Source organism: Takifugu flavidus, chromosome 21 (genome assembly GCF_003711565.1).
Source record: "Takifugu flavidus isolate HTHZ2018 chromosome 21, ASM371156v2, whole genome shotgun sequence".
Lineage (NCBI taxonomy): Eukaryota > Metazoa > Chordata > Actinopteri > Tetraodontiformes > Tetraodontidae > Takifugu > Takifugu flavidus.
The window spans coordinates 8,952,858-9,079,595 of NC_079540.1; the positions used below are offsets into that span (position 1 = coordinate 8,952,858).

General features: G+C 51.0%; 7 protein-coding genes and 3 long non-coding RNA genes across 36 annotated transcripts; 6 read left to right on the forward strand and 4 right to left on the reverse strand.

Moving 5' to 3' along the window:
* The first annotated feature begins 14,132 nt into the window (after positions 1-14,132).
* LOC130517861 (uncharacterized) lies at positions 14,133-16,234 on the forward strand. The gene is made up of 2 exons (XR_008947845.1): positions 14,133-14,532; positions 15,825-16,234. It is a non-coding gene; the product is annotated as an uncharacterized LOC130517861 (long non-coding RNA).
* A 443-nt stretch (positions 16,235-16,677) lies between these two features.
* LOC130517859 (uncharacterized) lies at positions 16,678-27,067 on the reverse strand. 3 transcript variants are annotated; one of them, XR_008947843.1, is made up of 9 exons: positions 26,467-27,067; positions 25,955-26,244; positions 25,628-25,749; positions 22,698-22,867; positions 21,937-22,115; positions 21,745-21,865; positions 20,771-20,896; positions 19,235-20,494; positions 16,678-16,803 (listed from the first exon to the last, which is right to left on the reverse strand). It is a non-coding gene; the product is annotated as an uncharacterized LOC130517859 (long non-coding RNA). The 3 variants fall into 3 exon arrangements; XR_008947842.1 differs by lacking the exon at positions 25,955-26,244 and having other exon boundaries at positions 21,745-21,856; XR_008947841.1 differs by lacking the exon at positions 25,955-26,244.
* On the forward strand, positions 24,726-37,883 carry col1a2 (collagen, type I, alpha 2). The gene is made up of 50 exons (XM_057020036.1): positions 24,726-24,934; positions 26,602-26,607; positions 27,369-27,412; positions 27,655-27,738; positions 28,016-28,072; positions 28,162-28,206; positions 28,299-28,352; positions 28,438-28,491; positions 28,571-28,624; positions 28,723-28,776; positions 28,847-28,900; positions 29,019-29,063; positions 29,152-29,250; positions 29,344-29,397; positions 29,488-29,586; positions 29,787-29,831; positions 30,032-30,130; positions 30,280-30,333; positions 30,425-30,532; positions 30,606-30,659; positions 30,748-30,846; positions 30,998-31,051; positions 31,140-31,238; positions 31,317-31,370; positions 31,454-31,507; positions 31,646-31,699; positions 31,779-31,832; positions 31,922-31,966; positions 32,058-32,156; positions 32,283-32,390; positions 32,507-32,560; positions 32,658-32,711; positions 33,292-33,345; positions 33,449-33,502; positions 33,624-33,731; positions 33,816-33,869; positions 34,075-34,128; positions 34,234-34,395; positions 34,510-34,617; positions 34,735-34,842; positions 34,962-35,015; positions 35,092-35,199; positions 35,290-35,343; positions 35,435-35,542; positions 35,673-35,726; positions 35,851-35,958; positions 36,088-36,331; positions 36,448-36,632; positions 36,728-36,970; positions 37,063-37,883. Exons 1-50 carry the CDS (start codon positions 24,865-24,867, stop codon positions 37,207-37,209), a joined length of 4,068 nt encoding a protein of 1,355 aa, XP_056876016.1. The 5' UTR covers positions 24,726-24,864; the 3' UTR covers positions 37,210-37,883.
* A 1,596-nt stretch (positions 37,884-39,479) lies between these two features.
* Positions 39,480-47,354, forward strand: casd1 (CAS1 domain containing 1). The gene is made up of 18 exons (XM_057020001.1): positions 39,480-39,800; positions 40,708-40,804; positions 42,261-42,381; positions 42,608-42,652; positions 42,727-42,789; positions 42,908-42,952; positions 43,026-43,149; positions 43,235-43,449; positions 43,539-43,958; positions 44,039-44,128; positions 44,206-44,325; positions 44,398-44,554; positions 44,624-44,703; positions 44,814-44,915; positions 44,987-45,127; positions 45,459-45,536; positions 45,620-45,712; positions 45,780-47,354. The coding sequence occupies exons 1-18, from the start codon at positions 39,668-39,670 to the stop codon at positions 46,047-46,049; spliced, it is 2,394 nt and encodes a 797-aa protein (XP_056875981.1). The 5' UTR covers positions 39,480-39,667; the 3' UTR covers positions 46,050-47,354.
* A 40-nt stretch (positions 47,355-47,394) lies between these two features.
* Positions 47,395-55,746, reverse strand: sgce (sarcoglycan, epsilon). 11 transcript variants are annotated; one of them, XR_008947834.1, is made up of 13 exons: positions 55,505-55,746; positions 54,591-54,689; positions 52,442-52,564; positions 52,155-52,312; positions 51,898-51,970; positions 51,581-51,779; positions 50,138-50,300; positions 49,615-49,829; positions 49,265-49,291; positions 48,517-48,705; positions 48,141-48,184; positions 47,812-47,998; positions 47,395-47,730 (listed from the first exon to the last, which is right to left on the reverse strand). XR_008947834.1 is itself a non-coding variant. In XM_057020018.1 (13 exons), the coding sequence occupies exons 1-13, from the start codon at positions 55,539-55,541 to the stop codon at positions 47,680-47,682; spliced, it is 1,416 nt and encodes a 471-aa protein (XP_056875998.1). In that variant the 5' UTR covers positions 55,542-55,745; the 3' UTR covers positions 47,395-47,679. The 11 variants fall into 11 exon arrangements, 7 of the variants coding, with proteins under 7 accessions (XP_056875998.1, XP_056876000.1, XP_056875999.1 ...); XR_008947836.1 differs by having other exon boundaries at positions 47,812-47,849; positions 48,044-48,184; XR_008947835.1 differs by having other exon boundaries at positions 47,812-47,956; positions 48,044-48,184.
* Positions 53,963-78,831, forward strand: ppp1r9a (protein phosphatase 1, regulatory subunit 9A). Of its 10 annotated transcripts, none has more exons than XM_057019992.1 (21): positions 53,963-54,328; positions 58,398-59,860; positions 65,961-66,093; positions 66,422-66,542; positions 67,876-67,980; positions 69,681-69,816; positions 71,288-71,440; positions 72,643-72,696; positions 72,782-73,011; positions 73,575-73,671; positions 74,002-74,119; positions 74,343-74,422; positions 74,768-74,831; positions 74,920-74,971; positions 75,155-75,205; positions 75,278-75,329; positions 75,411-75,455; positions 76,197-76,298; positions 76,575-76,598; positions 76,808-76,990; positions 77,070-78,831. In XM_057019992.1, the coding sequence occupies exons 2-21, from the start codon at positions 58,535-58,537 to the stop codon at positions 77,244-77,246; spliced, it is 3,303 nt and encodes a 1,100-aa protein (XP_056875972.1). In that variant the 5' UTR covers positions 53,963-54,328; positions 58,398-58,534; the 3' UTR covers positions 77,247-78,831. The 10 variants fall into 10 exon arrangements, with proteins under 10 accessions (XP_056875972.1, XP_056875975.1, XP_056875979.1 ...); XM_057019995.1 differs by lacking the exon at positions 53,963-54,328 and adding an exon at positions 56,734-57,364 and having other exon boundaries at positions 71,291-71,440; XM_057019990.1 differs by lacking the exon at positions 53,963-54,328 and adding an exon at positions 56,739-57,364.
* Positions 73,308-75,147, reverse strand: LOC130517860 (uncharacterized). The gene is made up of 2 exons (XR_008947844.1): positions 73,856-75,147; positions 73,308-73,728 (listed from the first exon to the last, which is right to left on the reverse strand). It is a non-coding gene; the product is annotated as an uncharacterized LOC130517860 (long non-coding RNA).
* Positions 78,832-79,008: 177 nt separating the features above from the next.
* On the forward strand, positions 79,009-82,276 carry asb4 (ankyrin repeat and SOCS box containing 4). Its single transcript, XM_057020017.1, is given in 7 exon segments — positions 79,009-79,626; positions 79,860-80,159; positions 80,236-80,478; positions 80,538-80,713; positions 80,715-80,786; positions 80,867-80,980; positions 81,092-82,276. Coding segments are annotated over 7 exon segments (1,419 nt in total). The 5' UTR covers positions 79,009-79,301; the 3' UTR covers positions 81,281-82,276.
* Positions 81,806-86,321, reverse strand: pdk4 (pyruvate dehydrogenase kinase, isozyme 4). Its single transcript, XM_057020026.1, has 11 exons — positions 85,819-86,321; positions 85,388-85,529; positions 84,413-84,484; positions 83,987-84,171; positions 83,778-83,867; positions 83,589-83,666; positions 83,437-83,513; positions 83,267-83,365; positions 83,074-83,187; positions 82,787-82,900; positions 81,806-82,716 (listed from the first exon to the last, which is right to left on the reverse strand). The coding sequence occupies exons 1-11, from the start codon at positions 85,934-85,936 to the stop codon at positions 82,573-82,575; spliced, it is 1,233 nt and encodes a 410-aa protein (XP_056876006.1). The 5' UTR covers positions 85,937-86,321; the 3' UTR covers positions 81,806-82,572.
* Positions 86,322-86,947: 626 nt separating this feature from the next.
* LOC130517840 (cytoplasmic dynein 1 intermediate chain 1) lies at positions 86,948-113,292 on the forward strand. Of its 6 annotated transcripts, none has more exons than XM_057020002.1 (18): positions 86,950-87,251; positions 87,898-88,030; positions 88,138-88,252; positions 88,729-88,816; positions 89,473-89,514; positions 90,244-90,303; positions 90,447-90,562; positions 100,202-100,297; positions 101,229-101,400; positions 101,915-102,014; positions 102,084-102,209; positions 106,529-106,675; positions 107,299-107,412; positions 107,502-107,635; positions 107,714-107,858; positions 110,087-110,227; positions 111,685-111,810; positions 112,692-113,292. In XM_057020002.1, the coding sequence occupies exons 2-18, from the start codon at positions 87,911-87,913 to the stop codon at positions 112,800-112,802; spliced, it is 1,953 nt and encodes a 650-aa protein (XP_056875982.1). In that variant the 5' UTR covers positions 86,950-87,251; positions 87,898-87,910; the 3' UTR covers positions 112,803-113,292. The 6 variants fall into 6 exon arrangements, with proteins under 6 accessions (XP_056875987.1, XP_056875982.1, XP_056875984.1 ...); XM_057020004.1 differs by having other exon boundaries at positions 87,898-88,018; XM_057020003.1 differs by having other exon boundaries at positions 86,951-87,251; positions 100,205-100,297.
* The last annotated feature ends 13,446 nt before the right edge of the window (positions 113,293-126,738 follow it).

Consider the following 126,738-nt stretch of genomic DNA (forward strand, 5'->3'; position numbering starts at 1 on the left):
ACACAGTGTGTGCTTGCTTCCATGCAGTGGGACATTCTCTGTATCCAGGGAAATGCAGGTGTCAAAGGATTCCTGATACAGGGATAACGGCTAATCCTACTCGCCATTGTATATATCTAGCTAATTCTAGGCTTAACTTATCAAAAACATTCGAGCACCATCAGGAATGTGATTCTTTTTTGACTGACTAATGATACAGAGGTTGTTGGTTCTACCTCTGGCCCCTGGGTATACGTGGACTTGGGAATCGTCATCAGTCGCCCAACTGTTCCAATTCCAAAGTTCGCTCCAAGTGCCAGTATTTTATCAAGTATGCATCACACGTGACTTGTGAAGACTTGGGACAGCTCGACATCCCACAATGCATTTCACCTCAACTAATGACAGCAGCAATGCACGGTGGAAAGTACATACATCAATGTACACGGTCCATAGTAGCGTATCTACTGAGTACTGAGCACCATATTCCCTGAACTATGCTATGCTAGGCAGGGCAGTAATTTAGCGTTGCTCTCCTGTCGCCGGCTGCTCACTGAATCGTGCCAGTGGGGTCTGTTTCACGTTGATGAGAGTGACCGCTCCAGAAAATGGTGAGATGAATGAACCCGATGGGGAAGGAGAGGTTCACTCAGCCTCGGGAACAGGGGTTTTTTGGTTTGTTTTTTCACGCCAGTGTGACTTGGAACTCCGACAGCCCTCTGGTCTAAAATTCTCCAGCTTCCACATTTTTGTTGTGGATTTGGGTTCTGAATAGCTGGTTGTTGTTCTGAATGGGACTAAATCCCTTCATTCATCAGTGAATGAGAGCACTGAGACGTCTGAGGGAACAAAACTGATTTGGGGGAGATGATTAGAAAGACGTAGATGAACGGAGATAAAGAGAGATTTGTCTGATATGTGTGGAGTCTGTTCCAGACATTAAACGCCGCTCACTTCGGAGTAAAGCTACAAAAACAACCCTCCGGATGTCTCCGAGCGGATGTTCCCGTAGATCCGTCTGTTGCAGACCTCAGATCTAAGCTGAATTCCTTCAGGGAATCCCCCCATCACCCCCGCTGAAGAAGACTATTACTCAAACCGAAATGAGTTGTCACCCTGCTGGAAGACGCGACGCCGCTCGCCGGCGTGCATCCCTGCCGCCGAATCTCCACCTCGTATGAATCCCAGACAAATGCGGGGAATTGGCCGGACCGCTGGAGCGCTTCATCTATCTTTCCCTCATTAGGACGGAGCCTCGACCGCACGCTGGCGCTCCCGCCAAGCGCTCGGCAAAGGCCGTGGAAAAGCATTTAAGGCTGGATTGAAGTATTGATTCACATACGTGATCATTAAGATGTAAACAAAGTGGTGGTCCTTTTTTTTTTAAATCAATAACTGTCCTTCAATAGCGTCTCTGAACCTCTCTGACCCCCACGGGTGGAGCGTCGCCTCCCACTTTAGCCTCGACGCTTTAGCCTCGACGCTTTAGCCTCGACGCCGTTCACAAAGTCTTAGTTAAGTATAGTTAACCAACGCTGTCTTTATGTCCTGCTCTACCGTCGACTTTATGTGCATTATCTCCATCCCAGCATCGATATTTGCTCCGGTCAGATCCGGTCTGGCTACCGTCTGGGGTGCTGCACCTGCAGGGAATGCTCTTCTGGCTCTGAACTGCTCAGGAGTTGATTTCTCAAGTGCGTAAAGGTGCTCAGAGGCTCCGAAAGTGCGGCATCAAAATGGGTCTGAAGGTGCTCTCCACGAGGCAGCGCCATAGAGGGAACATTAAGAGAGCAAAGCTAGAGCTACATACAGGTTTTAAGATGAGCTTGATATCGCATTTGGTGTTTGGTTTATAGAAGAAACTGCATTTAGCCTCGCAGAGAGCCATTACAGCTCATTAGCATTTAAAGCTAGCTCCAGTTACTAATCCCGCCACCAGATAAATAATAGTTTAAACTACAATAAAAGAGCACTAACTTATAAAAGGAAGAAGACTGTAAATAAAGTGTTGAATATATCTGCTGTGCTAATTTCTAGATTCTAGCACCTTTTGTTTTTTACTCCGAATCAGTCATCCATGATGTCCATTAGCATCCTGTTATTCAGATAAACACCTTTAAAGGGATGAATCTTGACCTTTTTTGGTCACTTTAAACACTTATCCAAGAGTCCACATGGGCTTTTTATGTCCGCCGTGTTCTGTTTTTATGCACATTGATAAAAGTCACGCTTGCTCAAGGGGAAGTAGTTTGGTGAAAAAAGTGAGGTGAGTTGAACTGAGTGCAGCCTGAGAGATAAGAGTGAAACCAGCCCGGAGGATGTGAGTAATGCCGAAGGAAGATGGTGGGAGAAATAGTATCGAAGGGCGCCCTCAGATTAAGGAGGACGGGGAGTCAGTTCCCATCAGAAGATGTGGGGGTGGCGGGGGGGTCAGCTGACCTGCTGGATGGCCTTGAGACCTGCACAAAGAGGAAAGGAGAGAATAATGCGGGGAATAAGATTAGACAGAGGAGGCGTTTACAGTTGAGACTTGAGGATCCATCCATCCGTCCTTCGGGGCGAGGAGCGTCGCCCCCTGCATGATAATGGAATAATAATGATCCCAACATACGCTAATTATCTGTTCCTGACAACAGAGAGGCGCAGCCGAGCCAAGCGAGTCAGAAAGCAGCCAGGAGCAGATCGAGCTTGCTGTCTTTGATCGTGGAGAGAGGACGTTCCCGTCTCTGCTGATTCCTGCCGCCGAGCCGACCGGGACAACGAAAGGGGAAGCTGCTTTCCTTAATTATTCTCTCATCCAGCCTCATTTTATATATATATATATATAACTTTTAAAGGGAAATTAAACGAAAGCAGAGTCACGATTGCACCCCCCCCCCCCACACACACACACAGAAGGTCGCATGCTGCCTGTGTCCAGCTGGACTTAAGTGTCTGAGTTGCTTCATGTCCCCACAGGGATTTGAGCTCACTCCAGATACCCTCTCTGGAATCAGAGAGCAATCATGGGTTCGGGTATGGGTGATGTACTGGGGCAGGAGCGGGGGTGGGGGCGGGGGACACCAACGGGGGACTGATTGGACGAGGAGGAGCCTGAAGCTAATTTAATTCTGTCACCATAATCGTTTAAAGTCTCTGGCAGATGCCGTTTTCCAGGCCGAGCCGCTGTTGGACGGAAAAGAATGAAAAAGGAACGCGGAGATTAAAGTTTGATTTAATCTTTTTATTGTCTTACTTTCTGCCTCTTTGTGTTTCTAAGATGCGCAATTGGGCCGCCATAAATTAAATACAGCCTTTTGGAACGTTGGGATTTAAGAGCGCAAAACGTTCGATGGCGTTTCGCCGCCGCCGCCGCCGACTGTCACCCAGGGAGACCCTGTTGGACTCAGATCTCACCCGGTCTCAGATCCCGGCCCTGCGTCTGCGTGGGAGCACCAGATGACTTTTACGAAGCGTAATCTGGTTTCAGAAGTCCGAGGCGGTGGCCCAGGCTCCAGAAACAGGATCACACCTCAAACTGAAGCGATATAAGTGTCAAAAACCACCAGAGCGGGGAACAGGGGACTGGACAGGCGGTCCCACATCTCTACGTTAACTTCTAGAGATGGGATCAATGTTCAAGGCGCACGGGGACACAATCAGGTCATCAGGTTACCTTCGATTGACAGTGGCGGCGTAAAGGAGCAGAGACGACATCGCGGCAACACGTCTCTGTCCGTTTGTCTGTCTGTCTGAATGTCCAGTTGTAAAAGTTCTGCGCGTTTAAAAAAAAAAATGACACAAGAGAAACGTCTTTTTTTGCCCCTTCTGACCTGAAGTTGTAAATCATTCCAGTTCATTTAAATGAAAGAGGGGGGGGGGTGCAGGCGTCGCCGTGTGACGAATGGCTAAACTGGAGGACATCGTTCATGCAAAACAAAGCGGGGGTTAGCTGACAGCCTGCAGACCTCTGGAGTCATTTACACATGTCACTGGATCTCAGCTAAATAAGCAGGCTTAATGTGGCTCCTGAAGACCCCCGAACAAATCCCCAGTAATCTGCTTATGCATAAGTGAGACTGATTTCAGGCCCGACTCGGACATGTTTATTGATTACCGGAGAGTTGTCGCTCTCTGCGACTCGCTCATTAGACGGAGACAGGAAGAAGAATTGATCATTAAAACTTCCTCTGCGGAGTCGAGCCCAGCTAACTGGATTGGGGGGAGGTTGAGTCGGCGGGACGACTGAAGCCGCACGCCTTCAGATCTGACGCGGAACGATGGAAAAACAATGGTCCGAAGCAACAAAGGTGTTGTTTTTTCCCCCAGAATCAATCAGCGGGCAGCCATCAGGGGACGCTCCCCTTTGGTCCCACTCTGCACAACAACCTTTGAATTGAGGTGCACTTTTTTCCCTCCCCTCTCTGGTTTCAGCAACGCCGGAAATGCGAACGACCTCTGATTCCATCCCAAGGTTGTTGTGGCTTTTTTTTCCTCATGGTGCGTTCAAGCACAACAGCCTTCGACGTGGAGCTTTACCTTTAAAAATAGAAGGAAGAGGAGGTGAAGCGGAGGTGACGCTCTGGTCAGAGGAGCCATAATGAGGTTGATGATAACATTAGAACACAATGGAGCCGAGGCTCAATTCCACAGAAGCGGAGCTACTGTATCCGCAGCGCTGCCCTTGTCTTTGCAGAACAGCAGCAGGAGCGAGAGGCTATATTTACTCATGCTAGCTGCGGCGGGAAACGTGGAAAAAAAATCAATATGACAGTGAAAGAAGGCACAACCAGAGAGGTAAAGAGGGACTGAGAGGGTGGAAATCTGCTGTGAGTGTCTCTAATCGTCGTGTGCCTCCAGTGATCACGTGTGGGAAGATCTCAGGGATCTTTTATTGAAACAGCCAAAAGTGTGAAGTTTTTTCAGCTTGAGAAAGGTCAACTGCACAGGAGGAGGTGGATGGAAAAGAACCACATCAGGAAATGGCTTGAAGGGCGTGGTTATCCCAGTTGGGCCTCACTTTCCTCCAACAAGAGGAACACACCAAACAGGGACGCAACTCAGAAGGATTTATGACCAACCCAACGTCCCGTTGACAGACCATCACCGATCAGAGGAGACCGGCACCAGTCAGACACAGTTGGGACCTGGACGCTGATTTCCGTCCCATTTTCTCCAGCCTGTGACAATAACTCACAATGTTCTCTTGTCAGAAAACATGCTTATGCGCGCAGCCTGTTTCCCAACCCCACACTGCGGCGAGAACACGGAGCGGTCACGTCTGATCATCTCTAATCAACTCCATCCCCGGTGGATCATGGACCGGGGCCGCGCTAATCGAGTGTTTGTCCTCACGGTGGAGAGACATAATGTGGGAACACTCAAATATGGTGATGGCCTGGGCACATGATGGATGGTTCCGTGCCGCAAACAACCAAAATGAATAGTGAATAGGCCGACACTTTAAACCAATCAGGCTGATCAAACAGGTGTGATACAACACGTGTGAAACGACTTCCATAGCAGACAGTAAATTACCCCCAAATTGGGCAACGGAGCCGTTCCCCTGATGGTTATTTAGCCAAAAGATGCTCTGAGCTGCCATTAACCAACAGCTGAAATTAAATCTTTAGATCCTCTAAATATTTGATTTCCACTCAGGGGCATATCTGGGCGAACAAAGCTAATTAGCATACGCACGGCTGTGTGACGGCAGCGGCCCATCTGTCTCCAGTCTGCTGATCTCTGCCTTTCTCTTTACTTAAGCTTGTCTGGGAAGCTCCGACAGATAATTCAGGCTAATCTTTATGTATGGCCGCTGCCTCTGAGAGCATTAACAATGCTAATATATGCTGATTGTTGACTCTCTTGATGACTCCTGAGTGACAGGAGAGGATCTTTGGTAAACAACCGAGCAGAAGGAGGAAAGACAAACAGGACAGGGGTGTTAGAGTCCCTAAAGACAAAGTTTTCCCTCGGATGATCGCCCCCCCCCCCCCACCGCCACCACCAGATTTTGTCCAGATCCCTCGGTATCAAGCAATGACGCCCTTTTCTGACGTCCACAATTTGGACTTTCATTCTGGGTGATGCGTGTTTCCAAGTAAGCACTCCGACGTTTAGCGAGGATGAATTTCAAAATAAAGGTTTGGCCAAAAGAATTTTCAACAGAATTTTCAACATGATGATATTGCAAAAAGGAAGGAACAAACGTTGAGCCATGAAGGAAGCTTGATTCAGTCTTTGAATTAGCTTCCCGTTTATGCTTTCACCTGTTTATGCTTTCACTCTCGATGTGGTTGTTTATCCTCCGCTCGAGCCCTAACTCCAGCACACACAGTGATGTTTCGCCGCATGCAAATCATGATTCATTTCAAATCGTGTCATGTTTGATTTGGGTGTTCGGATATTTAAATCCGGACTGACAGGTCGCTCAGTCATCGGGAAGTTGCGGTGACCTATTTGTCATCTCGCATCATCGGAGCGGCGCACCACCGCAGGTAGAACTCAGAACCTTCCTCCTGCAGCTTGATCGACTGCTTATCTACAGAGACAGAGATTTCATCCAAAATCCCATCAGGTTTCATTTAGAATCTATCTCCCTTTTCTGTTTGGCCCCCAGAGTCCCGGTAATTTTAACATTTTATCCCCGCTTCATGAAAAGCGTTTGGCAACCTGAGGCCCGAGGGCCACCGCTGGTACGCTGCAGTAGGATGGAGGGCACACTGGCAGTTAACGCTCTTCATCTTAGTTTAGTTCTCTGTCAGCCGGAAGGTTTGGGTTTCATTTGATCATGATCATTTGGAGTCGCTCAACACAGAGAAGTCGCTTGAGCTGGTGCTCGGTCTGCAGAGCCATAACCAGCAGATCAGGAAACTCCACCATCGTTTTTAACTTAACTCCATTGACAGGACTCTCAATATCATGCACAACACACACGAGCTCTCTGTATCAAAGAGGTGGCTGATCCCTGGTCTGTGAGCAAGGCACTCAATCCCCACTTCAACTAGAGAGACTCACAGATTAGCCTAAAACCGTGAAATTAGCATCATTCAGATGAATCATGAAGCATTGGAACCAAATTAACGTTGCGTTTGTTCTTCCAGAACCGTCTATGTGGTGCAGTAGCGCCCCCCAGCGGACAAAGAGGCTCTGAGTGAAGAGCTGCTTTGAGGATTTGTTCCCTGATGGAGACGTGAATATCCCACAAACATCTGTGTTTGCGCTGGTGTGTAACTGCACACGGTAGAGTTGTGTTTCTGAACTGTGAAGACGGAAGAAACTGCAGAAGGAAGTAAAGAAATGCAGCGCAGAGGGGGAGGAAGCGTGGGAGGAAGGGAGAAAGGGAGCAAGGGAGAAAGGGAGGGTCTTGTGCCTTGTTTGCTGAGCCTTTTAACCAGAAGAGGATGCTGCTGCCTCACTCATGACAGAAACAAAACAATGTTTTCTGAGGCTGGAGAACATCAGGAAGTCTTTGCCTCAAAGCAACAGAAACGGGCAGGCAGGATAAGAGAGAGGGGGGGGGGGGGGGGGGGGGGGGGGGGTCCAGCTCACTGTCTGATTACCTATTCTGGTCTGAATGAAGCTGCACCGTCACTCTTTCATGGATGGTTTTATCCAGGATCTCAGCGAGGCAGCGCGTCCTCTCCTTTAATAGTAAACATCCATTTAAAAAAGCAGCCCTGACACAGTAAGAGAGGTCTGAAACACACTCATTGGTTTGCTTTGTGCTGTAAACTGTAAAGTGTCAAGCAAAGCTAAGAGCCGGTTTAGAAAGAACGGCACCAGAGGTCCAGATGTTGGTCCCCTTCATCTTATCGGCCTGGAAAACTGGGATTATGTGATAGGTGAACAACAGAAGATGATCAAAGCTCAGATTCAAAGCGTCTCCACTTCCAGATGGTTCAGTCAAAGAGAAAGCGAAGCAACGCACGACGAGTCAGCAGGTCGGCGGCTGCTCAGAGCTGCAAATGTATCGTAAAGTCTGGCTCTTGTCGTTTTGAGCGTTCAGCCATGTTAATGTTCAGGTGCAACACACTGCCGATGTGCCAAATGCAGCTCTGAGACGAGAATGAGGAAGCAAAGACCAGCAGCGCAGCGCCAAGTCCTCCCTGCTCCGCTCTGTGGTCGCCAAGCTGGTCGCCAGAGGGCACCGGCAGGAGGCCCTCGAACTGGACTGACCCCAGAACGACAGAGTGGCAAAAATAGAGCTAAACTCTGGTCAAAGACGTGAAAAAATCAAAGCGTAAAAAGTGAGAGGGAATGAGGAAGAGCCTGGAGAGAAGACAGAGGGAGAGACAGGGAGGGGAGAAGGGGAGCAGCACCGAGACAACGTGGCAGGAGGTTTCCAAAGACCAGACCATTGGAGTTCAGCTGAGGATGAGGAGCGTTAACCAGTCAGAAGTTTGCCCTAACCAAACAGCAATTACCTCTCGAACTCGGCCGTCTCCAGGTTGACTAAAGGGGACTTTTGCAGCGTGGAATTTAGATTTCACTGGATTTGCTGGCAGTAATATGGAACCACGGCGTGACACAGGTCGCCGTCCAATCACTGCTGATTCCTCATCCTGGTGTCTCTGCCCAGCTCAGACTTTATCACAATAATCAACCGCCCAAATAAAGAGGAACTTCCTGTTTACCCTCACAAGAAAGGGCCGAGGTTTTCCCAACAGAAAGACCTTCTCAGAGTCTGAGGGGCCTTTTATTCCTGCTTCATTACAGGGGAGCTGAAAAAAGTCTGGTTTGAAGGTTTCACCCACCGTGGTATTAAAGAACAGGCAGACAGGTAATTGTTGCCTTCGCCCACTTTGGCCCCACCACTCAATTTTCCACTTCATGGCTGCTGGGGATTCTCTCACCGTGCAATCACAGTCCATGTGCCCGTAAAGACCAGGTACAGCTCGCACACCTTCACACTCACTTCATGAAACTTACAGGTGTGTGCACCTGCTGCGCATTATAAACCTCCTTATTAACCTCTTTATTAACCTCTTTATTAACCTCTTTATTAACCTCTATCACCATTATTACTGATTCATGACAACAACAATACGCCGACTGAACAAAAGTGACCTGTAAAGTCACTAAAACGACCTCCCAGGTGTCTGACTAGAGCGACCAGCTGCAATCAAAACCTGATCTTTTCATCAGAAGTCATCTTAAATCTTTCATATTTAGATCATCTTTTCTCGCCATCGCTGCAGTCCTGTCATCCAACGCACGTCCCCACTTTGAAACTATTTTAAACTTTGAAAATCTAACACAGTGAAGGAGGCGGGGCTTAATTCTGCCCTGCGGCCTGGAGGGCGACAGCTGTATATAAGTTAGCATCCACGTGATGATATTACAGGAGCTCTGAATGGAAATCCACCAATCACAAAGCGGAATCGTTACCCTCATGGTTGGTCTGGCTGGGAAGGGTGGGAATATGCAGCGGGGGGATGGGGGGGTAGAGGAGGAGGAGGAGGAGGGCACCACCTTTTTCTTCACCCCGTGAGTGAAAGTAAGCAGCCCATAAAAAGAAAAGTCCTCCTCCTACTTCATCACCTCGTTCTGGAGGTGTGTTTACTTCCCTGAGGGTGTCCACCAGTGGATCCACCTACAACAACACCTGGGCAGGTCGTCCCCCCCCCCCACACGCAGTCACTGTCAGGGGAGGAGAGTGAGGATCATCTGAGCCTTTCAGAGCCTCCACACCAGCTTCATTCCTTCCTGCTGTCGAGTTTTTGGTTCCACCAGAGGCACAAACGATCCAGCAGTGGGAGTCTGAGCTCAGGGAAAGAAGGAGAGAGAGAGAGGGAGGGAAGGTGGGGGAGGGGGAAGGGTTTGGTACTTTAAAGATGCCTGTGGAAAATGAATCATGGGGGCCGGCACAGGGGGAGATCCAGAGAAGAAACACATCTGCTCTGGAATGAAACTAAACGGCGAGAAGACGCACAAAACCAAGAAAACAGTCACAAATGAGAGATCCTTCAAGTTTAGGAGGGTAAAAGAAGGAAGGGGGGGTAATGTGAGAGCTGATAAAGTTTATTGTCGTCCCTCCCTAAGCTCTCCTCTCCAGGCAGGGAAACACAACCCGACGCCGCCAGTGCTCGACACTCGTTGGCCGCTGGGCCTTGTCATTAACTTTTTTTTTCGAGTTCTCTTTTAGAAGCTGGTTTGAGCCACAAGTCGACTGTCTCAGAGTTCTGACCCGCGCAGCCACGTCATCTGCAGGCCCGAGGGAACCGATCAGCATGCGTCTCCCTTACAAAACCAGTGCATCCGTGGTTTGTAGGAGCTGGAAACCAGTTTCTTTTTCAATGATTTTAATGGTTCAAAGCTGCTCCCACCATTCAAACCACCACAGTCACGTCAGGTTGCGGATGTGTGTTGTTAGGCTAAACTAAGATACATTAAAGGGCTGAAGGAACGTGTGTGCGGAGCCAGTATCAGGAAAATTGGGATCAGAGTGTCCCCTCAGGGGAGCAGTTCAAGAAAACACCCCCAACCCTGCACAGTGTGGTCGTCCTGTCAAACACGGGCTAAGAAAACAGCAACGTGCCCCCCCACACACACACACACAACGACACCACCACCAGGAACCCTGGGAGTGGAATCATACCTGGAAACAATCACACCTGAATTATCCTCACTGCTCAGTCAAAAAGAACTACAACCATGACATCACACACACACACACACACACACACACACACACCAGGACTTCAGAGTTCTGTAATCACATTATGAATGAGGTGAATAAAGGAGGAAACTGATCATTTATCGGTAAAATTTCAGACCTTTTTACACCAAAATGTTCAGATCCCAGAGGAAACATGGCGTGGGGGGGAGGTCAACCCCCCCCCCCCTCCCCAGGGAGAGAACGGGGGTCATATTTCACATAGCAAATAACGAGTCCCAACACATCTGTAATGTCAGTCTGGTTGAGGATTGACAGGCCCAGTTTAACCTCCACCAACGTGGGTTTATCCACAGACGAGGGAGACTAAAACTGGCTGCTGATTTCTGCAGACGCCTGTTTGGACACGAAACCTGTCTTTGATCGGTCGTGATGTAGGAGATCAAAGCCCAACACTTTCTTCGTTGTCACTATCTGGTTTTGCTCCAGAATGGGGAGCCATTATTTTTAAAGAAGCCACTTCAGCTTCGAAGTTCTTTCTTTTGCTTTTTAATCATAATAAGATGAAAATAGAGCCCAGAGCATCTTTCTGATTATTGATGATCCTCCCGATGAAGGCAGTTCCACTTCAAAGGCGCCAGGCTTTGATTTTTATACACTATTTCACCTCCCGGTGTCCCTCACTGCCACGAAAATCCCAGGAAAGAGAAGCAACTACATTAGACTGCATCATTTGGACATTTATCATGGTTGATCACTCTTTCTTTGTGTTGTGTGGTTGATGAGTTAAGAAGATAATATCTGATTTTCCAACTGATACGGTTTATTTGAGGCAGCTGAATGTGTAGCAGAAGTTAGAAAAAATGACAGATTTAAATCGTTCGATCTTTGTGCGTTCCTAATGTGGAGGCTTGTGTCTGAGAGCAGCTCTGAATGGGAGTTTTCATCTGCTTCGTGATCAGCTAGAGTCATCCTGGAGTTAAGACCTAACACCCTCAAACATTAGAGTTGTGAGAACCACACATCCTTTTACTTCTATCCTTGTGAGGACCTTCATAGACAGGGCAGTCCCCAGCTCCTGACCACAACACAACTAACCCCTCACAACTAACCCCTCACAGCTAACCCCTCACAATTAACCCCTCACAACTAACCCCTCACAGCTAACCCTCACAATTAACCCCTCACAATTAACCCCTCACAACTAACCCCTCACAACTAACCCCACGCTTTCCCTGACCTTAACCTAAACTCTAAGATCATCATGGAGTAATTATCTAATTACTCAGTGATGATAAATTAATTCATTTCTCACTCTAAAACCATCACCCTTCACTCTTTAACCTTTTTAATCACTCCTTTTGACCTTCTTTAACCTCAGTCCTTTTCCTAAGCCCACCCTTGCCCGTGCTATTCCTGAGCCTAGCCACTATCCTCCACTCTTTCCCTGACCCTAACCCTGGATCTTATTTATTATTTATCCATTGTCTTTCAGCTAGCCTGAAGCCACCTAACTCCAGCCTCCATTAATGCCTAACCTTCATCCTTTTCTTTTACCAATTCTAAGATCAACCTTAAAGCCATGTCTTTACCCTCAAACAGGAAGCTGGAAGTTGTGAGGACCTTCCAAAACGTCCTCACTTCCCAAAAAGTCCTCACGTTAGTAGTGGAATGAGTATTTTGGTATATAGCAAGTGCAAACAAACACACACACACACACACACACACACACCACACACACACACACACACACACAAATTCCACCTGTAATACCACTTTTCATTTATCGCCGTCTGTCCCCAACAGTTGGCGTCTGACTTTGGATTAAAAGTCACATGTGTATAAAGTCATAAATGAAATATTCTAGATTATTCCGGCTGAACCTCATCCTGACCACAATATTTGTACGACGTGAAACCCTCCACAACCACACATCGATCCACAATTTGTGGCGAGGTGAAGACACTTTTTAAACTTGCCTATTCTTGCCTTGTCTTTTCCGTGTGTGTGTGTGTGTGTGTGTGTTTTACATCTCGTATTGTTAGACAAATCAGCAAACCCCCCCAAAATAGACTGAATATTTCAAAAGGGAAGCAAAGACATTTGAAAGAGAACTGGAAGGAAAACCAGACACACTGTATTCTCCTCCCCTCCTCCATCCCAACCCAGCAGTGAACACGTGGAAGAATTTTCTGGTTATCGTGAAGTTTTTGAGCTGCCCCAAAAAAAAAAGGGGGGGGGGACTGAAGGCAGCAGGATGAAGAAAAGGAAAAGAAAAGACTTTTTTTTTTTTAAAGCCAGTCTCCTCCCTGTCATTATTACTGGCTGCAGGGATAGAGTGAAAAGAGGACACACCCTGAAGCTAGCATGTGTGTGTGTGTGTGTGTGTGTGTGTGTGTGTGTGTGTGTGGTGTGTGTGTGTGTGTGTGTGTCTGTGTATGCGTATGTGTGTAGATTAAAGGGAAAAATGTAACAGCATAAAATGCTTAAAATAAAACAGAAAGGAGGATGGCCTAAAAGTCAGTCTCATGTCTGCAAAACCCAAAGAAGCTGAAATGAAGCGACCTGATTTCAGCTCCTCCAGCTCTGTGACGTGCTCACACTTGTCCCACTGCCCCCTGTAAACTGTGGAATGGCTCGGGCTCCGTGCACGTCAGGACCACCTCGATGTCTCAGCACGCGGTGTCATCCATTAGCCTTTACTGAGGTTATAAAGTCAGTGCCCAGCTGTTCTGTTTTGAGGGCCAGTGCAGGAGCAGAGGAATCGTGGCTGCAAGATCAAACACATTAGCATGAATTGGTGGCAGGAATCTGCAGGAATCTGCAGGAATCCGCAGGAATCCGCAGAAATCTGCAGGAATCTGCAGGAATCTGCAGGAATCTGCAGGAATCCGCAGAAATCTGCAGGAATCTGCATGTCAGTAGGTCACAAACGGGATTTAAACCGCAGGTTTGTTTGTGTCTTCAGCTCAATCACACTAGAATATTCAAGTTCAAGAGTTAGAAAAGGTCCAGATCTAATTAATCATTGATATTCTAGTTTTTCAGAACTGTAAATATTCAGATGTTTGCGTGTTGTTTTCACCTTCGTAAAATAAGTCTTAACGTGCCCCCCCCCCACACACACACACACATCTGTTCACATCTGTCTCCATATATGGATCAAAAAGCAAAAGAACAGAGCAATCATGGGGAAAGAGGAATAAAAGATTTAAATGAGAGAAGAGTAGGAGAAAGTGAGATTATGCTGAAAAAGTCGGAGTTGGGGGGGCGAGAGGCTGTGGAGTTTAACGAGATGCAGAACTCTCACGGTGGATGTTGGCCAACAGGCATGCACTCATGCTTTAGCTATGTCATGGGCTGCCTGCTCTCCCCTAAACTACCCCCAACCCCCCACTTATTTCTTAAAACCGCTCTCTCACTCTTCCCTCAACCTCTCCGAGCCTTTTTTCCCTCCCTCGCTCGCTCGCTCTCCCCCAGCGGCCACCCCCGACCCGTCCACATATGTAAACAGAGTATTGTCACTAATGTCAACTGTCCAGTAATAAGCAGAGTGGGGTTAAACAAAAGAAAAATATATGGATTTGGAATTAAAGACGGGTTTGAAGACTGTAAAAAACTAACATTAGCGACAGGATGATGGTGATTTTCCAATGAGGAGTTAACAGGGAGAGAGAGACAAAGAGAGACAGAGAGCGAGAGAGAACTGAAAAAAACATCTGTAATTCTCAAATGGAATCTCAGCCATCAGCCAGAGGAGGAGCCGAGGAGTTCAACACTGAAACACGGCAGCAGCGCTGTTCTGCCCAACGGGCCGTCAGGCTCTGGACCTTGAAGGTCCGGTTACAACCGAACCTGGTGGTGATGATGTCATCATCCCGCTGCAATGCGGGAAAGTCGGTTAGGGGGCATGTGCCCGTCTCTCTGTCCCATAACGGACTAATGTGTTCCAGGTGAGGCAGATACACAGCAGCAGGGTCTCTCACTCACACACACACACACACACACACACACACACACACACACACACACACACACACACACACACACACACACACACACCTCTTATCAGGTAAAAATGCACACAACTGTTTTCTCATCTTACAGCAGACGTTGGTTCTATGTAAAGCAACATATACAGGAAACATAAAGCATCTCCAGCTGAGCCACAAGTTCCTGTAGCTCTGGAGCAACCTGAGCAACTTCAGTAATTACTGAGTCAATCAGCGCCACTGCTCCTGCTGCGCTGGTTTCTGTTGGAAAAGCTTTATTAGCAGGGAGGGAAAGGACAAAGGGGTCGGAGCTGCTGCTGCTGCTGGTGGAGCTGCTGGTGGTGGTGGAGCTGCTGCTGGTGTGGAGCTGCTGCTGGTGGTGGTGGAGCTGCTGGTGGTGGTGGTGGAGCTGCTGGTGGTGGTGGTGGAGCTGCTGGTGGTGGTGGTGAGCTGCTGATGGTGGTGGAGCTGCTGGTGGTGGTGGAGCTGCTGATGGTGGTGGAGCTGCTGGTGGTGGTGGTGGAGCTGCTGATGGTGGTGGTGGAGCTGCTGATGGTGGTGGTGGAGCTGCTGTGGTGGTGGAGCTGCTGGTGGTGGTGGTGGAGCTGCTGGTGGTGGAGCTGCTGGTGGTGGAGCTGCTGGTGGTGGAGCTGCTGGTGGTGGTGGTGGAGCTGCTGGTGGTGGTGGAGCTGCTGGTGGTGGAGCTGCTGGTGGTGGTGGGGAGGGCCTGAGGTGACACCGTCTTATCTTTAAATCATCTGCTCAGGTATTTTATGGCGGGCGCTCCGGCTCCCACTGTTAAAATGACAGCGTCCTTTTACCCATCATGCCCTGCACCGCTTTGCCTCACGTTCTACTCTACATGCTCCACCGTCTGAGGTCTGAGAGGACCGGCCAGCGTTCCCAGCAGCAGGACAGAAGTGGGATTGCTGCACATTTGCAAAGCTTTGTCCCTGAGCGACATGTTGTCCTGATTTGCCAGATTTAACAGGCTCGGCTGTCATTTGCACACACTAACCTGCGTCAGTAAAACCACTGGAGCTCTTTAACATTCAGCACCAGTGAAGGGTCGGTACTGGTACCAGTGCTGCTTCAACTCGGCTCGGAAGTTCTGATTTAGGGGAAATTCGGAATAAAAAGGCTTTGGGAATATCAAGCCACAGTGCTTCGGCAGGTCAGAGAAAATGGCTCCTCGCTGCAGTCTAATGTTCTCTCTCTCTCTCTCTCGCCCTGTTTTCTCTTTGGCCCTGTAGTGTGTTTTCTCTGGACTCCAAAGCCTGACATTTGGACTGAAATCCAAAAGCGTGGTGGATACAGACAGGCTGCGCTACAGGCACAGAAGAAAAGAGGAGTGGAAGAGGTGCAGAAGGAGGAGGAAGAGGAAAAGTGATGATGTGGAGCCTGTGAAACTCTGTGTGCACGTGTGTGTGTGTGTGTGTGTGTGTGTGTGTGTGTGTGTGTGTGTGTGTTCAGACCAGCCTGTTCAAGCCCATTCCTTATTGCTCATTATGGGGCTGACCTTTATTCCCTCACCTCCAACCCAGCTTCGCCCTGTTGTTGAGGCTCCTCCCACTTTGACCAACTGGGGTAACTCTGCTTCCTCTACTACCTTTTTATCCTAATATCCTTTAATAAACTTACTATGTGATATGGTTTACACCGACACTAGCAGTTCCATCGCTGATTCAACCTTGTTTTCTGTTCTGATGTGCAAAGGCCCACACACACACTCGCGTGTGCACGTGCACGTCCGTGACATATGAACCCAGATTGCCTTCACTGCCACAGATAGGAGACATCCTCCATTGGTAGCTGCAGCTCCCTGTCTGCATCGGGCCCTTCCTCCCTCTGGAGCAGCGGGTGGAAACAATGACCCAGCAGCAGAGTGAAGAGAGGAAGGATTCCAGTGTTCCCAGACCCAGAGAGGCAGAACCCACCTCAGGACTGACAGGGACACTGAGTGAAATCAGCCAGTAATGATGGCAAGAAGAAGCACAGGCTGGTCAAGAACCATTAAAAAAAAAAGATCAAAGCAGTCGAATAAAAGAACAAAGACAACAACCGAACAAAGACGTAGACAAACTGAGTTAAAGCTATCAGGTCTGTACCAGTTGGCCGCAGGTGGGTCGTCCGTCCTTGTCCCCGGGGCCACAGGTGCTCAGCAAGGCTCCGCAGGTGGTTTATGTGGCAGGTGGAGGTTTGACTGGCGGCAGGTGGCCGACGGTTCAGGTGCTGGTGACCAGAGCAGACACACACTTCCTGTTAGCTCGTCTCTGCCCTGGTTGTAAATCAATGAAGTATTTGTGGCGAAACAAACATATTTTAAAGTTCAGGACACTCTTTTTTATACACCAATGTGGCCGATTAAGATGATTAAAATGATCTTTTCTACCAAACAATTCTTCTTCCTCCTTTCTGAGCAGTTTTAGACAGATTTTGAAATGCTTTGTTATCATAAAAGGGGAAAAAAAACACACATTAGTTGCCATAAAACTGTGAATTTAAATCAGTTATTGACCAGTTGTCAGATAGCTAAACGCTGATTCCCAATAACAGTGTGTTGTTTAACGTGACACCATTTCCTTCATGAAAACTGACTTTATTCTGGTTTCTGAGCTGAAAGTCAAGCCCATCAGCCTCGGCGGACTTCACAAGATGTTTTCTTCCTTCCCATCTGTGAAACCATTCTTGCGAGGAGGAGGAGGAGGTCTGGGGGAGTCATTTTACCTCCGACTGACTGCAGCCATAAAGCGACGGTGGCCAATCAGGCTCTGCTTTAGCTTTTTGTTTCTTGTAAAAGCCTCTGAGGCTGCAGAAAAACCAAAGTCTTCATCCCAGACAGCCTTAGAACCTCTCAGGTTCAGGTATTACGGAGGGAAACAACCATTTCTGGGTGGATTCCGGGTTCCCACTGATTAACTACTACACAGTTACAAGTCATAATAGTGGCACAATTAGAGAAAACCCAGAGGTTTCTTGGTGGGGTTCACTGAGACGCTTCCTCTTCCTCTACCAGGAGGGGCTGAGGTCAGGCATGGGGGGCATATGTGGACTCCTCAAGCCAAACTTTGACCTCACCTCTAATTCCTGTTTGCCACCCATCATTCTCACCGCAGGAGATCGTTTTGTGCCCAAAACACTGAAGCGAAAATGCTTCTTGTCCTCCTCGTCTACAGAGAGGAGTTAGGTGGGTGAAGTCATGGAAGCAGTATTATTGTGGTATGTGGACTGAACAGAAACAAGACTTTCCATACTGGAAAAAAAGAAAAAAGAAAAAAGAGCTGTGCGAGTCCTCCCATCTGGGTGCTCATACCGAAATCAAACTGAAGCGGAGGAGGAGTCACTGCAGGCTGGGTGGAGACGTCTCCCTTTTCCATTTGTGTTCATATTAATGCAGCAGTTTGGCCCGGTGGCTTTTTGGGTTCCGGAACGAGAACCTTATTGGCGTCAGCGCAAACTTTAACGTCTCCATTTCACACCTCAGAAAACGCACCCGGGGTTTTACTGTAAAGGCAAACGAGCCAATCGTTCATTTGTCTTGCCTCCATCGTTTACTGCAGAGATGGTGCACAGTTAGATGGTGTCGTCTCTCTTTTCTCTGCTCTCCCCAGATGTGTGATGATATACTGCTGTGCCTCTAACTGGTGGGAGAGAGACAGAGACACACAGAGAGAGAGAGAGACTCCAGACAGCTGAACTCGCTTAAATGTGTTCCTCATTTGTGCTGTAATATGGAAAAGATTTCAGCGCTCTCCCCTCTGCTCACCACCACTGAGCTCAGCTTAACTCTTTAACGGCCAGAACGTGCTGATTGTAAAAACAGCAGGCAGGTTTCAGAAGATCCCGCAGGCTCAGAAAGGATCGTTTCAGCCCCGCCAATGTCAGGAAATCACAGTAATGTAACTGCTTTGTGATAAAGCCACGATGCAACTTCATGTCAAGAGTGTGTGTGTTCACGCTCCAATTTGTGGAAAACGTGATTTCATCCTGGCTCTAAATGAGAGTTTTATCTGCTTGGAAACAGGAAGCCATTAATAGTTGGCTAAATAGTCACAAACAAAATATATATATCCTCAGGTTTTATCAGGCATTCAGTGATTCCAGATTTTGTTTAAAAAAATGGACCAACTGTGAAGCTTTGAATAAATGTAACACCATTTTGACCCGGGAACCTGTGGAACAATCTCCAGTTTTGATCTTCAGCATGAAGGTCAGGTGAGCCGATGAAATAAACGATGAAAACAGCTACTTTTATCCCGATGGAACTCCACCGTGGGAGAGCTGCTGGGGGAGCTGTGAAACACTTTAGATCTGGAGGAACCCAGGGTCTTTGATGATGATAGTGGAGAAAACTTTGATAAAACATGTGACCCAGGACTGAATTACCTCAAAATGTAACCGGCTTTTGCATCAAACCTCCCACTGATTCTGTATTTCTCTGTGTTTTTCTACCTGCTTCATTTCTTTTTTCTGCTCTTAGAGGTTTTTTACGTGCTCCTCTTTGTCTTTTCAGTTTTACTCTTATTTTGAAAATGTTGTCCAGCAGAGGCACCAGGGCGTTTACATCAGTGCACGTCCCTCAACTCAGGGAAATTCATTCCAATATCAAGTGTAACAGGGTCACCAAACTTAAAATACCACTAAGTTTTAAAATGCTCCATACCTGCAGAGGACCAGGACCAGGACCAGGACCAGGACCAGGACCAGGGCCAGGGCCAGGGCAGGGCCAGGGCCAGGGCCAGGGCCAGGGCCAGGATCAGGATCAGGACCAGGACCAGGACCAGGACCAGGACCAGGACCAGGGCCAGGGCCAGGGCCAGGACCAGGACCAGGGCCAGGGCCAGGGCCAGGGCCAGGGCAGGGCCAGGGCCAGGGCCAGGGCCAGGATCAGGATCAGGACCAGGACCAGGACCAGGACCAGGACCAGGACCAGGGCCAGGGCCAGGGCCAGGACCAGGACCAGGGCCAGGGCCAGGGCCAGGGCCAGGGCCAGGGCCAGGGCCAGGGCCAGGATCAGGATCAGGATCAGGATCAGGACCAGGACCAGGACCAGGACTTGGATAAGGATCAGAATTGGACCAGGGCCAGTGCCAGGACCAGGATCAGGGTCAGGACCAGGACCAAGATGATGAGCAGGACCAGGACCAGGACCAGGACCAGGACCAGGATCTGGATCAGGATCAGGATCTGAATCAGGATTAGAATCAGGATTAGAATGAGAATGAATATCAGGCTCAGAATCAATTCAGTATCTGAATCAGGATCAGAGTCAGGATTGGACTCAAGACAAGAATCAGCATCATGATCAGGGTCAGCTTTAGGACCGTAATAAGGTTCAGGATCAGCATCAGGACAATCAAGACCAGAATCAAGACCAGAATCAAGATCCATCCATCCATCCTCTGCCACTTATCTGGGGTCGGGTCGTGGGGGCAGCAGCCTAAGCAGACACGGTCGAATGCCTTCTCCAAGTCCACAAAACACATCAAGATTAGAATCAAGATTAGGACCAAAATCAGGATCTGAATCAGGATCTAGACCAGAATAAAGATCAGGATCAGGGATACAAATAATCCTCTCCTCCTTTCTAGGTCAGTGATTAATCAATCAAGCTTGATTCATACAGCATCTTCATAAATAAAGCTTTACAGAATCCCAGGATCTGACCCTCAAGGGAAAATCTCACCTTTAACAGGAAGAAACCTTGAGCAGGACCAGGCTCATGTAGGGGGACCCTTCTGCTGATGGGGGGCTGGGTAGAGAGAGAGAGAGGGGGGGGGGGGACAGGTAGAGGAGAGAATAGGTAGAGATCATTCACACACATTGTGTGATGATGTCATCAGCTCATTCTCTTGTGTAGTTTTTTCTCTTGGGGAGTTTTTCCTGGCCACTGTTGCTTGTTGGGGGGTCAGGACCCAGGACTCTGTGAAAAAAAACAATCTTGATTGTAACAGATGCCGACAAATAAAGATGCAAAAAGGAACAAAGAGAAAGGAGCAGGAATGTATAATCTAGATGTTTATCCTTGTTTATGTATATTGTGTATGTAAATTTAGTGATTCTTACTGTTTAACCCTTAATTTACATGGTCATGTGCACATTTTGGGGGGTGCAATGTGGCTGTGACTGAGGGTTGCAGGTTCAAGGCCCAATATTTCCAGTCAAGTGAAACCTTAAAGGCTAATGCTAATGAGCTAACCTCTTTGCAGACAAATCATGTAGCAAACTTGCTCCTTTGTCTTAGCACCGGAGGTCGTTTTTGGCTTCGGCCTCAGGAAGCTCTCGTCCTTCTTTATGATCCCTCTCCTTTGCATATTTATGCAGCCTTTGGAAAAGAAGAAGAAAACCTTCACGTATGGACTTTTTTCCCCCTTCCGAAACCACAGCCAGGCTCTATGTAGCAATTAGCTTCCTCGCGTGGACTCTGGGACATTGTGTAGGGATATTTCTGTCACGTTTATTATGCGTTTGCAGACCAGACTGTGAGTCATGTGGACACACAGGCAAATGTAACCACGGGTTAGTCCCGGCCAAGGGAACCTCCCTACGTTGATTTTCATACTTTCTACTTTAGCAACTTTCACATCGCTTCAATGAGAAAAAGGCTGCAGTTCGAGACCCCAATGAAATGCCGACCCAAGACAAGACAAAGACGGTGTTTTTCCCTTTTTCTTGACTGTTAACTGCAGCGTTCCACTGACTCAACTTCTCCAGCGGGCTTGCTCGTGTCTCTTGACATATATTTATAGTCTTCCCTACACCTCCCCCCCTACTCCTGCCCTGCATCTCCACCAAGTCCAGGCTCCGGTAGCCCCGCCTCCCTGGAGCAGACGCTCCGAATGGTCCTGATAGTCCAGTGGAAATAGCTGTAGATGTGGCAAACTGAAAGAAGGGGGAAGAGAAAAGACACGGCGCATCCCAAACCGCTGTTGGAACACCTAAAACTCTTGACGCCTGTCTTTTTTTCCCCATTCCCTCCCTCCTTGCTTCCTTCCTGGGTGCTCCAGGAAGAAAAGCGGAGCTCGTTGATATATGCTCAGGCCTGTCGGGCCAACGGGAGAGCGGAATTCTTTAAGTCAGTCCACCATTTTCCACCCGGTTTCAGCCTCCAGGATAGATAGATATTTTATTCCCTTCCTGGGTGAAGCTCACTTTCCTACTTTCTTTTCTCACCATTTTTCTTCACAGAGGCTGTAATTAGAGAACCTCAGTTGTCTCTGGACGTCTGCGTCCTGCGTCTCTCCTTACATCTGGTCTTCTCCTCGTACTCCTGCTCTCGTCTCACCTGCCGGGGCTCAATGAAAGTCATCTCATCAAACACAAGGGCCACGAATATTAGTAGTGATACTTATTTATGAGGCTAACCTGCATTTCCTGATCGAACCTAGAAGGGTTCTGGGTTCAAGCAGGCAAAAGTTCTTCAGAGCACTGCCGAGGTACCCTTGAACAATGTAGCGAACCCCCAGATGTTCACTTAGGTCCCTGCTGGAACACCCCTGGATGGGCCACCAGCTGGAATAGGCTCCATGAGCCTCCCCACGGCCCTGCAAGGGAAACAGTGGTCAAGAAAACCAAAAATGAAACCCAGTTCGCTGCTTCAGGAGCTTCTTTGGGGTTCGGTACTAGAGTCGCAGCAGCAGCGGAGATCAAACTAACAACCTTTGTGTGGTTGGAGCCACTTGAGCTGATGTTATGTTGACCTGGGGTCAGTGGCAGTGTTGCCTGAACATCATCAGCTGCAAAAAGCTGCCTGAAAGTTGAGGTGGAGAAGCATGAAGCAGAAAATAGGGGATAATATGTGTGCTTAGCATCATTCCTCAGGCTGATGGAGCTTTTAATGCTCCCATTAGAGATTTCAGAAGCACTATATGCCACTTGTTTAAAATATCTTTTACATTTTACCAGGTTTTGAAACTATTATTGAGACTGGACCCACTGGACATTCCAGGACAGAACATTTGTATTCTGTAGGATCTCTCGTGGCAGCCATTTTCTTCACGCTCGCCTCCAAATGCTACGTGTGATCTTCCTCCACGACGATGCAGGAAGATCAGACGTGATCTGGTGCGGAGGTGTTACGGCACAGAACACACCATCCCATCTAATCTCGCTGACTCTCCTCTCACCAGCTGACTGACGGGTGGACACGCCCTCCTCCCCACCCACAATCCTTTGCAGCGTCTGCATCAGAGAGGAAATATGAAGCGGTGACGGAGAGCGGCGGTGGAACTGGTTGGCTGGCCAATGGGAGCGCAGCACATCTGGAGGGATCCGTCTGCAGGCCCAGCTGGCAGTGCTGTGGGAGACAGCAGAGGAGAAGTTGGATCATCTGAGAGCATCTGAAGTGCTCACAGCAGAGGAGAAGTTCCCAATCTGGATCAATGCCTGTAAAAAAAAAGCACATTTCTCATGTATAAAATCCAAAACTCCCCTAATTGTGCTTGTGTATTTATTCGGAGGTGTTGAGCCTGGTTCAACGCTGCAGCAGATGCATCTGGAACTAAACTAAACTAGCTGTCTGGTTCAAGTGATAAACCTCTCTGACCCACAGCAGACCTTCACATTCTTGAGAGAAATCCTGGGGTTTACTGCTGGGCTCACAAAGATTACCCACAATGCCTCTCAACCGGCCTTTATTCCATTTTTACTTTCCTAAAAGAGAATTTGAACGCAAACGTAGACGAGCAAATGCGGACGGCGATTTTGAAACGTTGGATCTGTGGAATGCAGTCGGGTTTGATGATGTGGAGCCTTGCAGCCATCTTTGATTTCCACACGGCCGCCTGTCCTTCCTCTCCGAGGACGTCAGCTCGTCCGCAAACATGAGAACGGAGCTGTGCGGCGAGTGGGAGCTCTGCCATCTTTAAAACACATTTCCCTCCAGCCGCCCCTCCCCTCCCTCGTTTCTTTCTCAGTCTTTCGCTGGTTGGGCTCGGGGGAGAGCGGAGGTGAACTCGTTGGGAGTGTCCAACTATTCTTTCTCCTTTTTGGGTGGAGGAGGGGGAGTCGGACTGTGAGTGCAGGGGGAGAACACTGATGTCGCCTCGCTGCTGTTTTCTGACTGAACTGGAGCAGAATAGAACTTTAGATCACAGACTTGAAGCCATTCACCAAAAAAAAAAACATCAGAATCTTCCACGTATTAAGATTGGGCTGAATTTCTCATATGATTGATCAGATAAAGAAGGGATTTTATCACTTTTATATTGTTTTAAGGTTTGAACGGTAACAATAAATAACAAATAAAAAAGCACCCTGGCAACATTTGAAGCTTTTGTAACTGGAATGGACAGTGGGTGTGTTGGCCACGCTGTGTGTTACATATGACATGTCTGGTCATGCGGGCTGATAGAGAGAGGGGGGTGAATTTCTCCCCCACACTAGATCTCAGGTGTGAGTTGTAGGTGAATCCTACATTCTACTCGTTACTGTTGGAATTAAAGGTGTTTTCTTTCTTTTTTGCCTTTTCCTGTAACGATCTTATGTGAACACATCGTTTGTAAACTTGGGTGTCATAAATGTGTGATTTGAACTTGGGTTTCGGGGGTAAAAATAATAATGGTTATAAATTTTGCACGGAGGTTCCTGATGAAAGCAGAAAGAAAAAAAATGCAGCCGTGCGTAAAGTTCGCATCGAACGCAAACTACAGCCAGATTCCAGTAGTTCATCAACATCTTCATGTTTAAATGTGACCTTTATGGAAGCATTTCCCCACTATTAAATCCGGAAACTGCAGCGTTTTCGGTGCCAAATGCTGCCCGCTGATGTCGGGCACCGCGGGCGCCCTTCACGCATCAGCCCAAAGCGCGCACACGGCGGCGGTGTGATGCGTCTCCGCACCGAGCACCGTGTTTCACTGCAGCCCGAACAGGAGGAGAAAAAAACCAAGGCCTTATTCTCCCTTTTAAACCCCGGCGCTGTCCACGTCCTCAAAAAGAATGGATCTAATTAAAACGTTGCACTCGTCATCATGGCCAGTGCCTTGCCAAAAGGCGCCTGGTGGAGAGGAGGCAGGGAGATGCAGCACCACATGACTGAGCCTGAGCTGGAGAGGGATGGGAGTCAGATTGGGTTTCTCTTCTCTCATTGGCCGGTGGGCTGACTTTTGACACGCAGACCCGGGACCCTCCTGCCGTATATATAGGCCTGATAGAACTTTATTATTCTAGCATCACGGCAGCAGGTTTCTGCTAAGTTTGGAGTTACTCGTGTCACCACAACTGTATGCCTTCCTGAAGTTGGTTTAAAAACAAGGGCTTAGCAGCACAAGGAGTCTGCATGTCTGCTTAGACATGCTCAGCTTTGTGGATACCCGGATTCTGTTGCTGCTTGCAGTAACTTCATACCTAGCGTCATGTCAATGTAAGTTTGATTATCTGCTCTTTTTTTTCTCTGTGATGGATCTTTTTTTTTTCGCGGTCCAACTGCTTCAGGATCTTTGCGCTTGGTTTTTTTTGGGGGAACTTGTCGACCTGAAGACATTAAACTGGATTGAGCTCATGCAGAGGATTATTCGTTTTTCTTCAAGGATTCGATTATCATAGTTCGATTAGTCTCTTTCTTATTTCACTGTTGTCTAAAGAAAAAGTTCGGTTGCTGTGAGCGAAAGCCTTAAATTAGACGCCCTGGTGTGTTTTCCATAACCTTTAATGCATGCGCGTCTGTTTAAAAACGATAAATGCAACTTTTGCTCAGACGCGGGATGGAAAAGTTATTGGGGCGTTGTACACATTGTTCCATCCAGATGTGATGAGCTTTACTGAAGGCTGCAAGTGTCTCCCCCTGGTGGCCATAGCTGCACACGACTACTTGACACATTTGAATTCTCCTTTGAACTCTTAAGTTCTCCTTTTATTAATTAACGGATCCTTTTTACGTACAGTATGTTATTCAAACAAAACAGCGCGTTTAATTTGTTCTTTAGTTATTTTAGTACTTTTCCGTTGTCGAAGCCAATATATGAAATTTTGATATTCACTTACAGGGATTGAATCACACACTTTAGTGAGACTCTTTTTAAGTGTCAGATTGAATCAAAATGTTAAAGAAACGTACTCTGATGGGTGTCCGAGGGCGCCGCCTTGTGGTTTACACACGTTAAGTTGGCGATGATGGGGCGGTCCGAGCCGGACCAAACTGGGCCAGGGACCAGATGGTCCAGTATAACTGATACCCAGCTGCAAAAGAGACGAGTAAGAAGGACACAATCATTAGATAAACAACACAAATTCTCACAGTAAATATCTCAGTTTAACCTCCCTTGAACGAACACTTTAAGGACCGCAGGAGAAAATCAATCTACAGTCGTCATCCACAGAGTCATATACACACACGTCATGCAGTGGTGAAGGAATTATTCCTGTCCCAGGGGTTCAAATCTACCTGTTCAGGCTCGTCAGCAGCTGCTGGTGCAGAGCCGGCCCTCGGGATGCACGCTTAGACGCCACGTTTGCACCCCAGTAAGATCAACGGGCACGAATCAATCATTTTAACGTCATTATTTAGAGGGTTGGCAAACGCTTCAAAGTCGAGGCAGTCGTGTGTAGCTGTGCGGCCAGACCCAGAACACAGCTGACGCAGTCAGAACGCAGAAAAGTCCATTTTCTACATCGCATAGAAGGTTCTGGGAGCGAGTCCCGGTCAGCCTTCATTTCTACCTTCATTTTTCACAGCTGAAAGGATTTGAAACAGGAAAGAGGTTGACACCATGAAATGAGTAGCGATGGGGGGAAATGACATGTTTTTGCCATGTTTTTGCTCTGACAGTACTTGCCATGTTCTAATGAAATATCCCCTCTTGTCTCCCCCCCCACACACACACACTTGCTGCTGCTCATCGCTGCGATGCCCACAGACGCGGTTAGTACGCATGCATGAGACCGTAAAGTCATTACCTTTGCTCTCTTGTGTCTTCCAAATGATGCAACGTGTTCCAGAGTTCTCGCTTCACTAGTGGGAGAGGTTTCAGGAATTTCTGTGCCTGTGCTCAGCTGCTGGTGCAGTTTTCCTCCCTTCCAGTCCCCGGATAGGCGAGGGTCCTATTGACTAAAGTCTGTGTCAGTGAAAGCTAAAACCTGCGGCTCTCAGGGACCCCAGGGGCCTGGTACAAAGGGTCCTTTCTACAGGACTGTTGAGAGGAGTAGAGGGAGGGTTGCTCCTAACAACTGGCTCTGGGTCAGTTTGTAATCTACCTGAGAGCCATGCATGGAGTTACACATATTGATCTCAGAGCAGCCATAAGTTTTACCCCCCACCACCACCACTATTGATTAGCTTAGCGTTAGCATCTCAAAAGTGCAGTTCACACCTATGATGTGGTTGTCAGAACTGACCCGGTTCAGGATGCTACACTGTGATCAATCCTTTAGCATCTGTAAGTCACTGAAATGCCTCATGATCCTGCACAACTCTCTTGTGGAATTAGCTTGCATGTTTAGCTGCACTTTTAATTTCTAAATAAGCTGCCGCCACCACCGAGCTCCCCCCGGGGAACAGCGATGCCCTGGAAGGAGAGAATAAACGAACCTCACATTTATTTATTAGCACGTTACGACAGACACGGCAGCTTAGCTCCCACTCAGCATCTTTTATGACATTTCCACTCACCAGTGAACGGTGCCGTCTGTCCCATCGGACCCAGGTTATCTGCAAACACATTTTATTGATGTCGAGGTTCAGCAGATGCTGGAACACATTCCACATCTGCGGCTGAGTCCTGGGTGACGTTCGGTGGTGTTGGGTGCTTGTCGTGTTGCTGAAGCGGCGCCTGCTGTGAGGTTCCTGTGGCCTGACTGAGTTTGTTTTTGTCCGCAGGGTCTCAAAGGACCTCGAGGTGACAGGGTAAGTGCCAACCCGCCGCCTCTACTTAAAAACAGCACTTTTGTCGACCACAGGTCCAATAGATCTCTGGTAGCGGGATCGTTGACCTCTTAACCTCTGAAGAGGCCACGCCCCTTTGATTATGAGACGTTGCCATCAGGACCGTACAAAATAATGCAAACTCGATGTTTGATGTTTGATGCCCGAGCTCCCGAAAAACAACTGAATTCAATCATTTGATCTCTCATCATCTTTTCTTACAGGGTCCACCCGGCCCAGATGGAAAAGATGGCAAACCTGGACTCCCTGGACCCGCCGGCCCCCCTGGTCCCCCTGGTCTTGGAGGAGTAAGTTGACTGTCAAGTCTGTCTCTTGTTGGCGCCTCTTGTTAGTGTTTACATCATAAATGGTCCGAAAGTGACACTGCAGCTGGACCCGATCACATCTGGCTGCAAAACATCTTCACCTTTGACCTTTTCCTTTGAACCCCAATTAAAATAGCGAAATGAATATCTGATAGCAAAGAAACTAAAGCGTTAGGCTGCTTTGAAGCATAGCCACGGCGTTTTAAACCCGGCATCTGAGTCACGGTACTAAGCACTGACACCGTCTTCTGTCTGACAGAACTTTGCTGCTCAGTATGATGGTGTAAAAGCTCCTGATCCTGGCCCTGGACCCATGGTTGGTGCCCGTTTCCTTCTCCTTTCAAACCCTCTCTCATCTATTTTGGCATTGAGCGCCTGATTATTTGATGTGGTTCTGATTTCCAGGGTTTAATGGGCCCCCGAGGACCTCCTGGACCTCCCGGACCTCCTGTAAGTTCACACACGCTGCGGCATCACTGAGATCACAAATGCACCGTTCCACACACCCGTAATCTGAACATGTTCATCTTGTCCTTGGACAGGGACCCCAGGGACACACCGGACACCCCGGTGAGCCCGGAGAGCCTGGACAGAGCGTAAGAAGACTCTACTACTTACTGAAATCATGTCTTACCTCTCTGTGTGATGCCAACTTTGACGACTTGACTCTTTTGTCTCAAGGGCCCCCTTGGTCCCCGTGGCCCCCCTGGACCCCCTGGCAAATCTGGAGAGGACGTAGGTTCAAATTTGCTATGACAACATTGCATCTGGACTTTGAAGGCCAGAAGGTAAATTCTGTTTTGCTGATCCACAGGGTAACAATGGCAGACCTGGCAAGCCCGGAGACAGAGGTACCCCTGGACCCCAGGTGAGAGGTTTCCTCCAAAACATGGACGGCAAAGACAGGCAGAAAACTGTCAATCTGAGGTGTTTCTAAGCCACATCTCTTCTTGTTTTCTAATGCAGGGTGCTCGTGGATTCCCCGGAACCCCTGGACTTCCCGGAATGAAGGGACACAGAGTGAGTGTTGGCCTTTTCCCTTGCTGACTGTTGTGCCTCAGTTGGGTGGCTAATTGCTCTCTGTATCCAGGGTTACCCTGGTCTGGATGGTCGCAAAGGAGAGTCCGGCGGTGCTGGCCCCAAGGTAAGTCGTCCACCTTCCTCAACCCTCAGAGAAATTCCAAGCTTGCTCCGAGATTCAGATGTTTTGGCATCGTAATTGCTCATCGGCCACAAGAGCTCACCTCCGGTGTCCCCTCTAGGGTGAGACTGGTGCCCGTGGAGCTGCTGGAAGTCCTGGACAGGCTGTGAGTCCCACTGTCACTCCCTTCCGTCTTCACTCACTCTTCTTCGAACAGGTTTCCTCACCTGTGTGTTCCTTGGGTCTGTCTTTAGGGAGCTCGTGGCTCATCCGGTGAGAGAGGTCGTGCTGGTCCTGCTGGCGCCCCTGGTGCTCGTGGTGCTGATGGCAATGTTGGACCCTCTGGTGCTGCTGTGAGTACTGGATGGCCTAGTAACAGACGTACAATCAGCTGCTGAATTTGTGTCACTGACCTAAATAAACAACGCGTGCACCCGTCTGCGCAGGGTCCCGCTGGTGCTTCTGGTCCCCCAGGTTTCCCTGGTGGCCCTGGCCCCAAGGTAAGCGTGCTGGCATTACCTGGTTTTATTGCATTTCTTGTCAACATTTAGTGAAAAAGTAATCAATATATCACTAATATCGATTTACAGGGAGAGGTTGGACCCGCTGGAGCTAATGGACCCAGTGGACCTCAGGGTCCAAGAGGAGAGCCTGGTCCCAATGGTGCCGTTGGCCCCGTTGGTCCCGCTGTGAGTAGTTTTAAGTTATCTTGCCTTAAACATTATGCTAACACAATTATGACGACTACGTTATTTATATACCGTGTAACATATCTGATAATCGTGTGTCTGCCCCAGCTGTTCACTTCTCCAAATTTAAATTTTGTTCAGCTACATAAAGTTGGATTCAAAGGGATTCTTTAATATTCTTACTTTGTGGTTCCCCTCAGGGTAACCCTGGTGCTAATGGTCTGAACGGAGCCAAGGGAGCTGCTGTAAGTATGCCACAGAGATAATTAGCACAAATGTAGGTCAGAAGTCACAGGGTCACACACAATTCTATTAGCCTATGCTAATGCTATTTTATGCTAATTAGTTATTCTGGTTCTAGATTTTTTCAAGCAATCACTTACTGACATAGATACACACAGACATTAAATTCAAACAAATCAAAAGCACCATTGGTTCTCTTTAGGGTACTCCTGGTATTGCTGGAGCTCCTGGTTTCCCCGGACCTAGAGGAGGACCTGGACCTCAGGGCCCTCAGGGTGCTGTAGGACAAAGAGGCCTTGCTGTAAGTACACAAAGACACCAGATTAAACTCTTAAAAACATGCTGGTGTCTTCCCAGTGGAGACATCACCATGTCAAGAGAGAATTAAATGATCAATCTTGGGATTTTCCATAACTGATCCTTATATGTCCTCTTTTTGACCCGTTTTAGGGAGATCCTGGTGTTCAGGGTATTAAGGGAGATGCCGGTGGCAAGGGAGAGCCTGTAAGTTGATGACCCGATGTTGCCGTTTGCTCATTTAATAACCAAAAATGACTATGGAGATGATCCTTGTCTCTTCCATTGCCTTCTTCAGGGTAACGCTGGACCTCCTGGACCTCCTGGTTCTCAGGGTGAGGAAGGAAAGAGAGGACCCGGTGGTGAGCCTGGCGCTAGTGGACCTGCTGGTCTCCGTGGAGCCAGAGTGAGTACCAATGTAACAGTCCAGTTCTTAGGGTCATTTGATCGCCCCCCTATAACCGATGTTTCTCCACTAGGGTGGTCCTGGCAGCCGTGGCATGCCTGGTAGTGATGGAAGAGCTGGCCCAGTTGTAAGTTGTCCAAAAGTGTTACTCAGCAGTGATGGATGAGATGAAACGTGGCCCGGCACTAACTCTGAATCTTCACCACGTCTCTTAGGGTATGCCCGGTGCCCGTGGCGCCACTGGTGCAGCTGGACCTCGCGGACCCCCTGGAGATGCTGGCCGCAATGGTGAGCCTGGTCCTGCTGGTGCCAGGGTGAGTCTTTTACCGCATGCGCTTGTTTTTAGGAAAACAGCATATTGAACAATTTCTGACCCAAGCTTTTACAGGGCTCATCATGCAAGTTAGTAGTTCTAGAACAAGGTCCAACAGAACACATTCTAATGGCTGACTTATTATTCCACAGGGTCTCCCCGGAAGCCCTGGAAACTCTGGACCCCCAGGAAAAGAGGGACCCGCTGTAAGTAATCGAGAAACATTCTTCAGAATTCAAATATTCTCAGCAGCTAATGTTGCTAACAACTCCTTCTACCCGGTTTCTCCTTTAGGGAGCTGCTGGACAAGATGGCCGCACCGGACCTCCCGGCCCAACTGGACCTAGAGGCCAGCCCGGAAACATTGGCTTCCCTGGACCCAAGGGAGTTGCTGTAAGTGGGAAAGAGCAGAAAAAGGACATGGACTTGATCATGAACCTTGAGTAACTGATCCTTGATCTACTCCATCAGGGTGAGCCTGGTAAGCCTGGAGACAAGGGAGCCACTGGCCCCACTGGACTGAGAGTAAGTCACACATAATAACGCACAACTGCAGGACACAAAGAGAACATTCCGAGATCTAAATCCTTTATTCCTCCTGCGTGTAGGGAGCCCCTGGACCTGATGGCAACAATGGAGCCACTGGTGCTACTGGACCCGCTGTAAGTGCTCTTATTAGCAACAACTTAGCCACGCTAACTTGTGTTTTTCTACCTTTTTCTGATAGAGACACACATTTCTGATGTCTGGAGTCCTCGGTGTGATGTTTTTGATAATAACTTCCTCCTTTTTGCCGACAGGGTGGTCCTGGTGAGAAGGGAGAACAGGGTCCCTCTGGAGCTACTGGCTTCCAGGTTTGGATCACCTCACTCTGTTTTTTCCAGTAAATCAGTTACATGAATGTGATTTTAATGTGGTGGTTCTCCTTTATAGGGTCAACCCGGTCCTGCTGGATCTGTTGGAGAGGCTGGAAAGCCCGGAGACAGAGTGAGTGTCTCTTGAGATGCATGTTCAAACACATTAATCGGCGTCAGGACAAGCAATGCACGTCTAACGCACCATGTGTGTTTCCACAGGGTATCCCAGGAGACCAGGGTCCTTCCGGACCTGCTGGTGGCAAGGTAGAACCACCTGCTCTGTCTAGCAACTCATATTGTCCGATACTGCATAAACCGGATCAGCCAAAGACCTTGACTTTCTTTGTCAATATAGGGAGAGCGTGGTAACCCCGGTGGTGCTGGAGCTGCTGGAGCTCAGGGTCCAATGGGACCCCGTGGACCAGCTGGAGCCCCCGGAGCTGATGGTGGCAAGGTAAGATTTTTAGTTGCGCTAAATTGTTCTTTTCAATTCACATATGGCTTTGCCCAGCTGAAATAAGACTGGGAACATATGAACATTGGGTCAGAATCAACATTGCTATATTCAATGTGCATCCAGGGAGAGCCCGGTCTTGCTGGAATTCCAGGTGGTCCTGGACATCAGGGACTTAGCGGCATGCCTGGTGAGCGTGGAGCTGCTGGTGGCCCTGGAGTCAAGGGAGAGAAGGTAAGCTCTAAAAACTATCTTTTTTTTTCTTTTTTTTAAAGAGCCTGTATCATTTCCCCCTTGGGTTTAGTCAAGATTCTTCCCTGTCTGACTTTCCTCTCTCCATCCTCCCAAAGGGTGAGGCTGGACACAAAGGACCCGATGGTAACGCTGGCAGAGATGGTGCCCGTGTAAGTTTGAAGTTCTTGATATTACTGAGGCATTTGGACCCAGTTATTCTCTAAACTAGGTGGAACAACCAGCATAATCTCCCCCTCCTCTGTCTAGGGTCTCCCTGGACCTGCTGGACCTCCTGGACCAACTGGAGCCAACGGTGATAAGGTGAGCAATTTAAGAACTGTTATCATTTACCAGAAAAGTGATAACAGGAGAAACTCTTAACGGTCTGGCTGTTATTTACTATAAGTTATTATAGTAATAAGTTATTTACTGCCTGAAAATGGCTACCGTGAGAACAATTCAACATGGCTGACAGTGACCAATCATCAAAAGGAAGAAAGTAAGAAAGACAGAAAGAAAGATTTAGAAACAAAGCCAGTGTCCAAAATACAAACTATTCTCTGCCACAGTTCTGGATAAACATCTGTTGAAAATAATTTACATGAGGTCTTCGATTTCTGGGTCAGCGTCGGCACAAGTTAGAACCTCGCTGCTGCCACCTGATGGGAGATGTCCGATATTACAACAACGACTGGAGAAAAGGGAAATTAGCATCATGGTTCTGATCATATTAGCAAAGTACAATTTATACCAACAAAAAGTCGAACGTTCGGATCCATTTCATACTGTTTTTGGAAAAAATTAGGGATCATGAATACTTTAGTATCGCGTGTCACTGTATTTTAAAAATATATTTGGAGCAATGCTAAACTAATCAAGCAACCTTTGCTCTATGTCACAGGGTGAGTCCGGTTCCTTCGGACCTTCTGGACCTGCTGGACCTCGTGGAGCCTCGGTAAGGCTCTCCAAACCCACCTGATCACATGTATCAGTAAAACATTATTGGCGTTTTTGGCCAGTATGAATAAGCAAACTGACCAAGTGCTATCTGTTCACAGGGTGAGCGCGGAGAGGTTGGACCTGCTGGACCTTCTGGATTTGCTGGACCCCCTGTAAGTTATCCAATATTTCTCAGATACTGTATATTCTCCGAGCTGCAGATGAGCAATACCGCAAATGCCTGATGGAAAGACGTAAAGTTCCTGCACATACAGCACTGTTGTTCTTCTGCAGGGCTCTGATGGCCAGACCGGAGCAAGAGGCGAGCGTGGACCCGGTGGTGGAAAGGGAGAAGTTGGTCCCTCTGGACCTGCTGGACCCGCTGGACAGTCTGGACCCGCTGTTAGTACCATTCACCACTCTGGACTTGAAATCATGACATGTGGCTCGTCGTTTGAAACGGTCGCTGTTTTTCCTGCCTATTAGGGTCCCGCCGGTGTTGCTGGACCTGCTGGTCCTCGTGGAGACAACGGTCCCCCTGTGAGTAGTAAAAAGCTGCCTACACTCCAATCACACCTGCACCCTTCGGTCAACCTAAACCTCTATAGAACCTGTTCTATTCAAACCCACATTGTAACACTGATAATAAGAAATAGAGAAAACAAATAAGGAAATCCTTCAGGAAACACTGTGAAAATGCACAAGCGTTACTCTAAAATCCCACTATTGTGATTGTGTGTTTTAGGGTCTGACTGGTTTCCCTGGTGCTGCTGGCAGAGTTGGTGGTGCTGGTCCCGCTGTGAGTATTAGTCCTCCATGTTCCCTTAAGAGCACACCTACGGTACAAATCCTCACTGGAGGAACCGCAGAAGGAACTCACTTCTACTCAATCTTGCCTTCTCAGGGTATTGTTGGACCCCCTGGCGCTGCTGGTCCCTCTGGTAAAGATGGTCCTCGTGGACCCCGTGGAGACCCTGGTCCCACTGGTGCCCCTGGAGAGTCTGGCATGATTGGACAACCCGGCCCAGCTGGAGAGAAGGGATCCAGTGGAGACCCCGGTCCCGCTGTAAGTCTATTTGGATATAATAGCAACTTTATAGTTTATATTTAAGCATTGTAGTAATATAGATGCAAAGTTGTCTAACCTCAGTCCACTGACATGCATCCTGTGGTTGTTTAGGGTCCTCCTGGTGCTCCTGGAAGCGGTGGTCCTCTGGGATTCCAGGGAATGATTGGTCTGCCTGGTGCCAGAGGAGATCGTGGTTCCCCTGGTCCTCTTGGTGTTTTGGTAAGTGCAGTTTATTACACTTGTTCACCTTAAAAGGGTCATTCACACCTAGAACAGGCTGCTTCTGCGGCTCTTTTAAATTGTTCTTGACCCAGTGAGTTTCTCTACACTCTCCAGGGAGCTCCTGGCAGTGATGGACCTGTTGGACCCGCTGGAGCTCGTGGACCAGCTGGAAACATGGGTCTGCCTGGTATGACCGGACCCCAGGGAGAGGCTGGCCGTGAGGTAAGGCCTACAAGGCCAATCACAATCGCCCCTCAATAGTCTAGAAAATATAGTATATAAACAATCTCATTCCAACCGAATAGATGCATCTCAAACCTGTTATCGTTATACCCCTATAGGGTAGCCCCGGTAACGATGGACCTCCTGGTCGTCCTGGATCTCCTGGATTCAAGGTAAGACTGTTTCTCTATCCCGGTTATAAACAGAACTCACATTTGTACCGCACACTGATCCCTGACCTGCAACTAGGGAGACCGTGGTGAGCCCGGACCTGCTGGTGTCATGGGAGTCTCTGGAGCTCCCGGTGCCGCCGGACCCTCTGGAGCTGCTGGTAGACCTGGAAACCGTGGAGAGGCTGTGAGTACAGACTGTAGCTTCTTCCGAGTTGATGCCATTTGACTTTAGGCATTTTCCACTTCCTTAAATCAATTATTTTATCATTTTTAGGGCCCAGGAGGTCCCACTGGTCCCGCCGGAGCTGCTGGAGCCAGAGGTGCCGCTGTGAGTACCACAAGGCAGAGAAATAAAACAGCCATTATCATCTCAGACCTGCTGCAGCAATTTATGGACTCGGGGTGCCTGTGTGTTGTAGGGCCCCGCTGGAATCCGCGGAGAGAAGGGAGTTGCTGGAGACAAGGGAGAGAGAGGCATGAAGGGACTGCGTGGACACCCTGGTCTCCAGGGAATGCCCGGACCTTCTGTAAGTCAGAGCGCACCGTCACAACTATGGAAATATGTAGACATGCAGCTACATGGGCATCTGCTGGGATGTGTCAGGATGTTTTGTAAAGAGATTTAATAATACAGCAATACAATTTGTCCGCTAACAGGGACCCCCTGGTGACTCTGGACCTGCTGGAGCAAATGGACCTGCTGGACCCAGAGTGAGTAAAAAGCTTCTCACTACTATCATCAAGTTCCAAATGCAGCTAACACACAAGTTACCGACGACTTTAAATGCAGGATAATCTAAGACACATGTACTTTAAGTGACGATTTCCTCCTCAGGGACCTGCTGGACCCCATGGACCCCCTGGTAAGGATGGTAGAGCTGGAGGCCATGGTACTGTGGGTGCTCCTGGTTCTCGTGGAGCCCCTGGATACGTCGGACCTGCTGTAAGCCCTTCTGTCTTAATACGCTAAACATACGTTTTTGTATGTTCTTTTTGCAAATGTGATTAAAATCCACTGACCGTGTGAATCTGAGGAACCAAATCCAAATCAATCCTTCCTCTGGTAAACTAGGGTCCCCCTGGTCCTCCCGGTCCCCCTGGACCTCCCGGTGCTTCCGGTGGCGGATATGACCTTTCTGGATACGATGAGTACAGAGCTGATCAGCCTGCTCTGAGAGCCAAGGACTACGAGGTTGATGCCACCATCAAGTCCCTCAACACTCAGATTGACAACCTGCTCACCCCCGAGGGATCCAGGAAGAACCCCGCCCGCACCTGCCGTGACATCAAGCTCAGCCACCCCGAGTGGACCAGCGGTAAGCTCCAATCAGGGCCGTGTTTCATCCTCAGCTTGTGGCGGGCCGTGACGACTACATGAAATATCCGCCGTGCACCACTTTGATGGGGTTTTTTTTCCTGCTTCTCCTGGTAGGATTCTACTGGATCGACCCCAACCAGGGCTGCATGAACGACGCCATCAAGGTCTTCTGCGACTTCACCACCCGCGAGACCTGCATCTATGCCCACCCTGAGAGCATCGCCAAGAAGAACTGGTTCAGAAGCACCATGGCCAAGAAGCACGTCTGGTTCGGAGAGACCATCAACGGTGGCACCGAGGTGAGCCTTTTCACCCCCCCACACACCAGAACAATTACCCTTTTTTCTGTTAGCGCTGCCTAACGCCACCCCCCCCCTTCTCTGTGTGGATGCAGTTCACCTACAACGATGAGACCCTCAGCCCACAGAGCATGGCCACCCAGCTGGCCTTCATGCGCCTGCTGTCCAACCAGGCCAGCCAGAACATCACCTACCACTGCAAGAACAGCGTCGCTTACATGGATGGTGAGACTGGCGACATGAAGAAGGCAGTGGTGCTCCAGGGCTCCAACGACGTGGAGCTGAGGGCCGAGGGCAACAGCCGCTTCACCTTCTCCGTGCTGGAGGATGGCTGCACTGTGAGTAGCTCCTCCTAGGATCCACCACGCGGCCGGGCCGACGTTCGCCGGCACCAGAAACTGACACCTTCTCTCTTTTCTCGCCCCCGCAGAGACACACTGGCGAATGGAGCAAGACAGTGATCGAGTACAGAACAAATAAACCATCTCGCCTGCCCGTCCTCGACATTGCACCTTTGGACATTGGTGGAGCTGAGCAGGAGTTTGGTTTGGACATTGGCCCAGTCTGTTTCAAATAGATAGACTCATGATAAATTAACACCAAAAAAGAGAGAACAAACGAAAAAAAATCAAAATCTCTGCCCTTCTTTCTGTGTTGTGTTTTTAATACCAAATGCTGATTTCTCTCTGCACATCCACTTGCTTAAGATGGGCAACTATCTGAGCGGACTGAACGGACTGATCGGAGCGTTTGTGCAATGCAAATTAATACAGCAGCCCAAAGGGACGCGGGAAAACACCTTGTTGTGGGACATCATGTCATCGTTTTGTAAAAAATAAAAGAAGTGTAATAAAAACGCTGAAAGTACGCATCACCTTGTGGTCTTTGTATATCTTCCAAAGAGGAGGTTTAAAACCACAATTTCCATGAAAAAAAGGTTTAAACTACCTCATGCCTGTACCTAAAGAAAATACTATTACCAAAAGCTGGGTCCACAACAGAGATGTTCAGACTTCCAAATGCTTCAGTTACTCTGTCCTGTCTGGAAAGGTGCTCACTGATTGAAGCAGAGATGGTGCTAATACGCAGCTGTGGAACAAACCACTTGTTACTGTATTACTTTGTATTGACCTTTGAGAAGTCTTGCTTTGGTCCCGTGATGTTTCCCACCCTAAGCATGTGGAATGGTCCTAAATCTGATGTCTGTTCTTTTGGTTTTGTTTCACTTCTTTTTGTTCTTTTATTATTTTTTTTTCAAAATCTTGTCTAGGATTTTTTTTTTTTTTGGTTTTGTTTTGTTTTGTTTTGTTCAGGCTTCAGAAATCTAAAAATCCCACTCAGTGTTCATACTGACGGCACACATTTCATCCAATTCCAAACGGTTTTTAGGCGGCCTCTCTCTCTCTCTCTCTCTCAAAAAATGGCACCACAAAGACTATTGTACCTATTTTGTATATGTGAGATGTTTAAATAAATTGTGAAAAGTTCTGAAATAAAGCATGTCCAATGTTCCAAAACACACTACTCAGTAAAGTGCTTTCATGCTTTAAAGTCACAACTGAAGGTGCAGGGTCGGTCACTGTATTTCGGTCCTACTTTGGCAACACCTTCCTACGGTGGAAGCACATCTGTAGTCTCACTAGCGGCCCCCAGTTTAGGATTTCTTTTCCAATGTACATCCATTTTCAATGTACAGTAAATTTCTGTTGACACTGTCCATGCCAATGTGTGATTACTAAAAAGTGCATTGTTTCTTTGTAAATATGCATCCTCTGATGTTGCTCTTCTTTATAATCCAGCTTTTGCATCCAAATAAATTTCTGTGATTTGGATCAAGGCTCGAATTGCACAGTGACGCATGCAAACCAACATGAACAGCAGCCGACACGGGACCGTATTGCTAAAGTGAGGAAGAGTCCCTACATAGCGACACGGGTGTGTTGAGGCAACGGAAAATGCTTTTTTTTATTGCGGTGATCTAATTATGCGTGATGACCTTGCCAGCTGATCCCCTGCAAGTCTTACAACAACCACAAGGGGGCAGCCTGACGCCCCCTCGACATCCTGAGGCTTCGTCAAACTAATAATAATAATAAAATACTACAGATAAAATGGAAAAAATAACATGCCGAGTCCCCCCCGCTATATCATGCATGAACTCCCCCATTTGATGCTAAACAACGGGCTGCGAACACTAGACTGTGCGTTTTGCTTTGCAATACAATGGCTGCAATGTGACCGCCTTCACGGTGTTTCTGTTTATTACGCTTAAAAAGTTCAACTTCTACTCCAATGCTGCAACATCTGGCATCATCCTCTTTATCTCTTCTCTCGAAGCCATCCTGACCAGAAGATTTCCAACCTGTCTGACGCGACCACAGCTTAAAAAGGCTCGTAAAGTCGCAAGACAGGGATTTTTTTAAGGCAGTGTGCTGCTGAGGCATTTAAGTTCAGATTTATTTCACAGTAGTTTGTTGGGAGAAGTTGAAAAGAGAGTTGTTTAGGCCAATTGGTGCACAAACCGCGTTTCTGTAACGTCTGTAAAATTCGACACACAAGTCCTGTGTTGATTTTCCATTTAAACACAAAATACCTAATTACAGACTTTAGTGACACCTGCCGGTGATTAATTGTAAGTGCACCCACATTGTCAAAAAGGGGAATATGATCCTTTTTTTCTTAAAAATAAAATAAAATAATAATTCAATATTACTTGCCTTCCATAACTGCTTATTCCAGAGCAAGCATTTAAACTTTGCCTGTTTTTGACTGAAAAAGTTAAAAACAACAGTTTTACACCAACTTTTTTTTTTTTTTTTTTTACCGAGTTTAGTTGCTGAAGTTCGGTGCCACTTTTAAACGGGCCCTTCGTCGGGATGCGAGTTTGAATCCGCGCCGCGGTGCTCGTGCACCGGGCGTGACTCGGCGGTGATGCGGCGGAGGCGGCGTCTGCTGCCGCCCCAGACGGCGGACGGAGCCGCCGCTGCCGCCAGTCTGCTCACTGCTCGGGCGCTTGTTGTCATGGAGGAGCAAAGATGGCGGTCCTGGCCTACAGCCTGGGCAAACGCGAGATAAATCATTATTTCACCATTAAAAATGCCAAGCTGATATCGCTGGCCCTCGTTGTTGTGTTGCTGGTCTCCCACACGGTTTCTCGCTATTATGGAGGTAAGTGGCCTTTATTTGTGTTAAAATAAAGCCAGTAGGACCCAGCTAATGCTAACGCTAGCTAGCTGTCTGCTACTACCCCGATACGCTAACCTTGCCTGCGGATCGCCGCAGTCTTATTGTCCCCCGCTGTTTTGGTCTCGCATGTGGCTGTTTTTGGACAGTGTGTGGATGGTGAGGAGCGGCGGGGATTTCGTAGATGTTGGCCGCAGATCAGCCTCGGTTCCCTGGCTTAGCCGCACCGAGCTAACGTCGCATTTAGCCGTGTTTACATGCGCCTGTCAGGACGCGCTTGATTACGGGTCGTGCGCTACCTCATCTTGCTACTTGCTGGAGCAAAACTGTAATTGGGACGAGGACAGTCTCCCTGGAGACGCGACCACCGGCTGTGATTTGGGGACAGCGGTGCTTTTGTATCTCTGATTCCTGCGTGTTTCCAGCTGCACGATCGTCAGTTTACATCCAAACTGCTGCAGACGCACGAATTCTAAAGCCACATCTCAGTGGCCCTTAATGTCAATGTTGGAGCACCTCAGCGCACCTCGACCCCCCCCCCCCTCCAGTCGACCCTGTACGGGAGGTCAGATGAATGTGGGAGCAGCTGCCTTGGCTGGAGATGACAGCACGGTGCACGTCCACGTCTCCCAGCCTGCGTGCATGGGTTGATTCAGTGGCAGATGGCTCTATTCATTTGCCACTCTAATGAATAGCTGGAGAGATTTATGGTTGAGTCGAAGGGCCGATGGCCCCTAGCAGGGCTCTGCATTGTGTGAGTCTTTTTACAGCATGGGGTGAATAGACGGGGGCACTATAGAGGCGGCAGGTTCCTGCCACTCGCGTGCACAGTGAAATAAAAGGGCTGTGTTTTTAAAGGTACTGATGCTTTTTGTTCGTGTGCTGCCTTCAGGGAGCGATTCGTGTGAATGGCTGCTGTCCAGAGGACGTTACCTGGGGGAGAACGTGTGGCAGCCTTATGGCTGCATGATGCACAAGTACAAAAGCACGTGAGTAGCATGAAGCCGCCGACAGCATCAAAATACCGTATTTTCACGACTATAAGGCGCACCTAAAAGCCTAGAATTTTCTAAAAAATCGACGGTGCGCCTTTTAACCCGGTGCGCCTTTTGTATGGATTACGGTAATATTGGTTAATCGCGGCTACCGTAGTCACTAGGCGCGATAAGTAAGAGCGATAAATAGGAATTCTAGTTCAGTCCCAAACCATTTCTGTCTGTAAAGACCCCAAAATGGCTCCTTGCAAGAGACGCGCTTACGACGCAGAGTTCAAACTGAAGGCTATCAGTCACGCAGTTGAACACGCAAATAGAGCAGCGGCAAGAGAATTTAACGTGAACGAATCAATGGTGCGGAAGTGGAGGAAGCAACAAGACGACCTGCGCCAGGTAAAGAAGACTCAACGGAGCTTCCGAGGAAACAAAGCAAGAAGTGGATTAACAAAGGAACTCCAGCCGCTAGATATTGGTGTCAACGGGGCATTCGAAGCTAGACTGCGAACTGCGTGGGAGCGGTGGATGACGAACGGCGAACACACGTTCACCAAGACGGGGAGACGGCGCCGAGCGTCATACGCCACTCGACCGTGGTCCGAGCTTTCAGGAAGGCAGGGATTGTCACTGAAATGCAACATCAGCGACACCGACCCTGATGACGACTTTGACGAGACGGAGCGGCCATGTTGGACGCCGTATTCGCACAACTGTTCAATTCGGACACCTTTACGTGTTTGTTTTGTGTGTTTACAACTTAACAAGGCTGGTCATACTGTGAATATGGACATTACCGTTTGAACAACGTTGTTATATTGCTATTGTTATATTATATAGCGATATTGTTATATCGCTTTGCACTACTTTGAGAGTTCGAGTTACCGTATATTGTGTTTGCACTAACGTTTGATTTACAGCAACGGTACTACGTGATAAAAATGTTGCACTGCCTGTTATAACTCGCTGTTATTAAACGAACTGTGTTACGCGAAAACACTACGTCACTAGGGAAAAATAATATTCATTCTGTTTATTCATTTTGGGAGTGAATGGAGTTGTGAGAACGCCGGTTTGTATTCTATTAATAAAGCTATTATCTTATCTGACTGTCTTATTGACATTCCTTTTAGCGCAGCTCGAGCTAGTGAATGCGTCATGAAACCACAGGCACTACGCAGTTTCTATGCTCTGCGCCTTATAACACGGTGCCCCTGTGTATGAAAATAGTTCTAAAATATGGCGTTAATTGAAGGTGCGCCCTATAATACGGTGCGCCTTATGGTTGTGAAAATACGGTAAGGGGAATTGTTGGGATTCCTGCAGCAGGCTGGAAGGATATCGTTGAAATGTTAGACTGTAATAATACCGTTTCCTGTTACATCCTAAAAATGATGAACGCCGGGAGGCTGCTGGCCGCTAATTCCGTCTCATCACCCTCGTTTTTGTCTGACAGTGAAGCCAAAAGCTGCCTCGCTGGAAAGAGGGTGGCCTTTCTTGGGGATTCGAGGATAAGGCAGCTGTTTTACTCCTTCATCAAAATTCTTGACCCTGAGCGGAGAGAAGATGGAAACAAGGTGATTATGGGGAAAATGAATTATTTAAAGCGTCTTTGGGATTAAAAGCTCCCACCTGGGAAGAGAGGACGGAATGCTAAGTGCTCCGTGGCGGCGTTTTTGGAATGCAAGCGTGCCTCCGCGCATAAATGTAGCATTAGCTAGCGCTACAGATAGGCAGGTGATTAACTAGCAAACGGAGGTAAATAACTGATTTTCTCTGTCTGTCCTGATGGAACGTGTGAAGCATGAAGACATTTCCTTTGAAGACCCGGGTTCCTCTGTCAATGTGGTGAGCTCTCTGTGAAATGGGAGGTTCTCCGTCACTTCTCAGTCAAACGTTTGATTAACAAATGTCTTTTGAAGGACTTCCTGTGGCATCCAGAGGCAAATAACTCCATGAAAGAACGCTTGGTGTCATGGACCCAAGTGAGTAGAGGACCTGTGTCCTCCGAGGGGCTTTAAAAGAGGGTGAAATCAAGCTGAAACGGTCCAGTTTGTGCTTTGAGGGGCTTTGGGTTTGTGATTGTGCCTCCTGTTGTTGCAGGAGACGTCTCCAAAGCCAGATGTTGTGGTCCTTGCAGCTGCCGCAGTAAGCTGCATAATGAGTGTTTAGCTAGCTGCGCGTCCTGTTCTGAGCTCACCCGTTAATCCGTTCGCCACAGTGGTCCATCAAGCTGCACAGCGGCAGCAGCGAGGCTCTGCAGCAGTACCGGGCCAACCTGACGGCCATGGCCGCGCACCTGCAGCAGCTGGCCCAGCACGGAGAGGTCTACTGGGTTCTGCAAGGTGAGAGCGCCTCGCTCCTGAAGCAGGGGGAACGTTCGGAGCGACGGGAAGCATGTGAGGGGTTTCTCTCTCGCTCTGGCTGCAGACCCGGTGAACGAGGAGGCCCTGAGTGACAGCAGGAAGATGATCACCAATCAACAGCTGGAGCTGTACAACGAGGCCGCGGTGGAGGTTCTGAAGCCCGGCCCGGCCGACGGCGGGTCCAGGGTCAAGCTGCTGGCTGCAACGCGCCAGGCCGCCATGGCAACCATCGCCCAGTCGGACGACGGCCTACACCTGCCCGAGAGCACCAGGAGCGTGGTAGGGAGATGATTCCAGACGTGTCCTTTAGCACTGTCGCGCGTCGGTCGCTACGGCAACAGCGTGTCTCCTTGTCGCCTCCGTCCCAGGGAGCCGCGGTGCTGATGAACTCCGTGTGCAATAAGCTGCTGAAGCCCATCGACGGCTCCTGCTGCCAGACGTTCCCCCCCCCGAACCGCCTCCAGAAGCTCTCGGCCTGCTTCTTCCTGGGCTCCGCCCTGGTTTTCCTGCTCCTCCACCTCCTGGGCAGCAGCCACCACCGGCGGCCCGTGCCCCCAGACGTAGAGAGCCTGGAAGAGAAGAAGCCGGCCACCGCAGCTGTCCCGCCGGGTCCAAAGGCGGCGCTCCAGGCGCTCTGCAGGATGGGCGTCATCATGGCGTATTTCTACCTCTGCGACAGGGCGGACGTGTTCATGAAGGAGCAGAAGTTCTACAGCCACTCCACCTTCTTCATCCCGCTCATCTACATCCTCATCCTGGGGGTCTTCTACAGTGAAAACAGCAAGGAGGTGAGATGGTTGGTTGGTTGGATGGAGCGTGGGAAGGGGAATCTGGGAATAACGGGAAGGACCGGCTCTGCTTTCCTCAGACCAAGCTCCTGAACCGGGAGCAGACGGATGAGTGGAAGGGCTGGATGCAGCTGGTCATCCTCATCTACCACATATCTGGAGCCAGCGTGGTGAGTCCTCCTCGCACGCCCACGTCGGCGGCGCCCGTGAGGGGGAGAAGGTTTCACCGTTCCCGTCTGTTCCTCAGTTTCTTCCCGTGTACATGCACGTGCGGGTGCTGGTGGCGGCGTACCTCTTTCAGACCGGCTACGGGCACTTCTCCTTCTTCTGGCTGAAAGGAGACTTCGGTCTGTATCGAGTGTGCCAGGTGAGCTTCCCCGGCTCCGCCTTCATCAGGACCCTCCACGATGTCCTTTCATGCGTCTTGTTTCCACGCCAGGTCCTGTTCCGTCTCAACTTCCTGGTCCTGGTCCTGTGCGTGGTCATGGACCGGCCTTACCAGTTCTATTACTTTGTGCCATTAGTGACCTTCTGGTTCTTCATCATCTATGGAACGTTGGTCGTGTGGCCTCAGATCCTGCAGAAGAAGGCCAACAGTAGGTGTCATCTAGTCCGGGTGCGACGCTTCTGGAGTAGATGGTTGATGTTGGGCTTCCTCTCACCAGGTGGTGGCGTGTGGTACATGGGGGTGGTGGTGAAGCTCCTGGGGCTCCTGCTCTTTATCTGCTTCTTTGCGTTTTCACAGGTGGGTGCCTTCAAACGGTATTTAGACGCGGCGTTTTCGACCGGGCTCCGTCGCCCGCTCGCCGTTTGAGGCGCTCGGCCCGTAATAATCACGCCGCCGCTCTGTTCCAGAGTTTCTTCGAGAGCATCTTCTCAGCGTGGCCCCTCTCCAAGCTGTTTGAGCGGAACGGAAGCGTCCGAGAGTGGTGGTTCAGGTGGAAGCTGGACCGGTTTGTAAGTATTTCTCCTCCTTCCGGCCCCCTCCAGCGCCCCGGCGGGTCTAACGGTGCCGTGTTGCGTCGCAGGCGGTGATCCACGGAATGTTATTTGCCTTCATCTACCTGGTGCTTCAGAAGTGTCAGGTGCTGTCGGAGAGCAAAGGAGAGGCCCTCTTCTCTGCCAGGATCTCCAACCTGCTGCTCCTCCTCTCTGTCGTCTCTTTTATAGTAAGACCTCCAGCTTCTCTAACACACAGGCTCCTGCCCGTGATGCGTCTGTGTTTTAGTACCGGGGACTATTTAGTGCTGGGATTGGCCCTGCAGCAGGACACACGTTGTGGTCCCACAGGAACGAGGCTTGGGAGCTGCTGCCTTATCTCAAAGGCTGCTTGAGCAGCTGAGAGTGGTCACACGGGGAGTGTGTAAAAGACTTTATTGCCCCTAAACACACAGTTTCTAAGCCTCATGTGACGGTCTGGATTAAGTTCTTGTTTGTGAACTCCCAGGAGCCTTCACCTTCCCTGAAAAACCTGGTTGTCCTCCCGTTTCTGTGCTTTAGATGTATTCGAAATGGGCCAGCAGCTGCAAAAATAAGACGGAATGCAACGAGATGCATCCGTACATCTCCGTGGTGCAGGTAAAGACTCTTCTGCTCTGTTCTGTGAACAAGGCGGCAGGAACGTGGCGAATCACCTCTTGGGTTTTGCTGCCGCTCCACAGATTCTGTCCTTCGTCCTCATCAGGAACATTCCTGGCTACGTCCGCTCTGTTTACAGCTCCTTCTTTGCCTGGTTTGGGAAGATCTCTTTGGAGGTGAGTGTCCTTGGTCTCCTGTCAGGCTTGGTCCCACTTGACTCTGACTGCTCTGTCCCCCCCCCAGCTGTTCATATGCCAGTACCACATCTGGTTGGCGGCCGACACCAAGGGAATTTTGGTCCTGATCCCAGGAAACCCTTCCCTGAACATCTTGGTCAGCACTTTTATTTTTGTGTGCGTGGCTCATGAGATTTCCCTCATCACCAACGACCTGGCCCAGGTGATCATCCCCAAAGACAGCATGGCCCTGCTGAAGAGACTGGCCGCCATGGGCGTCTTCAGCCTGGTCGCGTGGCTCCTGACCAGGGGGGGGCAGCCCACGCCCGGCGCCTAACCCCCCCAAGAGCCGATCAGAGGGGCCAAATCCTGAGCCGAGAGGCGGCCCGCTGTTTGTCTGTGACCTGCTGTGCTGCTGCTTTTCCCAAGTGTTCCCAGGAAGTTGCACACAGAAGAAGAGAAGCGGGGGGCGGTGGGGGGGGGTGCTGCTCCGAACTGAAGCTTTCCATCATTGGGGTCAGTACAAGAGCAGAGAATAGTTCCACACGCGCGACATTGTTTCAAATGAACTGGAATCACATTTCAAGGTTGCAGAACCAAACCAGCCAACATGAGCTCGTCCCGTACAGAACCTCCCCCACCCCCCCCACGGCCACACGGTACGAGCAGCTGGAGGTGTTTCCACTTCAGATGTTGGATGATCCCTCCATGTTCCTGCGAGTCACCTCAGAACTGTTGGCCTCCTGTTCAGAGGCGTTGTGCCCCCCCCCCCCCTCCCCGCTGTAGCGCTGAGATTCGATGTGACGTGTACAGTATTTAAGGATTTAAGTTAAGTTTTATACGTTGTTCTGGCTTTGTTTTGTACTTTCGAATGCTGTTTGTGAAGGAAGCGCCGCGGTTCCGCCCCGGCCGGAGGGCGGAGCTTCACTTTTATTGACTGACTTTGGAACCGGTGCTGGTTATTCACCACCGGAGCCACTTCAGCGGCGTTTTTTAGTCTGTTAATTCTTTTGAAACCACGTCCGCCACCTTGCACACTCTGTACAGCAGGACTGAACCCAAAGTTCCCGTTGATCTTCTGGACACGCCTTTGGGTCTCCAGCTTTTCTGGGATGTTTCAACCTCCCGTCTCCACCAGCTCGCTGACTGAGAGACATTTCTGTGTGCGCGTTGGAGGAAATGGAGACGCCAGTGTTCTTCAGTTGTCTGGGAGAGATTAGCACTTTGACTGTGACCTACGACCTTTACGTGCGTGAGCCACAAAAGGCAGAGAGCGCCAGAATAACCCGAACAGTGTTGAGTGATGTCTGTTGTACCAAAAAAAAGAAGCAAACCCTGTGGAATCGATTTCTGCACATATAAGAACCCCACAGGAGCTGAGAGTTCCTCTTTTGTCCTCATAAAAACAGCATATTTCAACATAACCCTCCACATCTGACTGAGCAACAGCTGAGAACCATTGGTGATCATTTCAGCCTTAATTATCACTTTTGGTTGTATTAATGCAACTATTTATAGCCCTGTTCAGATCCTTTTTGAGACATGTAACTTGTACATTTTTGGTGAGGTCTTAAAAATGTGAAATGTGTCGTTATTTATAAATGCCTTTATTCAGTACGTTATTAATAATACCTTCATAAAATCTGGTTTGGTTTCTTTTCGTGAGACTCGTAACAGGAATGCAGACGGTAAACTCAGAAGAATTTATTGTTATCATGTGACAAACTAACAACACATGACAACTAAAGCGTTTTAATGTAAATCTCCTTTTTCCTCCACGTGGTTCTTTATGAAAAACATACAAAAACATCTTACAGACGCTTAAATATCTCAATCTCGGTATTAAAACGGGCTTCCCGCACACTCTTACGGTGTTAGTCTAGATGGTAAAAGCTGTTGTGGAGCATGCATGTTGGCACAGATGGACAATAACGTGAAACCAGAAGAGCTCCGACAGCTTCCGCTGGTCACAAATTGAGAGCTTCGGCCACCTTCCTCTCCTCAGGAATACCATTTACCTAAAATAAAAATGGAAAAATGAAGTCTTAAGATGAATAAACCTCCAGACAGGAATGAGTTCTAACCCCCCCCGTGCCTACCTCCAGCCTCCGAAAGGTTGACATGACATAATTATCTCCTTTGTTAGCAGGGGGGCGGAGAGAGAGGCGGGTTAGTGTCGGACACTAGAGGGCGCTCGCACACCAACATCGCGCATGCAGCAGAGGGCGCACAGCGACACCATCTCTGTAGTGAGTCACACAGGAGGAGCGGAGCTACCGTAACGGCCTACAGTGAGATGTAGAACACACACATGCAGGAGTGGGAGCTCACCCATGCTCGGACAAAAGGTCAATGAAGCTGGCGCATGCTTCACAGGAGGGTGAGAGGAGGGTTCGTAGAGCAAACGGAGCGCCAAGCGAGCACTAACCTGATGGTCGCTGCTGCGGTATCGTAATCTGGTTTTGCAGATTCCTGGAATAATCCACAGTGACATTAGTGGAACAGCGAGAGCGCCGCAGCCGTCGGCGTCACGTGACAACATGCCGCCCGGGCTTCGAGCCCGTTAGGTAAAGTCACGGGGCGGCTTGAACCTCTTAAGCTGTGGTTCTACTTTCTAAAGGCCCCCTTTCTGCAGCGGCGGTCTTAGCTGTGCAGGAGGTGCGTTAGAGGGACGGGAACAAGAAGATTAATGGCGGCGTCATGTGTCTGCGTGCTAACGGACTGATTCAGCCTTGAAAAGCCTTGAAAGTTTTTAAATCGAGTCCCTGCTGGGAAAAAAAAAGAAAATCCCCGTAGCAACTCACGTCTGCGTCTGCATGAGCGGCATGCTGGTGGTCTCGTAGCTGTCGGGGTGGATGGGCGGCACCACCTCGCCGCTGACCGGGTTGAAGACGGGCAACGTGGAGAGGGGCCAGGAGATCTCGCGGTTCTTGGACATGCTCCGCAGCTCTTTGCTGGACTTCTGGATGGAGCTGTGATGGACCAGTTGGATGCTGGACAGGAGAGAGGAGGTGACCTCAGAATAATCTCCCAGAATGCAACACTGGGTCAAAACCATCCGCGTGAGCTCTCGATTCTTGCATGCACAGCAAAACTGAGGACTAACATACATCCACCCTCAACGACCCCCGCACCCAAAACACCTTTTAAGCCATTTGTTGCCGCCAATTTAACTCGTTTCAACATCTGGTTACTGAATTTTTGAGCAGCCCGTTGGATGAATGATGTCAACACACGCATGAGGAAGGCGTCGCCCCGATAATACACCCCGTTTTGCCGCTGCGCGCCAGAACGCACCTTTGGTTTCCACTCAAATGTGGAACTAATAATTACTCATTGTTAATTTTTTTCATGTTAATATCCTTTCGTGCGTCTCCCTTCTGCAAAACTCCGGCCGGATACACGCAAGCCGCCGTTCCGGCGCGCAGACGCGGCGCAAACGCACCCGGTGTATCATCAGAACCAGCGTAGAGGGAAAAAAACTGCAAAGCAAAGACGGAGAGAAGGGAGGGAGCAGCCCAAATAAAAGCAGGGGAGAGGTAAAACACTTACTCTGGTGTGTGCATGTTTCTTTTTTCCCTAGAGGCAAAACAAAATGGATGGATTAAATAGTTTAACAGAGTTTAACAGACGTCTGCACACAAGTGAGGGACTGATGGGATGGAGGACACTGAGGGCTGGTGGAGAACAATGGCTGACTGGTGCTGTGGTGGAGAAAATAACTGAAAAAAGAAGACAGATTTGAGTGGAATGGACTCTGGATGGTGACGAGCAGCTGCAAACCCAGTCCAGATGGCTGCCCTCTACTGTAAACACCCCCCGCTATCGCCATCTCCCATAATTCGTCGCTGAGGTTACGGTCTGTGTGTCGGGCCGTCGGGTACCGGGCGGAGCGCACTTACACCCCCTCGCGCCTGCAGCACATGGTGTAGCCGAGCACGAAGAAGAGGACGAGCGCCACGGCGGACGGGACGGCCAGCGTGACCAGGAAGTCGGAGAAGTAGTCCCTGGTCTTCATGGACTCGGACGGAGGGTCGTATTCTCCAAACTCGGGCAGGATGCCGGTGCCAGGTTCAGGGCGGGTCACGTACACCGGGACCACTTTGTTGATGTCAACCTAAAGGTAGCAAGAATTATTTTTGTGGAAACAGCAAAACTTTATTTATATTCTCGCAGCTGCGATTGAACACATCATATTTTATTTCCACTGCTCTGGTTATCATTTTTCCACGCCGACCCTGAACACATCGTCTACCTTTGTCCTAACTGGCGCTCATCTTGCTGATTACAGGTGGATTCCGGTACTGAATGTGTTTAATCATGACAGCTTTCATTCAAAGTCTGCGACTCCGTTCATGAGTTTACAAGCCTGACAGGACCCGAACATCCGCAGCTGCCTTTGACCTCCCACAAGTCGACACTCACCAGGGAAATCTTACACCAATCGATGTGGAACTGAGCTCGGAACTTCTTGTCACAGCTGATGACGGGCTCCATCTCCTGGCTGCACCGCAGCTGATTGTGTGGGCTTTCCACTTCCCGGAGGCAGGAGGAGAAAGGAACGTCGGCGCCGACCATCACGTACACCCTGCGGAGAGGCAGAGACGGGACGTGCGGAGCGTGAGACAAGGTAACAGAGGAGAACGGGGCTTGTTAGCGGCCTCCCGGATGCTTTCATCTTTGAAGACATCAGCATAAATCTTTGATGTACAACTTGTGGCAGCTCATGTGGGCGATTCCCCTCAGAATGGGCGGCTGTCAGCGCCGGCAGCCGCGTGAACTCGACTAATTTGCAGCAAGTCGCAGATCCCCCGGGTCCCGGTTGAGCAAAACGTCAGCATGAGAACAGTTGGGTGGAAAATACAAATAATCTGTTAGACTGAGAGAAAAGGACACGCACAGAGGAACTCTCAGAGGCCATTACAGATTACTAGCTAATTTTAGGGGATTAAACCAAAATAAATAGAAATGGAACCATGGTCACTGCTTCCTTTTTCAATGTGACAGAAGGAAGAAATCAAAGAATGCGTGTTCTTTGTACTAGGGTCCAAAATACTGTACAAATACACTAGCGAGCACAATGGGTTCCCTTGCCTGGTCCTCACAACTTCAGAGATCTGTTTGAGGGATCAGATGGGGCTGGAGAATGTGTTAGGATTCTAAAAGTCCTGACAAGGTTAGGAGAACAAGAATGTGTGTTTGTTTGTGAGTCATGAGAGTATCAGGAAAAAAAGGGATGATATGGAAATGTGCAGCCTTTATGTAACATCCAGCAAATTCACACTTCCCACGTCCTTCATTCCTAGAGAAAGCTCGTGAAACACACACACACACACACACACATACACGCACGCACACACACACACACACACACACACGCACACACACACACACACACACACAGGGCCTTTTTCTTCCCTGATGTATCTGTCAATAACACTAGGAAGTGCCGCTGAGCTCTGTCACGGTCACATGTGGTTGTACGGAGGCGGCGGCGGGTCGAATTCACCCTCTAAGTGTAAATGACAGGAAGGGCTGAGCTGTGATTGACAGCCGTCTGTCCAGACAGCCGTCTGTCCAGAGCACAGACCGTATGTGAAGATGGGTGTCGGGAAGCCATCTTGCCCCGCCTGACAGCTGAACTCTGCTTTAAATGAGGCTGTCAGCACAAGGCGGCACAGCAACACACAGGTATCAGCTTCACCTTTGTTCACTATAGAATGAGATGAACCGACCTTTATTTTAGATCCAGTGTGTCGGGGACACATCTTAGCAAAATCAACACCGTCGTTTTGCCACTAAAATATCCCCGCCGAAGCCTCCAGCCGGTGTTACGCGTCATTACACAGCAGCAAGAACCGCCCTCACCCTTCCTTCAGGTCGTTGATGGGCAGCGGCACGCGGCCGCCGCGGTCCAGGGCTGATGTGATGTTGATGGCATTGAGGCGCTCGGGCTGCCACACGTTCTTCACCGCCCCCAGGAAGTCCCCCAGAACCTCACTGGCCAGCATCTCCTCCACATTCATGTTTTTGATGTAGAACTCGGCCTGGAAGGGCAGAGGGAACTCTGCGGGGAGGAGCAGATGTCATCGCTAGCACATTAGCGCTGATGTGAGGACGGCGGCGATGACATCGCAGCACCGGCGTCACATCTGGGGGGGGGGGGATCTGTTTTCACCCCTCACCTTCCGTAGCCATGATGTTTATCACCAGGTTGTGCCGCGCCGTCTCAAAAGTGCGTCGGTTATAGGCCGTAATCTGCAAAACAGGGGGGAAAAGTTTAAGCCGAGCTCGGCGCAGCTCTGCAACCGTCTGAGACGCCGCACGGGGGCCCACGTGCCGCAGCTGTAAGCCTTTAGAAGAATTCCTATAGTAGCTTACGGGGGACAACATGTCGGAATCTGGGCAGCGGATTTGTTCGTATAGGTGGAGGCGTCATTACCTCTATGACGGTGGGCTTCCCCACATGCTCAGCCATGGGGGAGCCGTACAGGACGCCGTCGCTGTGGGGGGTCCTCTGGATGTAGCGCAGCCAGCCCGGCCTGTCCGGGTAGCCCATCAGGTTGGTGTTGAACGTGATCGGGTCATTGCTGGCGTCGCCTACGCGCAGAACCGATTCAGTCGAGTTCAATTTGAAACTGATGACGAGGCCATTGTGCAAACTGCTCACTACACTACTCACTTCAACGCCATCAGCGGCGTGCAGACAGTGTGAATTTAATGTTTTACCTGATTTAGGATAGGGAGGAAACTCTCCCTTGAAGTACTCCCTCTCCAGCACGTGCACAAAGAGCACTCCGGCCGATGGGTAGACGTTACGGTCCGCGTGTGATCTGGACAAGATGGTGACCACTGAAATGCACATTTAGAAGGAAAAAAGACATGAGCCGTGCGAGCAAATGTGCTGGTTCTGCTCACGATTCACTGCGCAGCGAGCGAAGGCACGATGCTAGTCGCTGTTAGCACATTAAAGGGAATTCCCATGTTAGCGCTGAGAATCTTAGATGTAGCAACACACTCCACTACTAGATAGTTTGGATGGAGATTTCTTTTGGACCCACAGTTTCTGCTCAACACTGGAAGGACCTGTGTAATTCTTTTTTTTAATTTGCTCAATTTCAAAGACATTTAGTCTTAAAATGGGCTCAATGAACCTGGACACTAGGAAAGGCAGGAGCGGAAGTGTCCGGCTCCTTCTGCACCTCCCTTTCTTGGATTTCTCCCCCCCCCCCACCCCTCGGTGGGAGGGCGGTGCACTCCTCTTTGCAATTACCCCAGGAGAATGAGTGTACACAGATGGAGGACAGGAACAGGAGGGGGAACTGAAAGTGTTTAGGAGAGAGAAAAACAAGTTCTGAGCTACGGACTGAAAAAGGAACGCCAGCTCACCCCCAGACACACGCACGATGCAGCTAAACTATCCCAATTTCCTATAATTTACCCCCAGCAAAGGTGGCTAAAGGCTGAAAGCTGCACTGCCAGCCCCTGACTCTTAATAAAGCTGAATTCCTTGCTGGAGATAGCAGCGGATCCGGATTTGCACTTTAATCTGAGGCCGTGAAAGAGGAAGTCAGCACAGGATCTTCGATTCCGGAGCCTCGTCTGTTGCAGGGCTGCATAAAAGGGTTAAAACAAGATTAGGTGGGACAGTAAGCTGCAGATTATTAAAGGGAGCCTTTGTCTGCAGGACCAAATTGCCTTATTCCGATCTAACAGCCCCGATGAGCTGCTGGCAAATGCAAACTTTAAAGAAAAAAGGTCCCTAATGTGTCTTAAAATGAGCTACATCTGCAGCCACAAACAAAGGCCCCGGAGCAGCCATATGCCCCCCCCCCCCCACCCCCCCCGTCCCAGCGGGACAGGTCGCAGTAAGACTCCATCAATACCATTTTGCTGCCACTAAAGGAGAAGCCAAAGGTGTTATTCACACCGCTTTCCAAGGACAAACAGCAGGGACCACCTGAGCACCGCTAATCCGCGCGACATTAGCCGCCACCTCTTTGGGTCGAACTTATCCGGACCAGGACTAAAACCCGGGCTGGTCTCAGAACAGCGGCGATGCCTCCGCTGATGACTTGAGGCGATCTGCGGATCGCAGGTGCGAAACTGTACACAATACATCACCGATTACAGGTTAATGCGAAACTGTCGCCTGTGGCCAGCAGCTGCAGGACAGACAGAAAGAAACGCCTGTTTTTAACACTCCGGATTCTTCAGTTCCGGGGGGGAAGAACCCGAGAATCCTCTATCAAAGCGCTAAAGTCAGGCGAACCGGCCTCGGAGGCCGTGCGAATGGATAACTGGATTTGTTCTGCCTCTGTGCGTTGACCTTCAGCCGACTAACGCGACTCCTCGGTTACGCCAAACAACTGGAGGGGTCTGGAGAACCGGAGCAGCCAGGAGGCCCGAGTCCTCTTCTGTCGAGGCAGATCTGTGCTCCACGTGCACGTCGGCCGGGTCAGGAGGAGCGCATGTGCTTCTCTGGTGTTCGGAGGGGAAGCACAGACAACAAGGGCCGCCACTGATGCGTCTCAGACCTGGAAGTGAAAGTAAAGGCTCCTCCGACCAGGTCCAGACCGTTTGGAGAGTGTTTCCTGGTCCAGTAGTGGAGAAACGGTGAGCACCACCCTGATTTTTACACGTTCGTCGGGAGGATTTGTGTCATCCGAGGTGAATTAGTGCGCTGGAGAGGAGTTTAGTTTGTCATTATTTGGGATAGATTCTTTAAATTCTTGTAAAAAGCGCAACACAATGACGCCGCTATTAATGGGGAACCAGCTGAGAATGTCACTGTTATGACGGGGGAGGGTACAGCACATGAATGGCCCCATTACACACACTCACACACACACACACACACACACACACACACACTCACCATCTCTGTACAAGGGCGTTCTCTGCTTCAAGCCCATGGATCGCTCCATGTGGACATTTCTCTCATGTAAAGCAGCACCACAGGCATGCACAAAGTAAACTATTGGATCAATGGATAATGATTATTACAGCAAAGTGTAAAAGGAAAATGATTAACCAGATGAGGGTCTTTACTGGTGCGCCCCATCAGGGGCCCAGCCCGGCCCTTGGCCCGGCCCATGGCCCGGCCCGTGGCCCAGCCCGGCCCGTGTGGTGAGTAACTCCCAGACACTCAAGATGTCGTCGTGCTTGAAAATCTGCAGTTCTGGTTCTTTAGAACCTGCTGCAGCCAGCGGTACATTTTAGGGTTGTTGGGTTTACCCAGCTGTGGTTATGTGTAAGAGTTTTAAATATGCCTGGATAAAAATAGCCTTAATCAGACTGACAGGATTACAGATAGTGACTAACATTATGGGTTGTTTTTTTACATAAAATGCATTAAAAAAAATAAGTGTCTGATTTACAAAGTGATTTTTTTCTTAAATATATATACTCCTGATACTTCACTAACTCAGGCTGTACACTTAATAAGGCGTTAATAACACACCTGTTCTATTTATAACCAGGGGCCTGCATCAATGGGGATTTTTAAGTGGAAGAGAAAATAACAACAAAACCCATCAAAATTAACTTCTGGAGCTGTGAAGGATCACAAATCACGTGTTTCGCCTCATCTAATTTGGCATTTCGGCCAAATAAGGACTAGAACTTTCTCCTGTTCGCCATTTTCCCCTCCCAAGTCTCCTTTATTCATGGAAAAAATGAGCAGAATTCCTCCAGGCAGCAGGCTAACTGGCTAGCTAGGCTAACTAGCCACCGAGGCTAACAACGGCTCCAGAAACGGTCCCCATTCTCCCGCGGTCGGCTTATACGTACCGGTACCGAGCCACACCGCGGCGGCAGCAGCGGACATTGTGCCGTCGGTTCTCCCCGCGGGTATTTACATGAGAAAAGGAGGTTTTAGTCGCGACTGGGCTTGACAGGCGTCCGCCGGAGCATCCTGCTGCAGTCCTCCCTCCGCCTCCTCCCGCCCGGCTGCACACCGCTGCTCATTGGCTCCACATCTGGATGGAAAAAGACGGTCGGCTCCTAAAAAAAGCAAGTGCAATTAGAATTCCACCCAAGAGAGTAGCAACAAGAGCGGGGGTTTGCGAGGGGGGGGGGGGGGCGTTTCGCATCTCTTTTGGATGCAAAAATAGGGGTGATTTATGACGTCACAGGTCACTGCTGGATGAGAGCGAATACACGTGCGAGAAGTCTCTCCTGTCTTTCCAGGTCCCCCGCGGAGACAGCGCCAGGAGACAGATGGCCATGTTTGACCCCCATTGGCTTCGAGCAGACCTGCTCACGGCCTGGGGGGGCCTTAAATTCACCCCTCTTGTCTTGACATCAACAAGGGTCTCTGCCTTGATCCTGCAGGCAGTTTTCAGGAAGGAATATTGGAAATTGGATTTAGGGCTTCCTCTCTGCAAGACAAGCACCAGCCAACCATCTGTAGTGCTGTTGTGTTCTCTCGCCCTCCCTGTGTCGCCCCGAAGATTATTTTTAGGTTGCTTAGCAACATCTTCACACATCCAGTGTTTAGACTGGGTATGGATGGATCATGACACTCGACTTTAAGTGCATTTACATGCAAATGGGCGCCAGGGTTCCTGACGCAGGGGAAAGCAAAGACAGGAGACAAGAGAATCGTCTCTGATTCAGTTTTATTGGGGTCTGAAATTTCCCTGGCGGAGACAAAAACTTGTGGTCATGTGACTATTTGAAGGGGAAAGAATTTGTCAGGCAAATAAACCGCGTTATCTGGTGTGGTTTGACAAGATTGCATAATCAAACACTGCATATTCATTTATGTATATGGCCTCGGATATAAGCATGAGGTTTGATGTTGAAGGGGGGAAAATCACGTTAAAAGTTCAATTTATACAGACGTTGCAAGTTTTAAATGATGAACTATTATGTTAGGTCCTGTTTGACAAAGGGAGGTAAAGCTCCAGATGGCAGAGCAGGGCAGGAAGTGATACAGACGTCCGATGTTTGCGTCTTTCCCCGCTAGATGGCGCCAAATCCCGCACACTTTACCTTAGCGCCACTTCCCATTAAAATCCCCTCCAGTATCACTCGTGATCAGCACTGGGACGAGTTATTGAGCTCAACGGGAACCGAACTATAGATTCTGATCCTCCTTTTTCAGAAGCTCCGGCTCACCGCAACGCTGACCCACCCCGAGGATCAAAACAACCCAGCAGCAGGGTGAAGTTCCAGCGCGCAGGCACTTGCGCCAGACTGCAGTTGACTGAATCCCCCTCTGCGCGGCAGCTTATCGGACCGAACCATTTCTGCGGTTCAGCTCTCGCCTGTCACATGAGGCGCCGCACTCACAAAACCCCCGGCTGCCGCTCCACCATGCGGCTGTGCACTGCGCGTCCCTGCGGGCGCACATCGGTCCGGCGAATGCAGCCAGGGTGCAGCCGTCAGTGAGACGATCCGTCCGGTGCGTCTGGCGGCAGCGGCAGCGGCAGCGGCAGCATCCGCCGCCTGCAATGGCGTTGTAGCGGCACCAGAGCGTCCGAGCGGCGAGCCTCCGTCCCGAGCCGGGGATAACAGGTTTTTCGACCTCTTATTATAAAAAGAGCATCCGAATTCCACCCCGACGCGTCCCGTGGATTAGTTGATGGGGTTGTTTTTTTTACTGTTGCGTCGCAACGCGTCAAATTGGAAGGCGGAACCACGAATGTAAGTCTGACTCTTTTGTTTTTGTTGCCGCTGGAGCGACGCCGCTGCGGTCTGTGCTCAACACTCCACAAGACGGGGTCCCTCATTTGCTTTTTCAGCCCTTCTTGGACGTAAACGTGAACGGGGTGGGATGGGGATGGCTGCGTGTTTACCGGTGGCAGCGTGTTGGTGGTGGAGGACCCGGAGCTGTCATGGTGTGCGCGGTGCGTCGGATGCGCGGCGGTCCGTCTGATCCCACCGACACCCGAATTCCACCTCTCGCCTTTAACTTTGTTTACCTGCGGGTGATGTGATCGAGGGGGGGTTTGCCTCTTTGTTGGTTGCATTTTTGGTCAGGATTATAACAGACTAAAGGAGACTGAAGCAGGACCTGCAGGTTTCAGCATCAGCCGCCGCTGACGCGTCCATACTATAATATCCATATGGGTTTCCAGCACAACATAGATTAACGGATTTCCTGTGTCCTATATTCATGTGCCATATTGTGTCTGTGTATTTCTCCTCGGAATGCGCTTCCAAACACGATTACGCGTTCATGGCTGCAGGTATGCTGCGTTTCACCCTCAGCGCCCTGCCCGAGCGTCAGAACTCGCTGTTGTAACTTCCGGTTAAACAGCAAACCTTGTTTTCGTTTTGTTGGCGTCTGCAACATAATACAAGGGGGGGTTTCCTCTGTGCAGTCTGGTAGAGGATGTGCGGTTCGTTGTTTGCTGACATTTAAAGGAGGCATCTTAATGTCACAGATGGTTTAGGGAGGTGGGGAGGGTGACCCCGGGGGCTGACCCGGCACCACAAAGAAGAAGACAAGAGGAGGACGAGCAGCGTTTCTTCGCACAGCAACAAAGAGTTATAGTAATTCTGCGTTTGTCTCCATATTGATTTGCTGATGAGTCCATTTCAGCAATCTTAAGAAGGCTCCTCAGCTCGCCGGTTGTTTTTGCTCACAAGCTGAGCGTCAGCTGATGCATCTCTAGTTCAATTAGTGCATTTTTCCTGAACAGAGTCTTCATAAGGTCTCTCTGTCTTCCTGCAGGTCGGAATGGCCTTAAAGGAATTCTAAAACCAACTGGATCAGATTATATCGGCCCTGCGTAGGTCACAGTAGACTCCTCCGTATTCTAATGAGGTCAGGGCGATGCTGATGTCCCAACTGAGTCCGGAAACATCATCATGCTGAAGATGGAGGCCTCGGGGGAGAGGAGCAGCCTCCGGAGCGCCTCCCCTCACCGCAACGCCTACCGGGCTGAGTTTCAAGCGCTCAAGAAGGCCTTCGACCAACCCCAGATCGACGGAGACTCCAAACCCAAAGACCTGGAAAGGGTGAAGCAGCCGAGGGGGCGCCAATATGGCAGCCATGTCAGCCGCATTAAGGACATGTTCATGCAGATGGGCTCAGAGAGCAGCTCTGCCAGGGCCAAGGGGAGCGACGAGTCCTCGCCGCAGAAGATGGTCAAGCCCAACAACTTCATCAACAGGGCCGACGGATCCGTGATAAAACTGCAGCATTCCTCTTCATCCGACAGGGTCGGCGGCGCCGGAGCCAAGTTCTCGGAAACCAGGAAGCTGTTTGAGCAGCACTCGCGCGACCAGTCCCAGTCTCCAGTCTTTCCATACGGACGTGATAAAAGAGGGTCCCATGAGCACCTAGACGACTGGCGAGGCGCGAGGTCCAATCGAGGCAGTACGGATTCCCTGGATTCGCTCTGCTCCAGGACTGAGGCGTCCTCGCCCACCGTGAGCCAACTCAGCGCTGTGTTCGAAAACGCCGACCATCACAACCAAGGCGCGCCCTACAGGGGGGTCAGCAGACGGGCCCTGTACTCCCCCGACGGGTCTCACCGCCATGGCGCCGACCTCAGCGAGGATGATTCGCGACAGTCTCCCGTTCGCGGGAGCTACAGGAACAAGAAGTTCCCCGTATCCTCCTCTTCTGAGGACTTTCTGAGCTCGAACGCCGGAACTGAGAATTCCGAGCTCAAACTCGCACCAAAAGAGGCGGAGAGCCGAGACAAAGCCGAAAAGGTCGATAAAAGCCATATCTCCGGGGTCGGCGCCAACGCAAGCCAGGTCAACGGTTCCTGCGAGGAAGAGGAGAAGCCGTCAGAAATGAGGAAGCATGTCGAGGGCCAGGAGGGGTCCAAAGCTTCCGAACCGACAGACGACCCAGCCCCCGAGCGGCTGCCCACCCCAACCACACCCGAAGGAGAAGGTCAGGACGAGGATGCGGGACGGGACGAGACGCTGAAGGAAGCGGCGGAAGAGCCGGAGGAGGAATTCTCCGGGAACGAGCGGGTGGTTTTTAACGCCGACGGGGACGCCTGCTACCAGGGCTGGGGGGAGAGCTGCACGGATCCGGAGGACGACATCTACGGGGACGACGAGGACATCGTGTACGACCCGGGCTCCGAGGTGACGGAGATCCCCGGCCTGCCGCAAGAAAAACAAGAGGATATTCCACCAAAGAGGAAGATCCGTTTCAGCGCTTCGCCCATTACAGTAAGTCAGTCGTGATGATTAAACCAGGAGCACTCAATCTGCACACACATCCCATAATATAAAACACACTGGCTTAGGGTTTTAACGCCTGAGCAGCGTCGCTGAACTACGGCCTCGTTTATTTGCTACCCTTAAATACCGTCTGCAGCGGTTAAGTGCTAGCAGGGTCGGGCCGGAGCTTAGCTCGTTTGGGGGCGGAGCTCCAGGGTCAAAGCACTGCCCCCTGGGAAATCGATGCAATCATGAGCATCTGTGCACGTGTTAGTCGCGCCAGGCTCTGCACCCACACGTTTTTGTCAGTCATTTCATTCCCGACTTTGGGGGATATTGTGAGAATTGTTACTTTCCCACCTGCTTTTTTCCCAAATGATATTCTTCTTCTTCCTTCTTTCTCAGCCCCAGACTTTATATTCTCAGTGTGAAAATTTGCGGAATCTGACGGGAACAATCAGCCGTGAGCTGAATCCAGGCATTTGAAGTTATCCGCAGGTTTAGCATCGATCCCAGTGTGACGAGAGCCGGAGCAATTATGTCTGATCCTGACAGAAACTCCGGCGTTGCCTCATCCCGCCTTCAAAGCCCTCCACCGTCTTTTCTCTCCCCCCCCCCCCCCCCCCCGCTCACCTTTTGTAACAAATTTCACATATCTTTGATCACGTCTGTTAGAAACATAATTTTAATGAAACGTTGTTAAAAAAAAAAGGGACGATAATGAAGATAAACACGCCTGCTGTCCCATTTAGGTCAAACATCCCGGGAATAATCTGCTCTGTTTTCGCCCTTCATTTTGAGGCTTCTGTTGTCTGTGAAAGGGACCGACGCTCATTCATCATATGGAATATTCAAGAGGCACTGCCCCCACGACAGCCTTTACACAGACCCACAAGCACAATTAGACAAGCCCCCCCCCCCCCCCACCCCCCCCAACGCACTCCTCAGGCGGGCCCCTCCTTTGAGCACACGAGGAACAAGCGGGATTCTGTCTTTTGTTCGTTCGTGTAGCGAAAGAGACAAAGCTATTTCTCAGCCCTCGACCCGGCACGGGTCCAGCGCGACCCCCGCTGTCGGAGGAAATGGAAGAAGAAGAAATCCCGCCCCCCCCCTTGCATAAAGTGGATGAATCGTGTCATCGTCCCTGCTTTTTAGGCTCAGTTCATTTCCAAAAGCACACCCTTCTGTGTTTAAGGTTAAAGATCTCGTCCACATTCTTACGCTGAGCTCGAACATCCTCCTGCGTTGAACTGCCCGGGGAAAAGTCAGCCCCCCCCCCCCCCGGCAGGTGCTGACCTACAGAGGAGAGTCAGAACGCTGCAGGTTTCAAGCGTGCTTTCGGGTTCTCCTTCACTTTCAAGCACCTAGATGATTATTTCCAGAGCGTGCTTTGATGCTTTGTGACGACGTGGGCCTGTGCTTTGATCTCAAGGTGCAGGATGGTGCTGATGTGGCCCATTAGATGGCCTCTAAAGTGTTTCCGTAATCAGCGCTGCTCCTGGATCAGTGACAGCTCCTCCATTATATTGGTGGATAAAAAATTAATAACATTCTTATTTGCTAAAGACACCCAGAAACAAGTCAGATCAGTAAACAAGCGGCTAAATGAATGAATCACTCTTTTTAAAAGCTGCCTGAATTACGAGCCTCACCTTTTAAAGGTGCCCCGTGCGCCTGACAAGGATTGCGTAACATCGGCACCTGCCACGCGCCCCCTGGACCCGAAATATCAACACATGCGCTTGTCCTGTGTGAGGCTGAGGCCCACAAAAATGTGCCAGTGCTCTAATATATACATATTCATACTTGAGATTGTCATCAGAATAAACCAGAGTGTAAACATCTGCATGCTTTGGCCATCATCCTTATCTGGAGCCGACCCAAACACAGCGGAGCGCTTCGCCGGCTGAAATGAGATGGCCCGGGGCCAGAATCTTTGCTTCCTCGCCATGTCCTCTGATGGAAAGGATTGCTCTACTTTAAGACCGTCCGCCTTCTGGGCTGATTGCACATATTCAACAACATTACTCAAACTATGGAAGCAGTCCTGACGCGCACTCTCTCAACACAAATGCTTTGGATTCTCGTGTCTTCATTCGCTGGATTTGGACTAATTATCCAGTCTGTTAAGGATGACAAAGTTGACTCTGGGTCAGGAATAGCAACATCAGCGGCTGAATTCCGAATTACAGCTGGATCCTCTCCGTAAGCCTCTTTTTGGGGGATGGAAGGGAAATATTGGCAACAGCCAGACTCATTAAAATCCCTCAAACCTTGTCTGTGTTTTTTCAATCACTCAAAATTCTTTAGTGAGAGGAAATGAATCCGAATGGGTCTGAGGATTGTTGCCCCCGTCTTATCTCTGACACGTATGGCTCCGGCATTGTGTTCTGTGGACGGATTCCCTGGGCCGTGCAGCTCGGCCGCTCCATTATTAATGCGCCGGTGTTTTTGTTTGCTTGTGTCGGAGCCACCTGATCCCCTCCGGGGATGCATTTGTAATGATCCGGGAAAGATGAGTCGGACCCTGCGGGGTTTTTTTTACTGTTGCGTCGCAATAACTGCACACTCATCCTGCGTATCCAACCACATTAGGGAGAGTTTCAGTGCATTATTGAGAGTGTTGCTGGCGACGTTCCGCCTGTTGCTGAGGAAGACGGACGACCCCCGTGAACCGGCATTTATTGGGTCAGGCGCATAATTAATTTGAATTCTATAAATGCTAATGAAGTCATCCACAACGGACGGTTCTCTGTCATAAATGCAGCCGCTGTTCGTGCAGTTGGCTGCAGCAGAGCCGTTCCGGATCACACAGGCTGACCATTATGCTGCGCGTTCAAATGGATCCCAAGTGTGATCCCGTATAGCAGAGCGGAGCAAATGGGCATCAACATATCAGCACTATAACAAGCAACATGTTGTTGTTGGTAATTCTAATCCCAGCCCCCCCAGTTACTGTACGTGACCTAGGCAGGGAATAAAGCGGGGCATTGTCTCCGGCCGTTCAGTTGTTATTTACTATTCTCTGCCCTCACAGTTGACCACAGTTGGTTTATCGGGAGGAGCTGAGGAACCAAGCAGCATTGGCATCAACTTCCTTCTGGAGGGGAGCAATAAACTGGGCGGCTGCAGGGCCGGAGTCTTCGCCTGAGCCGATAACTGGGAAAAAACAAGTCTGAAATGAAATTTTAATGGCATTTGAAGATGCTGTTTATCCTTGTGCGAAGCCCACGGTGGCTAATGTGCGCGTCCACTCTGAATGCGGAAGAGGCTCCATTCGTGGTTAAAAAAAGAAACGCCGACTCCGCGTTTCCCCAGGCGTCCGGAGTCAGCGTGAGAGAAAGCGTCTGTCATGGCGACGGAAGATGTCCCTCTGAATTGAAGGCGTCCTCGCTAATCTTTCAAGAAGGTGCTTTTTTTTTGGTCTTTCTCCGTCTCACACGAACCCATCACCACCAACTCATACCTGTCAGCGCCCCCCCCCTGCCCCCCCCCCCCCCCGGAAGGAGACTGCTGAGCCGTCGCAGCAGAGCAGCCAATGAGCAGTGGAGTTAAGGAATCACCCAACCCCGCTCCGTGCCATTCTGCCTCTCCTTTTCTTATTTTCCTCGTGTTTCACCCTTCAGTAGCCTCACTGTCTGCCGCCGTGTCCCATGAATCATGACTCTTTTCCCTCCTCGCAGTGGCTGTGGCCTCCTCTTTTCATTCAAACCCTTCTGCATTTGTACCTTCAAGCATCTCCTCTGCGTCTGTGTTTATTTCCTGTTCCTCTTTTCAAGAGCTGGAATAAAAGATGACGACACAAAAGACTCAAGAAGATGGGACACCCTCCAACCAGAGACAGTTTTAAGATGTAAACTCTGCCCCAGATAAGATTCCATCCTTTTACACACTCCCCTGTGGTCCCCAGGAAGCAGAGGTTTGCTATAAACACTATAAAAGAAGGCTCTCTGTACATGGAGGGGGGCACTGATGAGGCAAAACCTGCTCTGCAGCTTTTCCAAATATTTCCTTTTCAAGCGCACGTGAAGGTTGAAATCGTGGTTTAAATCAATGGTAGTGCCAACGCGGAGGGTTCAGGATGTTCACTCCTCGCTAAGATACCTGCAGAGTACCGAGACAGGCTGTCGTTTGCTCGCCGACTCTCCGCCAGGACGGCGATGGAGCACGGAGGTGGTCTGAGGAAGGCTCGGCTTCCTTCGTGTCCGATGTTGAGGGTGTTGGAGGCGGAGTGGCTGCAGCAGCGTCCGCGATGACATCACACTAACCAAAGCCCTGACGTCCACCAGCAGGAGCTGGAGATCAGACAGCAAGAACTCTGATCTGTGGTTGCCAGAGACAACGTGCTTTCTGGGAGGGGTTCGTCGTCCAGGCCGTAGCTTGGATGAAGGTGTGTGTGTGTGTGGTGTGTGTGTGTGTGTGTGTGTGTGTGTGATTGGATCAGAGGCGATAGAATGGCAGGATGATGGGTGATTCTCCTTGAGATTTCCGTCATCACACCCCTGTTTATCATCCTTACACTGGCAGATGCTGTCGATTTAGAGCTGCTTGAGCTCCAAATCCTGGTTTACCATTTTATACATACACTCTAAACCCTCTGAACATCCCCTTTATGTGCTTTTTACATGAATCTTAAAACTCTGACATTTTCCTGTCACCGATCCTGCATCAAGCTAAAGCCGAGTGAATACAGGAAACATCACTCTACTATTCCTGTGTAATTATCATCCTGAAACATTCCAAAAATAAAATAATCAGCAAATGACTCAGAAATGTCACATCCTAACCATTAGGATGAGCCTGAGAGGTCAGTTTATTCCACCGCCCAGTGGCTACAGTGGTTAACTTTAACATTTCAGTCTTGTCTTCTTTTCACACTCTCTTCCTCCTTCGGTTGCTCTAATTTTTGGTTGAACGTGACCTTTTGCTCCTTGGGTGAATGTGTGAAGCTTAATAGAGCTGTTTAGAAGCAGGATGCCATTTGCTGCCTTCATCTCGTGCCTAAACACTCTCTAGTCTCTGTTCTTATTTCCCCTGTGCCTGCTTTTTCATTTATCCTCACACTCCCTTTATTACCACTTCCCACCTCGTTTTCTTAGTCGGCGTTCTCTGTCTCCAGCCCAATTTTTGAATCTTTTTTCATCGCTGCACCCTCCAGAACGCTCTCCCTCATGGCGATGCATTCACCCTCATTTCTCCTGATGACCTCCCCCTCCCTCTTGCTCTCTTACTGAGCTGGTTGTTTGTAGACAGCCCACAGTGACCGAGAGGGGCCATTAGAGGCGGAGCTGCCTGCCGATAGTAGCATCACGTCTGGGACGTTCAGGACGCTGCGAGCGCTGCTGCTAGTTTTCATCAGCAGGCTGCGTTTCCGCTCATCCATTCCCTTTTTATCTTTACAGTACAAACAGCATACAGGCGTGCGAGGGCGCGCATGTGTTAATAATGCGCGCTGGCCGATTGCGCTGAATGATTGATGACAGCCAGGTCATGGACGGCGCTCACGCAGGCTCAGGATAAGGCCTGGCAGCGTCACGCCACCTCGCTGCCCCAGAAGGCTCAGAACCACCAGCACAGCGTCTAGATTATGATGGTGCTAATAAAGATGAGAAGCAGCCAGGGTTTGGGGTGTTCCTGCAGCAGGCTGGGGGTTGTATCACCCTAGCAGTGTCAGCATTTGGTGATGGAAGCTGCCTTTAAATCAGCACCTGCAGCCTGCTTCCTGCAGGCGGTGCGGCAACGCGGCGTGCCTCTTCCCCACATCCTCCTTTTCCTCTTCAGCGTGCAGCGCGGGCCGAGCGCCCGTCTGGGACGAGATGGGACGTGACAGCTGGCTCTTGCTGTGGAGGAGAGGCAAACACATCAGAGGAGAAGAGAAAGGCGCCGTCACAAAAATACGCCCTTGTTCTGTTCCCTGTGAAATAATGGGCAGATGAGCAGCTACTGTTGTGGAGTTCTTTACATGCTGATGTTGTGCAGCTAACATCAATAAATGTGGAAAAGCTGGTTGCCATGAGAGCATCTTATATATTATGATAGACAAAGATGAGGAATCTGCTAGTTTAGGATGGGTTTCCCACTTGGAATAATCCCACATTCCTCCTTCCAGGTGTTCAACACCTACTCCAACGAGGACTACGACCGGCGTAATGAAGAGGTGGATCCTGTTGCCTCCTCTGCAGAGTACGAGCTGGAAAAGCGGGTGGAGAAGCTGGAGCTCTTCCCTGTAGAGCTGGAGAAAGGTAGGAAAGACAGTTCTGTCCGGTCATTATTTATATTCTGCAAGCTCACTACCGTAACTGAGACTATAGATGACATCCGACCTAAAGTGGCTTTATTTTTAATCTGTTTTTGAGGTTTTCCTGTGAGCTAACGTCAGAACAGCTTCTCCCGATCGCTGTTACTTAACATGACTTTTTAATAATTGATGCCGGCTGGATGGACGCTACTGTGGAAGGGAATTTCCCAGCCGGCATATTTCCATTTGTGTGAAGTGCTCACAGTTTAAGTTAAGACGGCAACTGTCCTCATCAATAAAACACTCATAAACGGTCTTTAACTCCCCTCCAGATGACGACGGCCTGGGAATCAGTATCATCGGGATGGGGGTGGGCGCTGACGCCGGCTTGGAGAAGCTGGGTATTTTCGTGAAGACCGTCATCGAGGGTGGAGCTGCCGAGAGGGATGGCAGGTGAGAAGAGCACGCACCAGCGAGCGCCAGTGAGACCATCATAAACCGGTCCGTAGCCAGAGTTGGCAGCAGTGAACGCAGCCTATAGACCCACAAAAGCGCCCAGTCGCACTATGCACCTGTCAGATTTAGCAGCAGGGGTTCGGATTAGAAGGCACCGTCTGGAACGTGAAGTCCCGCACGGGCGAGCGCTGAATATCTGGGTCATGTGACAGAGTCAGCGGCTTTGAGCGGGTTCTATCTGCTGGTTTCGTCCATTTGTCAAAGTTAGTTTGAGTCACCGATATTTTCATGCTTTTGCAGTCGATGCACGGGTGCTGCGCCTGTTGCGTTGGGTCCTGGTGGATTCTAAAGCGTGAACAGAGCAGTGAGAGTCAGCAGTGGACGAGGAGATGGGGCCTTTTCTTAGCCACTTCTTCCTGGCAGTAGATATATTTAGCTCAGGTTCCCCAAAAACAGATTAATATAGTATTGGCAGATGCTTACATGCAGATATTTAGCTAAGAGCTTGCTCACACTTTCTCCCCTCTCTACTAGCATGTATGTTGGGATGATTCATCAGCTCGCTTGGCTTCCTGCTTTAGTCCAGACTGTTGAGAAATTTGGAACGACAGAAGATGCATCCATCGGCTCCTCCACCGCCTCCATCTGAAAAAATGTCTTCCGCACCCCCTAGATCGGGTGATTCTAGGTCATTCTGTGTGTGTTGGCGTGAGACGACCTTCGTCCCTCCGCCGCCACCTGCCTTTACCGTGGTCTTTGCTCGGCAGCTGCGTGCCATCCGGCCGTCAGCCGCCAGCATGCGACAACACAAGTGGAAGCATTAGATGCCACGAAGGCTAGCAGAGCGTCTGAGCTGCTGAGTGACAGCCAGATCGCTCTGTGGCGACTGCTCAGGCTGATGTGTGGATCAGGGCCGCATTAGCGCCAGCGCTACAGCCGCAGACAGGCACCCAACGCCACTTTGGCCTCACACTTGACTGAATATTTAACTTGAAGTGGATTAAATGAATGACTGGGCTCTTGGACCCTTCAGCCTGTCCCGAGCGGAGGAAATTCTGGCTGTTCTGTGGCTCAGGGGACGTCTGCCGTGTCCTCGTTAGCCCTCCTGGTTTGTTTTGTGCCTCATCTCTTCTGCCTCTTTGTTACGCAACAGTCTGGAACCATCGCGGTGGAAATTTGTGACCACGGGAGAGTCGGCGGCCGCTCTAATTTGACGACTAATGTGAAACGATAAGCTGTTTTGTTTGTCTCCCATCTGGCCGCTTCGCTATTGTCGGTGTTACCGATCTCTGAATAATCAAAGAGATTAACGGCGCTTTCAATTGGCCAGGATCAAAGTGAACGACCAGATCGTGGAGGTGGACGGGACCAGCCTGGTGGGGGTCACCCAGAGCTTTGCAGCCTCGGTCCTCAGGAACACATCAGGGGTGGTCAGGTAAGATCTCAGACCAGTTGTGGACCTACACACCCACATTTCCTCCTTCCTATTGTGGTTGGCTCCCTGAGCTTCACCAGTGGAAAGATAAACGTGCGTCCGGGCCCAAACAAAACACGCCCAAACGCTCCAGAACAGGCCGTCACCTGACCAGATGCTGTTTGCTCAACTAATATTGACAGTGGGGCTTTTCCACATACCAGGATGTGCCACCGCAGGTGAGGCTGCCATGAAAAGGTTCCATAGCTCATCTGTCATTTTTTTATTGGTCTCATTTTTTTACCGGGTGGATCCAGCTTCGTTTGATCGCTCTCGAGCTGCTAAATGCACAGGAAGTGTTTGAGATTGAAATCCTGCGTATGAGAGACAGGATGCAGCCAAAGTCGCACAGACCTATTTTCAGTCCTCTCTCCCCGCGCTCGTTCACTATTTCAGTCTTTCTTCATCACATCTCACCCACTCACTCCTCTTCCTTCCATCTCTCTCCCTGATCGTCAGAGGTTTTGTGGCAAATTGGCCTATATTTGCCATTTTAGCTAAATTTAACCCTGAATTCCTGCAGCAAATCATCCAGGGGTGAGCCTCCTGGTCCTGTGGCTTCACTGAAGTGACCTTTTTGTTGTAGATATACGTAAAAATGGGAGGAATTTAGTTTTTATATGTCAGAAGTCATAGATTATATCAGGTATAGTAATAAACCATGGAGCCTGCAATGACAGCTGGAGGAGGACCCTCAAAAATATTGGTTGATTTCTCATGATAACCCTTAAAATTTAGCGATCACGCCCTCGGATGAATAAATGAAAGCCTGCCGTCATTTTCAGCTAAAATTTAGAGGAAAGAGCCTCAAAAACTGAGCTCATCCAATGATTCTAAATGACCTTTAGCTGCTAATTTGACCCACTTTTCCAACAAGCATCGAGCAGATTTAGGAGAGGAAATGCTCATTAGTGCACCACATGTATATCAGTCGGTTCCCCACTGTTATGTTTTCATATGTTTTTGGAACGCCTTCGTACTTACAGTAAATGACCCTTTAACTCATGCATGTGTGAAACCAGTGTCCTCAGAGGGTCATGCACCGGTCACGCAGGCTTTCCTGTCCGTAAAAATCTGTGTGTGTTGTCCCTCAAGTCCCTGGGCTGCTTTCCCTAGCTAACTTTAAAAGCCACGGCCTAAAAGTTGGAGTAAACAAGACCAGGTCTCTGCTGTAGAGCTCAGACAGCCTGGTGTGTGGCGGCCCCACAACGGCGGGAGTCCGGGTGGCTCCCCATGCGTGACCGGAAAGGATGTTTCCAGGTCAGCTGCTCCCCAGGCCTCCCCGCCGTCCATTACCCTGCTCAGCTTAACCGAAGCGTTCCCGGCTTTCCTATGAACTCCTTCTTCTCTCGCTGTCTCTCCTGCCCTTCGCTCGTCTCTGTACATGGAAGTGAAACGCAGCTTAAACCGCCTTTGGCTGTCAGAGTTCACGTGACGGGAGGTCAAACGACACACACACACGAAGATGCTTCTGCATTTCCCTTAATATCAAAGTAAAAATGGCCAACAAGCATTTTACTACATTTCCCATAAGCCTTTGCACGGTGACCAGAGGCTTGTAATTGTGCTTTTGGTTTTAATTAATGCCTCGTTCAGTAAAAGGCTTTGGTAATCGAAAACAGCCAAAGTTCCCAGGACTCAAACATCGCTTGTGATCGCAGGTTCGTGATTGGTCGAGAGCGCCCGGGTCAGCAGAGCGAGGTGGCGGCGCTCATCCAGCAGACCCTGGAGCAAGAGCGGAGACAGCGCGAGCTGCTGGAGCAGCAGTACGCCCACTACGACGCCGACGATGACGAGGTAACGACTGAACCATCTTATCAACACACTCTTCTGAGTCGGGATGCACGTAGGGAAAAAAGCTTGGAGCCATTTCCTGACAATTGACATGAAGGTTTTAGCTTTTTAATGCTGTAAATCTAAATGACAGCAGGTTCTCCCAGCACATAGTCTCTCTCTCCCTCTTACACACACACACACACACACACACACACACACACACACACACACACGCTAAGAGGATGCCACATGAACTTCAGTCCTGGAAAGCATCACTCAGCATTTCCCCCACTTCTGCTTACTCCCAGCACCTTTAATCCACCAGACACTGAGCTCATGGCCCTGCAAATTTATTCTGTGTGTGTGTGTGTGTGTGTGTATACAGACACTATGTATAGACCTTCACCTAGCCATTTAACTTAAACACTCAAACACAGATTTAGTCTCCTGACTGATGGATTCAGAGCCTTCATGCTTATGAAAGTCACCAGGACACCATCCCATAATCACAGCCCCACACATTGCGGCTCCCAGAGCTGAAACTGGGAGCTGTTACGCAACCATCACCGCGACAAACGTTTACTTCTTTACGTCCCTCCTGGTCCCTGCTCATTTTATATATTGGATCGGTTGTAGGGATGTAAATGAAATCCGGAGAACGGCTGGAGACGGATTTGTAGTCTGGACCGGCACCCTGTCAGTTGGGTCCATAAACACAAGAATTCTACAACATTCTAATACACACACACACACACACACACACACACTGGTGTTTGTGCTTCTATCCTTGTGAGGACTTTTGTTGAGATAATGCATATCGGCTGAGCTAATGCCGTATCCATATGTTTGAGAATAAAATAGAGCGTGTCGCTTTTAATGTAATTTATCCCAACGCACGCTCAGAGTGCACGTGATGGATCTTCTGTTCCAATGCCTGCTTGAATCCATATGAGATCCATAGTGGACCAGAATTTTCTCCTGAAATCATCCCTCCCACTTTATTCCGTCGCACGTGTGGGTTTCCATGTGTCATATGCAAATTAGCGCCCGCCTGCCCGCCAGTACGTTTCATGGTGGATTCTGCTGCTGGCAAACGGGACGTTACTGTGAGATGCTGGTGCCATGGCAACGGGTGAGACTGCGATAGAAATGTGACTGTTCATGCAAACGGACCAGGCCCGAGTGAAAGCCTGAAGGAAGTGGCTAAAATCGGACCCGCTGTCCAGCAGGTAGACCCTGATGCGCCCTGACTCTGATTAATGAGCGTTACATGAGAGGAGCTCACTTCCTATTAGAAGCAGCTCACTGTGCCAGCGCAGATTACATCTGGTTCCCGCAGACGATCCATCAAAGCTAACAAACAGGCGGTTTGGCTAACGTCATGAGTCGGCGGTTTTCTGCACATTTATTGCAGTTTTGCTAATTTAGTTTGACGTTTGAAGAACATTTGCCAAAAAAAATAAAATAAAAAATGCTGACTTTGCTCTTCCAGCAGACCGGAGAGTACGCCACCGACGAGGAGGACGCGGGGACGGCGGCGGACGCTGGAGATAAAAGCATCGAGGTCTTTGATCTACCCGAGACGGAGGACATCTTGTCCGCGTCGGAGCTAGATGCCACCAAACTGTACCAAAAGTTCAGAGAGGTAAAACTAATGTGAAAATCCAGAGATTCAAAATAAACCCCCAGAAACTAATACTCCCACGGGAAAAATAGCCAATAATAATTCAGTTAAAGGAACAAAAGAGTCCGGCAGCACTGCTTTTCTTACCTTTTCTAAAGCTGGATTACCCTCCCTAATTCCTGATTAGCAGCACAAACACAGCCGTGATGTCACACCTGCGCCTGTTTTATTACACATTAATTACCCATTGCTGCTGAACCTGCCTTTAAACCTCAACGTCTGAGGATAGAAAGCCATTTTTGTTTCACGCCATCAGCGCTAACAGTGAGCTAACGAGAGCTAGAATGTGGAAAATTAAATCAGCGGCTTTGAGGGGGGCCGAGGAGCTGGTAGGGCTGATTGGGCGCCGCGACCCTTGAGCCTTTTTATAGACCGCCACAATAACTGTTTGACACATTTAACATAATAGCCTGAGCCCGACGGCAGCCGCCGCTGGGGCGTTGAGACGAAAACGTAAATCCCTGGCGGCGGACGGTGCACGGTCGCTCTGTTCTCTCCGGAGCGCCGCCTCCATCTTGAAAGAGCGGTTGCAGTTGCGACCTCACCTGCTGCTGCCCCCGTGGGAGCCGGCCGGAGTTAATGAGCTCACAGCAGGGACGTAAACGACGGAGAGGCAGGGTTGGACCAGGAAGTAGCAGTTCATTTAACTAACTCTGCCTGAAGGGCCACGTTTGGGGAGCCACTGTGCACCGATTTTGGGATTTTTCTTTTTTTAGATTGCTTGAACTGTTCATGCTAGCAGTTGACACATCCCCTTTTCCCTTCTCTCACTTTCTGCCTGGCTTAGTCGAGCCCTCATTTGCTCCTGTATCCTCATCCCTCTCTCCCTCTCTCCCTCTCTCTCTCTCCCTGTCTCTGTCTCTCTCTCTTTCACTCCATTTCAATGACTGCCACATCATTATCTCGCTCTCCGAGGTTGCCCCGAGATGACTCCTCGTCTAAATTTCCACAACTTTCCATCTTCCATTTTAACTTTTCACATTTCTCCCCTCATCAGAAGGGACCGGCCTTCCGGTGAGCACATTTATTTCATTCCCCTGCTTTCGGGGGGGGTCTGTCTCCATCTCCACTCTCTGTCTACAGTAGCGGGAGAGCTTGTGCAGCCATGCGTTTGATGATCCGACCACCCTCTCATCTCTTCTCTTCTCTTTCTCTTTCAACAGCTCCAGATCAAACACACAGTCACTGAGGCCGAGATCCAGAAGCTCAAAACCAAGGTAAATCTGTGGAACCAGAGACATGGAGGTCTTTTTAAACGCTTCTACTCGTTGTTCTAACAACGCTGCCTTCATCCCTGTTAAGTTGGCGTCTGTGGAGAGGGAGAAGCAGCGCTGGGAGAAGGAGAAGTCCCAGCTGAAGGCCAGCATCGAGGAGAACAAGGAGAGGATGCTGAAGCTGGAGAGCTACTGGATCGAAGCGCAGACCCTCTGCCACACCGTCAACGAGCACCTGAAGGAGGCGCAGGCGCAGTACCAGGCGCTGGAGAAGAAGTACAACAAAGCCAAGAAACTCATCAAAGACTTCCAGCAGAAGTGAGTCGACCTGGCACGTAGCGCCGATGCTAATCTGCGGTTGAGTAACGAGGGATTTGGGCACCGCGTCGAGTTCCCTGAATGCATTGTTGTTTGCGGAGAGATTTCATCATTCCTGCGAGAACCTCGAGAACAGAATGTAAGCCTCTTATCTCCGGGTCCGCTCTCCGACTTTTCCCGCGGCTCTCCGTCACGTCTCAGGTCCTTGACTAGAGGATAACTAGAGAAACGGAGTGTATGTATGAATAATTTCATAAATAGCTGCAGATGAAACATAATTTGCAAATCAAACACAATCCGTTTAGCCTTTTATTGAGCCGAATGCATGAATGCCTCTGTTCTGAGCTGCTATCTGCAGCCATTAAAGGCAGGTCTCCACTCCAAGGCTGCAGAGCTTTTCAGTGATGGTCTGTCCCATCACTGCTGCCTCTAATTGGCTCTAATTAGCTCTGCAAAGCAAAGCGAAAGCTAAATGCTGAACAAGATGAGATGAATGCGGGATAGCGTCCGATTGGAGACGCTGCCTTTGAACGAGAGCTTTTCTTCTTGCTCTGTCCCTGCAGAGAGGTGGAGTTTCTCCAGAAGGAGGACGTGGAGAGGAGGCGGCTGGAGGAGGCTGAGAAGGCCCACCTGGCTGAGATCCAGGGACTGCAAGTCAGGGTGAGGCGGATCTCCTGAGATCACCCCTGTGCTCCAGTGGTTCTGTGAGCGTGTTAGCTGTCAAAGGAAAAAAGGGTTTAGAAACAATAACGAACACTAAGTTCCTGTCTGGATGTCTTGATTGTGATATTAAGCAAGGAGCTCAATAGATTCAACTATTTGACTTGTTCCTTTGATGTTTGACCTGTTTGAAATGGTTCGTTTTGGGGACGCTTGAAAACGGCGTGCTCCTCGTCGCGCGATGCAGCCAATGCACGTTCCTCGCGCTTTGCTTTAACGCAGCATTTAAGGCCGTCGGATTAGCATCGACCGGTTGCCGTCTCTCCTCAGATCGCCACGTTGGAGTCGGAGCTGACGCAGCTGATGAAGCAGAACGGCATCCAGGTCAATAACAACAACAGCAACAGCACCGAGAGGCTGAACGCTCAGCAGCACATCCCCCACAGAGGTATGTGTGGGGGGGGGGGGGGTGGATCTGCACTGGAATATCGGGATCCTTCAGATTTTCAGGGAAAAAAAGGGACCCAGTGACTGCTGGGATAGGCTGTAGCGCCCCTAGTGACCATATCAGGAATAAGCAGCATTTAACAGATTGAATGGATGTTTGGAATAATACAAAGTGCTCGTGATCACAGGTATATTTTTTAAACTGTCTTATCTTTTGACTCTAGATCCGAAAAATGCCTCCCCCAGCAGAAATAGGCCCTCCCAGGGTGCCGGCCCGGACGGCGCCAGCTCCACCGAGGGAGAGGTTTGTAGACGTTTTCCCAGTCAGCAACATCTGTTCTGCAGGTCTCATGTGGAGGGATGCATTTTATTCCTCATCGGGGGGCCGTAGATATTAACGTCTGAGATGCCTTCGTGTGCCTCTGAACCGCCGTCCAGTCCACTTCAGTCCCTTAATGAAGTAATTAGCGAGTGCTGCTCGGCGGGGGCTAATCGGGTCTGTCACGGCAGCCCGGCGGCTCCTGGGCCAAAGGCTCCCCAGAAAGGGCTGAAATCAGGCTGTGTGAGGGAGGAAGGGGCTTCAGCAGAGGCTCTTCCTCTCTGCTCTCACTCCCTCCCCCCAATGTGCCATTTTCCCGTCTGCCTGCAGGTGCTTGAGGGCCACGACAGTCCCGCTCGTGTGCGAACGCCCGTCCCCGGAGCCCAGACGCACGGTCAGTGAATCCGCATCCCCTCGACGTCCGTTGCGCTGCTTCTGATTTGGAAGCAGAGCTAATGAGAAATGTTCTTCCTCTCCTGCAGCACCGTGCCCCTCTCACGGTCCGGAGGAGCCGGGAGAAGCTCCGGAGCCCCGGTGAGTCCCTCAGACCTGGAACATGGTTCAGACAATAGAGTGTTCGGTGGCGACTGAAGTCCAAGAATATAAAACACTGCCTTTTTCATGCTAAAATATCAAGCTTGGAATTAAGCTACTGCCTGTTGCGAAGCACAGACGGACTTTTCCCTTTTCCCTGTCTGCCCCCTTTAACCCGCTCAGCTCGGCATCCCTCAGGAGACCTACGGATCCCGCAGCCTCACCTGGGAACAGGTAAGTGCGGCTCCGGCAGCTCTTCCCAGCGCTCCGCTGGGACGCTGTCACGCCTCTCCGTCTGTGTTGCAGCGCCGCCCAGCGACCGGACAGCCCCGACAAGCTCAAGGCCAAGACGCGAGAGGTTTGCTGCCTTTATTTGCGTTCCCTCACACGATGACTGACGAGTTGTGTGACAGTTTGCTCCGATCTCTGTGTCGAACAGACTCCTCTGTCATGGCCCCACTTCTTCTCCTATTCATATTATTTGGTATCGTATTTCTCATCGCATTTATTCATCCTTTCGCTTCAAATCACAATCTACTCGAATGAAAACGAGCCGAGGTAATTGAGGTAATTCATCGGAGTCACTGCGGCATTCGAATGGCAAGAAAATCGATTAGCGGGTGTAAAGAATCCCTTAAAATCTCTTAAAATCAATCAGTTCTTAAAGCTTTCGCACCGTTTCGTGGACGCCGATGAACCTTGGTGGCGGTGATCCTGCCCACTTTAATGATGTGTGAATCAGCTGTGGACTGAGAGAAGAGATTTAGTTATTAGCATTCCGTCCCATCCCCGCCCCCCCGGGGCTCCGCTGAGTCTTTTATCCCCCCACCAGGCAGCTCTGGGAACCCGATAACTCTTTCCTACACTTCCAGCTCCGGCTGGGGACATTTTTACCACTAAATTCCACCCAGTTTAGGGTAAATTGCCATCGTGTTTAGAGCCGAACGTGTAATCGGACGCAGAGGAGGAGGCGGATTGTTGGAGATGACTAACGTGCAGCTTCCTGACGTCTAACCACTAATCAAACTGGCAGCCAATCACAACCTCTAATGAAAGATAATCGACGTCCGTCCGCGCCCCCGTCGGGCTCGATCGGAGGATGCTAATTCGTCCTCTTCCCGCTGAAATCTCCGCGGTTGTTGAGCGGCGGGAGAGAAAACGCGTCCGTAATCGGCGGAATCGGGTCCCAGAAGCAGCCGACTCAAAAGTGTCCGTCAATTCTCAGGGACCGACCGGGACCGACGACGTGAGCGGCAGCAGCGGCAGCTCCGTGGAGCTGAGCGAGGCCAAGACGGCGGGACGCTCGCACATGCTGTCGTCAGACGAGGTGGACGCACACACACACACACACACACACACCACACACACACACACACACGCACACACACACACACACACACACACCGTCAGTCATGTGTTACTGATGGATGCCAAATCTCATCAAAGGAGTTCGGATCGTATGTTTATGATTGGAGTTCTGTCCATCATATCAATGATCAGGATGTCTCCAGGAAGGACGCCTGTGTTGTCGGTCTGTTCCTTAACAAGACGTGTTTTTTTCCCCGCTTTTGTTCCGTGCTGTTCTCTACGCCGCCGCTCCAAGAGTCTGGATATGATTGACGATGAGGTGAGACGGGTCGGACGCATGCGGGCCGTGTTTGTTCGGTGTGCTGTGGTTGTTTCCGTCCCTGCGGGCGCTTCTGCATCTTTTTCTTTGTCTCCATCTCAAACTGCATCCGTAGTAAATTCAGCTCCTCTCACACGTGCATCCCTCGTGCGCTCCATAGCTCAGCGGGAGGTTCATTTGGGAACGTTCTCTTGGTGTCTATTTTTCAGATTCTGGAGGAGGGACAGGTCCCTAAACAGTATCTGCTGCAGAACCTGAGCATCGGGGACTGGACCTCGCAGCAAGTTGCTCGCTGGCTCGTGGGCGTCCACCTGGAGCATCACATCCCAGAATTCACTGCCCAAAATATAAACGGGGAACGGCTGCTGCGGCTGGAGAGCCCTGAGCTCAAGGTGACCTCCGCCTCTCCAGAATTTCAGGATTCCTTGTTCACTTAAGATTTCAAAGTTGATCAAGTGTTGTGTTCCTCAGCTGCTCGGAGTCACTTCCTCCCAGGACCGGGCTCTGATCAAGAAAAAGATCAAAGACCTTAAAGTTTCGATGGAGAAGGCCAAGCGCAAGCAAGAAAAATTAGAGAAACAGCGCGAGAAGCTACGGAGGAGAGACTCGGAGCAGGAGCAGAGAGCGGCGGGCAGTGACAACGAGTGACGATGGAGCCGCTCACTCTTGGCTGCAGCACCACTCCAAGCGAGCTCAACGGGCCCCGAGAACGAACCCTGAGGAACGCCCGCACGGCCGTCCAACAGCTCTCAGAGGTGCTGCGTCGCAGCTGTTGCAGACTGTCGAACGACTTTTTCACCAAGCAGATAAAACCAAAATGAGCACTTGGAAAATCGGATGCTGCCCACATTCATTTCTTCCTTTTCTTCTCTTAAACATTCAAGCATTTCCTCGTTTATTGCTGTAAATCAGGGTTATTTTTTTTAATATAATTCAAATTTACAGTCTTCTCATTCCATAGTCTCTACAGAGGCTACCTACAACACGATGCAAATGTATCTGCCGTGCCACTGGATGGACTTGTTGGACATGTTGGACACGGAAGGAGTCAGACCCGCATGGTGGGAAACACGAGGCAGTACTCGTGTCCCGCCACTGGGTGTCGCCATACTGCTGATTTAGACGGAAACACTGGAACTCGTGTTTTACTGGCAGGGACCCACAGAACACTGGACGTGCAATCACTGTACTTTTAACCTGTGTACTGGGGTGTACTGGGATGTACTGGTGTGTACTGGGGTGTACTGGGGTGTCCAATGCTCCTCAAACGATCCGTGTAATAAGACTGACAGCACGGACTCCCCGTAACTGACTGGACTGAGGAGTTCAGGTACATGATAATCAGCAAATTTGTATCTTTCCAGCTCCGCACCACAAATATCCAAACAGTTAAATGAAACTGGGATGCATCCTGTTGCTCCGACTCCGCTTGTGACCCGCTTTCTTTTTCCATCCGCTCTTAATAACAAAGTAAAAACCCCGTTGCTGCCTTTAGAGTAGAATTATTCTGAGCTCGACCCGCTTTTGTGAAAGTGTCAAAAAACACATAAAGTAGACTGATTGTTCTTTTTTCTTGTTTAATTTAATGAATCGCACCTAATAGACGCACTAAAGTGTAGATTTTCCTCACAAAATCAGTCCAGTATGACTTGAAACTTTGTCATTTATTTGTTAGAGTCGGGACATTTCGATTGGATCGGGTTTAAATGAGTGTTTTAGGGTTTTTTTTGTTCCATTTTCTCGATCAAAACCACCTCATAGAGACACCAGAGTCACCGTGACACCACCAGGCAGCTCTGAACCTTTTCCTGTCTCCGTCCCCGTCTGGTTCATGTAAACCTGAAAAATACCTCCAAGCCAATCACAGTAATAATATTATTATTTATTTCTGTATTTAATGAAGCAACTGCTGATGATCGCTTATACATAATAGGAGTATTATTAACAGCTCATATAGTCCTTTACCCAGAATTGTATCATTATTGCCAAAACCTAATGAAAATATGATTTAGTTAAGATGTTAAATGAAAGATTGACAGATTAAAGCAGTGATATTTTCCCATTGTGCTTGTGGTTTTACCCATATGTGACCGTAGTGCTGCTCCAGATGATGATGATGATGATGACGAAGGCTTTTGTAACCCCCGATCCTCTGTGTGAATACTCCCCCCGCCGAGCCGGTCGCTCCACTCTGATTCTTTTGTATGTACAGTAAAAAGAGCAACAGACTAAAGCAGACGGCCTCGTTTCTTTTGTGGAAGCTTCCGGGTCACAGAAGGAAAAACGTCTATTTGGTCAAATGCCTGGTCAAAGAGAGGGAAACTCTCACTGTGGGATAGTCGGCACGCAGTTACAACAGTGGGGGGGGCGGGGGGGGCGGAAGGTCGCTCTCTGGACCAGAGTTCACTCGTTGGACCTCGGACACAAATGTTTGTCCTGCCTCAGACGTGCAGGACGTTTGGGCGAGCAGCCGCCTGTCTTGGCCCCCCTTCAGACCCCCCCACGCCCCCCCCCCGCTGGAATCTGTAGTTGTGCAATCCGGACTTTTCCATTTCACGCTCTGGCTTGTTATTCTTGTTTGGGCTGAGAGAGTCTGACCCAGTAAACCTCGGTCCGACCCAGCAGCACCGTCCCGGTGTCACCATGTCACCCCCCACCCCCCTCTGCCCCCTCCCCCCTCCCTTCTATTTATATTCACCCTAAATGCTCCGTTGTTGCCCCCTCTCTCCCATGTCTGCCCCGGTGCCGTTCACATGTTCCTGGGTTTCCGGTCTCCTCTGGGCCGCGTTCAGAAGGTTCCTGGCTGGGCCGGCTGGGTTAGCGGATCCAGGCCCGTCTTTCAGGGAGTTGATGGAGGAGCTTCGGCCCAGACGAGCAGCTGACAAACAGCTGAAGCAGCAGTTCCTGGACGCCCTGCGAGCCAACAACGCCCAGGAGGTCACGCGCATTTTGCACACGGGGAAACTGGACATCGATACCGTGATGGAGGTGGACGACCCCAGCATGGTTCTGGCCTCGTACAAACAAGGTAGACAGACAACACAGCTCACTTCCTGCTTTCTTTAGGATCTGGGCTTATTAAGGTCGGTTACTAGGGATGTTCTCACGTGACGTGCAGAAAAAGGCGGTAAAATTAAACAGAAAATCACAGTGTAGTTACACTGGTCACCGCTAGATGGAGCTATTATAAAGTATAAACCGCACGGTGGCTTAATTAGAGGCACAAAAGCACCAGCCCATAATTAACCATATCTGCTCCAGGTTACTGGCTCCCAGGCTACAAACTGGAGAAGTCCTGGGCCATGGCCGTGCACGTGTGTGCGATGTACGGCGCCGTGGAAACGGCCCTGCTCCTCCTGGAGGCCGGCGCCGCCGTGAACTCGATGCCCAACGGGAAGACGCCGCTGCACGTCGCCTGCGAGACGTCCGACGCCGACTGCGTCGCCGTGCTGCTGGCTCACGGCGCGAAGGTCGACAGCCTGTCGCTCAGCGGCCACACGCCGCTGCACTACTGCGTCACCGCCCGGTCCGTGGACTGCGCCGAGCAGCTCATCGCCAAAGGTCAGGGCGGGGCGCCGGGGGGCTAGCACGCCGCCGTTTATTAGCTAAACGAATCATCTTTTCCTTCCTCGCGAAGGTTTAAACGTGAACGTGCCCGGTCAGAACACCAGCGAGGACACGCCGCTGCACACGGCCGCCAGATTTGGGATCCCAGAGCTGGCGGGCCTCTACCTGGCCCACGGGGCGTCTGTGGACGCCCTCAACTCCCTGCAGGAGACCCCGCTGATGACCGCCGCCTTCTGGGCCTTCGACTCCAGAGAGCAGACCTACAGCCGGGAGCACCACCTGGTCTGCCGCCTCCTGTTGGACCACCGAGCAGGTGCGTTGTCACGCCGCCCAGTCGGGACCCCCGTTCGTAAGATTACCCGTCCCATCCAGATCCGAACCTCCAGGAGGAGGACCACAAGACGGCGCTGCACAAAGCTTCCTGGAACTGCGACCACGTCCTCATGCAGATGCTCCTGGAGGCTGGGGCGGACGCCCGGGCCATGGACGTCAACGGCTGCGCCCCCATCCAGTACCTGCTGAAGGTGACGGGGGTGCGGCCCGCCGCCACTCTCAGAACTCTGCTTCCAGCTGCTGCTCAACCACAACGCCGCGCGGATCTACCCCCCACAGTTCCACAAGGTATCGCCCGCCCACTCTAAAGCGAGGCGCTGGGAACCCTCGGGGGGGGCGTCTCAGGCCACCTGCTGTGTTCTGTGCAGGTGTTGCAGTCCTGCCACGACTACCCCGGAGTCCTCGAGGTCCTGGTCAACTCTTACGAACGCTTGACGCCCACCAGGAAGTGGAAGGCTGCCATTCCTGACGACTGCTACAAGGTATTTCCCTTCTAGTTCCACTAGGTGGCAGACGTTAGCTGCACTGTTAGCGCCGCAGCGTTAGCACGGCCGATGACGATGCTGCTCTGCTGCGTTCCTTCGCCGCCCTAGCGCCACGAAGCCTTTTACGAGTCCATGTTCGCCGTCTGCGCCCACACGCCTCGCAGCCTGCTCCACCTGACCCGGTGCGCCATTCGGGCTCACCTGGGCGCCGCCTGTCACAGCGGCGTGGCCCGGCTGCCTCTGCCACCTTTAATGAGGAGATATCTGCTACTGGACCCCGAGGGAACCCTGTACTGATGGAGGAACCGGGCCAACATCTCAGCCCCTCCTGCAGAGGCTACTTCTGCCTCTACGAGTGACTTTTGGGGCCATTTGGCTCCTCTTTCGGTTGTTTTCACCTCACTTGTCGCTCGTTTGTGCTGCCGTCTCACACGTGAAGGATTTGCTAGCAGAAACACGCCACAGGATTTACAGTAACTAGCTAATTATGGTTAATAGCCTCATTCAGCTGTTATTATTATCACCTTTAGGCGTAAAAGTCTGTCAGTAACTCCTAAATTACAGGACAATAGATATGGTATCAGTCGTGAGTGCCGCCTTCTCATTTTATTGGGCTTTTCCATCGTTTTAATGCCCAACAGAGGCTAAAGGAGCAGAGTTTAGCTTGTTGTTAGCGGTGCTGCTCTCAGGCGGTGTGCACAGTCAACACGCCGCTGTGTTTGCTGTTGCAACAAGCTTTAAAACAAACATTTCCAAAATCTATAAAGCAAATATATACATCCAGGAAGCACCGGCGGTCGGACAGAAGCACGAGTCTGTGAGGACTATGAGAAATATTTGTCTTTTATTCCTATTTAATCGCTGCTTCTAAATGCTCCCCCCACACGGTCGCCTCCTCCGGAGCAACATGAGCATGCGACAACACAAAAGCAACAACACAAAAGCCGTGATTAGATGAGTTTAAACACGAGGACTCTTTAAATGTGCTGATTCTTCAACACGTTCACATTCTGCACCCGAAAAAGGCGCCTCGATGCCTCCAAACGTACACGAACATCAGCTTCCATGCAGTGAAAACTAAGGCACCAATAGGTAGATTGTTGTAGGAAGCGGTTAAAAAAGAAAAGATTATATCTTTGTTCACATTCAGAACAGGTACAAATGCATCAGGTGACTACAGTGATGTCATCAAAGTAAAAAAAAATCCATTTCCCTGGATGATTATTACCATTGCTGTGTCTTGAATACTGTATGAAAGCAATAAAATGCACACGTGTTGCACGTCTATGAGCACGAGTGTCCAACTGTGATGGGTTCGAAACATGCGCTGGACTGGGAGGACCACAGATCGCCAGTGTGAGGATGTTAAATAAATACTCTTGGAAAAAGGCCTCAAGACAAGCTAGCAACAAGCTAGCAACAAGCTAGCAACAAGCTTGCCTTTGAAATGACGACCTCTCCCAGAACCGCCCGCAGCACCACTGGCCCACACAGCTCCGGCAGCTTCTCCCGCCCCAACGGGAGTGGATCCCGCCTCCGCAGGAGTGGATCCGGCGTGGAACCTCGGCCTCCTCCCACTCCCGCCCCCATCACTGTGTCCTCTCACTCTTCCCCAGCTTCCTGGGGTCCTTGCTGGGCATGCACCAGTCGTCGGCCTCCGTGGACGCCCGGTAGTGTCGCAGCGCCGACTTGTTGAAGACGGGGAGCCTCTCCACCGACTCTGAGGATAAGGCCTGCGCAGAGAGGCACGGGCGTTATCACACGCCGCCGCGCACGTCTGCGCGCCCGCGCGGCTTCGCCTACCTTCAGGTATATGACAGCCGAGGTGCCGTAACCCTCCATCGAGTAGAGCTGCAGGTCTCCCTGGAAGTACTTGGCGTACAGACGGGAGATGGGAAGACCATAACCGAACCCGGCCTGAAAGGAGGAGATTAGCTTTGGAGAATCTTTTGGAAAAACAAACGATGTAGTCCTCATTTTGAGGGACACCTGTCATAAAACGTTCAGCTAAGTTAGGCTAACATCAACACAGCTAGCTTACACATGCTGTATTGAACCGTCTGCTCTGTGTAATAAAGTCCTGCTCTCACCAGGGGAGCATTGCGGGAGTTGTCAACGTGCACTGGACTGGGAGCGGTGGAGTACATGTAGCTGAACAGGCGCTCGATCTTCCTCAGAGGAACCCCTCCCCCCCTGTCGGACATCTGAGGATAGAGAATTTAATGATTGACCCGGCGTGATCCGGCCTTTCTGGGTCTGCTTGAGCAACCGGTCCTCCTCTACCTTGATAGTGAGGTCCTCGCTGCCCAGGGAGACGCGCACTTTGACCGGCGGCAGGGTGGCGCTCGTCTCGTGCGTCTCCACGGTGGCTCTCATGGCGTTCTGTCCAAGAATGCACAGTTTGAGCGAATGAGCGGAGGCGCCGGGCGGCGGCGTGCTAAAGGGGTGCGTACCTTGAAAAGCTCAAACAGCATGTGGTAGAGGTGAGACGGCACGTAGACGATGTCTAAAGGCTGATTGGGGCTTTTGGCTGTGAGGGGAAAAAGACTCTGAGATGTGATTGGTTGAGAGTCCCCCCCCCCCCCCCCGTTACCCAACGACGTACAGTTGACTTCTGTGATCTCCATGTCGGGGGAGGTCAGGTAATACTGCTCGCACAGCATTTTGGACGTCTCGTAGGCGTCTGCAGTGGGGGGGGACAAGAAACCCAAGGCTGTAAATACGGCGGATGGTAAAAGGCAGCCGTCAGATAACGTGCAGCAGCCATACGTGCACGGAGCGGGTCACTCATTACCTTTTACCACCTCCACCACGTCACAGCTGGGGTCAATGCTGCCGATGTGTTTGGGATGGGCGGGGTTGACGCTGCCCTCGAAGATCAACGCTACGGGGACAGAGTGCAACGGGTTCAGACAGCGGAGCGGTTTAGCACGCTGGCTAACGCTAACGTGAACGCTCAGCTCTGGGGCGGACCAGCGCGTCTCCGAGCGCCACTGTACTGACTGTGCTGGTTCATGAGCATGCGTATGGAGATGCGGCTCATGTAGAAGCGGTCCAGGAAGTACTGGACGTTCTGGTTGGTGACGGGGTCCACGCCGAAGGCCTCCTTGTACTCCAGCACGCCCTGGGCCATGGTGGGCACCACGTTGTTGTGCCGGTTGCGGATGTTCACCAGCGCCTGTGTGAAGCTGAGGGCGGAGACGTGTGAGGGGATCAGCACAGATACAGACGCTAACGTGCCTGAAATGCTACAGTTAGCATCAAATAGATGAAATCCCAGTCAAGCAAACCTATTAGCATGTAATCAAACCTGCTATTAGCATGTAATGATGCTGTTCATGAGTAATTAAACAGATTCATGTCAGATTTGCTCTAAATCTGTGCTGACCCAGCCAGGTGAACTCTCCCCGCACCCACAGGTGGTATTACCTCGTCAGGACCTCCTTGTCATCTGGGTCCTTTTCCAAAAACTCCACGAGGTCCAACAGACTCTGCGAATACCTGGGAGGAAGAAAACGAGACACAAAAAACACGGAAAAGAGGCAGAAAAAAGAAACGGGGGGGGGGGGTTTTAAAAGTCCGCACGAGCGCTTCCTCCTCTATTCTACAGCTAAACAAAGCTAAATGCTGCTAATGCTAACCGCTTCTCTCTTTCCTAGCTTTCAAGCAGAAAGAATGTGCACGTGTGTGTGTGTGTGTGTGTGTGTGTGTGTGTGTGTGTGTGTGTGTGTGATGCTTGAACGAAGCTGTGACTCCAAAACAAGAATCCTGTCCCCACTCCCCACCAAAACCAACGCTAGCGTTAGCCATTAGCTGGCTCCGGGGCCAAAGCCGCCTTTTCCCCTCCTCCACCGGCGGCCCAGAACCGAAACCGTCTTTTGCTGACAGGTTTCCTGCGGCCGCGGCATCAGTGGGTGAAAGGTCAAGGCTGCGTGTCCACGTTGACCCCTGTCTGACCTTGGGCTTAGAGAAAAACCCTCTAGTCCTATTACACGTCTGAAAATAGATCCCAGCTCGCCAGGAGGCACCCGGGGTGTCGCGCCGCTCTTTGTCGGCAGCGTTAACAAGTGACGGACCTCCGGCGACCCGGAGCGGCGTTCCAGAAAGATCACAGCCAAATATAAACAGCAGCACAGGGGTGTTGTTACATTGTTATTACCACGTCCTAACACAAGCGTCCCATCTCAGAAGAGGGGATCTCCAAGGTCACACAGGGGTCAAACATGTCACACGCACGCACGCTTCAGTTCCCTCTATGTGGCGCGACACACAACAGGTCCACGTGCACGTTGTGGGAACTAAATGAAGCCATATAAGGATGGCAACTGTTGTTGATGATGTGTGTGTTGACATGTGAGTAATAAAGGCTTTATTAGCTCCGAGTTTCCCTCGGATCGATCCTACCAGCTGGTCAGCAGCTTCAGGGAGGGGGTGCCCAGCAGCTTATCGGGGAGGAAATCGATTTCCTTCATGATGTTGGCCAATCGGACCGGAAGCTCCTGCCGCAGGAACACGAACGAGGTCTTCTCACAGGCATTCGCTGATCCTGCGGACGGGACGGGACAGGACGGGACAGGACAGGACAGGACAGGACAGGACACACAGGCAAAGGTTTCACTCGGATCGAAGGGACGCGTGCGCGCAGCCCGTCCAGGGCCGTGCGTGTGAATGCGCGAGGGGAAAATGCGATTGATCCGGGCTGCAGCGGGTGGGATCGGGGGGATCCGGGGATCGGGTGCAGGTGACCTGCTGCACCGACAGCTGTCGCGTCTCAGAGAATCACGCGAGTTTTATCAGCGCCGCGTGACCCGACGAGAACAAGGCGAAATGCTCACCAAAGTCGAGGAACTGCTTCATGGACAGCGGGGACGGGGAGAACTTGGAGAAGCGCTCCACCTGTTTCGGTATCCCGAGGACGGAGGCATTTTTCCACAGAAACTGGCCGAACTTCATTTTTCCCCGAAGGGTCCCGTCTCTCTCCTCGCGCCTCGAATGCTAAAGCTAAAGCTAAGCCTCGTCGCATTTCCCCAGCGCCGCCTCTTTTAGGTTCCTCTCAGGTGTGCGCGTTTTAATCGTGCAGTTTGCGCCCATCTCGGGCAAATTGCTGGATGTCCTTCAAATCCAGCCACGAGCGACGTGCGGCGACGGCCCACGACGGCTGTTGTTGGTCGGCGGCGGTGGGCGGGGCCACGGGGCGCTCCACCAATGGGAGAGCAGAGATGAGGAGGAGAGCAGACTGGATCCCCTGATGTTGTTATTGTCCTTAAAAACCCTTTCATTGTTGCATTTGATCCTTCCTTCTGCTCCAATCTCACCACCGAAGTCGTGATAATAAATATACCTGAAAGTCTTAAAACCCGTGACCTCCTGTCTGCGTGCTTTGGCCTTGTTTTACCCATATTGTCTCACCTTGGGTTTATTTTGCTGACTTGTGTTGACGTGTTTCTATTTGTGGATGATTTCCGCGATCTTGGATCACGGCTACTTGTGTTGCTTGGTTGGCTTGATTGTTAAATGCAATGCAGCTAAATTAAGAGCGACAGCACTGGCGTCTATGCCCTTTTTTTTAAACCATACGCCTTGTTCTTTTGTAAATTCTGTCAATAACAAAGGGTTTCAGTCGAGTCTTTGTTGAGCCGCGGTCATCTTTCACTCATCTACATGTAGTAGAACATGGTTCCGACAGTGGAAGCATCTAAACTAAATAGAAGCATAAGTAAAACTGAAGTTAAATTATGATGACGATTCCCTAATAAATAGGTACTTTAATTAATCACCTGGTGGAGGTTTATACTTAATCAACTGCTTTGTTTGTTTGTTTTTTGTTTTTTTAAATTAAACGTTTATATACTTTTAAAGAACATTAACAGCATGTTGCGCTTTAGTGGCGTGTACTGGGGAATATTGCAGTTCCCCGCGTGTCCAGCAGGTGGCAGCATTGCAGAAGCCATCAGGTGATGACGGAGCGTCAGAGGAAGTTGGGTTTTCCTCTCCTCCTCCTCCTCTTCCTCCTCCTCCTCCTCCTCAGCATCATCGCCCCGCTCTGTCTACGATGCATCAGCGTGCAGTGCACCTGTTTTTACCCGAGTCATCCACCGCTGAGATGCTGTTTGGCGACCGGTGTCGTCAGTAGCCACCCGAGCAGGTTTGAACGGCCCATCCGGTGGCGCCGGAGCGGCCTCGGCTCATCGCCCCCCCCGGTCCTTTGCGGGGCGCAGCAGTGAGACAGCATCTTTGCCGGCTGATACGTAAATATCAGCGCCAGAGGGTAAGATGTCCTCGTCCTAAAAGGCTTGTTTGCGGTCGCTGTAACGATAATTCGTCACCATATTTAAGGGCAAGGCCAGGCTAAGTGGAGAAATGAGTGTTTAGCTAGCTGCTAATGCAGGAGTGACCTCAGTTAAACAGCTAGCTTCCAAAAGTTGTCCCCTCATGTCATGCGTGTATTCATTAATTCACGATTAATTCATGATTAAAAAAGATGCCCCACATTGTTTAAAGGGCGCAACACTGATGTGTTCAGCAGGGAGTCATCGCTGAAGGTGCAGGCAGCTATAAATAGATGCTCCCAAAACTGATCAGGTTTGGTATTTTTAGTAAGAGCCTGCCCAGTGGCAGCAGGCAGCAGATGTGTCTCTTACAATGAGAATTGGTTTAAAAGGTGATGGGGACAAAGACTGGTTGGCTCCAAAAACCCCTCCACGCCTGTGTGGGAGCCATCTCAGCTGATCTCCACAGCTGCTATGGAGTCCCTGGTCCTGCCACACCCTTTGGAGGCTTGAAACATGACTGGAGGAGCCATGATGTTTTTAAATTGAGCTTAAATAGTGCTCCATTCGCACCACGTGCAGGGGGCTCTGCTGATGCTGGCGTTCAGTGGCTACTCCCTGTTTGATTCTGTTCTTTCCCCGAAGTGACGCGGGCATCATGTCGGACAAAAGTGACTTAAAGGCCGAGCTGGAGCGCAAAAAGCAGCGGCTGGCTCAGATCAGGGAGGAGAAAAAGAGGAAGGAGGAGGAGCGGAAGAAGAAAGAGGTAAGGAAAAACGTGAGTACAGCCGCCCAACAGGTGTTTCAGTGGTGTTTTAGCATCGTGACCTGACGCACGTGGCCCGTGTGGAGGCTGACCCTTGTCTGACGGTGTGTCTTGAGCAGTCTGATAATCAGAAGAAGAGGGAGACGACCCCAGAGGATTCAGACCTGGATCGCAAGCGCAGAGAAACCGAGGCGCTGCTCCAGAGTATTGGAATCTCACCTGAGCCGTCACTAGGTAGCTAATCCTGACAGATAAATCCTTCTGATCCATCTGCGAAACTCTTTTCAGCTTTCTAATTCTCCTTCGTTAAAGCTACACGGAGCCTCGTAAATTGCAGCCACAGTGACGGTTAGGTGTGGCGTGCACAAAATGATAATAGACCGGTAATTACCTGAGAATTTGTCCTGTATAGGTCCTCCAATGTACGCATGAAGTGTTTTTAAACCCAATCGGATCCCTGGCTTTTTGCTCCGATTTGATGACTGACATTTCGGTGCATATCATGTTTTTCCAATCATTCTTTTGCATTCAAAAATAATGATAGTCGTGTCAGAAAAGTTTAAAATATTAAAATGTAACATTATTCTAATTAAAGTGGCGCTGCGAGGCTTGGGTTACACCGCCCCCTAGCGGCCACAAAGCGCAACAGCAGAATGAGGGTAATTAGTCCCTTTAACGCGCGTCTCATCAGAGTTGCTGTTATCCTCTAGTGCCCACCCCCGTGTCACCCTCCAAATCAGTGAGCACGCCCAGTGAGACGGGGAGCCAGGATTCAGCTGATGGCGGGGCAGCGAGCAGGTAGGCCGACATCGCCCACGGTGAGCGTTACCGAGGGCAACAAACGTGTCCAAAACACCAAAGTTCTTATTGGGTGACTGCGTTTCATATCCTCTCTCTTCCTGCCACCCTGACGGCAGGTTTAGGTAAGGACGACGAAGCCGCCGCCCCTTCTGCAGGCCTAAATGTGACATCAGCCTGTTGTCATGGCATCCAGTGTTTTGATGACCACTGTCGGGGACTTTGACATCAAAGCTTGTAAATTATAGGCGTCGATCTTAGATTTGTGGCGGAGGCCTGTCGAGAGGCTTTCTTCGCTGCTTCGACGTGCCAGTCACACGCCAGGCGAGTGTGTCGCCGAATTCTGCCCGAACGTTTCCGGCGAGTGGTCATCAAACGCTTTGCTAGCGCAGAGGTCGGCGAGCGGCTGATGTCCCTCGGGGATCGTTTGTGCTGTTCCAGTTCAGCCGGGGTGGAATTGGGGCTGAAGAACGTGATCGTCGCTTCGCCGTAAATGATCTGAAATCACACGAGGCCCCTTTTCAGCGCAGTAATTGGGTTTTAGCCGCTAACGAGCCGACGCCGGGGACTTTTTCCCCTCCAAATCCACCCTGGACGACGCTGTGCTGTTTTGAGCTTCTCCATTTGTGGCTGTGTATGTGTGTGTCCCCTCTCAGGTCAGGGTTCTCTCAGTACCAGTCCCACGCGCAGAGCTCAAGGTAAGCCTTTTCATGTCCCCCCCAGGACCCCCCCGCACCCCCCCGTGACCACCGACGGCCGCTCAGTGTTGTCAGTCGTCCCAGCAGCGTGTTGTTATTGTGCTTCCAACGATCCACATTTCCCCCATTTGCTCCGTCCCGTTGCTCTCTCCCCTGGTCGCTCGCCGTCTCCTCGCCCCCCCCCCCCGTCGGTGGCCGCGAGTCCCGTCAGCCTTCACGCCGTTGACAGTCTGTCGCGGCGGCGGCGGCGAAACGACCGCTCTTGTCAGACTAAACAAACGCCACGCCACTCTCAGGCGGCGCCGCGTGGCTCGAGGTGGCGGCCTGACGGCTTCGCCGCTCCTTAAAGGTACCATCAAGGGATGGAACCCGAAAGTGACGGTGCTGCAGAACCCCGGGGGGAGGGGGGCGGGGCTCCGCTGGCTGCTACATTTGAAACAATCTGACCGGATCAACCGGATTCAATGAATCCAAACGGGTGAAGGAGGTTTAGGTGTAATGAAATCTAACGTTTCCGTAATGTTCGGCCCTCCCACGCCGTCCCCACTCATGGAAACGCTCCTCCATTAACGAGGCCTGCATGACGATTTGATGGAAACCCCCCCGTTATAGATAAGTGGTCCGAGTGTGTGTGTGTGTGTGTAGGTGTGTGTGCGTCCGTCATAATGGGACGGTTTGAACCCCTCCGTGTCCTCTCTTGTCCTCCCCTTTCTGTCTCGTCCCCATTAGGACGCTTCAGTGGGACACAGACCCCTCTGTGCTGCAGCTGCAGGCTGATTCTGAGCTGGGGTACGTTTGTTCATTATGGGATGGAAAAAAGGAGACGCACCGAAATAAGTGCACCGATAGCGAGAAGTGATGTTGCTGTCCGAGGCAGCGATCAGTGTCCGATCGCATATTTGGGGATTAAACAGATATTCCCACTTTTCCAGGCGCAGGATGCAGCGTTTGGGAGCCTCCAAGATCACACAGGTGGACTTCCTCCCCAGAGAGATGGTGTCTTACAGCAAGGAGACGCAGACGCCGCTCAACGCCCACCTGTCTGAAGGTGAGCTCAACGTCCTCGGGCATTTCAAGGTTAAATCTGTGTGTGTGTGTGTGTGTGTGTGTGTGTGTGTGTTCTTTGTCTTCTATACATCAGGGAATCAGTAGAAAGCGATCTCCTTTATCAAGTTTAGCCCAAACACAAAAGTTTCCGTGTGTGCGTGTGTTTTCCTGCTGGCGTGCGCACGTCTCCTCGAGCGGTCGTGCGCACGTGCGCCAGACTCCAGCGACTAAACGCATCCATATGGCGCGACTGGGGAAGACGGAGCCGCGGCGGCGAGTCCGAGCGCTGCTGAAATGGGCGGACGACAGTGGTGCCGAGCTTCAGCTGCACACTTACCAGTCAGTCATGAAGGAATGCACAAATACACACGCACACACACACACACATTATCATCTTCCCTATCTTAGCTCCTTTGGTTGCCAAGACAGCTGGCAGCCATGTGACTGTGAAGGGGCTGTACTTCCTGCTTCCTGTCATTATAATAGATGGGTCTGGGGTGGATTCCACTGCCCTCCTCCACCGTGCACACCACACGCATGCACACATGTCTGTCCTGATCGGCTTCCAAACGGCACGCCTCAACTCCCCCCTGTTTCCTTGACAGATCCAGGAATAGATCATTTATTCAACAAGTGCGCAGGCACCGGTGCACATATGTGCACGCACTGCTGATTACTAGAATCTTGTCTGGCAAATTTTTGCTACATGACAAATTCCAGGCTGTGTCAGAGTCCCCATAAGTGTGTAACAAACATCTGCCGGTCCCCTTAAGTAAGACGATTAAGTCAATGACTGTAATCTGGGGAAATAACCAGTAGTGTGTAGAAACTTTACATTAATGCTTGGATTAGCTGGGCTGATTGACACTGATTTAAAAGAGGGCGTCTCCCTCAAAAGAACATTTTTTATTTCGATTTTTTTACACATAAGTAAGGTCACAAACACACTCACCCTTGTTCTTCTATCATTGTGAGGACCTCATTTGTTTCCCAGCCTAAAGTCTCAAAAACAGCCCTGTGATGGTGCCAGGACCAGATAAAATGGCCTCACTTTGCTAGTGAAATGCACGTTTTGGTCCTCACACACACACACACACACACACACACACACACACACACTGGGCTCAGATAGTGAAACGTTTTTGGCATCATCGCTCCTCATCCTCATATTTCCATCCAACTGTCCCAATGCATCACATAAGCTTTACATTTACAACTACATTACGTTACAGCGTGTCTGAAAAATTAAAAGCAGCCTCTTCCACCGCAGAGCTAAACGCTCCCCCCCCCCCGACTCGCACTGCTCAGGAAAAGCCCCCACACGTTTAAGTAAATCCATACAATCCCAGCTCCGGCACCGCTGTTTTGACTAAAGTAGCAGAAGTAAATATTCAGCATAACAAATTGGTGCTGCTGTGTAACATCTGGGGGCCAGAGCAGAGCGGCGGTGACCCCGCAGGGTCCCCGGAGAGCCCTGGCTTTGGTGTGGGGGGGGAGGGGGCTGACGGGGGCATCTGCCTGCTCTTCTGGCTGCACGTTTGTTCACGCCACTTTTTAAAACGATGTGTTTTTTAGAGACATGTGGCTGGCTAATTGTGATATTAAACTCATATGAACGTCTCAATAATCCTGTTAAATACTCAGAGATTGTTTCCCCGCTCCTGAACTTCTGACCTCCTCACCCCCCCCCCCCGGTATCTTCCCAGGCCGGCGCTTTAAACCCAATCCAGCTCCGTCAAATTGGATTAGATCCGACTGTGTGCGTCCTCAACACAAGCGTTTGTGTTTTAAGGCGCCCGCGTGTGTGTGACTCTCATTTAGCCCAGTTACTGTTATGGTTTTTACGTTTCCGTGGCCAATTGCCTCCCTGTAATCATGATGTGTGGCTCTCCTGTTCTCCCATTGGCTGCCCACTGATCTGCCCGTTGTGTGCGACCATTGTGTCGGGCAATCGGATTAGCCCCGGTCACGGTCGACTCCCGCTATTTGCTGCCAGACTGATGCGTATGAATGGCGGCGTTTGTGGCCGCGCGCGGACGCTTTGTCCAACAACATAGCGGGGAATTAAAGTCAGGCCTGATGTGGCGTGGAGGAGCGACCTAGCCCAGCGAGGTCAAACAAAGTGTGTCGGGCGGTCGGGGGGTTGCGTCTTTGGTTTGTTGTCTCCGCTCACCTGTTGGAAGCCGCGCTGGTTCTGGAGAAAGTGGAATTCTGTCCAGGTCAGCTCCTCGCTGGGGCCACGTCGCTCCTTAATCATCAGATCAATGTTCATAGGTACTGAAGTGTTGGGGGTCAAAAGGTCAAGGTGTGTGTGTGTGTGTGTGTGTGCTGAAGTACTGGGACGTGACTGCGTCTCTCCCGTCATCACATATTTTGAAATGTATTTTCCGGCCCATTAGTATTCCGGCTCTGGGCGGCTTGAGCGTGTTCTGGTCGGTCATTTGCTCCTTAAATATATTTACTGCTATAAGGAGCTTTCTTTTGACGTTTGGCGGAGCGCTAATGGGCCGTAATTGCCAGGGAAACCTCGTTTCCAAGCTCCGATCTGAAAAGAGATCCCGGAACGTTTGTTAATGTGTTCACGGACACGTGCAGTATTCCAGCGTAGAGAACACACGGGCAGATTTTCCTTTTTATTTTAGTCCGAAGCTTCTGCTGCTAAAGTGGGCGGAGCCTGTCGACCTGCGCCCGGAAACATCGCTGACACACACACACACACACACACACGGTGACCAGTTTAACCTGCAGAGAGACCACAGAAATCTGGGAATTTCTAATCCGACTCTTTCCCAAGTGATGCCATCAAATGGGGTTTTCTTCCCCACCAAGTTGTGTTTTTATGGGCCAATGTTTGTCTCGACCACGCCATCGCGTCTCATCGATGCGCCGTCTTCAAGGCCTTGGAAGGAGGAATGTGGTTGCATGAGTGTGTGTTTTCAGTGGTTAGTGTGTGTGTGCGTGGGTGTGGGTGTGTGTCGGAACATATGGAAGTGTTTGTCTCTTACATTGTTCCTCCAGCCAGGCAGGCAGCTACAGCAGACTGTGTGTGTGTGTGTGTGTGTTGTGTGTGTGTGTGTGTGTGTGAGAGACTCAAAAGCAAATAAAGAATCACCACAGTGAGTACCCAGAGGATGGTGAATGAAATGAAAATAAAAATAGCATTTTTTTTGTTTCCTGAATCAACATTTGGCAGCAGATGCAGATAGATGCACGTGTTCACACAAAGAGCCCCCCCCCCCCCCCCCGACCCCCCCCACGCCTGGACCCTGCAGACATGTGACCGGCCGACCTGCTCTCTCTCCCCCCCCTCTCTCTCCCCATCTCTCCCCCCTCTCTCCCCCATCCCTCTCCCTCTCTCTCCCTCCCTCTCCCCATCTCTCCCCTCTCTCCCCTCCCTCCCTCTCTCCCTCCCTCCCTCTCTCCCCATCTCTCCCCATCTCCCCCCCCTCTCTCCCTCTCACCATCCCTCTCTCCCCTCTCTCTCCCCCCTCTCTCTCCCTCTCTCGCTCCCCCCTCTCTCTCTCCCCCCTCCCCTCTCTCTCCCCCATCCCTCTCTCCCTCTCTCCCCTCTCTCTCTCCCCATCCCTCTCTCCCTCTCCCTCTCTCTCCCCATCTCTCCCCCCTCTCTCCCCCCTCTCTCCCCCATCCCTCTCTCCCTCTCTCTCTCCCTCTCTCTCCCCCCTCTCTCCCTCTCTCTCTCTCTCTCCCTCTCTCCCCTCTCTCCCCCCTCTCTCTCTCCCCCCATCTCTCCCTCCACTCTTCTTCCCTGTCATCATCTTCACTCCTGGTCCTGCGCCAGAATTCCGAAGCGGCTTCTGTCAGAATGACCACAGACACCGAACCCCCAGAAAAACGAGTGATATTAGAGCAACAAACGCCGTTTCCCAGGGCATAAATCACTCCGGGTGAGCACAGATGATTGCAATTTTCTCCAGCATGACCAGGCTGGAAGCCTCTGCTGTGACCCCCCCCCCCTTCCAGCATTCTCACCTCATCCCAAATAACTTTTGCCATCTGATGAGTGCTGGGATGGGAGACGGCTCCAGTTCGGCCCCTGCCTTCTTGTTTCACGCGTTCTCCTTTTCCGCTTGCATTTTGTTGAACTTGACTTTTTGACACGTGCGCTCCCCCCTTCCCTCTTGTTGCATTTTCTTTTATAAGCGTGTAACAGCCCAGCGGCTCCCGGACGTTCGCCTGGGTGGTCTCTCTCACGTACTCCGAGATCACTTTGCCTCTCCAGGGATCTGCACTTGAGAGGGTAGCACAGCCGGCCCGCTTGGTTTGAGCTCTTTCTAAACTTTTCCTTCTCCCATGGTGCTGTTTGGCTGCTTTAAACTTAAAGAATTGCTGTTAATTAATCGTCAAGTCTAATAATTGTCATCTCCCGATTTTGTTTCTGATTAAAATTCGGCACTTCGCCAGAGTTGACAGGATCCATTTCAGAATAAGATGCATTTTCTGTGTTGCGTTACTCCTATATTCTGTGTTTACCCGTGATTTCATGTCAGTGTGGAAACTCTGGATTTGGGAACGCTGGCGTGCTGTTCCGCTCCGTGCCGGCAGGGGGCACTCTTGGTACATAGACCCGAGGGATCCCGCGACCAAAACTGGGAGCGGATTTTTGTGGAGGATCGTAGTGGATTCCAAATGAAATATGCACTGGAATTGGTTTAACAATGCCGTCTCTCGGCATTGTCTGATAGAAGTCTCTTTAATTAAATGGCAGTTTATCTTAATTGAATCCGTGCATCTTTTTAATCGTGCCAGCCAATTTGAATGATAACAAAAGTTTATCCGTTTATTAACTGTTTGCTCAAAACTAAGTCAGAGTGCTTGACACCCCCCCCTCCAGTTTTTAGTGAATACTGTGCACACATTCTCTCTCTCTCTCTCCATCTTTCCTGGATTTTGACAGTTTGGAAAGTTTGAAGTCATGGGTTTTAATCAGGGCCTTGCGGCCGGGTTCAGAGCATGGTATAGTGTGGCATGATGGCTCGGTATAAAGATGTCGGTCTGGGTCGGGGCCAAGCCTTGTGGCACTGTTTGAAAGCGAGGGGGGAGGTGGGACAGAGAGAAACGGGGCAGGGTAAGAGAGGGAAGGAGATGGCGGCCAATCTTCCACCCGTCGACCCCGGAAGACCTGACCGGGGGCTGGGAGCTCCCTCCCCCTGCAGGTTGGAGCTTGGAGCGTTTACATCAGGCCGTGTTGCCACCACGCGGGTATGAAGCCTTTACCCCCACTGTGGTAATCACGACTTGATGAACCGCGATGAATTTTTAAATATTCCCCAATAAAACAAACAAAGAGCTGAGGTGAATTTAAGGCAGGTAATGCGCGGGTGATTAACGCGTGATTTATTTCTGTGCTTTTTTTTTTAACGGTGTTCTACCTTGATAAAGAGTTGCCCCTCCGTATGGGGCAAATGCGTTTTCAGTCAATCTCACAACGCTGAGTGAAGTTGTCGGGCAGTTTAGGCGTGTGAAATTGCGACCGTGGACTCACACTGGTGTACTTTTCTCCTCAGTCCGTCTGGCCCATATAGAGTTGAGTGAGATTCTTCGGCGGGGTTGAACCGCCCTCTCACCTGCCTGCAAAGGATCTGTCTGACTTTACTGCGCGGCTGGCTCCTACCCGGCAATTTTCTGTCCAGACCCGCTCACAGAGGTCCCCTGAAATGTTAGAAAAGGTTTGGCTTAGTCTCCTCGCTATTTTAACAGGACGTTTGCCTCCTGGTTCATGTGTTGGCCTGCAGAAAGCCGTGAAAAATACGGCTGTCACTCCCAGCGCTTCGTTCCATGTGGCAGAAATCTGGATGTTTCTCCTTTAATGGGGCAAATCCAACCATATTTGGATTTATAAGGCATCAGTTTTGTTATCAGTGGTGCTTTTCCTGCTCCGAGGGTTTATGCTAATCAGATTTATCAGCGTTGTTAAGTGACTTCTACCTCTTCACCTTAAGACCTGGTGCGTTCCCTGTAGCTGCACGGAAGGGTGTGCACGTGTGTGGTCCTACTCTAATAAGGCTCTGCATATGGGTCTGCTCAGCAGGGGGTCTCCCTCAGCCCCAGTTTGTCCCGATCATCTAGAAATCATCCGATCCGCTATCGCTGAAACAAAACCAACTTGGGGTGTGCGCAGCGCCCCAGTTGCCTCTGACAAACACACGCACACACAGAGTTCTCTTTGATAACTGTGCCAAATGTCCCGAGCACGCGGTGCACGAGCGCTCACTGTGGATTGTGTTCAGAATAAAAGGTTAGCTAACGCTTTGATCCCGACCAAACAGAACACATGCTAGCGTATTATTGCCGTGACACATCGTGCCATTGTGCTTTATGTCCCAGCTGACGGGGCATCAGAAGGCTGTGTGCATCTTTTATGCGCCGGCAGTGCACGGTCGCACACTCGGAGCTCCCCGCGGTGAAATGATACGCAATGTTTAAGCTAATGGAGCTCTCAGCAGTGCACCGGCCTTCATTAAGGGGACGATTTCTCCTTCTTGGTTCCTCTCACGTGAACTGTTTCACCCCTCTGAAAGTCCGTTATTATCCCAAACTGGACAGTTAGTATTAAGTAGCAAAATGGTTCCAACTAGCTTCTTCTTATTCTGTAGATATTAAAAAGCCTATTTTCTTTAGATGCATAAAATCGGTGGCCGTGGTGGTTAAAACACAGCGGCTTTGTGTAACACATCATAAAAGCTTTTGGAAATGCTTATTTGTTCAGATAAATGAGAGCCAGTGGCTGCCGCGGCTCCCAGCATGCTGTTCCTGTTAGCCTCCCATGATAGCACACAGTAGATGCAGCTTTGTTGGCGGCCGATCTGTTGCCCGATCACAACGAGCAGCTTGGAAGTCGTCAGCGCGGCGTCCGGGAAATTACAGCAGACAGTTTTTGCTTTCGCGACAGCCTCATTTTAGACAGGAACATGATATAATCGTATTGTTTCTACGGTCCGACCGACGCTAATGTGTACCAGAGGGGCGGCCATCCTGAATTCCATAAGACGGGAGCATCTGTCCGTGAAATATCTGTCCAATATTTCGCCTATAAATCCAAACTAAATGGAATGATGAAACCAACATGAGGTTTTTGCGCCGACTGAATGTAGTTTTATAATGAAACTGACAAGGAAACTTGGCAGGAGGACAAACGGTTGCTCTGGTGTGGATCTGTGCGTTCCCGGGATATTGCATGGAATAACACCGAGCTCAGCACCGGGACCTATTTTTTTTTTCTTTTCTTTTTTTGCCAGTTATATTTTTGGTTTTCAGGGGTGCACGCACGCATCAAACGTCGCATTCACAAACAGGTTCTTCCACATTTCTGCGCGTCTCCACACCGTGGACCCGCTGGGCTGTGGGGAATTGACCGGGTCCAGTCAGCATGAGTGAGCAGCCGGGGGAAGATTGAGGCAGTCAGACGCGGCTGGCTTTGGGCTACCGAGGATATCATTACCTCAGGTGTGTTGCCGGCCAGAACGGGGGCCCCCAAGCGGAGTTCCATCAAGGTGGACCCCCCCATCCATCTCCAGGGGGAGGATCCCAGTTAACTTGTTGTCCTGCTGTCAGGAGCGGTATTAAGCGGCAGGTAGAAAACATCCCATGACTGGAATAAAATGGAAACCAGAAAGTGTGCAGCTACTTACAGGAGAGCTGGCTGACACTTTCGAGATTGCCTGGCTTCAAAGCGCCGTGGCGCCCCGGTTTTGCCGTCCTCATTTGGTTTTCTAACCACTTTTAAGTATCGTCTAGGCCAGAAATTGTGTTTCAGTGCTTTAGAAAAGAGGCAGGGATATATCGGTGAAGCTCAAAGGATCCGTCTCAGATATTTTGGGTTCTGAGACGTTGATCCGCGGCTGCTGGCAGCTGCGTCTGCAGGATCTTCACGCAGGACTGGGTCTGTCTCCTCTCAGCGAGGCCATGAATCACGCCGCCGCTGCTCCAGAATCCCGTGGCCCCCGGGGCTGACAGTCTCTGACCGCTCCACAATGTGGTCTCTTTCCCCCCGCTCACGCCCCTCCCATCCCGCCGCCGCACATTCCAACCCCCGGACCGGTCTTATGAGGTCGGGAAAACAGAACGGAACAGAATCCAGCAGGCATGCGTGGCAGGCCCTCTCCTGCTGGGAATGTGGTTTAGAAGGTCAGATTCTGCTGGATGGCCACAGCTTCAGAGCGAAACATTCAGAACCTCAACGCCAGAGAAGAAGTGAGACCCTGGAACAAGCCTGTGTTCTCCTGTCTTTCTGTTTTCTTTGGGTCCAGGGAGTCTTGGCAGCCCGCCCGTCTGATCCACTTAAGTGGGTCAGTGGTATTAGTTGGCTGTTGACCAGCGACTCGGAGGGATCCTCATCACCACATATGACTGACACAGGAAGAAACGGCTCATAATCGGGAAAAATAAAGTTCAGTTCGGCTCCCGCTCCAAATATTCCCAGTTAATACGCTGACATGAATGACCCGTAATAGTGATGGTGGCGGGGTTGTTCCGTGGCGTGTTGGTATCAACACGGGCCTCGTGTTCAGCCGTGTCCATCTGAAGCTCACGGGAGTGATAAATAGGCAGTTCATCTGGTGTCAGAGTGGTCCTTGAGCGGGGTTTTAACGGGGCCCCAGGCCATAATCCTGCTGAGTTAAACACACTACTGTGTGTGTGTGTGTGTGTGTGTGAGAGAGAGACATCTAAAAGCGTGATGAAGTCACTTCCTCCCCCTGGACTGAGCGACTGTTGTCAGCTTGACCCTGCGCCAGTTAACCCCTCGCCACCCCTGGCACAGCAGGCGCGGGCCCCGAGTGTGTGTGTTTGAGAAGGAATGAAAAGACAGATTGTGTGTGTGTGTTGGCAGACCACAGGTGTCTGATCACGGTGTCAGGGTGTTAAGAGGTCCTCTAAGAGCCCCCCCCCCGCACTCTCAGTCTTGTGTTTCTTGTGGAGGGAGGGAGCAGCAGAAAAGGGGAGGAGAGGTTGACGAGGGTTACCAACACAGAGCCCTGGGGCCCGCGGGGGCCTGTTGTTGGGGGGGGGGGCTGACAAGCAGGTGCCTACAGTGGTAGTATGTCTTCAAAGTTGCCCCCACCAACAAACAGTCCACACAGCCTGAATCCTGGCGAGAGGGAGATAATTGCTGCGCCTGATTGAAGGGAATCCCCCGACTACACACGCTCGCCGCCGCCGTTTTCTCCGGGGTCAAAGGTGAGAGAAAGAGAGGCCAGCACACACAACTGTGACATTTCCTGCTTTTTACGCGTGAGCCCACGCGCACGCACGCGCGTCCTTGTGCGGTTTACGCGCACAGAGCTCCACACATGGCGCCCATGTGAGCGGCGGCGGCGGCGGCTTGGAAACGTGCACGAGTTGGTTTCCTGTTTTCTTGCAGCCTTAACAGACACAGACGGCACTAATGGAGATTCTCCAGCCTTTATTGTGTTTATAAAAGCTAGATAAACAGGAGTCTGTGCTCAAAGCTAAAGCATTTGGCCTGATTTCACATCATCAGGTGTGTTGCTGGAAGTCTGGGAGAGATTATTCTAGAAAAGGGGGGGGTTATGGGGGGGGGCATGCCAGGAGGTCAAGGAAAATTAGAACAGCTGCTGATTAGCATGCATGCTCTTTCTTTTTTCCTTTTTCTTCCTTTCAGTAGAAGAGGAAGAGGAGGATGAGGAGATGGCGCAGGTCAAGCCGGGTCTGGAGTCGGAGCAGCAGGATGACGAGGACAGCAGGGAGACTAAGGAAGGTAGGACCCCTGGACCCCCTCTGCTCGTCACTCTCCTCCTGACTTCTCTCATGCCGTTGGCCAAACACACTCACTTGTGTGTGACACTACATCCAGGCTGCAGCCATATCAGATGGAGGGGTTGGCGGGGGGGGGGGTCATCATATCAGCCATCGGGCATGTCGGGGTCGGCGTTGATTAAAAACCTGTCACTTGACCCCTCCTGACCACACTTCAAAGAGAAGCCAAATGAAAGGGCATGTTTGTGTGTGATTATGAGGAGAAGGTCTGAGCCGCACAATGTGACCAACACACCCGTCCACAGTCGGCCCGTGTGCACCCAACGTGACCCGAACGCACGCACGCACGCACGGACAGAAGCCGTCACACGCGTGCGTTTAGACACACGCTCGTCAGTCTCCGGGCCCATTAGACGGGCCGGCCTTTTGATCTCTCCCACTGGATCCACTGGGTCTCCTCTGACTCGTAAGAAACACAAAGGGATCAAAGCGGAGAGGCAGGGTAAAGGTTGATACGTGCCCCTCCGTGCACGCTCGAGTGTGTAAAATTGCACGGCTGCTCTGGGGACAGTGACTTCAAAAACAGGACGGCGTGCGGCGCGACCATTACGTTCAAAGGGAGGCGTGCACGCACGGCTTTGTTTTCCCCCGTTTATGAAGTTCCTTTATGAGACGATGCATTAGAGAGCGTTTGTACTTTATGATGTCCTGGCTGAGCTTCTGGGATGGAGAGATGAAGTAACGACCCGACCCACGCTGGAGGAAGAGTTCATGCCGTCAGGGACGCTAACGACCTGTTTTAATATGGGGAGGACGGGAGGCAGGGGGACGTTGATTAGTATCTTCAAAACATCCGACACCACCTGATAGTTGATAAAGTATCAGATAGGTTTCAACAGTTTGTCCTCTAATCTGTGAACTCTAATTCCCAGGATGCTTTGGGGCGCTGCGGGAGCTGACGGAGGAGGAGAGGCAGCAGATCCTGCACTCTTCGGAGTTCCAGAGCTTCTTCGACTGCAGCATCCGCGTGGTGGAGCGAGCGCTGGCCGAAGACGGCGACATCTTTTTTGATTACGGCGGCCGCGACCTGGAGGACAAAGAGGGGTCAGCGGTGGGGGGGGGGCACACGTGTTTACTTGCGTGTCTCCGGCTGAGATCCGTAGCCGCAGAGTCACTCCAGGCCGCTCCTCTGCGACTTCCTGCTGAAGAAACAGTCTCTTTCTGCCCAAAAGGTTCCCCCAGATGAAGGTCATGGCAGTGTTGTTTCAACTTTTAAGAGCCATAAGCACAAATCTGCTTCTGTAAACCGCTCTGCTATTATGAAACAACGCTGCTTTGACCAGTTAATGTCAACTTTGACCGACGTGGCCTCTGAAAACCACTGTTCACTGCCTCGCATCCACAGTTTTTTCCTTCCTTTGGGGGTGTATCGCAGCTCTGCCTGCCCCTCCTTGTTTGACTGTTAAAAACGTTAAAATGTCAATCGCTTTGAAACGTCACTTGTTACCATCTGCCCACATCTGGCCAGAGACACGACAGTGAGAACAGGAAGATGTTTGACCACTGGCAACGTGTCAGACACCACTGAGCCAAACTCAAAGTCAACTCTTTTTTCCAGAGACTTGGGCTCCGGGTCCCGCCTGGCTTTGTGCAGACTCTTCTATGACGAGCACTGGTCCAAGCATCGCGTGATCACCTGCCTGGACTGGTCCCCTCAGGTGAGGCACGCGCTGGTGTGTTCCCAGCTGTTCCCCTGCGCTGTCTCCTGATCTTCTCCTCCTGCTCAGTACCCCGAGCTGCTGGTTGCCTCCTACAACAATAACGAAGACGCGCCTCACGAGCCGGACGGCGTCGCCCTTGTGTGGAACATCAAGTTCAAGAAGGCCACACCAGAGTACATCTTTCATTGTCAGGTATTTGATATATCAACGCACAAAAGCAGCAGGTTGACCCCCGCCCCTGTGAGTGGATTATAGCAGAGGCTCATTTAAACGCAAGCAACTTTTGATGGGAATGAATGTTGTGACGCTAATAAGAAATGACACTGGGGAAATGGCAGGAGGGGAGAGAAGGGGGGGTGGTAGGATTGGGTGTGAGGGCTTCACGGCCCCCATGGGACGTGCTGCTAGTAATATGATGTGGCCTACCACTTCCTAATCCAGCGCTGCCACATGTTAGCCCACCCACGGGTGCTGCGTGTGATGTCTGCATAACTGTTTTTTTTTTTTAAATGTGTCTTACATCTTAGTAGGACACACCTGTAATTGGAGTAACAACTGGTACATCTCATTATTCAGCAGCTTTTCATCATCAGCGCCGTTTATCTGAGCACGGCGATCTGTTGATCGCCAGAATTAAAGTCTTACATGTTTCAGAATGGGGAAAATTGCCTCCTGGGATGGATGCAAACGTGCAAACGGAGTCATGTAATCGAAAGAAGAAGCGTGATATGTGTGTGGGGATGAATGTGGGGAGCGTCTCTGCAGTGGCAGATGAGATTTGGGTTTTTTGATTGAGCCGTTTCCATGGGATGAAGTGAGATCTGATGAAATAAAGGCAGCAGGAGAGAAAGCATCACGCCCCTCCTCATGTGGGTGATGGTCTGGTCCGAGCATGAAAAGCAAAGACAAACGCCAGCATTTTTAAAAAGAGCCCGGAACATGAGAGGGACTTTAAAGTGCCGTCGCTGCCTCGGCAGTAGAAGACAGAGTCAGAAGGGAGAGAAAGGAGATGATTTTATCTGCTAATCTGGATGAAAGAGAGCGGTTTTTCCCTCTTTGTGGAGGCTTTTTACAAACAGGGCCGTGACTCTGCTTATCAGCAGATCAGTCGGCCCTTAATGTGCAGGCATGTTCTGTAGTTTAACCCCCCAAAACCACATGGCCGGGTCCCTATTGGGCTCACCTTCCTGCCTCCACTTTTACCCCCTGCCTCCCATCCTCCCCATATTTACTGTGCACGTGGCTCGTGCACACACGCTCACGCGAGGGTTGAGGCGGACTGCTACTGTTTGCAGGCCCCCGCAGACCTTTTATCTGCACTTGAACCATTTTTGTTGCCCACAGAAGCAGCTCTCATCTGGCGGATGGATCGGGAGTGCTGCACTTTGTGCATGTGTGAAGAATGCGGTGTGTGTGTGTGCGCGCGCGTGTGTGTGGAGGATACAAAAGAGCGTGTGCAGGGTTGATATTGGAGGGCTGAGTTTTGTGGTTGAGGTCTGGGTCAGCGGGAGCGTTATTGTATACGGCTCTGGCTTATTGAAGGATTCGTGTTTCAGAGGGGCGTCTGGTGAGGTCACGACACTATATTCCTGTTCTGGTTGTGCACGTTTTTGTTAAAAGTCCTCAGAATTTGAAATGCTGATTAAACTGATCTGTATTTAAGAACGCTGCAGCTTCCTGACACCAGTTGGGTCTCATGACACGGACCCATCGTGTCCCAGTTAGTGTCTAATGCTGTAACCTCACACCCCACCCCCCCCACCCTCCCCCTCGCCTGGGCAAAGTCACGCCACATTAAAGAGCGCGTTTGACTCGAAACCTTTGTTGAAATTCCCAAACCGCACACCTCCCTGTGACAGCCCCCGCCCCTGTTCCTGTCACATCTAATTGGAATCAGTCGGTGTTTTATTAATGTCTCTCTGCCTCGTGTTGGCCCCCACAGGCCCTTCACACTTCGAAAAGGTAAAGTGAGAGGAGGGTGGGGGGGGGTGAGGCTAGTTCCTGAGGCCTACTCCCTGCTACTGCATCACTTCCCGGCTCCAGAAAGAGCTCGGGACTGTTTGGGAAAAGCACCCGTTTATCAAAGGATTGGACGAAGTGATGATGTATCTTTTACTCCCGCGTGTGGTAACGTCCAGGACATGAGGAGGAGACCATTCTGGAGTAAACAGGACCGGGACACCGTTGGGAAAAGAGGTCCCGCCACGAAAATGTGCGTTTTGGCTAACAATAACAGTGAGTTGGCTGTGCGTATCGAATGACAGCCACGTCAATGCCAGGATCCTGAGGTGGCCATTGTTATTCACTTCAGCTGTCAGTGGTTTTGAATGTGGGGGTTAAAACACGCCAGAGGAACCCTGAAAGGATGAGTTAAGTTCAGCGTCTACGGGGATTTGTTCTGTCCGCTCAGAACTTTCGGAGTATTCGCAGTAAAGGGACGGGGGGAGGCGGAGAAAGGCCTCGTTCTCAGTTCTTGGTGATTCCGCTCCATCAGAACTGGCTGCCTGGCGAAATTGAAACTGAAGTTCTGGCCGTGCCAGAAGCCACAGAGTGACAACATCTGTGGGGTGTCATAAACGAGCAGAGGCGGGGGCCGAGCGACTGGAGAGGAGCGGTGGGGAGGAGGAGCGGATGGTGGTGGAGAAGGAAGACGGACTCATCTGGAGCTGATAACGGGGAGCAGAAACACGTGAGGGGGGGGAGAGACGGAAAAGGGGGGAGCGGGGATGGATGTGGCAGGGTGGATTGTCTGGGATGCCCCCCCCTCGTCTCCAATCCTGCTCGGTTCGAGCCCCACAGAGCAACAGTTTAATGCCCGAGGAAAGGACGAGACAGAAGAGGAGGGAACAAAGGAGGGAGCGTCACCTTTCCTCGGCTCTTTCTCTCCGTCATTCCTACGAGCCGGTCTAATCCCTCGCTGGGTGCCATCTTTCATCACAGCCTCCCATGTGTGTATTATCCTCTCCAGAACACTTCCCATTAATATAATGGGGCCTGCCAGAAGCACTTAGCCTCATGAGCCTCGTTTGAGATACTGTAGATGATACTTTACGCGTACGCACAGCAGACGTTGCCCCAGGTAGGAAACAGAACCCGACTGTGGACAACATGCCCGACCCATCTGCATCCTTTCCATCGGAGGCGGCCCGACAGGTGCCCGACCCGCTCGCACCGAACCCGACGGAGATGCAGATGTAGCAGGAGCTGACGCGCTGGCTCGTGCACCAAGCGCGTGCACGTGACATGAAGAGGCTGCAGGGGGGTGAGAAGACCTCTCTCATCTCCATTTTCCTCTCTGGGTAACAGTCGAGTGGAGGTTTCGGTTGGATAAAACAAACCCGAGCAACAGTTAGCATCATCTAGCGTTGCTATGGGACAATATATAAGAGTCTGTTGGATTTGGATCTTATTATTCATGTAGGACAGAAGGATTTACTGGGGGTGACACGTGGACGTGGGTGTCCAGGAAAGGTCCTCCGCCCGTATAGTAGCAGCTAAAGGTTGCCTGAGCAGGGTCACATCTGCAGCCCCCACATTTGAAACGTTGCCTCGGTCGTTTAGGAACGTCGGGATTATTCCCTGACGTTCCGGCTCTTGCAGCAACAAACAAGCCCACGTTCTTCCACAACCTTTTCAGAGCGTGCCTCTCCTCTCCGGCGGCTCCAAGCTGCCGTTTTTTCCGCCGCCAAAGTTGAGTTTATTTTGAGTCGTGACATCTGAGGCGACGGTGGAGCCGTCTGGAGGCCAGAACTCCCCGGTCGGAGGGAGCGGAGGAGGCGTGAGCTGTGTTTTCTTTCCCTCTGGTTTGTTTTCCAGGCCTCTTTTTCAGGCGGCTGCGTTGCACATGGAGCTGTGGTGGAGAGAAACGCATTTCATAACAGGGAATGTTTGGAAAATGACTTCGATTGAGTATTTTGCAACATTTTAAGTGCAGTAAATTCATCTGAAGATGCTTTTTTTAGCTCCCGGTGGTGCAACAGCACTGACAGATACATTTCTAATCTTTGGATGCGGCTTCTGATCCGGTCTTGAATGTGTTTTGTCTAATTAATGGATGATTCCCTTTTTTCCAGCGTCATTTACTGAATGAAACGACACAAAAGCTGCAAGAATTTGTCAGTTCACAACAATTCACAACTGCTCTCAGACGTTATAACTCCGGAACGCCGAAGGCTCCTCGGCTCTGGGCCAGCGGAGGCCATCCGATGCGTGCGTGGAGCCCATATGGGACGAGGAGGAGGACGAGGAGGAACCGAAACTCAATAAAGGCGGCGTTTGGGAGGGAGGGGGGGGGGTTCACGGGTACGCTCGTCATGAGGCAGGCTGCGGTGAGCGCTCCGGTGGCTGCCGGGGTTTTGATGTCGGAACGTGAAACAATTCCGAGCTTTGTCCCATCGCTTCTCCCGTCTTCACTGGTCCCTCTTCTTCCCAGTTTTCCAGCGTTCTCCTTCATAAACGGACCTTCCTGGTTTCACTTTTGCTGTGCATGACTCTGTTTCCTCTCTTCTCAGTCTCCTGTAGTGTCTGTGGGATTTGCCAGGTTTCACCCTAACCTGGTGGTGGGGGGCACCTACTCGGGACAGATTGTCCTGTGGGACAACCGCAGCCACCGCCGGACTCCTGTCCAGAGGACTCCCCTCTCCGCTGCTGCACACACAGTAAGACCAGTCCCCTTCCTCGGGGAGGGAGGGGGGAGGCAAAGGAAGGGCTGTAGCGTCCGTGACGTTCACCTTTTCATGGTTCTGAACACATGATGTCGTTGTCATGACGGCGGTGCTCTCCAAGGTGCTGATCCGGTTGGAATAACGCTCCGAGAAAACGACAGGAACGCGGCATTTTCGGTCCGTCCGGTTGTTGGTTTCCTCCCAATGGCAGCGCAGCAACGGGGGCCTCGTCCCGAACCCACTACAGACCTGCAGACCCGCACCTGTGGGCATCGGCTCCAGTACCGGGCCGGTCCTCACCGGGGCTGAGAGGCCCCCTTTGTGCCGCCTGCTGCGCAGATCAATTACTGCACAGTAATGACGTAACGTTTCACACGCTGTGCACGTCTGAGGCTGCACGCAGGCACGTGGGGTGTCTCCTCGCACGGTGATGATGTCACGCATTCCCAGGCCCGGTTCAATCCTCATAACATGTGTTACGCAATAGTTACTTGGTTGAACGCGTTAGCTAATAGAGTGAACCGCTGTGGTCAGAATAGAGTTGTATTGTGAGATAATAGTGTGTGTGTGTGTGTGTGTGTGTGTGTGTGTGTGTGTGTGTGTGTGTGTGTTCGCAGCACCCGGTTTACTGCGTCAACGTGGTGGGCACCCAGAACGCCAACAACCTGATCACCGTGTCCACGGATGGCAGGATGTGCTCCTGGAGCCTGGACATGCTCTCTCAGCCTCAGGTGGGAGCGCTCCCGTCTCTGGTCTCCTCTCCGTGTCTGTGCATGGAAAAGCTAACGCGAGCGGCTCCCTCATTCCCACGTGCGCGTAGGAGACCATGGAGCTGGTGTACAACAAATCCAAGCCCGTCGCTGTGACGTGCATGGCGTTCCCCACAGGAGACGTCAACAACTACGTGGTGGGCAGCGAGGAGGGGACGGTCTACACCGCGTCCAGGCACGGCAGGTTGGCCAGCACCATTAAGATGCTGATGGTTGGTGAATGGCGCAGTCCTGAACTGTGCACGTCCCCCCCCCCTCTCAGCAAAGCAGGCATCTGTGAGATGTTCGAGGGCCACCAGGGGCCCGCGACAGGCATCAGCTGCCACGGCGCCGTCGGCACCGTCGACTTCTCCCACCTCTTCATCACGTCCTCTTTTGACTGGACCGTCAAACTCTGGAGCACAAAGGTAATGTGTGTGTGTGTGTGTGGGGGGGGGGGGGTCTAACATCAGCCTGTCTTGGTGCTACATTTGGTGGACATTGAAGGCAGCCTTCAGCCTTTCAACGTATATTTAAATACATGTTGGATATAAATGGATAAAGTTGTATAAAAGCTCCAGCTGCAGCCATGAAGGTGAGCAGGGCTGATGTTTAAAAGCATGATGCTAACTTTGATGGACAGGTCAGGCTGTGGAAGGGTGAGCAGCGATGAAGAGCTCTATTGATCAGGAAGAACATCCATAATGTATGCGGCATAATGTCCTCGGGTTTATGCAGGATCCAGTTTCACTTTCACACTGTGACGGCGGCGAAGGCCTGTGTGTGTGTGTGTGCGTGTGTGTGTGTGTGTGCACGGTCCTGTGACATTTCAGTGGGTTTTCATCAGAAGAACGTGTTATTTTTTAGGATTTGGGAATTCCCTATCCTTTGTGGAACACCACAGGAATGTGTGTGTGTGTGTGTGTGTGGGGGGGGGGGTACCTGAGTTGCCTTACATGCACCGCGAGCAAGCTCGTTTGCTTACCCAGAATCCCCCTGGGGTTTGCTTTCAGCCCGGCCGTTGTATCACACACACACACGCTGCGGATTCTCTTCACACACTCGTTTTCCCTCACACACACACACACACACACACACTCTCCCACCGATGTTTTCACACTCGGCGTTGCAAACACTGCGGTGAGTGGAAACACTCGGCGTGTGAAGACGTCGCCACAGTTGGGAGAAGGTGCGTGAGTGTGCATAACTTACACACGCGTTGCACTCTTGACCCAAAACCGGCATCCAAGGAGCAACGGAGAAAATCCTCCCAGTTTCCCTCCCTAACGCGGTTAAACGGAAGAATTTTGTCTGCTACAAGTGTGTGTGTGTGTGTGGTGTGTGTGTGTGTGTGTGTGTGTGTGTGTGTGTGTGTGTGTGAGAGAGAGAGTAATTCTGGTGTGTTTGGGCTGCCCAGGATGTCTGGTGATGCAGATGCAGCCAGGGTGGGAGCAGGGAAATGATGATCATTTAGGTGGGATTTGATTTTGGAATTCACCAGCATTTTGTAAACAGGTTTATAGTTTGCTGTGATGTTTTTAGTGGCTGGCGTTCAAGCTGCATCTTGTTCACCGGCGTCTCCGCACACACGGAATAATAACAAGCAGCCGCTTCACGTGAGGCGCCAGAGGGATTAAAGCTGATGTGGAGATGATCTCTGAGCCTTGTTCAGCACAGGTAGACGCCAGAGGACGGTAAAACAGCACTTTAGTCACGGAAACGGCCTGAAAAAAGTCGCTTAAGCAGCCACAATTTCTCCGTCTGTGTCCATTTGTCAGAAAAAACCCCATCAAAGTTTACAAAATAACAGAGAGAAGGAAGAAAACCAGGAATGGCGGCGCTGATGGAGTCACATGACCTCTGCTGTCACCTCAGACGGCTGCGAATGCTTCAATCGGGGCCCGAAATTGGCTGTTTGTTTGTCCGCCGCCGTCCGTCCGTCCGTCCGGGAGCGGCGGAGCGAGAGAGCAAAGGTGATGGAGGGAAAGAAGAGACGTGAGAGGAGGAGAGAGAGACAAAGAGAGGAGAGGTGGCTGCATTCTTGGCTTTACTCCTCCAGCCAACCTGTCTCCTCTCCGCCCCCGCCCCCCCCTCCCCCCCTTTACCTGTCAGGAATGCAGTTTGTAAACCTCTGGAATCCTAACAGCCCATCACACACACACACACACACACACACACACACAACACACACACACACACACACAGCCGTGACCCTCGGTGCATTATGATCTGATCAAATCAACAAAAGGGAAACACAATAGTGGGAGGGGCGTTTGGTTCTTTACATCGTGGTGCGCTTGAAGCCCCGCCCACCGCCGGCGCTCTGGCCAGAATCCGCCGCCCTCTCCGGGTTCTCCGTCCGCCGTCCTGCACCTCGTCCTCCGTGGTCTCGCCACGGGACAGCTGTTGTGTTGAGGTTACAGTACACCTTGTGGGGGGGTCCCTTTCATCTCTCCCAGCGGTTTTATGGCGCTGTGTGAATGTGCGAGGCTTTTTAATTAGGCTCCACAGCCAGACAGGCCCCAAGGCTGAGGCAGCGCCGCTCTGTCTGACGCTCGCTCGCTCCCTTTCTCCCTTCCCTCCTTCCTTCTGTCCTTTTTACTCCCTTCTCTGCTTGTCTCCTGCTCTCTTTCCCTCTGCTTTCTCTTCCTCCCAGCACAACAAGCCTCTGTACTCCTTCGAGGACAACGCCGACTATGTCTATGACGTCATGTGGTCGCCCGTGCATCCCGCCATGTTTGCCGCCGTGGACGGCATGGGCCGCCTGGACCTCTGGAACCTCAACAACGACACCGAGGTGGGGGCTTGTTGTCCGCCGCCCCTGTCCAACAGAAACTGGACAGAGCTCTGACGGCAGCTAGCGGCGGTTAGCGGCTAACTAAGCAATGTTGTGCAGTCTTTTGTGAGCAGATGATGTTTTGGTTGCCTTCAGGGCTGGTTGCCAGGGCACAGACCAAACTACACCCAAACACTAAAAGCCTTCTATAACCCCCCCCCACCACCACCACCACCAAACGCTCCACAGCTCCTGCACGCACAGATTTCTTTGCAGGCGTTTCCCTACAGCACTTGCTTTAAATCAGACGGTGACATCCCATGGCCAACATTCCTGCAGCCTCTGTCCAAAGTTGAGGCAACCTCAGGACCCCTCCCACACTCTGCTCCCTCACTGAAGCACGCAGATGTGCAGGAGACCACAAGCAAAGAAGCCCAACCCGCAGACGAGTACCCCATGCTGGAGATGAAAATACGACCAGCTGAGGCCAAATAACTGATTAGATGGTCGTCATTCTTTAAAGAAAATAGCTTAAAAATCTCTTTGAAATGTAGGTTTTCTTCTACTGCCCAGAGGACGACGCTCCCGTGGTTCCCAGGACAGCAGCCCTGTTTTTTTGTTGACCAACAGAGGACCTGTTCATTAGCCAGACTGAGCTAACAATGAGCTTTACGAGAAACATTTGCACACAAACGGATGTAGCGAACGCGTGCGCCCACATTCCCTCATACGCGCTGGATCTCATGGCAACAGACTTCCATTGTTGCCATCAAATTAAAAACACGGTCGTAACAACGCCACCGGAGCAGAGCGGCGCGCCTGGTTCTCATTTCTTGCGTGCGCAGATGCACCGGCCAACCACGAGAACTCAGCAGCAGCGGCGGAAGCTAGCAGGCTAATGGCGGGCCCTCGGCGGTTAGCGTCGCTTTAAACGTGCGTGAGGCGAAACGATGCCAAGGCTTCCGTCTCCCCCGGCAACACGTGTCAGTCAGTGCTGCCACATGACAGGAGCGGTTTATGGAAGCGCTGCTGATGCCTCGAGGCCATTAAAGGTGCTGTTGGCCAGCATCAACGCTGTTGTAGCTAGCATCTGTACGCATATATAGCGAGCCATGGATCGCGTGCTGCCGCTGTTGTGATATGTTTCACATTTAATAAGATGGGCTCGGTCTTTAAGTAATGCCAAAAACTCCTCCCATTCATCATTCAGCGCCTTAAAGAAAAGGTCAAACATAAACATCTATAACGGGAATAAACTGAGCTCTGGCCTGCAGGCGGCGGATCGGAGGTGTTGTGGGTTTTATGGATATATTGGAGGTTATATAAAGGTTTATGTGCCTCATTAGGGGCTCACGCGGCGTTTTGTTCTTTCCAAAACACATAATATTCTGTAGCCGCTCTGGAATTCAGGTTCCCATCTTAAAACAGCTTTGTTAAGCAAGCGTCCACGTAAAGGTCTCATTTGGTTTCCTCACCAGGTACCGACTGCCAGTGTGACCGTAGAGGGCGCCTCCGCCCTCAACAGGGTCCGCTGGTCTTCCGCGGGTAAAGAAGTCGCTGTGGGGGACTCGGAAGGACGCGTGTGGATCTACGACACAGGAGAGGTATGACTGACCTACAGCACAGGAGGACTTCCTGTCGTTAAGCTAAAGAAGGTAGAGCGCTAACGCTAACACAGCTGTGAGACGTGCTTGAATCGCTCACATCCACCAGCAGCCGCCAGCGGCGTTTAAAGCGTCCTCGGTTCAGGGAATCGAGTGTTTTTTCGTGGTGAAACCTCTGCAGCCACCACAGCCGACCAGTTCAGGTCTTTTAAGCCCATATGTTTGCTCAACTCCCCGCTCGGCCTGGGTGCATCTGATCCTCTCCCCCTTCTCCTAAAATGGCCTCCGCGTGACTCCGCCGTCGCCACATAACAGCCGCCCGTCCTTCTCATGCCTCCACGCTCTCATGTGCAGAGCGCTCTGGTTAGGAGCCTCACGCGGGTCTGGTTCACCGAGCTGCGCCGCTAAATTTAACATCTTTTTTGTTTTGTGGCAAGTTGAAGAGAGGCTAGACTGAGCCGGTGGCCCCCGCGCAGGGTGGATGCTAACGAAGAGTCATCAGTGAAGCAGTTTTATGACCCCAGGAGGAGCCTGTGTGTGTGTGTGTGTGTGTGTGTGTGTGTGTGTTACCAGAAACTCTCCCCGCGTTGCTAAAACTGGAAAACAAATGGCAGCCATTGTTAGAAAAGCTTTATTTTACCCAAAACACGTCAGGGGAAAAGTGTTTCAGAGCCTCCCCCCCCCCCGCGGCTGCAGGGATGGCGGCTTCAAAATGGCCGCCTGGCCCCCGGGAGGCCTTTAATTAGCTCCTACACATGCTGCACAGTTGTAGGCAGCCTGGGTGGTCAGTGGCGCTCAGAGATGACAGCGTGGAGGTCTGAGGCTCGGATTAGGACTGAACGCGTCTCCCTCCTCTGACGTCTGCGCCTCGCTTCTTTCAGCTGTCGGCGACCCACGCCGACGACTGGGGCCGCTTCGCCCGGACCCTGATGGAGATCCGCGCCAACCAGGCTGACGGCGAGGAGGAGGGGCCTATGGAGCTGGCTCCGTAGGAGCTGGTCGCGGGTCTTTGGCCATCACGTGTCGTTCCTGCCGGGTCGAGCAAGGCCGCACTATAAGCTTCTCCGTCTCCGTCACCAATCCGCTGTTTTATATTTATTGGTGGTTTTAAGTGGTGAAACTGGTGAACCTGCAGTGTTGAAGACGTCTTTGAGCCTTATGAGTGTGTCTACTGTCATGATGCTTTGCACTACTGTGATGAAGAAGAAGAAGCAGCAGCAGAAGAAGCAGCAGAAGAAGAAGCAGCAGGCTTCATAAACTCCCCACGTGTTTGAAATCTCACTTTATGTCGTGCTTCTTTTGCATGCGACACATTCCTGGAGTATTTTAGAGACACTCTGCTGACTGTTTCGGGATTATCTGATAAAAGTTCGGCCACCTTTTAGTTCCGAAGAGAAGCCGTGTTTGGATTTTATCTGCTGTAACGAGTGTCACTGTTAAACCTGCTGTGTTTGCTATTAAACCATATCAGAGGATTATTAACGACCCGCCTCGCTGTGTCTGATTCTATGCACCATGTCAAAAGAGTCAATCTGGAACATTAAATCAACACAATCAGAATTAATGTCAGATTTAATGGCGACGTCAGCGCAACAGCGCCCCCTTTCTGTTGACAGGAGACTTCGATTTCTGCACCGTCTGATCGGATTCTGATAATCTAATAATCTCACCCAACTCTAACTGACAGGAAGCATCGGGAGGATGTGTTGAGCCTCTGGAAGCACAGATGTGCGCACGGTTCTGTCTTTGAGTGGTTCACATGAGACACATGTGGAGCACATCTGTTCATTAGAAGCAGCGTTTTGATTTCCCTGCCAGGGCTGTTTTTATACAACTTTAGACAAAATGAATTGTTCCTGAGGGGCGTCGCTAATAAACCGGAGCCGTCTGCTCGTCCCGGACCGTCTTCACCTGTTTTTCATTTCCCGATGCCAAAAAAATGTCATAAATAAATAGAAATGACTCGACTCCCCCCCCCCCCCCCCAATGCATCAGGAGGAGCTACTGTGTGTCTCCAAAAGTTCATTCTGCTGCTTTTAACAGAGGGAAGAGGCCAGGCTGCATCTCCCCGTGACCAGAACCGGGGGAAAAAAGAGGAAGTATTTGTTTCTACCTCCAAATGGAAGCCAAACGACAATGGAATAGCGCGGTTGTCATAGCAATAAGGCTCCAGGTTAGCGTGTGGGGTTTGCATGTTCTCCTAGTGAAATGGGCACATTAGCTTGATTTGAGAGCGTGCGTGTGTGTGTGTGTGTGTGTGTGTAAAGAAGGAGCCCCAAACAAACGAGATGATTTGGAGATGGAGAGGCTTCTGGGGTTCTTTGTTCCTTTTAGCATCATCATCATGGACCTCGACCATCTTGACACAAGTGTGGTCCACACACACACACACACACACACGTCCAGGGTCCGGTTCCTATCACTCCACCATCAACCAATCCATACCACCAGCAAGGCCATTATTTAATCTTTACCTTTTTTCTCCTTTTCCTCTCTCTTCCACTTCCTTTACAGCCGTCAGAAAGGAGCCAGACAATGGACAGTAATGAGAGCGGCGCACACTGCGCCCTGGTGACGGCGCCGGCGACCCCCTCTGCAGCCACTTCAGCCGTGAATGGACTCAATCATCGATGGCTCGGTCATTACCATCAACTGCCCTCTCCATGATTTACTCTGACTTCTTGGTTTTTGTAGCGGCCAAACGAGCTATTCAGCGAGCCTAATCAACTCAGCGGCGAGGTGGAAGACCGGCGCCCGGCGGCGACTGACCACCTGCGCCGAGCCGAGGAGAGACGAGGAGAGGAAGAAATTACACCGTCGAATCAAAATATTAGAAGGTCTGAGAAAAACAAGAAGTGTCTGCGATGCCTTCGAACGAGATCTTAGCAACTAGCATGTTCTGCTAACGTCTCCCCGATGGGGCCCAAGAGGAAAACAGGAAATTCCAAATGTTTCCGTCTTATGTGGAGACTTCGGTCACGGCAGAACCTGGAGGTTCCGCCAGAACTCGGCGTCTGATCTGGTGTGAGATGCGCAGCCGCGTTCCTCTCACAACCGGAGTCATGCGACGGGCCGCTAACCGAGCGTTTAATTCAATTTCCTGAGCCAACCATAAAATGCCGATAAAAATACGTCAGAGGAGGATGATAAATGTGTCAAAGTAATGAAAATAATCCAGGGATCATGAGGCCTGGAGTCTGTGGGCAGCGGCTGCGAGTCCTGTGGTGAAACCAGACAAGAAAATGGAGGAGGAGGGTGGCAGGAGCTGGGATTTTCTACCCCTGCGTCTGCTTTTTGCATCAAACATATCGACTTCCAGTTAGTGTTTCATGAAAATATTCACTCAAAAATGTAAATATAAGCCCGAGTCGCTCTTGTGTCCTCTTGCAGGGACGCACGGCCGTACGTGCGCGTTATTATTTGGACTGGGAACTTCCCTCGGCGGCACTTTTGGCTGAGATCTGAGGTGCTTCCAAGACCTCAGACCCCAATCACCAATTAGCAGCTACCGCCGCGGAGCCTGCGGTCGGAGGCCGCCCGCCGCCGCTCTGAGCCGCTTCTGTTGCCCGTCCTGCAGGTCTGAAGGTCTGGGATCCGTTCAGGACCGAAGCGGATGGTTTCAGCTCTGCAGGAGGGGGGTCACGCGCCTGTCCCTTCTCTGGACGGTGGCTCAGTGGCACCAAAAAGGTGGGTAGAAGCGTCCAATCAGAAGCCTCGTTGTCATGGCGATTTAGAAAACTTGGAAAAGGACCTGCAATCACAGACTGTTATGATCTTTTTTGGTTTATTTAGGGTGTTTTGGTCAGCACTGGGAGGATTTTAGTCTTTAGAAAAATCTGTATAAAGTGAGAGGATCAGGAAGTTGTGGACTAAACCTTAAACCCCTGATGTTGGTGCTTCCATCTGCCCCCCCCACCCCCCCGTTTCTCCCTGACAGTCCCGATAAACCCATCTGCATTATCAAACCTATAGAGTTCCCGCCTGTGTTCCTCACCGGTGTCTGGATAACCCAAACCCAAGACCTCCAGACACCTGACCAGAGACGAGCTGGCACGACCTTCTGCAGGGAACTCCTGAAACATCTCCCCCCCCCCCCCCCGGGGCCATGAATGGTGGCGCTGGCGTTCCAGCCGCCCTAAAAAGCAGACAGCTCCACCAGCAGAGGGTGAGCGTCAGGATAATTACCCCGACAAAGGCATCTCTGTGCCTAGGTGCAGCCCCTCCGGAGCCAGCCGGTCTGGGCTTAGCAGGCTGCAGCTCGCCCCCTCTCCTCGCCGCCCCTCCATCAATGCCAACGCCGCCGCCTCCTCTCACGCGTTCTCTCGTGGACACACACACACACGCACACACACAGCATCCCATAGTGATCATCAGACTATCAGAAATGTCCGAGAAAACTTCCTGAAAATAAAGTTCACCCACGGTGATCATCTGACTTGCTAATGATGACAACCGCAGGTATGAGATTGACATTTCCACACTTGATTGCGCTCCCAGATGAAGCAGAATCACTCCTGCCAGGCTCTTATTGATGTCGTTTAATTAATCTTCCTCCGCCACGGCCTCGCCGAGGCTCCGCAGCCGCCGGCGTTTGTTGATCTGCTGTAATCTGCTGTAATCTGGCAGCACCTGGGGTTAAAGGTCACGGCAGCGTCGGCTAAAAGGCTGAAAACATCCCTGTTTCCATGCTAGCATCTATAATCTGATATCAGAGCACGCTAATATGATCAAACGCAGCGCCGTAAGTTTTGCCCCACACATCTGAAAAATACCAATTACGGCTTTAAAGGTGAATACATCTTTAAGGATTAATTGTGCCTTTTCTTGTTCCTGAAGAGATCGGCCCCTGGAGACGTGGGTTTGAACAATAGTCCATAATATTTAGAGTTGCTCCAGAGTTTAAAGAAAAATGACATGTTAGCTTTGCTCGTTAGAACCAGTGGATACACTGCTCGTGTGTGTGTGTGTGTGTGTTCCATGGAATTTGTACAAAAATCTGATATAATCTGGACGTGAGGAGCTCCGGTCGGCCGCCACTCTCTCAGGCAGCTTCCACGTGGCGTCGGCCCACGGCGAGAGTAAGGCTGGACGCCACAGAGCCCGAGCGAAGCGATGACGGACCTTCACCTGCGCAGGTGGGGGGCGCTGACGCGGCAGAACGAGCTGCGCTGCAGGAGAGCGTGCGGATCCCAAACCTGTACTTGTGACGGCACCGACGCCGCGGCGAGTCCCAACTGGTCCGGCTGGTTGTGGGAAGACAAACCTCCGAGCGTGTCTAGTCAGAAACCATTACGGCGTTTTTTCTAACCTTTCTTGGAAGTGAAGCGTGTTCCCACAGTGACGGATTTCTTTAATTTTCTTCCTGTTCTGCTGTCTAAAACGATCTCTCCCCTCTCCTTTGATACCGTCTCGCTCGCGCTACGGTTGCCAGTGGTTACTGTCGCTACAAGCAAAAGGAGCGGCACACTGCAATTAGACAGCAATCGGTTGCCATGGTGCTATTTGTGTCTTGAAAACGGCTCGATCTGTTTGTTGTTGTTTCGCTCCTTGTTTCCCCACTTCCTAATTCAAGTCTCCATGAATGGAGGATTGTGCGCGTCGCCTCTCGCCTTTCGGGAAAGAGCCGGGCCGCATTTAAGGGCTAAAAGTCCCTTATTTTGGGCCGCTGCAGCAGGAGAACAGGAAGGAGGAGAGAGCGAGATTATAATAGCTCCATTGAAGGTGTGCGCGGCTACTTCTGAAATGATGTACAGCAAGCAACAGCTTCCCTGGGAGGCTGAACAAGAGGCTAAAATAGCTGCTGGGCTGGAGCTGGAGCTTCTTTATGACTTGTTTTATGGATGTGACCGTGCTAATTGCTGGCTGGCTAATACAGCAACGGCTGGGCCTCGTTCGCTGATGATTGGATGCTAATGAGTTTGTACAAGGAGGGGAAGAAGGTGGTGTTGGTACACTCGGGATTAGTCCAGACCCTGTTTGGGCACCTGACGCCAGATTCCTTCCGGTAAAAACAAAAACCTCCTCGCTGTCCCTGACAAGATCTAAGAGCTAATGAGAGAGGATAGCCAAAAAGAGGGGAGCAGTCAAAACAAGAGGGGCGCGGGGCCGAGGCGGAGGCCGGGGCCGGGGCCGGAGAGGTTGTGATTATGGCGTGGCAGCGTCGGCGGCTCTCTCACGATTCCCTAGCTAATTACAAGGCAAGGTGATCCTCGGAGGAGCGGCGCCTTGAGCGCGGATGACAGCTCCTGGATGCGGGGCCGGAGGAGCCCGCACCCCCGCGCCGCCCCGCTCCCCCCACAACCGCTCGCTTATGGCCGAACGGCCGATTTGCACCCACTCAAAACATCAGCTGCTATTCATAAATAACAATCGCACTTTCCACTGAGCTTCAGCGCCGCCGTGCTGCACGTGCACGTGCAGGTCGGCCCGTTCCACCTCTCTAAATTAGGCCTGAATAATGGAGCCATGCAAACACCCCCACCCCCCCCACCACCCCCGTCTGCAGCGACACAGTCAGCACTTCTTTTTTTTTTTTTTTCCCTCAGCGCAGACCCTAAAACAGTCCGGGAACTTCAGGATAAGCATCTCGCCAGCTCGCTCAATGGGGCGCGGCGTCCGTGCAAAAGTACGGTTCGAAGCTGGCAAAGCTGCGCCGGAGCGTCACGCCGCTGATCCGGGGAAGAAGAGGTGGCTTTATTTAAGCTCAGAGCGCCGACACTGTTGCACTGCCGAAATGATATAAACGTGATGCGCGTCTGTGTGTGTGTGTGTGTGTGTGTGTGTGTGTGTGTGTGTGTGATAAAGTGGCGGGCTGCAGTGCCAGCACTAACACTGGGGGCCTCGGCCAGCATGAAAGGAGCTGTCACGACGGCTCACAGCGGAAAAGAGGAAAAACCCATCTGTCCACGCCCCCCTCCCCCCCCACCCCCACCCAACACACACACACAGACACACACACAGACACACACCACCCCCACCTCTGTTGTGCTTCTGCCTCTCACTCCATTTATTTGCGGCATTAAAAAAGTAAAAAGGAAACTTTCGGCCAGAGCCAAACATCTCTCCAGCACATTAGAGCTTCTGTTGTTGCTTCGCTCCTCGGAACCAAAATAGAACCCCCTGGAAGCATTAAAGTCGCAGCAAATGTGGCGTGCTGAAACATTCGGGAAGCGTGTTCCTGCGGCCAAATCCCGTCGGGTCAGCGTTGCTCTCTGGAGCGGTAATGAGTTGTGGATCCTGAAAAACTTTGCTGCATTAGCCATCGGCATCAAACGAAGCCTGAGTGAAAGCCTTTCTTTCATATGCTGTGTGTGTGTGTGTGTGTGTGTGATAAAGTGGCGGGCTGCAGTGCCAGCACTAACACTGGGGGCCTCGGCCAGCATGAAAGGAGCTGTCACGACGGCTCACAGCGGAAAAGAGGAAAAACCCATCTGTCCACGCCCCCCTCCCCCCCCCCCCCCACCCAACACACACACACACACACACACACACACAGACACACACACCACCCCCACCTCTGTTGTGCTTCTGCCTCTCACTCCATTTATTTGCGGCATTAAAAAAGTAAAAAGGAAACTTTCGGCCAGAGCCAAACATCTCTCCAGCACATTAGAGCTTCTGTTGTTGCTTCGCTCCTCGGAACCAAAATAGAACCCCCTGGAAGCATTAAAGTCGCAGCAAATGTGGCGTGCTGAAACATTCGGGAAGCGTGTTCCTGCGGCCAAATCCCGTCGGGTCAGCGTTGCTCTCTGGAGCGGTAATGAGTTGTGGATCCTGAAAAACTTTGCTGCATTAGCCATCGGCATCAAACGAGGCCTGAGTGAAAGCCTTTCTTTCATATGCTGTGTGTGTGTGTGTGTGTGTGTGTGTGTGTGTGTAAGCTGGGAGACTTTGACAGCTCAGCGATCAAACCTATAATGGGAGGGGTGCAGGTAACGATGTCAGCCTTCCTTCTCGTGCGCATGTGTGTGTTTATGTCCACCTGCGTGATCTCCTGGCTGTCACACGTGCACGCACCCGTGCATGTGTGCACGCGGCTCTACTTTGGATTTCACATGATCCATCAGGAAAGTGTGACCCCTGACGCTGACCCCTGTCCTCAGACAGCTTTAAAATGCCCCGTGTGTGTGAAGAGTAGAGGAAAATCTCTGCATGTTTTGTGTCTGTGTGAACGTGCACACACGAGGGTGCACACACACACACACACACACACGGTGGCTCGCTGTGAGCTTTATGGCTTTCTTGGGTGCCACACCCAGTAGCTGTGGCGAAAGACCTATCATTAGAAAATAGTGAGATGAAGAAGGCAAAACACACACACACACACACACACACAATGTGGCTTCCTACTAGGATGCATCCAACCATACAATATTCAAACGTCACTAATGAAATCGACTGATGTGGAGTGCGGGTAAGAGTTTGTTTGTGTGTGTGTTTGTGCGTGCGTGTGTGTGTGTGTGTTGGGGGGGGATGAAGAGAGAGAAACTGCTTCCCAGAATAGGAAGAAATGGATGCTGTATAAAACACACCAACCAAAAGTTTACACAAACCTCAATTACAACCCAGAGCTGGATAAAAATAAACAGAATGAAGCGTGGCCCCCTCCCCAGCCAGCAGGCACACACACACACACACACACACACAGAAACAGGCCTGTAGCCATACACACTTAAAACACACACGCACATTTAGAAACCGAAAAATGCATTAGGATGAAATACTACCTCCACAACTGTAGGGGGCAGCACTTGCTGTCGTTTACTGTTGAGTTACGAATGATGTCATTAAAATTGCTTATAGTTACAATCTATGTGTACAAGCCAGGAAGCTAAAGAGGCGATATTAGCTAGCATTGACGTGCTACGTTCCATTCCCGATGGCCTTTTGTCTTTCCCAGGGAAATTCAAGCATCCCAGCTTCCATTTGAGATCCCAGAGCTGTCAATCAAACTCATGCCCCCCCCCCCCCCCCCCCCCCCCCACACTCTTCCAGGCAACCGCTCTTTCAACGTGACCCCAATAAGACAGACGCGCTAACCTCAGTCTCTGAGGCCTCTGACTCACACGCGTCAGGTCCTGGAATGCGTGCACCTTTGAAGCCCATACGTGCGCGTCTGTGCGTCCACGTCTGTGTTTGCATGAGCGTGCACGGCAGGAGCGCGACATGACTGCGGCGTGACACAGGCCCAAAGCTATGTGGCCTCGCGTGCGACGCTCTTTGTCCTCCCGTGAAAAGTCCCCTGTCTGACGGTAATGACTGGGCGACGGGTCAGCGGAGGTGAAGCCGCGCCGCCCTCCGTCCAACCCGTGATTTTCTCCTTCTTTCTTCTTCTTGTCTCACTAACTGCTCCTCCTCCTTATCTCTTTCTTTGTTCTGGCTCTGTTTTATGCCACAGGTGGCTGCCGGACCGTCGCCGTGTTTCTACCCCGAACGCACAAACACGGCGACCCCTAAAAAACAAGATGATGAACGCAATAGCATAAAAGAGCGGCCGCTCTCTCCGTCTTCACGTCTCCGAACGGACCCGGGGGAGGACTCGGCGCTGGCTTTTGTCTGGACTTTGGGTTTTTTTCCCCGAGTTTATGGGGAAACGTCACGGCAGAACCTGCCAAGCTGGAATTAGATGTTTATTTGACTGGATTCTGATCGGTCCAATTGGCCGCTCATCTTTAGCGGCGATCCCGATGACTCGGCGCCTCACCAGAACTTTAACTTAACGAGGATACAGTATGTAATCGGATTACAAAGGTTCAAATCTTTATCTGCGCGATCTGATTAATTCTCGTTTCCTGTGACCTGATTCCAGGAAACAGGAAAGATCACAACAAATCCCTCCAAACCAGGAAATGAAGTCATTGAGGTCGGTTCCAAAAGACAACAGTCAAGAAGTGGGAAGTCAGCAGGGATAACGTCAGGAAGCGTCTTCAGCCTGTCAGGTGGACACAAACAAAAACCCAACCCAGGGCAACGGCGTTAATTAGAGAGAGACCAAGAAGGGACGGCGGACCAGAACCTCCTTATTAAGCTGTCTCCCCTGGGATAGAAGGAGGAAGAGAAGGGAGGAATGAAGGAAGGGGGGAGGGGGGAGGAGCAGAGGAACAGTGGGGAGTCTGAGGCCAAACACAAGGTTCAGGAACCGCCCTTTACCCCCCCAACCTTCACCCTCTGTCTTCTGATCACTCACAGGTACAAAAGAATCCACCTTTCATGAGTTTTCCCATGGCACAGGGAGGAGAGAGGGACAGGACAGAGGGACGGGGGGGGGGGGGGGGGGGTCTGGCCTTAAAGCAAGGCAGCGACCATCACTATAGAGGGGCCATTGTCCTCTGGCTCTCTCGCCCTTTTCTTATGAGGGCGCCACAGGGAGGGGGGCAGGTAGGCACAGAAACAGGAAGGTGGGTGGGGTGGGGGGGATTAAGGTATGCAGGGGGCCAATGGGGCATGACTATCAACCCCCCCCCTACCAAACCAAAAGCAAACCTGTTGGTCAACAGGTCGGGCCCAAAGAGCGAAGTGGTGCCGGATGAAAGGTGTGATTTCACATGATTACACGGTGATCAGCCCTGATCTGATGAGGGTGAAGACAAGTTCGCTGGCAAACGTGTAGCATGTAACGTGTCTGCCTGCCCTCTAGTGGCAGGTTGCAGTAAAGGGGGGGGGGGGTTAACGTTGGTAATGGCATCCGTTACCAACGAGATTGTCAGGTTCCAAGAAAGCGGCGTCGCTCGTCTCCTGTCACACGATCGATGAGAACAGAAGACGTTTAGTCGCCAAGAGCAGCGTCAGTAACATTAACCTCGCTCCCCAGTCACCTGAGGTACCTGTCGCGGGGGCGGCGGCCTCCCGACCCCTCGCAGGAGGATGGGAGCCTCTCACACAAGCCTGGCTCTCAGGGCGAACGCCCCTCCTCCCCGCCAGCCCCGCGCTGCATGGCGAGCTCTTTCCGCCTGTTTTACCGTCATTTTCAAACTTAATAATGCTAACGGAGAAAAGGGAAACGGCGGCAGAGACAGAGAGAGGCACACAACACAGAGAGAGAGAGAGAGAGAGAGAGAAATGAGGAAATGGAAGAGAAACAGCCAGAGATGGAGGAGAGCTCCAGTTAGCTGGCGGCCAGCCCCCGAGGCCAGACCACAAGGGCCTAAAGTGGCTCATTGTGGTGGGACTGGCGTCTGTGCAGTGCTGGGCCCCTTTGCTCCAGCACAGCTTGGCCAAGTCTCCATTGTACTGCTGGAAGCTGCTAGGCAGCTCCGCCATGAGGAAAAAAGCTCCACTCCTCCGCCTGGATGTCCCTTCATTCTCCTTCCTCTTATTTATTATTACAAATTGGTCTTGCACTTACACGTTATTCGCAAATTGAAGTTAGGTCTCCAAAGGAGGCTCTCTGGATTTGGGACTTTGTTTGTGGTATCAATCACATGTCAGAGGGCGGTCGGGGCGGTCTTTCCTCTCACGGAACGCTCTTCAGGATTAAGTGACGGGATGTTACTTGGACGGTTTTCGGGGCTGAACTTTGCCATGAACTTTTGAAAATGAGCAGGACTGACGAAGGCTGGCTCCTTCTGGGGGGAAAAACCATCCTTTTTACATCCGATCTGCGTCTGCAGGCTTCCATCGCTGCCTCGGTAAGAGGCGCCGCGCTCGCCGGCATCACAACACCAACAAATGACTGGTTTGGAGGCGTGATTAACGCAGCCACCCAACCTGGCGGGACGACACCTCTAGAAAGAGCACGTGAGAAGGAAAAGCTGCCAGGGTGAAACGATTCCTTCCACCTGACGCGTTTGGAGTCATTCAAACTGGCTGGAAATGCAGAATAAAATCCAGGGACCTGCCAAATCCTCAGTCAGTCTGCTTGGGCTGGTACCCTTGAGCAAGGCACCAAACCCCCAAATGCTCCTCATAGGGCCTATACGACTCAATCAGGGGCCCATATGCAACAAAAGGTGAAGGCACCTATTAACGGTCAACAGTTGTGACTGTGTGACGTTGACCTGCCGGTTTGGTCCGCCTCCCCCGCCAAAATGAAGCGGTTCCCCCGGACTATCCTGGAGTGAAAGCACCCTCATCCCCTGCTCAGGTGACGCGACCGGGCCCAGATCTGGCGGATAGTTACAGGAAGTGAGTAATTCAGTGCAACAGGGAACGGAGCCATAAAAATAGGAAACCCACAGATTTTCCTCCATTTGTGTGATCGTTTTGTCTCCCTGGGTCGGTCCCTCGCATCTACCACGGCCTTAAATTTCCCAGGCTTCCCTGGGAGTGGGGAAAAGTCAAGTACTCCCCTCACACCCCTCTCCTCTAAATATTGGGCCATTATTTCCCGCATCTCCAATCAAGGGGAGCAGAGAGCGCTATTAAAGTATCCCATTGCTCAGAAATAATAATCGGGCGGCGTCCCTGGCCGGGGATAGAAATTATGAGCGCGCCGATCAGGAAGCGGAGGAATGTGAGACAGATCCAGTGGGCCACCGAGCGCCGGGTCCCAAGATGGTGGGGATGCGGATTGGGTCTGGACTGAAAGACGACTCTGTGGCATCGATGGAGTCGGGGCTGATTCTTTTGATCCCTCACAGCGAAGTCAGACAATGCGGGGTTAAGGTGGTGGGGGGGGGGGGGGGGGGGGGGTCAGTGTGGGATACACTTACTCAGTTCATCCTTTTCCAGATTTCTTTTTTTTTCGTGCTTTCACGTTGCTGTTTTCTCATTTCTCATGATGTCATCTGCACCAATGGTGGATCCACACCTACAGAAGCAACACTGGCTCCCCAGGACCTGCCCCCCCCTTTCATTATGTCTTTCAAGCTCTCTCAGCCATCGACTCAACACTCGCAGGATTCTCGCCCACGACTCTGTTGGACCGCTAAGAAAATGTCAAAGCGCCTTGAATTTGCGAAGAGTTCTGAATTTCAGCTGGTTTGAGGGGAGCAGAGTCGCGCTGAAACTTAAGACCTGGTCTATTGTTGGACGAAGAAAGAGCAGGTCGACCGTAGGCCGGCGAAGAGTGGGGGCGCCATTGTTGGACCCGTTTTATTCAAGAGGAGCGTCGGGCCGGGCTCAGCAAGGTCGTCCCGCACTGGAGCCATTCCCCCCGCCGAGGCTCGGCTTACACGCACACACACACCTGACACACACACACACACGCGTGCACAGAGGGAGTCAGAGATCAACATCACAATGTAGATAACCCGTCAACACGGTCACACGTGCACGAGTGTGAAAACTGGGCTCTGTTTGTTAGGATTCGCTGGTTTTTCTCTGTTCTCTGTCCGCAGGTGCGAGGCACCACCTGACTCACCTGTAGCTCTTTTGGGTTGATCGCTTCTGCCGCTTTAACGAGCGGCTCGTTTCTCGCTCCTTCCACACGAACATGGGCGGGATTTTGACTTCGGGGGGAAACAAAGGTATTGACACGCATCGCGCGTGTGAAATTGAACAGTTGCCTGTAAGTTTAGGCAAAGCTTGGCCAGAGATTGTGAGTAATAGCTATAAATGAGCATTACAACACGTCCTCCGACTGTAAATCACCACCTGGGATCACAGAATCGTATATCCTGGATGTTTCGCTTCCTGGATCTATTGCACAGATTTGATTTTAAGCTGCTCCCAAACATGCACAGTCATGATTTCACTTTTTGATGTTCCCCACTGGCTCAGGAAAAGAAGCGTTCCGCAAAGGTCTCCGGCTCACAGACGGGCTGGCCCACATATGTGCACGCTGCCTGTTGTGTAGGCGTTAAGCTCAGTAATGGCGTCCCCAAGGAAAAACAGTGGCCTTGCCGCACATACGGAATCAATCACGCTTGGCCGCATTACTGTATCCGAAATGCTCGTGCGTACGTGACAAACGTTTGAAGTAGTGCGATGCAAAACGCTCACACACTGCATGTGGGCGTGTGTGTTTGTCAGCCAGCCAGGGAGACATGGAGCTGAGCACATGCGATACCCCAAGGAGGCCTTAATAGCCCAGGGTTTGGACGATAGTTGGGTGGTGGCTGTGGAGGTCTGGCTGGCTACGGGCCACTGCGGGTCAAGCCGAGCGCAGTCTCGGTGTACCGGCGGTGGGAACAGCCTGGGGAGTACACGGGTCTGGTTCTGCTGTGGTCCACACCCCTGATAAGGCTTCAGATAACATCATAAGGCTCCACTTGTGGCCCTGGGCCATGCAGAAAGAGGTCAGAGCGGTTTCTGGGGTGGGGGGGTGGGTAACCAGGCTCAGCGATTAATGTTATGAAACCCAGAAAGGGAGGAGGACTGGATCTATCTAATAAACAAGACTGAAGCCGTGGAGTGGGCAGGATCAGGTCCAGGATATGTCCCACAGGTGAGGACCAAAGACACACAGGTGTCCACCCTGCTCCCACTAACACGCACATTTACATAAACACATTTAATACACGGAGAGACGGAATAAAGCTGTTCATAAAAGCATTTCCACTTCTTTAGATACAGACACTTGTGTCCTGATGTCCATTGAGCTTCTCTGCAAAACGAGGGCAAGAAAATGCCAAAAAATGGCGCTTTGACGGGAGAACCGAGAGCTCCGCAGGGAGAATAAACCTGTTGCAACCACTGCTTTTTCCATTGCACAACAATCACTCTCTGGGAGTTTTAATTAACTTTCTTTACGAGGTGGTAAAAGAGGTAAACAGACGGGGGGAGGGGGGCACTACCAGATTAAAAATAGATGCTGGGCTCCTGAAGACATTCCAGTCATCTGTGTGAAAGTGTCTTTATTGAAGCGGAGCCTCGAGACTGTTTCCCGGGCTCAAGTTTGCGCGTTTGCAGCGCTGGTTTGAGATGATGTGGAGGAAATGGCGGGTTTAAAGCTTCCTTCCGCTAGATGGCACTGTTCGCCTTAGAGACGCCAGGACTGGAGCTGCGACCAGGACCAAAACACCGGTTCTGTCTGTCCCTGTTGATGGC

Coding starts and splice junctions, on each gene's coding strand:
- casd1 (XM_057020001.1), top strand. CDS start 39,668: ATGGCGGTCCTGGCCTACAGCCTGGGCAAACGCGAGATAAATCATTAT. Junction 39,801..40,707: donor GGTTTCTCGCTATTATGGAG/GTAAGTGGCCTT, acceptor TGCTGCCTTCAG/GGAGCGATTCGTGTGAATGG. Junction 45,537..45,619: donor CGTACATCTCCGTGGTGCAG/GTAAAGACTCTT, acceptor GCCGCTCCACAG/ATTCTGTCCTTCGTCCTCAT.
- sgce (XM_057020018.1), bottom strand. CDS start 55,541: ATGTCCGCTGCTGCCGCCGCGGTGTGGCTCGGTACCG. Junction 50,301..51,580: donor ATCAACGACCTGAAGGAAGG/GTGAGGGCGGTT, acceptor GCCTCTCCGCAG/GGTGTACGTGATGGTCGGCG. Junction 49,292..49,614: donor TGCTGCAGGCGCGAGGGGGT/GTAAGTGCGCTC, acceptor TTTTGCCTCTAG/GGAAAAAAGAAACATGCACA.
- col1a2 (XM_057020036.1), top strand. CDS start 24,865: ATGCTCAGCTTTGTGGATACCCGGATTCTGTTGCTGCTTGCAGTAACT. Junction 28,625..28,722: donor GAGGTACCCCTGGACCCCAG/GTGAGAGGTTTC, acceptor TTTCTAATGCAG/GGTGCTCGTGGATTCCCCGG. Junction 29,064..29,151: donor CTGGAAGTCCTGGACAGGCT/GTGAGTCCCACT, acceptor GTCTGTCTTTAG/GGAGCTCGTGGCTCATCCGG.
- pdk4 (XM_057020026.1), bottom strand. CDS start 85,936: ATGAAGTTCGGCCAGTTTCTGTGGAAAAATGCCTCCGTCCTCGGGATA. Junction 83,667..83,777: donor CGTGGTGGAGGTGGTAAAAG/GTAATGAGTGAC, acceptor CCCCCACTGCAG/ACGCCTACGAGACGTCCAAA. Junction 83,366..83,436: donor TGCTGTTTGAGCTTTTCAAG/GTACGCACCCCT, acceptor ATTCTTGGACAG/AACGCCATGAGAGCCACCGT.
- ppp1r9a (XM_057019992.1), top strand. CDS start 58,535: ATGCTGAAGATGGAGGCCTCGGGGGAGAGGAGCAGCCTCCGGAGCGCC. Junction 75,456..76,196: donor TCTCCTATTCATATTATTTG/GTATCGTATTTC, acceptor GTCAATTCTCAG/GGACCGACCGGGACCGACGA. Junction 76,599..76,807: donor TGGATATGATTGACGATGAG/GTGAGACGGGTC, acceptor TCTATTTTTCAG/ATTCTGGAGGAGGGACAGGT.
- LOC130517840 (XM_057020002.1), top strand. CDS start 87,911: ATGTCGGACAAAAGTGACTTAAAGGCCGAGCTGGAGCGCAAAAAGCAG. Junction 90,563..100,201: donor CAACGCCCACCTGTCTGAAG/GTGAGCTCAACG, acceptor TCTTCCTTTCAG/TAGAAGAGGAAGAGGAGGAT. Junction 102,015..102,083: donor GCCTGGACTGGTCCCCTCAG/GTGAGGCACGCG, acceptor CCTCCTGCTCAG/TACCCCGAGCTGCTGGTTGC.